Source organism: Phaethon aethereus, assembly GCF_964289735.1.
Source record: "Phaethon aethereus genome assembly, chromosome: 12".
NCBI lineage: Eukaryota > Metazoa > Chordata > Aves > Phaethontiformes > Phaethontidae > Phaethon > Phaethon aethereus.
In genome coordinates, this window is record NC_138588.1 from 3,215,113 (window position 1) to 3,357,211 (window position 142,099).

The 142,099-nt window shown below is 51.4% G+C and overlaps 1 protein-coding gene across 1 annotated transcript; it reads left to right on the top strand.

Annotated features, from left to right (window-relative positions):
• Positions 1-402: 402 nt before the first annotated feature.
• Positions 403-108,337, top strand: IGDCC3 (immunoglobulin superfamily DCC subclass member 3; the record flags this gene model as incomplete). Its single annotated transcript, XM_082005024.1, has 14 exons — positions 403-754; positions 11,611-11,916; positions 61,879-62,023; positions 64,742-64,872; positions 70,386-70,523; positions 77,436-77,594; positions 85,491-85,656; positions 99,769-100,016; positions 100,393-100,557; positions 105,554-105,742; positions 106,044-106,148; positions 107,264-107,402; positions 107,862-108,069; positions 108,179-108,337. The coding sequence occupies exons 1-14, from the start codon at positions 688-690 to the stop codon at positions 108,335-108,337; spliced, it is 2,325 nt and encodes a 774-aa protein (XP_081861150.1). The 5' UTR covers positions 403-687.
• Positions 108,338-142,099: the final 33,762 nt, after the last annotated feature.

A 142,099-nucleotide genomic window follows, 5' to 3' on the forward strand; every position in this document is an offset into this window, starting at 1 on the left:
ACCCGGCAGTCCAGGCTGGACCCCTGCGGGGCTTTCCTGCCCCGGGGGGCCGCAGCGCCCCGCGGGGCCGGGCCTGAGGGAGGCCATGGCAGGGCAGCAGTGAGGGGAGACCTGTGAGGGGGCTGCGGTCGGGAGAGCCCCTCGAGATGGCCCCAGCGACGGGAGCCCCATGAGGTAGCGCTGGTGAAGGGACCCCTGTGAAGTGGAACCGGTGAGGGGAGACCCGTGAGGGGGCTCTGGTGACAGGGCTCCGGTGAGGGGAGACCCGGCGAGGGTCAGCCCGCGGATGCCGGGCGCGGCGGGCGCTGAGTGGCCCCGCACGGGAACCATCCGCCCCGCTGCCGCCCCCCGACCCCGCAGCCCGGCCGGCCCCCGGCGCGGCGCTGCCGGCGCCCCGGCGGATGCGCAAGATGGCGCAAGGCGCTGCCCGCCCGCCCCCGCCCGCCGCCGGCCCCGCTCCCTCAGCGCCGCCCCCCCGCCCGCCCGGCGCGGCGGCGTGCTCGCGCGGAGGGGAGCAGCGCTGAAATCCGCTTTTTGCCTTTTTTCTTTTTTTCCTTCCCTTTCCCCCCCTTCTCCCCCCGCAGCTGGGGGGTGGTTCTCCCTTCGCCTCCCTCCTTCCCTCCCTCCGGCGCGGGCTGCTCCCTCCCCGTGGGGCGCAGGGAGGCGAGCCCGCCCGCCCGGGATGCCATGGCTCCGCCGGGCTCCGCGCTGCCCGCCTGCCTGCTGGGGCTGCTGCTGCTCGGCTGCCGCGGAGGTAAGAGCCGGGCTGGGCTTGGGGAGCGCGCGGGGGGACGGACCTGCTGCCGCCGCTCTCGCCTCTCGGTCGGTCGGTCCGTCGGTCGGCCGGCCGGCCCCACCCGCGATCCCTCCCGCACTTCGCATCACCCCCGTGGTGGCCGGGGCCATGCGAGTCCCGGTCGCCCTTGCTCGTCCCCAGCCAGTCCCAGCCCCGGGCTCAGCCCGTCCCCGTGGCATCGGGCCCCGGTGGAGGCTGAACGGGACCGAACAGCTCCGGGGGCTGGGAGGGACCGAGCGTGGCTCCGGCACGCGTGTGTTCGCCCGTGCAGCGTGGAGGTGCGCGGCCACGGCTGTTGGTGTCAGCCGCCGTGTTCGCATCCCTCTGCGGGAGCGGGGGCTCGTCCCTCCGGGAAGGCACCTTGTGGTCGCGGCTGTAGACTTCTCCGTCAGCCCATCCAACGCCTTGGTCTGGAGACAGCCCTAAGTGTTCCCCCAAAGCTGTGTTTTCAGTGGGAATGCCCACTGTGCGCAGGGCTCCGGGGAGGGGACCCTGGTGTCTGTGAGCCCCTTGCCACATGGCCAGCGTTGGGGAGGGATGGGGTGGCTGCCGTGGTGGGGTTGGGCGTCCGCGCCCGAAGAGCGGACCTGAAATCATCACCAGCAATGTGAGCGGGAGACAGCGCCCGCGCCAACGAGTTGCATTTGTCAGCGAAGGCAGTAGCTATAGAAAAGAGATGTTGGGCTGCAAGTTGCAGGGACGACGGCGAGCTACTTTAAACCCGCAAGTATCGTGCTCTCCTGTGACGCCTGGCTTGGTTCACACAGCCGCAACCGGTAACACCATCCACCGGGCCGCGGTCGAACTACAAAAACATCAAAGGGATTTTTCCCTGGACCTACTGTGCACATGCCCTGCTGATAAACCGCAGTATTTTCCTTCTGGTGATGCTGCTTAAGCATGGGTCTAATCTGAGAAAGATGCTGTTCTGCAGCGAAATATCCACGTGCCTCCTGCCCCCTCTTCACTTAGCAGCCTTAAAGATAATGAAAAGTGGGAATTGTTTAAAAAATGTGCAAGCAGCCCAGCATGGGCAGAGGGAGAAAAGCGTGTGTTAGATTAATCAGAGATTAGCTGCTGGGGTGTTTAGGAAACCAGGCTGTGGGCTATTCCCATAATAAATCTCGCCACGTGGTTTGTAGCAGCCACGGCGAGGAGGAGAGGCCAGTGTAACTCTTGGAAAATGTATGTTATCCGTGGAGTGGATGTAACGAGGCAGGGCTCGTTACCTGTTGGGATTCCTGGGTATGCAGCAGTGCAATAAGGGTTGTTGGAAAAACTACTTCTTTCTTGGGGAAGGGAAAGAAGTGAATTTTTGAAAGCAAAACTTCAGTCAGTTGAGTTTTTGTCTAGTTTATCTCCTGCTGCTGTCTAAATTGCCCTGTGTGTTTGTTTGTGCTGCGACTTGGCAGGTTGGTGGCTCCTGACTTTGGGGTGTGTTTTGCTGGCCCTGCTTAAAAGTGCTTGGCTGCACTTTAAAAGTTTTTCTGTTCTGAGGGGTTTTTTTTCTTCCCTCGGTCGGTTGATACACTCTAGATGCAGTTAACAGCGAGGTAACGCGTTTCTGCGCTCTGCTGAATTTAATAAACCCTCCCGTGTCGGTGTCAGTCAGCACCGGAGCAGAAAGCCTCGCTGCGGGGACGGATGCTGTGTCGGGAGCGGTGCTGCGCTGCGCGGGACAGGATGCTCCGCTCCCACCCCTGCGGCTTTCAAACTCCCCAAAATGCTGGCCTGGCGACTGTGAACCAGGCGTTGGGAGCTGCTGGTCAGCGTGCTGGAGTGGGCTCAGCAGCGAGGCACTATTTTCTTTCTTTTTTTTTTTTTTAATTTCCTGGAGCTCTTTGTTCTGGGTGGTGGACAGCTTTTGTCTGTTATTGCTGAGCCCGGCATTCAAAGGCAGGCATAGGATACGAGAGGCTCCCCAGCTCTGCTCAGTAACAGCCTTGGAATTAAGCATCGTCATTTATATTTAAGTAGGCTTAACTTCTAAATTATTGAAGCTATAAGCTTTCACTAATTCCTACTCTGTGTGGCTTTGTTGGTTTTTTTAGACGCAGAAAAAAAAAAGATTGCTTTCTCCTAAATTGGTGTAATACCCCGTCATTTTTCTTGATATACACAGAGGGTATCTGGTATCATTTTTCCTCAGTAACACCCAGAGACACTATATGAAATTCAAGCCCACGTTGGGGCTTTGTCTCTCTCGGGGGTTTCAACAGGAGGATCTCGGGACGTGGTTTTCCCGCGTGGTGGATGCGGCAGGCGGCCCGTGAGATGGGGTGGTGGTCTCACAACCGCATGCCTGTGCACCACGCTTGGGACGGGTGCTGGGTGCGAAGCTCACGCAGGGGTGCGAGCGTGCTGCCGCCCGTGCCAGCGGCTGGCAAGCATCTGGCACGGCCACCACGCTGCCAGAACGAAACTTCTATGCTGGAAGTATTTAAAAGCCGGGTGATAGAGAGGGGAATAGGGCGGGCTGGTCCCCTCCTGATCTGCCCTGCCACCCCCGGCACAGGGAGTTAGAAATCCTAAACCAGTCTAATTGCTCCTCTTCTTCTTACCTGTCAGGCTCTGGCCCTTGCCCAGCCCAGGCTCCCGCACTCGCTTAGGGGCTGGGAGAGGGTCCCCGGGAGAGGAGCTGGGCAGAGGGCCCAGATCCAAGGGTACAGCCCGGTTCCCCACTCCTTCCTGCTCCGTCCCAGCCTTGGCCCACCGTACCCTGGTGCAATCAGCCCGGCGTGGGCCGGCGAGGAGCCGCTCAGCAGCAGTCCTGGCTGGCAGAGAGCTGCAAACCCGCTCGCGTTTTATGGGTGCAAACGAGAAAGCCTCTCTCCCTCTTTTCTCGCTGTCGGTACTTTCCCGCTTTCCTTGTTTCTGGAGAGTCCCGCGTCACAGCGCGTGCGGTGCCAAGCGGCGACGGCACGCGACACCAGCCGCTTGCTTCGAACGCCCTTGGGACGCTGCTGCCCCTGCACCCCGCCGTCCCGCAGCCTCGAAACATCTTTCTCGGCGGCGCTGGGATGGCCGGAGCCGGCGCGTTCGCCTCGCCGCAGCATGAGGGTCCAGCGCTGGCTCCGGCGGGAGCAGGATGGGGCCCCGACGCAGGCAGCGGCGCGGGGAGCAGCGTGCTGGCTCCGAAGCAGCGAGCGTTCGAGCAGACCGTGCGCTTCGCTTTGCAGCCTGCAAGAGATCTGGGACAGAAGATGCTTTTCTCTGTGCCCCCTTCTCCCCCCGCTTTATTTCATGCTTTGTGCTCTTGGGCTTCTGACCCTGGATATTGTCCTTTTATTTGATCTACCAAAACAATGCAGGAGCCCCTCTCTGCAGATTAAGATTTAAATCAACTGAATAATGTTGGGCAGGAACAGGAATAGTCCGTTCAAAATTACTTTGAAATCACAAACTTATTTGAACTTTACTGGAGCTTTTAGTTTTACAGAGTTTAGAAACTAATAAATTATGTAGCAGGGCTCATGAAAATCTACCGGAGTCCGTTTATCCAAAAGAATATGCAACATTTTGGTTTTGCAAGAAAATAAAAATAATTGTTTACACATGTTCAGGAGTCATTGGCAAGCGTATAAAACTGATGGTTAAGGAGGTGAACATGTCAATAATTGCACTTTAAGAGAAGAGAGGCAAATAGGCGAGCGCACTGAGAGAAGCACACCACATACTGACCTGGCCTTGCTGTTATATCACGTCATTCTTGTATCGCACCCTCCACTCGATAGGAGCCCAGTCGCTAAAAAACCCAGACCCGCTCCTGCGTTGGTAATTTAAAACCGGAGTTTCAGAGCAGAGTCAAGGATTTGCTGCCTTTTTGGTTGTGGTTTTTTTTTCTGTTCTTGCGCATGTGATCGTGTGGATGAAGCTACTGGCAAGTCGGGAGGATGCGGGTTGTGGCGGGTGATTCCGCGGAGCTGCGAAGATGCTTTTGCAAAAGGATCTTTGCTGCTGAAACCTGAGAGTATGTGAAAAAGGAGAAAAAAGCTAGTGTTTGGTTAAAAGAGGTCTGGTTTTGGAGCGAGCCGGGATCGGTGCGGCGCTCGGCAGGAGCGAGGCGATGCTCTCCTCCATCCTCAGTGTCAGGGTGGGAGGTGACAAGGCAGAGGGGCTGGCAGGAGCAGGGAGTGCTGTGTTTGCTTCGAATCCCCTGGATGCAGTCAAGAGTTTCAGAGGTTTTCATGTGCACAGAAACTTCCCTTCCTCCAGAAGGACCTCGCCTTTCCTTTCCTTGCACACCGCCCAGTCCTGCCTGCCGAGACTCAAACTGGGCGACGGGGCCGTGCTGGGTTTTGGCACCGTGATGCCAGGGTGCTGTGGCTCTCTTGGCCCCCTCATGCCTTCGTGCCTCCCCCAGCCGCCGCGTCCCTGGTCCACGAGCACCGTTGCGTACCGCGTGGCCGGTCGGTGCCCTGCGAGGGACAGGCCGTGGGGACAGCCGCCTCCCTGCTGCTTTCCTGCCGGTTCCTTCCTCCTTCCGAGGCTGAAACCGGGAACCTCGGCTATTCCCCCCGTTCTGCGCTAGAGCAGCCTTGGGGGCTGAAGCCTGTGGGGACCCCGGCTCTGGGCACAGCGTTTCCCGTCCTGGCCGCTGCCTTTGCCGTGCTCTCGCGTGCGGGTGTTTCCTGCTCCGCATTTGTATCGCTGATGCCCTCAGGACCGTGATCTGGTCAGGGCTGCGAAACGCGTGGGGAATGCAAATAACAACACGTCCTACGCGCGGCTTGCTGCCGTGCTCTCTGGATGGAGCTACTGTGGGCAGTTAACTCGGAAAAGGTCTTTGCCCTTCCCAGCTATACCAGCAGGTTTCACCCTGCTCTATTCAGAGATGGGGGAGCCCACGAGGACTCGTAGCTCGTCCTGGAAAGGGTCTTTGTGCTGTGAACGCTTCCAGCTTCCACGCTGCGTTTAACAACCGACCTCCTGGGATTTGCCCAGTCTGGTCTCGAACATCTGAAAATTATTTGGGGCCGCTTCTCTGGCTCTTCGGACTGTGTTTACCTTTCTCAGCTAAAATCCGTGTCCCCGCCGAGGGCAGCGGCGCTGGGCACGTCTCTGCGCTGCGCATCAGGTGGCCGAAAGGTCGTGTTATCCTCGACAGAGACCTCCTGCAGCCGCTTAACGAGTGGATGTGGTTTATGCGCCCTGATGGAAAAATCACTTTATATAACCTCCCGTCAGAAAGGAAAAGGAATAAAAAATTCTGAGCTAGTAAACTTTACTGCCAGCAAGACGTTGGGCCTGTTACAGCCTATTCTCCTCTTCTTTAAATGTAAATTTTTCTGGATGCCCTAAAGAGCCAATTTGCACTTTACTGCAGTGTAGTGCTTTTCTCCTTAGCGTCTGGGTCAGCCTCAAGGAGATTTAAGGGGCACCAGCTGGATTTTCAGGCTGACAATTTCATCAGCCTGAAACCTGTGTTATAATCTGGTGGAGAACATCTTCCAGGTCCAGGTATCTCTTCCTTCCGTGTACTTCCATTTGCAGAAGGAATTTTTTTTTTTTTAAAAAAAGCACCACTGAAAAAACAGGAGCCATTTTTTGTGAGGCTGTCCCAGCCTGCACCCAGGTTTTTGATCCTAATCCTCACCTGCATCCCACTATAAAAACCTCTGGTCCTGGGCTCGTGGGACTCCAAGGGCATATTCTTTTGGCTTTATTGAAGCAGGACCGGAGGGGCTACCCTGGGCGGTGGTGAGGCTCGCCGGTGGGTCGCTGTTGATTTATGCTGTGTGATGCTGGGAGCAAACACGGTAAATCAGGAGAGGGCAAATTTCTGCTCCTGAGAGGCAGTTTGCAGGTGGAAGTCGTGCCGCTGGCGTGATGAGAGAGGAGCTGGGGCTGCTCCCAGCGGTGCCGCACCGGGAAGGGCAGCGTGGACCTGGCTCTCCCGCGGCATCTCGCCTGGCCAGGAGCTGAGACCGGCCCCTTGGCGGGTCACTTCATCCCTCTGTGTTCAACGTCCCTGTCTCGAACGGGAGTAATAATTCGGGCTTCAGCTGTCAGGACCGTGTGCTCGTGGGGCAGGGATGGCCCTGCTGGCCGTGGGCCTGGGCAGGGTCCAGGAGGATGAGCCGTGATGTGACCGAGGTCCTTTGCGATGGATGCCACCGCTGGTGAAAGCGGTGAGATTAGCTGCTGTATTTTTCAGAAGCGCGGGAGGGAAAACCGAAATCGTGTTTCCCAAACGGAAAAGGACAATGCTAGGGTATGAGCAAGTTCTTTTGAAGCTTTGAACATGAATCACAGTGTCAAGTAAAAAATAATTAAACTTATTTTTTTAAAACGTACTTCAAAGTGTCTTTTAAGCTTCCCATTAATTCAAAGTTCTTTCTCTCAGCACTAAATAAATCTCTTGGTTCAAAAGCACAAGTGCTAATTGGTTTCTCTGAGTATGCCTGTCTGCTTGATCAATAGGGGAAGTAGTTTTTGTTAAATATTTGCACATATAGTCACATACCATATTGCTCAGGGAGATGGTAAACGTTGCTCACTTGTAGAATGAGGATTCCAATAATTTTCTTGTGGCCTTTATGTCAGAGCTAATAACGCTTCCTCCCTCCATCCCTTTGCAGGGAGTAAAGCAATTTTCCCTGGTGCGCTGCCCGGCGCAGGCTGCCGGCGTCGAGACGAGCGGTCTGTTCGGCTGCCAGCGTAACACCCCTGCCTCTAACTGCAAACTCACGCTGCCGTGAGCCGAGTTTTACAGTTTCTGCGTCGAGCAGAGAGCGGCTGCGAGGCAGCGCGTTTCGGGAGGTACCTGGGACGTTGTGTGGGATGAGCTGGGTTTGGACACACAGCCAGCCGTTGGCGAGGGATGGGGTTTTCAGACTCCCCAGGTGAACGTGCACGGCCTCGGCGATTTCCTCCCGGTCTCTCTCAATTAATTGCACTTGTACTGTTTCCGTGTGCCTTCGGAGTCTCGTTTACTTCCAGCTTTGCAGCGTCGCTTCCGTGCCTCACAGCTAACCGCAGTCCGTTATTTATACTAATGGAGTTGGGTCCCTCTCTTCCCCGTTACCTCCCTGCTTTGTACGTGCTCTCCCTCTGGCCCATCTGAGCTGGCCTCAAACGCCTTGTCCCGCCATGAGATTCCTCTGTGAGTGTCCCTGTCCCTTTGTCTCTGATCCTGAGCGTCCTGGGAAGGCAGGGCTCTGCGTTCAGAGTCTGCCTTTGAGAGCTGGAGCCCCACAGTGCCAGTCTTGGAAGGCCGAATCCCAACATCCCTGTTGGAAGCCCAATCCTTGAAAACCACTTTTAACACAAATAATCCCATGGTTACAGCCAAAAGGATGAAGGGGGCTCTGTAGAAGGGACGAAGAAGGTATAAGGCACCCCATTTCTACCACGCCTTGCACACAGCTCTCTCTGGAGCGGCTGTACATCGGCCGTGTCGATCTTGGGTTGGGCTGTTTGTGGGCCAGTTTCTCATACCTGTTCCTGATGATGTGCAGCACTGGGCAGTGCAGCATCCCAGGGCCTGTTCTTTTTTGAGGAAACCCTGAGGAACATGATGCCTTGTAGGCGTACAGCATTGAGAGAGGTGTCCTTCTCACCAAGCCCACGCCGTGCCCCCAAATTAGGCCACGAGGCTGAGGGCTGTAAAGAACGGAGCGGGCTTCAAGATGACCTTTGGCTGCAAGAAGGGACCATGGCCACTTCCTCAGTGCTTTCTGCATGCCAGGGACCTGCTGGGCTCAGCTTTCCCTGCACCAGCAGTGCTGCGGTGGTGCAGACACACGCAGGTCAGCTTGCCAGCGCGGTTCTTGCCGACTGTCCCACCGATGACTTCCCTCTTTGCGAGAGTTGTACATTTACTCCCGGGAAGACAGAGCCTGTGGTTTTTACAGAGCGGGGTACCAAAGCCCCTAGGACCAAAGCTCAATTTTTTAAAGGCAGTTTAGGATCTATCTACTTAACAATGGAGATGATAGGCAATTTTAGGGTGTCTAATGTGGCCGTGGTGCCAGGGAGAGGTGTAAGGACTTTTGAAGAGCAGCAGATGCCCCTCTGTGTCTTTCAGCATCTAAGTATCTTGGGAGAAGAGAGGCTTTTGTCTGAGTTTCCATGGAAGGCCCATGTCCAGGTGAAACGTAGAACTTGGCTTCTCCCAGATCCCCAGATGCGGTGGGCTTTCTTCTCCCCGTGCATCCAGTTAGTTGGTCACCTGTCCCTCAAGCCCCAGGAAGGAGGCAGTGGGACTTCTTCAAGCTCAAAAAAGCATCCCGTGAGAAAAGCATCCATCGAGGAGGAATCTGGGTGCTTCTAGACGCTGCGAGGTATCTGCAGGTTACAAACCAGTTCTGCACCGTCCATTGCACAGTGTCGCACCTTGAGGCACAGTCCTGCCCTTGACTACAGCCCGAGGAGACCCCAGGACCAGCCAGTGTCCGTCCCCACCCCAGCGTGTCTCTGAGGGCACCAGTCCTAATTATGAGTGTCATCACTTCTGCTGCTTGAGCAGCCTGGAGTTAGGATGCAGACCGAATGTTTATGGAGGTAAACATGATTATCTCCAATCACAGGCCTTAATGATGGTTATTATAATGACAGCTATTGTGGGAAGGGCATGTAATTATGTTGATTCTTCCTTTTATTGTACATATAATAATAAGCTGTTTTATCTAAGAGTACGGGGGAACTGGGGGAAGACGGGACATTTATTTCATTAGGGATTTTTCTGATTGCTTGTTAGGCTAAATCCTGAAATCTTGTTCCACCTTTCTGGACTCAGAAGTGCCCCTCGGTTCAGTGTTGGGACACGAGATCCTTATCCTACCTAACTCCCAGGAGCGCCCACACAGGGAACGGGGCCCCAGCGTGGTAGGTGCTGTTGAGGCTTCGGCCACTTTGCAGAAAAATGTGGAGCATTCATCAAATTCCTTAATTTTCACCAAAAAAAGGAGTAATTGATGGGTTTGGGCTGGCTGTAGTCTAACTTGCTGAGAGGACCCCAGGGCTATCTCATAAAAAAAAAAAGTCACAGTGAGCGATAGATCACTGAGCTGGCTGGAGCTAGCCTGGCATTTTAAGACTTAATGGGTTAATAAAGTGTGTGTTTTAGGTGTCTGTCACTAAGTAGAGTTTGTCCATTCCCTGCACACACTCATACCTTGACAGCAGTACCTTTGACCTGCCGTGCACTACCTCTGCCTTCTTTGTCTGCTCCGTCCATCTGCCTCGGCTCAGGTTGCACTCAATGTTTATCCCCCGTAATCCAATTTAAGTTGCCGTAGAAAGCAATGGGGATTTACAAGAAAGAAAGAAAAAAATCTCACTGGGTTTGCAGAGCAGAAAAGGCAGACTTTTTTCTTCTTCTTTAGGATAACTGCCTCTTCTCATCTCTTTTATTTTTACCGTTCATTAACGATCTGCCCTCCGCTGTTTATGAGCCTAGTGTGGTGGGATCCCGTCCTTGGAGATGTCTGTTTTTAGGGACAGGCATCACAAAGACTCTGCTGTGGCTGGTGTTTGGCAAGAGAGATTTCCCGCGTGCGTCCCAATTGTGCGAGCAGCTGCCAAGTTGGTCCCCCTGAGCCCCCGAAAGAGGGGAGAAGCTGTATCACAGGTTTGAGCAGCTGGAGACCTCCACCCATTGAGGGGCTGTTAGAAAGGCTTTCCCTGTATTCAGATGAAATTGTGGTTTTCTTACTCTGCTGGAATTTTTTCTCCATTGCTCTTCTTTAAAAAAAAAAAAAAATTATATTCGCCTCTATCCCTGCATTTACACCCTCCAGATATTTATATGACTCCTGTTTCTTGGTTGCTTTTTGTGTTTCATGTCAGCGTGTATTTTGGGCTAATCTCTAAACAATAACTCTATTTTTGTCATCTTCTGTAGCATCTAATCACGACCGTATGGCGAATTATACCCTAAAAAGGTGTGCTGGTCCAAGTGAAGCATAAGGTGCCAAAGACATAGTGTTTAAACGTTCTGTTGGCAAGAGAAGTAAATTAGTATGTATCTGTATGATGGGAAGCGAGGGTTTGCCTATTGTTGGTACAGATTCTGCAATAACTTATCTCTCGTGGATGTCGTTTAGTGTAATTGCTTTGCAAGAAACCTTTTGTGTCGCTGAGCCAGAACATTGCGCATTTGTATTTCGGTGCTTAACTTGCTCTTCGCTAAGGACCGAGTAGCACCATCCTTCGCCTGTTAGAGCGAGAGGGAGACCAAAGCGACGGAAGGGCACGGTGTTACGTGCAGGAGGCAAACAGCCTCCTGCTCTGCCAGGCGGCAGAAGTGTCGCAAAGACGCCGGTGGCAATATGGTCTGAGCCAGGAGCTGCTAGTCCCCGGCTGTGCCGCAAAAGGGTCTGGGGCATGGCACAGCCCCCTCCCCGCCTGCTTACATGGGGGAGAGGAGCAGATTTCTTGAATGGGTGTAAAATTCTGCTCCTCGGCTGGGAACGGCTGATGCCCCGTGCTTGAGCAAATTTTTATTGCCTGTTGCTGCGCCCCTGCAAAGGGAGGTGAAGAGGCAACCTGGGGGGGCACGAATTGGGGCGGGGGCTTGGCAAGCCACCGGAGAGGTGTGCCTGCCCATGCCCGTCGCTGGAGTCTCCAAAGACAGCCTCGAAGATCTGTGCCTGTGTTCGTGCCTTTGGAAACTGCATCCTGAGATTTTGGTAGCAAAGTCTTGGGAGGCACAGTCTGCCCAGAGGGTTTTGTATTTCTCTGAAGCACTTGCACCCTGTAGTCCTGTTGTAGCCCACTCTACCCCAAACGTTGTCTTCATCCCGTTCGCTGCCATAGCAGTTGGCTCTTGCGGACACACTGCTGACTCTGTCCTTCCCTCTTCATTTTAGGTATTGGCTATTCCTCCGAGCTGGCATTCGTTGTGGAGCCTAGCGATGACATAGCTGTGCAGGAGCAGCCCTTGATCCTCTACTGCCAGGTGGAGGGCATCCCGCCCATCACCATCACGTGGCGGAAGAACGGCGTGATGATCGTGGACAGCGAGAATTCCTTCATGTTGGCCAACGGGTCGCTCTACGTCTCCCGCTTCCAGAGGGTCCGAGGAGACGGGTCCTCGGATGAAGGCGAGTATGACTGCATGGCGCAGAACCACTACGGGCTGGTGGTGAGCCGGAAGGCAAAGATTCAGGCAGCGAGTAAGTATGGGCATCGTCCCACCTGCACCTCGTGGGGCACTGGCCTTGCTGGGAAGCAGGAGGGCAGCATGGTGGGTGCTGGGTGTTCAGGGAGGGAGGATTAAAGAGGGGAAAGAGAAAAAAAAGAACAGAGGTCTGGTGTGGGGATGTGGCTGGCGTCTGATCTGTGTAGTTGTCCAAATGTGAGAGAAGAGCCTTCTCAGGGGGAGAAAACTAAAAGCCACCTTCTAGCAGTAAATTCCCTGTCTCCGAGGGGTGGGTTACATTAAAGTCACGCGGTGAAGCGGTTTGTGCTTCATGCATCTCCTGCGGTGGGTTTGGAAGCCCCCCTTTGCTGTGCAGCGTGGCTGGGCTCTGCTTGGCAGGCAGCGCTTTCCAAACCATAGTCAAAGACCGTTTGAAGGTCATGGTTTCCTTCGTTTTGTTATTTAAGGCAGGCAGTGTGGAGGCAGCGAGGTCTTATTTACTACCCGGCATGGCAGTGCCTTTGGGGGCAAGGCTACCACCACCAGACAGATTGTCTGGCGGGGGGGCCCAGAGGAGGAGAGAGACGAAAATGTCAACAAGGGAATGAAGTTTAAAGGTGGGGGAGGAAGAATTAGAGGCTGTGGCTCCAGCCCGGCACAGTGCCCGGCTCAGCCCTTCGCATCGCCGCGGCCAGAGCAGCCGGTCCTGTTGGTTCTCCGGCCGTGCAGGCTGCTGGGCTACCCCTTGCTGGCTCTGGCCGCTGGTTTGCGTTTGTCCTGGGACCGATGGCAGTCAGTCATTAAGGTGTCGTGCTGGTTTCCGTCCCAGTCGTGTTGGTGGCCGACTTTGCCCACAGACCGTCCGTGGGCTCTGGGGGTGCAGCCGCTGCTCCTTTTTGCATTCAACCAGAAGTTGCTGCTGGGTGTAATTTATATACGGGTGTGAGGACGGGTGTCCAGTGCAGCCCCAAGACCTGGCCGAATGCTGGTTTGATAAATAAGTTTTACTGAAGGGCTCTCCATCTTCTCTGGGAGATGGCTACCGCTCTCCTTTCTGTGCGAGCCGCTCACTACCACTTCTGTTGCATTTGTAAATCGCACCGTGATTTTTTTGGTGCAAAGCAGGAAAAGTCGACGGCGAAGTCTGGGGCTGAGGTCCCCCCGGCCGCGCTCCCCAAACTCGGGGGCCTTTCGGAGCGCTGCCGCCCGCTCCCTGCAGCGCCGGGGCCGGCTGGCAGCCCACCAAGGGAACACTCCAGCCCTTGTGCATAACAATTCCCGAGTGCGTGAAGTGGCCATCTGCAAACCTAGCTTTTCAGTAGCGTAAGAAGTGACATTGTCCAGGAGCCAAGGGCTTTGGGTCCGTGCCAGGTTAGCAGCTGGATCTCAGACTTGTCAGTCTTGTGGTGCCAAACCTTGGAGCACTTTTGGTGAACGGCTCTGGCATTTATGAGCTGGGAGCTGGCTGAGGCACGAGTGCGATGTCAAACTCCTCGGACCTGTAAACAGGAGACGTGAGAGCCAGAGGAATTACCTTTGGGATAGTGGATTGTCAATAAAGACTGTTATCTCAGCTCCTGCATCAATATGTATGTGATGTGCTGTGTGTCCCTGAATAGCATTTCCTTTTGTAGCCACAGTTTCGTGTGAACCAAAATGAAAAAGGGATCGTGTTGAAAATGCTCTGGACTCTATTCGGGCTTCAGGTTTGGTTTCTTGCCAGCCCTAAGAAGAGGTCTGGGCGAAGACAGCACGAAACGGGGGGCATCTGGCCTCGATGCCGCAGGTGCCTGTGGATAACGGGAATAAAACGAGGTGTTGTGGGCAAATGTAGCCTACTGCTCAGGGCAAGCTCCCCCGCTGTGCCTGAACGGCCGGAGCACGCACTTGCACTTAGGACTCAGCTTAAGCGTAGATGAAATCTCCTACGAATGAATCACAGTTGTACCTTCGAGTCCCCGTATCTCAGGGTGGTTACACAGAAGTAATAGCGATTTTCCTTGCCCCAAGTCCCGATAAGCAAGTCAAACAAAGGAGGAGGGTAATTATCCCTATTTTAGAGATGACGGGACCATTGCGTCGAAGAAATGGGTGCTGGCTGCCTGGAAGGGAAAAAAAACCCAAGCGCTAAGCAGACCTTTGCGAAGCAGAGTAAATACTGCCAGTGGGTAAAACCTCATCCCAGTGCTGATTTCTTCTTCCCTCTGAGCCTGACATCTGAACACAAAAGGAAGGGAGAAATAAAAACCTTTCACAAACAAAAATCTTGAAAGTTGATCAAGGCCGTGCTACTGAGGAATAAAAGGGATCTGACAGACCGGAGCCCCTCGAGAGCTCTGCTGCACTTTCTGCTGTCTTCAAAGGCAGGCTGTTAGTCTCATATCACGGTTACAGACCCTGGCTTTGTATTATTGCTTGGAATATAATCTTCTCGGCTTGGAGGAATGTACATATTTGCATTTAGGAAATGTGGGCTGGATATCATATTTTTATGTTTCAAATTTACTTCAGCGCTTGGCATTGAGTAAAATTTAACTGGAAGAATATGCTGCACTCAGCCGCTGTGCGTGCGGCCCCGGTGGGCTCTCAAGGTGCGTGCAGTTTCCCCAGTGGAGCAGGCACTTCTTAAAACCTTCTTCCTAAAAATTAACTCATTATTTAACTAAAATTCAGGGGAATTTCTGTATGTCTTCATTATTAACCAAAGATACTCAGCGGAGGGAAGCGGACCTTGGCTGGTTTGTGGATTGGCAGGTCAGGTACTAAACGCATTGGAAATATTTTTGTAGCGTAGCCTTCTTTTGAACAAGTACAAGTGTGCAAGAAGCCTACGCGTGACTGGGTTGAGCAGAGGCCCTCGGCATTTCCACCCTCTGCCTAACGTGCCGGGCGGAATTTTTTCGCTTGCTGTTTCTGCGGCTGTTCAAACCCTGGTGTGTTAGTTTAAAAGGTTGTGGAATGCAACATGTTTTTATAATCTGATCAGGTTATTGGATACAGATCTTTTCTTTCTCCTAATGACAGTTTCATAATTTCGCATGACTCTGAGCTGTCTTAATTAAAATCAGTTCTGTAGGCAGGGTGTTCTCTGGAGACGCTGCTTGGCTGTGTCTTCACCGGTCTTCTCCGAGGAGCTGCGTTTCCCTTGTGCGTGCCAGAAGCTGATGGCATGCCTTCGCTGTCTGTGGATGGAGGTACCCTCTGAGCAGCAGTAACGGCTAGAGCCCGCTCCCGGCCAAGGCGAGCTCCCCGGAACACAGCCGCCTTGCTCCTCATCACCACCCGTTGCTTAACTTGGCCTTAACTCGGCTCTGATCGTGTTGTCTCGTGGCATTTCCAGCCCTTGTTGCCGATGCTGTAATGTGGTAGAGCTGGCTCCACATCATCATAAATCACAGCCTGGCCGGTGGAGTAAGACCCATTGATTATATCACTCAATAACAAGCAGTTACCACTAATTGGAAATCACCATCAAACTGGGTATCGGATCAGGCTCTGCACGCATCCAGCTTGAGAGTAGCAATTTTCCCTGTTTGATCCGGTGCTATAAAAAACAGGAAAGAGGGGAAATAAGTCAATTGTGCAACTTAGAGCCAAAGAGGTTTCTTGAAGCTTGGCGAAATGGCCCTGCCCAACATTTGAAGTACTGTGGGATCTCGGAATAGCTCTGGAGAGATCTGGGCTTGTAAAGATGCTTTTCTCATCCTGTCTGGCCGCGGGGAGACTGTTTTGTAGCGCAGCGTAGCACCGTGCATCCCTGCGCCCGTCTCTGCTCCCGTACCCTCTTCCCTTCTGCATCCTGCCCCGAATCCCGCTGCTCCATCCCGTCCTCCTGTGCCTGGCCGTCCACGGCACGCAGGAGGGCAGGGCTCATAGCCCCGGCGAGGCAGACGTTCCGTCTCTGCATTGATCCCCGCAGACAGCGGCGGCAGCTCCTCTCGCCCCGCCTGGGGCCACGCGCGCTCTCCCCGCAAACACGCTGGCCGCTGCGACCTCCAGGCCAAGGGGCTCAAGGTCATCTGTAGAATACGAAAAGGGCGGAGGTCTGGTGCGTATGCGCGCTTGCAAGTCGTTTTCCCTGCCAGGCTGTGTGGCTGGGGGAGGAGGTTGGGAATTGCGGGGTGTTCTAAAGCAGGAAAGATCTTCCCATCGTTTCGGCTCCTCTGCACAGAATATATTCAGGGTTTAACCTGCAGCCCCCTTTCCAGGCTCTGGGGTGGTGGGAAGAGCTGCTGAGCCCAAATAATGGCAGCATTTACAAGAGTGTAGAGACAAGAAGGAAGTCTAAAAGGATTAGGGAGAGACAAAGGGGGCTGATTATTTTATGGGTCACAATACAAGGCATTAGAGTGAGATCACAAAGGGATGTAATTACAAAAGAAGGCCATACTGGGGGGATCAAACCAGGATTAGAGTGGGAAATGTTTTTACACAGTTCTGTTCCACTCATTATGAAGCTAGCGTTTTAAATTAAGGTTTAAATAAGGTGGCACCAGAGTTGTCACCGAGGTATTTCCTGGGCAATGCCACTGTTTGGATGCAGGTTGCGAGTCTCGGCTCAAAACATCAAGGCGGACCTTAAACGCGTGTGTTTGCCGTTGGTTTTTCTCCTGCGCGTACGCTACCCGCATCGTCAGCAGAGCCCTACCTGTAGCTTGCGCTTAGACCTGTTTCTCCGGGTGGAAGCGGGGTGCTTTCGGGTGACAGGCTGCGGTGGTGTGAAACGCCTGCTGGAGGTAAAGGTGTGCTTTTAAAGCGAGCACCCCGCTGTCGGTTTGCGGCTCTGCGCAGTTGGTCGCGTTACTCTCGGGAACTTTTGGCTAATGGTAGCGTGCGTTGTACTGCACTTTAACCCCTGATGTTGCATGCCAAGTTTCCTCTGTCCACAAACGAGATTTATTTATTTATTTTTTTTCCAGCTGTGGCTCTGCTTGCATTTTAATGCCGTTTCTTCCCAAATGCTGAGTATAAGGGCTCCGTCCTGAGGCCAGTGATGTTTCTTTATTGTCTGTACTTCGAATGCTTACAGCTCTTGGTAAGCCCACAGCAAGTTCTGGGCTTGTAGCAATGGGTCTCAAAAGGGAAAAATACCCATGAGGAATTACTAAAAAAAAAAGGAAAGAAAAAGAAATTAAGTAAAGCGAAAAGACTGTGAGAGGTTTCCAGGGGATGGATGTGGGGGGGTGAGTGGGTTATTTCCCTCCATCAGCTCTTTTGCCTGCCTCTAGGACATGCTGGCTCACGTGATGCTGCCGCTCGCGTCCGTACTGTGCGTTCTGCAAAACAAATGTACAAATACAGGAGTCACCGGGGGGCAGGGAGATCGGAGGGGTTTGACTGGGAATTTTAGTAGATTTGCAGGATTAAAAGAGTTTGTCACTTACCACCCACTGCATTTCAGTGTCTGCATGTAACAGCCAGGATTCATCCTGAGACTAGAGCACATTATACGACCATATTTCTTTTGGCTGCTCGTTTCTTAGCAGTGTGATAGTTATTTAAATATCATCTTGCACTTCTCCGCCAGGCTGCTAACGCGGATGCGCCAACCTCAGCTCCGGCAATGTTATCTCTCATACAGGGGGTTTGCACTGCAGGCAGTAATGTCACTTAGTCATTTATAGAAAGCTCAGGGGAAATATATCAGAAGAATTTCATTAATGGTAGCACTGTTGAGTTATTTGTCTCAATTAACTCTTGGAGCACAGCTGAGGAAGTTCTGACATCTCTGCAGCCCCTGCCTGCGGCACGAGGGGTTTTTAGCACAGGGTGATGCTGTGCCGGTACCCGTGCGGGCAGCTCTGCGGCGGCAGCGCCGTGCCCAGCCTCACGTGCCTTCACGCTGCTTGTCCAGAGGGGCTTTGCTCCAGCCTCTCCTTGAAGCGTGGGGCCACCCTCCTCCGCCATTTTATTCTGCTGCCTTAGCCTTCTGCTGGCAGCCATCACGCCGGGACCTCTTCGCTGCTGTCGCCTAAAGCAGCTCTTTACCTACTTAGGCTTGTCTCAGCTTAAGGATTTGCAATGCCACTAGTTACACGGTTGTTTTTCCAGCGGGCTGGTGATGGCGTGACGGTTACACACGGCTTTCACTCTCATCCTGCCCTACAAGGGTCCCAGCTGGCCGAGCCAGTCTCCGTGGTGTGGCCAGTGACACTGGTCTGTGCCTCAGTTTCCCTTCTCTGAACCCAGGGTGAGTTTGCCTCAGTGCCATCGTTTGCACCCCCTGCGAGCATCCTGGGGGGGCAAGTTGCTATTTTGTGTTTGCTGGGGACCCGCATTACTTGGGGACGGTGTTTCACCTGCACCGACGCTTCCCGGCAAGCGCGCCGAGAGGCGGAGGGTGCGCCGCGCCGGGGAGGGGCTGGTGCCCAGGTGAGAGGTGGGCTGTTTTTCCGCCGCCGTTCATTGGCAAGGCTGTGAGTAGGACTCGATTTTCGGGGGCATATGACCAGAGCAGTCGATGTTGTTGATGGAGCGGGTAACCAGCGGGTTGAAGGAAAGCATTGCTGCCTTTGCCTCGAAGCTCTGGTCGGGGCTGTAACCCACAGTCACTGGAAGCAGCAAAAGGTGTAATTAAGTAAAAGGGCACAGAAGCTGTGGAGAAAGATACCTGATTTGGTCAGAGCCGTGCCTTTTGTGCTGATCCTGCGTGCAGCAGCCTGCCCGCTATGAGCCTGGGATTTGGGGACCCTGCTTTGAAGGTTGGGGGCCTCTGGGTGCAGCAGTGGTACGAGCCAGGGCAGACCTCACGAATCCCCTCTTGCTGGCGAGACCCTGCACGGGGCCAAAGCTGCTTTCCCAGGGCCGGCGGGATGAGGCCCGGGAGGGCCGTCGGCCAGAGCTCCCCGGCACCGAGGGGATGCCGGATCCCGGCTCCTTGCACCACCTCTTCCGCTCCAGTTTTGGCTCTACCCACCATGGCAGCCCTGTTGCTGGGAAGGGAGTCCGCTCCCACTCCTCCTAGGCACAGCATATGGTTTTCAGAGAGGTTCTTGCTTTAAACCCAATTTTACAGTTGGGTTGACTGAGGCAAAAGGAGGTCAAACGATTCGCCTGAGGTCATTCAGTAAGTGGCTCAGATTAAATCTCAACCCAGGACGCTGCCCGTTCCCAGCGCTGGCTGTGCCGGCCGGACCAGATGGCCTTCTGAATGCGGCGTCAAGATCCTCGGCTTTCTCTCTACCTCATTGTTCTCCATTGTGGGCTTCTGAATGCAGGACCTTGAAAGTGAGAGTCATTTGGATTTGCCGAGTCCAAGTTATTCTGTTTAATGACGTGGATTTGCAGGAGAGGGTTTAAACGCGCTGCTTTGCTGCGGAGGTTTGGGTTTTACAGAGGTTCTCCTCTTTGCTTTCGTTTTGTGATGTTAAAACTCTCTCTGCCCCCACCAGCTAAAATTGGTCCCCCACCCTTTCAGCTGCCCCGCTGCTCACCGGCTGAGCAGGGCTGCCCCGGCTTTGTACCTGCGCAGGTTTGTCTGTCGGGCTCTCGGGTTCCTGTCCCCAGGGGTTCCCTGGGTGATGTTGCTGCAGCTTCTGCCCCGCTCTGCTCCGTCTGTGCCGCTTGTGCCTTCCCCGTTAGCTTGGTCCTGGGATCACTCCAGGGGGTCGGTGGACAATGTCGTGTGTTTGGCTCTGGGAGCCCACAGGCTCTCCTGTTAGCTCTGGAAACACAGATGGAGATGCTGACGTCTCCCTCCTGTCTGGTGCGGTGCCCCGTACATCGCTGCTGACGGCGGCGGGGGCCACGGACGCAGTTAAAGCAGCGCTTTGGGTGTCACGAGACGAGCCCCGTCCCCGCTCTTTAAACCAAGGAGCTGCCTGGAAAAGCATGGCTCCGTAAGCTCTTTTGGAAAGCAGTTTGACAGATTCTTGGGACTTGCAGAGCAGAGACCATCTGCCCCGGGAGCAGCGGTGCTGGGGAGCCGTTCCTGCCTGGGGCAGGCTGCGGTCCTCGGGGCGCCCGCACATCCCTCTGCCTCCAGCCTCCCACGGGAGGGCCCGCGCTCCGGACCGCCGCCACTCACATGCCTCAGTAAGTTGGCACCTCTTGAGCATGCCTTGATTAATGGTGTTTTTTTGTCAGTCCTAAGAGGCCCCCATTATGTCCCTTTGATGCTGCATTTCACACTTACCACTGTCACTGAGCTCAATGACTAATTTTCACAGGTCATGGGAGAGGGACAATGGATCAGGCCACATTTGGAAGAAACAAATGAAATTTTGCTGCAACTGAGAGCACTAATTAAGAGTGAGGATCAATTTGGGTGTACAAAAGAGATAGTTTTAGGCTGCTGGTGTGTAAATGAGTGGCAGTGTTGCAGCAGCAGAAAAGGCTCAGCGTGTGCATACTTCAGCTGCAGCATTGTACTCTGCTGCATTTGATCGATACTTCTGTGCTTAATCATTGAGGAAAAACCAAGTGTTTTCTTGCCTGCTGTGCCCAGGAAGGGCAGTGACCGCAAACCTGTCGGATGAAGTCGTGGTTGATCCCTGTGAGATGCTTTTTGGTCAGGAGCAGGGGCTTGTGTTTCTTCAGTTACGTTGCTCATCTTGGAGCGTGGCGCTGCAAATTGGCTGGTGGCTCTTGAGCCCAGCGCGTTGCGTTCCCTGCCCATCTCTCTGGGCAGGGTGATGCCCATCCTCATCTCAGCCCGTAGCTCGCCCTACCAGCGATTGCACTGCTTTGCTGAGGCTGCAGAGGAATGCAGATTTGGAGGAGGTGTCAAAGAGGGATGGTGGACAGTGAACTCTCATCGAGGAGGATATCGTGGATGCAGCAGGAGGGACAAGGAAAAGCCAAGGGTGTGTAATCTGGCTTCACGGCTTCACTGAGCACTGAAGAAACGTGATTCAGGTTTGCCCGAGTCTTCACATACAACAAAAAGTCAGAGCTAATGTGTATTTCGGATGAGCTGGTTGCAAATGTCCAGGTCCCCAGGCTATGCCAGTTAAAATCAGTTTGCAAATCGTTTTGGTAGTAGAAATGCATCATGTCTATTTTTGGTTTGCTTTGCTTTGGGCAGAAAGGTAGGAGCATCACTGGAGCATCCTTTTGCTGAGAGGGTTCTCCAGGGCCTGTGGGGTTCCCATGAAGCAAAGGCTAAATAGATTTGAACCCAAACGAATTTACGGTACTGCGCTAACCTCCCCAATGATCAGGCGGAGGCGGCAGTCCCCTGCTTCCCCTTGTTCCTTGGTGTGGTTTCCCCATTATGAGTTTTTTTCCCTGCACCTCAGCACCTTCCCCAGAGGGCAGTGGGATGTTCAGCCTTGGCCCAGGGGTTTGCTCCCATCCGGAGCATCCTGCGGTGACATTGCCCTGAATGGCCAAGCAGTGTGGCCGTGGACCTTTGGTCCCCAGCGTGGCAGCTCCTGCTGAGGTGAGGGTACTTCCCGAGGCATTTGTTTGCTCGGAGCAGCATCCCCATCCAGCTCGCCATGGTTTCCCACAGCAATGTGTAAAGGGGTGGGAGGGAAAGTCCTGACTGCGTCTTTCATTGGTGATCCGAATGCTCAGGGGGAGAGGAGAGGCAGGGCCCCGAGGGGGTCAGCTTGAACTCTCAAAAAAAAAAGGAGAGGAGAGAGAAGAAAAAGTCTGTGCATGTTGGACTGGCCATTTGAAGGATGACAACATAAATAATCTTTTTTGGTTTTACGGTAGCCAAAGAGAAAACAGCTTCTCTTGGGAGAACCATGGGTGCTCTAGACCTTCACGAGGGCTCAGGCTCTGCAGGCGCCCAGCGCCTCTGAAGGACAGGGGCTGGTCAATGTCCTAACTACAGAGCGTGGGCACTAGTCTTAAGGACACGGACTTGACTGTTTTGGCCGAAGCAGTGTGGTGGTTGATGCCTTGAGAAGCCTGGCTCCGCTACTGCTCTCCCGTGTGACCTCGGGCAACTCTTGTGATGCCCTTGTGTCTCTGGGAGTCGGGGATGGAGGCATGGGTGCTCCCCAGCTCCTTCCAGCCCCTTTGGGTTTGGGGACCCATCGCTGGCAGCCTGTCTGTCCCGAGCTGGTGCGGGGGGCCTTGACCCTGCTTGAAGCTGTCAGAGCCCGTTATCGGCACCGGCAGCTCGTTCCCACCGCAGCGGGTCTGGGGAGGCCGGTTCCCTCTGGGTGCGCTGCTCGGCGCCGATTGCTCTGCGGCTAATCGGGGTTGAGGAGTTGGGGCGACACGTGGACCTCGTGTCGCTGCCGGCTGTCAATTTTCATGAGGCTCGTGGGTCTGGCTTTTCTGAGACCTTTGAGATTGTACCCGACCATCCGGGAACCAGCCAGAAGGTCCAGAAGTTCTTTTAGGGGAAGACAGAGATCCCTGCATCATATATTTGTATGCAAAAGCCTCTTAGAGAAGGAGTTTTAAAAGCCAGCGTGGGCATACGGACGCAGGAGGTGTTTGTGTTCCTGTGCTGGGGAACACGTACAAGGCTTTCCGTTTTGCAGCGTAGTTCGCGTACGTTTGAAGCACCTCTGCAATTCATGCTGCCGCGTCCCGCGGGGGGAAATGGGATTTGTTCTTCTACAGCTCCTGGCCCAAGGGGAGCCTGCTTAATTTTTCTTGTGCTAACTAGGGTTCCCCCGAGAATGGGAGATTACCTGATCTTCCAAAAGCATTTCCAACGTGCGGAGAAGTCTGGATGACTCACAACTTTTAATTAGCTCTCCTGACTGAGGCAAGGATCCCTTCCTCCCTCCCTCCCTTACAGAGAGGTGGTGATTAGAATTACAATGAAGATAATCCAAACTGTATGTGTAGGGTTTTCTATAAGCGGAGAACAAAGCAGGACATCCATCTGGTGAGTGTGAGCCCATAATACCTTTCTGCTCATTTTTCCAGTGCAACAGGAGCTGCTTGGGACGGAAGCAGGCTCATTATTTTGGAAAGGCTTGCTGACACGCAGAGCAGGGCTGGCGTGTAATCTCCGAGGCACTGAAACCGCTGCTTGGGAAGGAGCACTGCTTTTATTTTTAAGTCTACCTTTGTATTTCTCCTTGTTAAAATCTGCAGCGATGAGGGATACCAACCTCTTCTGAGCCCGCTATTAATTAGCGTATGAATGAGAGATGCCCTTAGTTTTAGGGCTAATCAAAGCTGTAAGGGGGTTTTAAAAGGCACTACCTGGCAGCCAAGCTAAGCCTGTCCTGGGACAAACATCCCAGCAGCAGTGAGGAGATGCATTAGCTGGAGGCTAACTCCTTGTTCAGTGATGCTCTTACCCCTCACTTAAAATTTCCTTCTCTGCACTGGACAGAGCTCCTGCCTCAAAACTGTGGCATCCCCTTATGTCCTGCCTGTGCAGCGGGAGGCTCGCCTTGTGCCGTGGGGTCTGCCCTCCCGTGCCGTGCCCTGCCGCAGGCGGAGTTTGCAGCAGAGAAACGCGGGGCTGGGCCCTCAGCCACGGTGCGGCTGTGCTTTACGGTCAGTTGGGTTTTGCCAGGCTGCTCCAGCACGGCGAGAGGATGGGCGCACTGTGGCGGGGCCGCCTCGGGGAGAAAGGAACAACAAAAAGCCGTTGTGGAGGAGCAGCCGCGCTGCCGCTCGCCGCCATGGCGGCAGCGCAATGCGTGCTTCGACTCCTGCCATGGCAACAAGTTCATCCTTAGGCCAGAACAACGGCAAGGTGGCCAGGAGCCGGTCCAGCCTGCGGCATCCCCGGAAGGGCCCGGCGAGGCAGGAGGGATGGGGTTAGGTTTCGTGCCTGCAGGGTGCTCTGCCAGCTGCAAAATTCAGGCTGATGTTTTCCCACCACAAAAGGACAGGCGAGCTGTGGGGCGATCCTTCTGGGATGCTGAGCTGGGCAGCACCGGTGTGCAGAGTCGTGGTAGCTCTTGCCCGCCAATGCAGGGAGGTCGGGAAGGAAGATGGAGAGCCCAGATCCAAGGAAATGTTGGTCAGGCACGAGGAATCTGTTCCTCTTATTAGTGCTTCAAGCACTAAAAAAATCTCCCCTGTGTATCAGGTCTAGGTGCAGCCTTTGCTTTGAAGGAAATGTCTTTTCGAGCCGGAATCCCGGCTGCCGAACTTGCCGCCGGCACCTCCCGGCGGCCCCACGCAAGCCGAGCGTGCCGGTAGGATGCAGCTGGAGCAGCTCAAAGGGAAAATAAGATCAGCTGTTGAATGGCAGAGATTTGAGATGTCGTGCCAAGGCTTCCCATTTTGATTTTTCAACATGCTGTGAAATTCATAGGTGGAATATTTCTAGGGAGCTGCTTGGCTTCTGGTAGGAAAAGGGGAGGAAAAAGTGAAAAATAAATACTGTACTGTAATGTACATTAATGTAATAATGTGATGTACAGCTTCCAGCATGCAAAACCTGAGTCGAACAGTCTTTCCCCTCCCAAAATTATAACGCTTGTTCTGAATTCTTGATATTAAAAAATAACAAATTATTAGTTCCTATAGCTCATCTATTGACTTCTAGCTGTTATGATACGCTTAAGTCATGTTTCTAGCATTTGTGATTCGTAAAGGCAAAAAAAGCTTGAAAACATCTCACTTTTAACATAACGAGAGCTAAGGTTGACAGAGCTGTGAAACGCTGAAAGTTGGGGCTTGACGGCGTTGTCAGACATCACAAGGTCCTTGATGACACGATGAGAGCTGGGAAAGCTGAATAAACTGATGAGCTGCTTCCATTTTGGCCTCTTGTCATGTAAATAGGCTCCAGTCTGCATGTCAGATCCCTTGGGTAAGGGAGTGTAACAACATTAAAAACGAGGCAGCAAAAACCCCGAGGTGTGTGTGTTAGCAACCTTTAAACAGGCAAAAAATATACTTGGAGGAGTTTGGATGGGGTGAGAGGGCTCCTCGTTACTGCTCTGCTTCTAATGCAGAAAGGTAACTGCCGTGGCTTTAAAGAAAGTACTTTAATGCTACATAAATATAATTGCTTCGATGAAATGCCTTTAGCCTCCTGAGGGAAGCTGCAGTCTGGTAAGCCTTTAGATATGAATGGACGACTCTGTAATTGCTATTGTTTCTGAGCCACATTAGGAAGGCCTAATGCTGATCACTTCTGGCATGTTATGGAAGCAGCGTAACGGCAGTGCCACGCAGTGTGCAGGGCACAGGGTGGTATTATGCATTTTGCGGGATGAAAAACGGACGAACGCTTCAGGACTGGAAGTTTTTTTCCTAATTAGATTGTGGGCTTGTGAATTTTATTTGAATTTTTTTTTTTTTTTTTTTTTTTGCCCCCCTTTTCCTGCTGGTATGCAGAGTGAAGGTATCTAATTCTTTGCAATTTAGGCTTTGGATAATGAGCTTGAAGGCAACATCTCAGAGGAGCGCGGAATTGATGGGTTAGTACATCAGCTCTGGTTAATGCAGTCTCCTGACTCTGACAGGGTCCAAACCAGCTGGTTCAGAGAAAAGGGCAAGACATGGGTCTTGAGAATAAGTTTTGAGGTTTTTTTTTTTAATACTGATTAGTAAAACACAGGATGTTCTGATACATGGGATGTGATTCCATCTCTGGATTGGGAGCAGCTATGTTTAAAAATCAGAGATCATTCTGAAGAGGCGTCTTGGGTTGTCTCCTGGTTTTGCAGACTAAGCACCCTGTTTTCCAGCTTTTCTTCATGGCATGGGAGCCGGAAAGGCTAGCAAACTGCTCTGGCACAGTACGCGACTACGTGGGAGCTGCAAGACCTTACCCCATCCTAGCAATCCTGGCTTTGGTGGCATTTTTTCGGTGAGCAAGTGAAACCTGGGTCCTGAGAGGCCCCGGCGCAGCCGAGAGAACTGGCCCATCCTCTGGGATATCAGTGTAATTCCCGTGCTATCAGCTGGACCCACGCTTATTCCTCGTTTTCCACTGGGCAGTGTGTGTCTCATTGCATGTGGCCTTCCTTGCCAGCTTTGCCATCGTTTGCTTTGCTTTTCCGTTGACGTGTCTTATTTCCATGGCTGTCTTCCCAGGGGAACGTTGCTCAGGCTAAGTGAGACGTACTCCCTGTTTCCAGAGACTGGCCGAGCAAAAGCCGCAGTGTTGCCCATTTTAGCTCTTGCCTCCATGTGCTGACCTGGACCTTGCCCGTGCCGCGCGTGTTTCCTTCTTCCATTGGCACCTCATGGTGTCATTGGTGCTCAGAGCTGCAAATCTCTCTTTTTTTTGCCCAGCTTTCTTAGCACTGACTTATTTTTAGGAGTGGTATTGATTTGTAGTTGTTCTGTTGCTTGATCCTGCAAGAATATCTATCTGGTAGTAGCCAAAAAGGAGATTAATTTCTGCCCACGGGTTTGTGGGTGTCTCCTCTAAAATGCTGCTCTCCTCTCGCTGTCCCGTGCGCAGCTCCAGCTTGTTTTGCAAAGTTGGTCCCAAAATATTTGGGTGCTGCTACCCGAAAGGCCTGGAGGGAGACCTGGGAAAGAGCTCTTCTGGGGAGACACAAAAAAGACGGGGTTTGGTCCTTTTGTCGTTGCCCTCTCCTTGCGCAGGGACTGATGCGGACGTCGTCCTCATCTCTGCCGCACCGCTAGCATTCTGTTATGAAATGAAAAGTAATAACTTACTCATGCTTTCCCTTGAATGTTTAGCCTCCAGTGGTAAATCTTGGTCTTAACTTGGAATTTATTTTCATTCTGGAGATTTTTACTGCCTTCAGAAACTTCACTTAGAAGAGTGGGGTTTTATGGCTCTAAATGGTTTGTTTTTAAAGACTTTCCCCCCCACACCCCGTGGGCTTTTTTTTTTAAGAAAAATGAGAGGAGTCGTGTAATCCCTGACATAGAATAGATTGTCCCAGATTAATAACACATTATTTTTCACAGCGAACACAATCCTGGCCCGCTGTAATTTACTCTCCATCCTGGCATGCTGTTAATTAGGATGAACACTTATTTGAAAACTCCACATATGGCCAGTGCCAGCTTTCATAATAAGTCGCCCCAAAGACGTGAGGAACTGAGGGGTAGTGAGTCAATGAAAATCCCGACATAAATTGACTTTTTGTGTCCTGGTAGTGCTTGGCTGAAAGCCAATGACAATAAGAGCCCGGCGTGCCAGAATTCACAGGCAAATAACACTTTTCCACTACAGCATCCTTAGCAGACACCCTCCCAGCAGCCGTCCTTCCATCCTGCCACTCATTCCCTTGTGTCCACGGAGGCTGTCAAGGAGGGGGGAGACGTCTCAGTGTTGTGATGGGGTGCAATGAAAACATGAGTGACAGAGTGACATTTTGACAGCTTGACTTCAGGTTCCTTCTGCAAATGTAAATACGTTCATTTGAATCCGATTTATACAACCAGGAGTTTTTAAGGTGAAATAAATGGAGGATTGCTTAAAGGTGACTTTTGGGGATTTTATTTTTTTAATCCGGGATATTTGTGGACTTTTTTTATGGGTTCAGCTGCAAATTTCCATCGTATTGTGGAGGTCGAAGTGATCTCCCTCCTAGTTTGCTCCAGTCTCATGTGTTTTTCTGTCAAATTGCTTTGTTTTCTCCCAGTTTAATGCTAATCCCTGTCTGAGTTGAGAGACTGCCAGCAATGTAGTTCATTAAATGTACCTATTGAGCAGCTGATAAAATTGAACCACAGTCCCATCCTCCTCAGATCAAGGACTCTTAAACAGCCAATAGTCCATTTTATCTTTTTCCTAAGGGGTCTAATGTGTTTCTCTTTCTCTCTTGGAGACTTGCTGTATTTTCGCTGGAGAAAAGTCGACGAGTGTCTTGTCAGGTGGGAACAAGAACACCTGAATCACGCCTTGAAGTGTGATTTATATAGACAGTCTCGGCACCTTGGGGATTCCTTATTCCTCGTTAGTGCTCCTTGTAGTAACTCCTCCCGGGGATTTGGGTGAGCGGCGCCGGAAGATGCCAATTCCGGTTCGCGTTCCTGTCGCAGGAGCGATACAGCTGTGGTTTGGTAAAAGGTGGCGTGAGATGACCCCCCTACATGAGGGTATGGGGACCCACCTTGGCCGCGGAGCTCTTGTCCTTCTGGGGTCTGACCGCAGCGCTGCTCTGGTGCCTTCCTGCCAGAGTCCCTTTCATCCTGGCTTTCTCAAGGAGATAGTTTTGTCTCTTCCTATCTTCCTTGGAGAAGCTGGGTAGCTTTTGGTGGCTGCAATATTTCGGGTAAAGCAACTTGACCAAAGCAACTATGGGGACAAGATGGACCATGGCCAGATAAGGCGAAAGCGCAGCTCCCCTGAGACTGGACTCTTATCCCGATGTCTGGCACGCCAGAGTGGGATGTGGTGCCTGCTGACCCACACAAATCTGGGTCCGAGTGGGCAAGCAAACTGGGCTTGGCACTAGTTCCCAAAAGGACCATTTACTAAGGAGCATTTAAATGATATTAGGACAAATTTCTTCACTGAAAGGCTTACCAAGCATTGAAACGGGCTGCCCAGGGAAGTGGTGGAGTTACCATCGCTGGAGGTGTTTGGGACGTGTAGACACGGCGCGTAGGGACATGGTTTAGTGGTGGACTTGGCAGTGCTGGATTAATGGTTGGACTCGATGATCTTAAAGGACTTTTCCAACCTTAAATGGTTCTATGATTTCCCTGGGTGCAAACTGCTTCCCTCCGGTTGCCTCCTCGCTGAGAATCGGTGTCTCTCCTACAGGGAGAAGGACCAGGGGAGCTCATGGTTGTGTTAAATCCAACTTGTCCTCATGGGATTGAAAAGAGGCTGGAGCTTTCCACTAGTTGTAATTCTTGTTTGGATCCTATAGGTTGTGTCAGGGTCACCTTGTAGTTGCTGGTCCTCAGTGAGTGGCTTAAATCCTGGCTATTTAAACATTTTTGAAAATAGATCTGATTTTGGAGGAGGTTGTTTTTTTCCTCTTTTTTTTTTTTTTTCCTCCTGAAACCTTTCAGTGCTCCTTGATTTGGAAGTTTTGAAGCCCGTGGCAGGGAAGTCTCCAGCAATAACAAAGCAAGCACTCTGTAATGCAGCCAGTTTAGCTCGTTCACCAGCCAGCCTCTCCCCAGCTAGTGGCAGTTGAGGCACATCTAATAGCGTATGGGGTTTTTGACTGTACAATGGGTCTGTGAGTGGAGTGGATGAGTTATGTTGGCTAGGAGGTAGAAAATCTTAAGGCTTAACCACAGATACAGAGATCACACGGACCTTGTAGCTGTAGCTGTTTGACTTGGGCACCTGGCTGCCTTGAGATGTGGAGGTGAAAGATGAGCTTCTAGCAAAGCCCTAGTGTCACGTCTGGAGTTTTCTCCCTGTCCCCCGCAGCAATACACCGACGTCCCTCCAGGGACTTCGGCAGCGTGCGCCGCTGCGGGGGAACGGAGGATGTCACCTGGGATTTCTCAGAAGAAGTAGCAGATTGCGTACTCCGTACACCGAGACCTGTGAACACCCATGATGGAACACCCATGGAAGGCAGCTAATTAAGCATCTGCTTCCTCCTCAGTTTTAAGTGAAAGGGTGGCAAGGTAAAGTGGCAGTCAGACCTCATTTATCTTCATGAGAAGGGTCAGGAGTTTAATGGAGCTTTGCTTAGTGCGGGTGTTTCAGTCTACCCCGTGTTTGTTTGGAAGACATCTCTACATTTTGGGTCTGCAGGGCTCTTTAGCTGGGGTGTTGTGGCTACCTGGAATTTAATGCTGTTGTCCTCTGAAGTCTTTCCTAGGGAGAGAAGTTTTAGAAGAAATCCAGGAGACCTTCTAGTGTGTCTGCTGAGACTTGGTAAATGATTTGGATAACGATACAGTGAATTTTGTAGACAACTTTTCCCTGGCTAGCGTGGTGCATGGGACTGTGTTGCACACATCTCTCAGACGTGTGCCGCGCTAAGCGACGGTCACTTTGAAGCTCTTTCCTGTAGCAGTTTAGACATTTAACCAATGTACTTAGCAGATACCAGCCAAAAATGGGATTATTTTTACATTCCAGACTCTCACCTTGTACTTACCACTCCTGAGGTTTGTTTGACGTGACACTGGCATATTTAGAGTGCAGCCTTACTGTATATAGATGGAGTAATCAGCCAGTCACTCAGGGCTGCATCAACTAGGCAGAAGTAAAGCTCTTTTCACTAGTTCACGTGCAGCACCACGCTGTGCGCATAACCTCATTTCTCAAGCCTGTTTCCTAGGGATTGAGCCCAGACCCGAGCAACACCTACTCCTTAACGGGACAGACCTCCAGCTGGCGTGTGTCAGCACAGCTCCAGGGAGAACAGCCCCCTCGCTACAAAGGACCACGCCAAGATTAGCGAGGGAATTCTTGCAGGGCCGGCGAAGCAGGTAAACGCTATCGCTGTCAATTTTCAGAGGGGACACGAAGGAATAGGAGGGGTAGGACGATGCTGAGACAGTCCGGAGCTCTGAGCTGAGTCCAGCTCAGCTGCTGAGCTGATGTGGAGTGTGAAAGCCTTCAGTCTCTTGTCGGGTCCGCGTGCCCTGCCCAGAGAGGAATCCAGACCGGCTCTGCTGGAGTCATTCGTGCTCGTTCAAAGCCAACATCAAAAGGTCCCATTCTAATTTGATGCTTTTTAACACACAAATGGCGGTAAGATCATTAATTATTGCACTTAGCCAACTACAGCGATTAAACGCTCTGTGTTTGTGAGTGTCAAAAGCTGGTGAAACCTTTCTGGTGCTGTAAGGGAAAAAGCAGGGATTTTGCCAGCTGCTGAGACTGGATAGTGCTTGCCGCTCTGCAAGTGGGCAAGAGCTGCCTGCCCTCCAAAGAGGCACATCTGTGCCGGTGTATAAGCTCCATTTGGCCCGAAATATTTTCATATCTTACTCGACGGCCTGTGCGTGCTCTCTGCTCCTGCCTTGCTGCCCAAGTAGGTAGGCAGGATCTCCTTTTTGGAAGAGGGGAGCAGTGGTGTGAGTATTTTGTGCTGTAGAAGTACCACTCCAAGTGTGGAGCACCTTGTCTCATTGAGACAAACATCTCTGAGGTCTCCTGCAGATAAACCTCTCTTGGCTTCTTGATTTCTGAGGTGTTCATCAGCTCTAATGGTGTTACTTTTTCTCTGCCAAGCGCAATGCAGTGGGGCTGGAGTAAGGACCATTCCTTGGGGAGGTCCCACTCCACCTTGGGAGATGTTGGCTTGAGGCAGAGATGCCTTGGCCTGAGCTCTTCCCAAGCTGAGGATTTCTGCAGGCAGCCTGTAGCTATTTTTGCAGAACGTGGCCGGCGGGCAGCTAGAGAGCCAGGCGGTTATTTTCTGTCCAGCCAGGTTTTGTCACCTACTGCTACCCATGGGGAGAGAATGTTTCCCCTTCCTCCAGAGTGCGAGACCTCATTGTTCCCAGCACCTGAGGCATGCAAAATCCCCCTTGCCATCCTGGAGGAAGGGTCCAACGGTAACCATGGCTGATTAGTGAGCCCTGAGCAAAATACAGGCCAAAAAGCTCACGCGCGTTGCTGTTGCTGCGCAGGGGCAGAAAGTGGACCCTCCAGAGAGGGTGCAGCTCCTGCCCGGGACCCCTAAGCGGCTGCAACAACCTTGCTCCTGTGGGCTGCGACCACCCCGTGGGGCTGCAGTTTGTCCCCAGAAAGAGCCCGTCTTCGGCAGGGCTCTGCGAGAGGTGGCGTTCGGAGGCTTGAACTGGACCTGGGATAATCATGCTCTCCGCCTTGGTTTGCTTTTGGCACGGCAGGGGGGACACGTCCCTTGCTGGACTAATGAGACTAGGCATATGTGACATTTTTATGACTCCTTCCCAAGCTATTTCCTCCAAGTTCTTAGTGTTAAATTGGATTCCTTCCCTCAACCCCCCGGTGTTGTTGGAAAAGCCATCTGCAGACAGAGGAGTGATGCAGAGATAACGCTCCTGGGGGTGGGTCTGTCTGACTTTATGGCTCTTACATCTTTCCTTTAGGGTTTCTCTGACTTTTTGCCAGGCTCAGACGCATCTCTCCGGGCGTCTCCTGTGGCCCTGTATTAAGGGCTGCCTAGCCTGGCACGTCACGGACCCCTCTCACCTCACAGCCCTCCCAAGGCTTTGTTGCGAGAGGTGTTTTGGAGCAGATGTCCCAAATGAGCATTTCCCAAGTTCTCACCCCACAAGAGATATTCTCAAGAGAAACATGCTTCAGTTTTATAATGTAGATGAGCCTCTTTTTTTTTTTTTTTTTTTTTTCTCCCCCCCCCCCCGCTAGTTTCCAGCCCCAAAAGTAGGCGGTGAATCCTGAGGCTTTAGGGAAGCAACCGCGCAAAAGCCTGTTACAATCCAATCGCATTGTGCAAGGTGGGGATTTGCAATTTTAAGCGGAGGGAGAGGGAATCGTCATGATAATTACATATAATACCTAAAGTACCTGTAAATACAGATGTATATTTATATAAAGCCTCTCCCAGCCCACGAGTTCCCTGTCTGGATGGGGTTGCCAGACCACCCTGTCCTGCACAAACAAATGAGTTAGAAAGTCCGAAATTCCATCCCTGCCTTTCGGGGCTTGTCTGGGGAATTCCTGAGTAATGGAGGTTGAATTGGGTCACAAGGGCAGCAGGGAATAAATCTTCAAAGGTTAGCTCTGGCATGAAGTCTCCTTTTTTAGGCATGTCAGGGATTCTTTTGTTTTGCTTTGTTTTCCAAAGCCCCCCCCGGCCGGGGAACAATACCTCGCTGGGGCCAAGCCTGGCCGGGCACAGCCCCGCAGCATTGTCCGGGGGGCCGAGGAGGGGGCCGGGGGGAGAAATGACATCTTAAAGAATGGCGCTTCTTCTTATGGACACTTAGTAGATCAGCGTGCATTCAATTAACCCTATAAACCGTGCAAGGTCCAGGGAAAGAGCCTTTCAGGCATTATGGATTGATTATTAAGTATTAAGGGGAGTGGAGGGAGAGCTGTTGGTGAGTCCTGTTTAAATAAAGCCCGTTAGGCAGGAGCAGTGTGGTGGGGTGGAAAAAGGGGATGGGTTTTTTTTCCGGAAAATTCAATTCAAGCGCAGTCTCATGTTTCTTTAAATAAAGTTAGGAAATCATTGCACAGCTCAGGCTGGGTGTCTTGCTTAGAAGTCGGTCCAACTGTCTTTGGGTCTGCTGGCTCGGGCGCAAGGGGTCCTGTAGGCTGTCTTGGGTGGAAAAAACATTTTACACAAGTATTTTCTTCCCCCTCAAATTTCTGCTCAACCCTGAATTGTGTCCTAAGGCCTCAGCTGTAACAGCCTGTGGGACATCTCTGACCTTCCTGAGTGCATGATTGATGGTCCCCTGGGTATGAAGACATCTAAATGCTTCTGTGAAGGACCAAAACACCTTAATTTTTCCAGCTGTGTGTCTGACATCTTGCAGGGACACTACAAGACACTGCCATGGTTTGAAAAGACAATATTTATGCCTACGAATATTTGGAGGAGTCAAATTTTGAAACTTTTGTGTGCTGGCAACTCCACCCCCACCATCCGCCCCATACCCCCAGTGCCAGTCAGGGCTAAGTAGCCCCTGTAGGATGAGAGCAATGGTGTGAGCAGAGATGGAAATGGCCAAATTTCTTTTGTTGCATATGGCTAATATTCACCTGGAGAAATCCAACCCCTTTGTAGATATTAAACTAGACGCAGTAATAAGTTCAGTATGTATTTCAATTTACTTTGCTGCAAATAGATTTAATTTACCAACTGCAGAGTTTTAGATGGAACTGCCTGTATTCCTGCCATTTTATGCTACGTTCTGAATATATTATACTTAAAGTTGTAAATGAATAGGCCTGTTTCTGATTTGTTGCACATACGACATGGTTGCGCAAGTAAATTAACAGTGAAGTCTTAGTGTTGCAGAGTTTAGTTATATTTGCAGATGAATTAGCACCTAATTCCTCTATCCCTTCCTTATTGTGAAGTACACTGGAAATGTTTTTTCCCTAAAGACATTGGTATTTTGTATTGTTTTGGGAGGAGATCCGTGAGATCTGCTGCATTTCCAGCATATCTTGCAGCTGCTGTCTGAATTCACAGCGCAACCGCTCTACATACAGCTATGTCTGCCGATTATTGAGTCATAAGCGGCATTTCTGGTGATGCTATTGCTTTCTGGACATGGTATCACCAAGAGTCCTATAGTGCTAGAAAAGCAACGTGTCCCTGGGACCCTGCAGCCCGGGTTGGTTCCCCGCAGGCTGCTGCGGTCACGGAGAACTGGTGGACTTCACATGGGCTGCAAGTTCGGGCTCAAGACAACGTGTTGGAGATGGCTAAAGCAGAGAATTGGCCTTGGCCTTGGAGAAGAAGAAAAAGAAGTAGCTGGGAGTTGTGCAAGTGGTTTGAGCTGTCAGTCCTTCAGCTGGGAGAGTCCCACAGCTCGCAGTAGAATGTCGGTAATGGTGCAAAGTGACATTTTCTTTCTTGGTCAAGCATTGGCACAGGCTGCCCAGGGAGGTGGTGGAGTCGCCATCTCTGGAAGTGTTTAAAAAACAGGACATGGTTTAGGGGACATGGTGGCACTGGATTAATGGTTGGACTTGATGATCTTGAAGGTCCTTTCCGACCTAGTGATTCTGTGATTCTGTGATTCTTCCTGTGATGACTGTTGTTGGAAAGCATCCCTAATCAGGACAGCACCAAGCTGTGGCCTGAAGACCCTTTAGAACCAGCCTGAGCCCGTTACTTTGCTGTTCTTGGGTGAGATGTTTCCCAAATTGGGCCCAGATCAGACAGTGCCGGCCATGTTAGTTCACTCTTGTGAGCTAACTCCTAATTGCTGGAGGCACTGTTGTATTATCTAGCCAGGAACACGGACCTCTGGAGCCGCTCTGCTGGTGGTTGGGAAAGTAAAATGCAGTCTGATTTTGAACAAAACGCAGTAAAACAGCAGTGCAATTAAAGCAGCTGTGGTGTTGCCTTCTGGTGAAGTTTGGTGGTGCCTAGCTTGGTGTCAAAGGCCTCCTCCCTTTCTCCCTCTGCTCTGTATAGGTTTCCGAAGGAAACCGCACTTTGGTAGCTACTTCATCTTGGGAAGTGCTCCAGAGCTTGGTGATAACAGCTTTGTGCTCTGTGCTCCTGAAGAAATGCAAAACTGTTGGGCTTCCTGGAGGAAAGGAGCTAATGACAGTGGGGCTTGTAGTCCTGCCCCAAATTCTTCCCCAAAATGCTCCATTCCCTCAGAGAATAGGTACCTCTGGGGCTGGAAACTCATTGAGAAGATGTGACTCTAGAGAGTGGCATCTGCGTGGGTTCCTGCCAGCACGCCGGGGCCACGGTGTGCCAGGGTCCCCCCCATAGCACTGCCCCCCCACGTTTGCAGAGGACCTCCATAGTGTCAAGACTTCATTAACGCAACCTGTTACTGAAGAAATAAAACCAGCAGCTCTTTTCTCTGCTGTCCTTCGTAGGCTCCAATCCAACCTCCTTGGACGGACATGCACAGCTTGACTTTCTAGAGGGCTGCAGTACCCATCTCCTTGGGATTTCCAGGAGAATCAGCTTTTCTAGGATCTGGGCCTCAAAGTCAACACTTGGTGGCATTACTCTTGGCTGTAAATTGCGTAGGTGCTTTACTGCTCCGCTGGCTTGAGGACTTTGCACAACACCTTTGAAAGCTGCCTCCATCCTTGGCGTGTTAGTAGCATCTGTTGACCTTTTTTGAGCAGCAGGGATGAGATAATGGTGTCTTGCTTTATTAGCTCTTCTAAAAATTATTCTGACAAAAGTAATGGTTTGCTTTCTCCCTGCATTGCGCTGATTAGCCTTTTACATAGCACTGTGCCCTTCCCTTAATTTAAAAGTAAATCAGCTGCAGTGCAGATTGCATCCTAGGAATAAATAGTTCTTCTCTGAGCAAACATAGGAAGAGTCAGCAAATACGAGGCATCTCTTTTCCTATTGTCACAAAACGGTGGTATTCCCCGAGACTGACTTGTGCTTACTCACGGGTGTGCTTTAACAGGAGCACATTTGGGATATGAAGTGGGAAAGGTTCTCAACAGCTTTTAATTGGAGCTGTTGCTTTTGAAGGGGCTGCACTAATTTCCAGTGGCTTCAAAGCCGGCGGGGAGGGAGGAGGGCTGGTGAACTCTCGGCTCCATCCACGGGCGGTGGCAGGTTTGCTGTTGCCTCAAAGGGACGTGGTGCGACGCCGCTGCACGGTGGGAAATACGAGAATTAAATCTGAACGACACCGATCCACGCACTGGGGCTGCGTGTACGAACTGGAATTCGAATTTGTGTCTGTCACTGCCTGAAAGAGAAATCTGGGCCATGATGAGAGTTTGTAAGGGGAAACCGAGCTTATTCCCCCCAGAGCCGCTTTCCTAAGCCATGCCTGGTTGCCAGTAGCTTCCTGTCTGTTGTTAGTTTTTCTTTTGGAATACAATTTAGTTTCTGCAGGCCAGTGGCTTTTAATGATTTCCTTTGAGTCCATGCATCCTCTGGAGCAGCCCTCTTCTCCCTTGACATTTGATGTGGGAACATGTACATCAGTATTGTTACTTAAACAATACCCTTCAGGCACCGATGCTGTGCCCTCAGATAAATCACAGATTAAAATGAAGCAGGATTGCTTGGTAAAAAGTCTAGAGTGTTCTGGCATGCAGGGAACAAACTACACAGAGTCCAGGTAATGGGAAATTCTGTGTGTTATCTGAAGACCCGTGTAATTAATGAACAAGAAACCTGTTTACTGTGAAAATAAATGGCAGAGTTACTATAATGCCTTCTGCTTTGAACACTGAATGAGTATCTCTGGAGGAATAAGAGCCCCAGCAGCTCAAAGTAACATCTCAACCAGAAAGGCGGTTTGGAGACGGCGCTGAGAATCAGAGCTGTTTTGCTTTTATGAAGAATATGAAACCAGCCTTCCTTCTAATAAACACCTCATTTATTTTCTCTTGGCTCCTAAGCGATCTAGTTTGCAAATCGTGGTGCGGACGGAACAATTAGCGGATTCGATTCAGTGCACATGCCATTGCTGAGCAGGAAACAAGCACGCCGGGCATGAATAGCATCAATCTTATTTTCAGGCATGTGCAAGTATCTGGCACTTCAGAGAGCTTTGCGAACAGGCTGTACTTCTGTTTTTCCCCTCTCTTTCCATCCCGATCATCCTGCTGCTGTATTCATGCGTATTACGCCGGGCTCCTGGCCTCTCCGTTACAGCTGCTGGAGCGCCGATGGCTTGGTAGGCTTTTGAGGTGCTCGGTGGTTCATCCCGGCTCCTTCCCACGCGTGGAAAAACGCGCCCGTGCAGGAGTCGGCACCGCAGCAGGCGCTGGGAAGGGCAGAGCTGCCCCTTTAACCGTGCAGAGCAAGTGGCTGGTTTTAGTTAGAGCTCTTTTAGCAAGTTGTCTCAGCACATCAGGGCCCCGCTTTCATCATGCCTGGCTTTTTTTCCTTTTTTTTTTTCTCTCTTTGAGTCCTAGAAGTCAGAGGCCACAGGGGGGGTGACAGAAAGCAGTGACCTCTGCATAAGCGGGGGACCAGATGGCCACTCCTCTTCCTCTGAGCCTTTCTCCCCCGGCCCCAGGGCGCAGATCTGTGACCTTCGCTTTAACTGAATGCCCAGACTGTGTGACTGGGGCTTTGACATGCTCTTTAATAGGCATACATTATCCCTCCATTGCTAAAAGCCCAGAAAACTGGGTTCATTTAGATGGAATTTAAGTAAAACTGTTTGGATTGGTCTTGCTATCCCCTGGCTGCCTCCTGCTAAATTGTTGATCTTGGTGCTAATGAAGGGAAATGCACTCATGGACGGGCTGGGAAGCATTTTGTTTTCAAAGCTTTGCAAAACGCAGTGTTTTCCAACAGACGAGGTGTGCACTCGCAGCGTGGCCCGCTCGTGTGCCCACCCGCAGTGCAAGCGATGCTCTGGTACTTGGACCGCGTCGAGCCCTTGCCCTCTGCCGCTGGACTGGGCTCAGTTTTGCTCTAAGGTCTGTCTCTCCCAGTTAAAAAAAAAAGCTTCTGATGTTAAACAGTGGCAGAACTTGGGCTTGTAGCTTCTCACAGAGTTTGTAGGCACAAGGGGGAGATGTAATCACTAAAACTTCAATAATTCTCAGTTCCAGCGATAGGCATTGGTCTGATTTCCAAGTGTGAGCCAAGCTGGAGCACTGCAGTGTGGTAGCACCCCGTGGTACCAAGCACAGGATCAGCGAGAATGGGCAAAAATACCCCTGAGGAGGAGGATTACCACTAGACCAACTGAGAACGGAGAAAATATTTTGTCCTCTGTGAGTTAGGAGTCGTCGCGTTTTTCTCCCGTACCCTGGTAACTGAGAAGTTCATCTGATATTTCTGTCTGGTCCCGTAGCTGTTATTAGAGGAGGCCAGGCTCTCGTTAAAGCAATTTGCGTAATGGTAGCTGTGCTCTTCAGGAATGTCCTCGGGAGAGACTGGAAAAACCCTCTTTTCCAGCAGAATGGAAATGCAGAGGAGCGTTTTTCTGCTAATGACCGGCAAACATCTCTGCCGATCAGCCGCGGATGGCCTCCAACCTCTGCCAGGCAAGCGGATGCTGAGGAGGGGCTTTATTAATGCCTACCATTTCCGAAGGGCTAAGCACATGAAAGTTATTCAAGGAATTTCCTTTCCAGGGCAGACCTAGGGAGGTAGGTATAAGCAAAGGCCGGTTCAGCCCTGCTGAAAGTGATGGATGCGGATCTCTTTGAAGTTCCTGGGAGCCGCGCTTCCTTGCTGCGTGGCTGAATTGAATCCAGAGATCTTCAACTGTGAATCCGTAGCCACAAACATGGTTTTGTGACATCTGCCGTGGTTCGCCAGCTACTGAAGGTGGGAAGGGGAGAGCAAAAAAACCTGCCAGGAATGCTGGTGCAGAAGACACCGGAGGTTTTGACGGCTTGCAGCTCGTGTTCCTGTTTTCAATTAAATTAGAAAGTATTTGTGGATGAAGTGACCCATTAGTTGGGTAATAACACTACCTTATCACGCCTGCTTATCAGTATTAGTTATGCACTATAAAACCCATACCAAAGCCCTTGGGGGAATCAATTAAACTGAAGCGGGCAGCTTTGTGTACGTGTGCGACGGAGCTGCTGTGAGCTGCGTGGCACATTTGTACACCAAACTGTTGCCGGTTTCGGGGCAGACGGTATTTCTGGGCTTGCACACTAGCCCTGCCTGTAAGCTGTCAGCGTCACACATCTTTGTTGCCTCTGCCAATTCCTCACTGAAGAGAAGAAACAGGCCATAAATTTGCTGATTATGTGCATTTAGGCAGACTAGCTCCCTTAATGGCCTTTACAATGGTTGCAGCCGCCAGTGATGGAGTTTTGCATCCCCAGCTTCTAATAGTCGACGATTGCTTTTTCATGCTGTACATCCCGTTAAATAAATCTGAGCCTATGGTAACTGGTTGCTGATATTAAGCTGCAGAGGGAGACATTCAAAATATTTTCCCTGTCCGCTTGAAAAGCTTGGGAGAGCTTTGTCCAGGTTTTGTGGGGTTTTTTTGAAGAGGAGATAGGAGACACTTTGAGAAATAGTCTGGTCTGTCTTCGCTAACATCTGAGCTGAGAAGCAGGTCAGAGGAACCCGATTTAATGACATATCAAATGGAGAGCTAGCTCTCATCCGATCCCTCTTTGAAACACTTCCAAGGAGCGACCGGTGCCCCATCTGCATCAGTAATTAGACCTTGTAAAGTGTTTAGGCTCTGGTGGCCCGGGGAGCCGTGGTGCCCGATCGCCTGGAAAGGGCTTGATTTCCCGGTAGAAACTCCCAGCGCAGTGACTGAGCCTGCCAGCATCTCAGCTGGCGAAGGGGAGCCGGGGAGAGCAGCCTTCTCCCGCGTCTTGCGCAGCGCAAGGGAAACCGCGGTGGTTTGAAACGCCTGTTAGAGCTGTCGCAGCCTGGGGCTGCGAAATGGCCGGTTTCCTCTTGGCCAGGCGTCAAGGAGCGGTCGGAGGGGAGAGCCGAAGCTCGGGGCCCCCCTCCGGCCCCCCTGCCAGCCCCCTCCCCCGAGGGCAGCGCCTCCATAGCCGGCTGGGACGCGGCTCCGAGCATCCTCTCTCTGCTTTGAACCTGCGGAGCCGTCACACCTCAAGGTCAGGCGAGGGGCCCCGTTGGCGGGCAGGGGGAGGTGGAGGGAGCAGGATGTCATTTTGTCATTAGCCAGGCTTCAAAGGCAGGCAGGCATCGGGGCGGGGGCGAGAGGAGCTGCGGGGTCACGGGGGGCTGCCAGCCCCTGGCCCAGCCTCCCCACGGCCGGCTCACCTGGTGCACAGCTGCTGGGGGAGGAAGGACCCGGGGAGAGCGGAGGGACGGAGGAGGCAGCGTGGGGAACGCCACGCTGCCCGTGCCGTTGTACCCCGCAGCCCGCCCAGTTTGGCGTGCAGGTTGTGCGCCGGGGACACGGTCTTGGGTGGTGCCGGGATATCGGTGCGAAGCGCTGCCGGTGGGTTGGGGCAGCTGTTAAAAGCGCGGTCCCCGTGGAGCAGTGCAGCCTAAAGTGATTTAATGGGGTCTTGCACGTCTCGTGGAGACTCTGGAGCGTGATTTCGGCTTGCTGGGGGTGCTCGTGTTGGAAGCTGGTAACAGGGCTCGGCGCCCTCGTGTTCATACGTCCTCCTCTGGATGGCCTTAAGCTTTCCCGAATCGGATCCAACCCCAAAAAATCAGGAGAGTGGGTTAAAAATGACAAGATTACCAAAGGAGAAGAAAATCTACCCCGTTTGCGGGTTCTGTGTATTTGTGCTCTGGGCCTTGAGGATGCTTTGGGGTCCCCTGCCAAGGCTTTTCCCTGCAGCCACCGGCAATGGGTTTGTTTATTCCAAGCCGAGATCTTCCTGCAGCTCCCCGCGAGCGGGGTCGGAGCGGAACACCAGCCGCTGCAAGGCTGGCGATCAAAGCACACGTGTTGGCAATACCGGGAGGCTTCTGGGATCGGATGCTCTTTGACCTGCCCCTACGAAAGGCGAGGGCCCCGATGCATGGCGCACGCCGGGAGGTGACGGCGGGGCCGGGCGACGGGCCGAGAGGGGCAGCAGCTCCGGGAGCAGCCGGGCAGCGCGTGGAGCGGCGTTCGGCGTAAGCGCGCTGAAGCCAGCAGAAGCATGGCACAGCTCTGCTTCGCAGGCTCCTTCCATCCTGCCGCCCGACCAGGCTTGTGTGCTGGTAATTAGGATGTTTGCTGTCACTTCTGCGGGTGCGACAATGCATATTCATCAATTATGTAAATTAAGACATTAAGCTATTTGCATAAACATTCTGGATCCGAGAGGACGATGGAGATGAATTGCTGCGAGAGCAGCTCTGTAAACGCTTCCCTGATATGCAAGTCGCACTAGGGTCCCGCGCGCTCTCCGTGGGTGCTCCGGTGATGCAGAGCAGGGACTCGTTTGGGTTAATTAGCGCAAGAAGTCCAGGCGTCGTTACCCCTGGAGCAGGATTACAGCTGCGTTTGCAGAGACGGCTCTCAGGCGGCCCTTCCTCCTGGGGGAGGATGGGTTGGAGGGGTGGGCAGGAGTTATCCGCGGAAAAACCAAAGCTGCCTGTGCACTAAATGTGCCGGAGGTCTCCAGTGAACAGCAACGCACAAATTTTGCTTGGGCTTGCTCTGAGCACTGAGCTTCCCCGCAAGCCCCCGGCACAGCCACCGCCTCCAACACATCTGGTACTACCAAAAGGAAAATACAGAAGACCTGTAACCCTTGCCTGCAGTAGCTTAACAATACCTCTGAGTATTGCTTCAAATACATATAATAAGTCTGAACTAATAAAGTAACAAGTTTATGAGCTTTTTAAAGATTTTATTAGTTAAATGGAGGGCCTAATAACATGATTCGATTTCTTAATATAAGCAATGTATTTGCTGGGGCCTCTTAAAATATTCCTAACTTTAAGTGCGGAAAATGCAGTGTATGATTTATATTTCTGGCTGCTGGAAGCTCTGGCTTTCATTATCTGTATATGCCATAAATCCAATTATGTAGTATCACTGAGATAAGGCATGTAATGTTTCACATCTAATTGTTCTAACATGCAAATTTTTTCCGAAGCTGGCGTACGTTAGGGTGAAAGGAAGGCAGGGACTGTGTTTCACGGATGTATGTTATGCAGGTGGAATCAGGCACTCTGGAAGCAGCTGGATGCATCGCCCTGTTTCTGGCTGGGTGTGATGTGCTGCAAGGTCTCTGAGAAGAGAATAGCAAGGTGATGCTACACGGGATGTGAATAAAGTGCCAGTTAAACGCAACCAAGCAGCAGCGCTTGCCTGGATGGGGAGACCTGTGTATGGCTGCAGAATATTTCACTGATCCAAACATCACGATTCGTTTCATGCCCTGCGAGGGCCCTGCCACGGGGCTCGATAACCCCAGTGTTTCGGTGTGAATGGGACAGCTTGAGTCTACAGCCTCCTTCCCCTCCCTGCAAGCGGCGGTGAAACCAGTGTGCATGCTGAATGTACCTCGGCGGACAGACCTGTTGATTCACTGTATTGGACCCAAATTTCACACTCATTTTCTAGGCGGTTTTCATATGTAGGTATGAAAGAGACCACAGACGTAAGGAAGTCCTGGTACTTCTTGTTGAACAGCGGCTTATGCACTTTGGACCTTCTTTCTGGCCTTAGGTATTATCATGACTGTCTTTGAATGTCTTCGGACGTGTGTGAAGCTGGCTTGTCCCTTCCCATGATGGGGTCCCACCTGGCCTGCACACTGGGGTTTCACAGTCAGGGCAGGCGAGAAGGCAGGCAGGGCTGGAAGACACTCAGATCTCCCATGTTGCATCTTCAGAATGCAACCAAGGAGCACGTCCTGACATGGGAAGAGGATCTCATAAATGGCTGTCACCTGGGAGACCCCAGTCTTCATCCTTGGGGCCAGCACAGACACTCACATTAACACTTGCCCACAAGAAGTGGAAGGGCTGGTAGCAGCATGCCTTAAATCAGGGGTTTCATGCAGCCTGCTGATCTTTGGCTTGTACTTGAGGGGTGCTTGGTTTCTCTGGAAGGGAGTGGAGAGGGGATGCATGTAGGTTGGTGGCTTTTGATGGCCTTGCTTGTTGACCACAGCACAAGGGCACATAGAGATGTGTCAAAAACCTATCTTTTCTGGTAAGATCTCCATTGCCCATGGTGGAGCTGGCTGGGAGAATTTTAAAAAATCAATTTAAGCAAAATGTTGGGGTTTTTTTGGCCTGATCCACTTGCGTGCATGAACTTGTCCTACACGTTGGATGGGAAATGCAGGCAGATCTTACTTCCTCCCTGTCAGCTTCTCAGCCCTTGCTTTTTCTTCTGGCCACACACACCGTCCCTGCTGGGTTTCGGTGCTGCTGTGGCATCGGTGCCACTGTCCAACCGGTGGTTGCGGTCCCGGTATTTGGCTCTTTTGAGGAAGTTTCCCACTAGCTATCTTACAGCTACTGGGTATTGTGCGCTGGATGTGAATAGGTCCCATTCAACCTTGTTTTATTCATCATCAGCAAAGCATGAAATTACAGTGGAAATGCTAATAGATTTCCTAACAACTTAGTATCTACTTGGGTGAAACAGCTATTTGTTGACTAATTAGTAAGTTAATTGTTTTATACTTTATCGAGGTCACGTTGCTATTTTAATGTATAGAGAGCTGGTGTGTGCTCTTCTAAACAAGGCTCTGCTTTAATGAGCATTTATTATCATCGGTTGGGCTAAAGGAGTATAGGGAAAGGGTAATATTACCTCCAAAAGGAGCTTTTCCCCACTTGTTTGCTATGTGCCAAGTCAAGATCTGAGCAAACTTGTGGTCCAGGCCAAGTTCAAAATGCATGAGTGTTATGTGCGTACCCTGCAAATGGCTTGCACCTTTCGGCAGGTGAGGTGTGACCTGTTGGACCAGTAATCGGGTATTTGCTTCTGGAGCTCTTAGCAGAGTTCAGGCACGCACGGAAAGCTCTAGCCTGAAGCAGCGCTGGGTGAAATGCCGGTTAGAGTCTTTGTGCCGACCTCTGCAAACCCTTCAGAGAGGGGGAGGAAAGGGCTGGTGTTGCTCAGAGCCATACCTGGAGCTTGCTGCGAAGCCTGGGGCTGCCAAGAAACGGTGAGGGCCTTTGGAAACCTGACCATCTCCCGTGATGTGGACACCTACCCCATGCTCCATTTTCCTGCCCGCTCTCCAGTTTGGAGCCAGGGGCATGAGCTGTCCCCAGGAGCCGGGACAGATCCCACTGGGGCACTCGGCTTTCCCTGTGACCGTTAACGGGGCAGGCTTCTCAGCTCCCAGAGCTGCTTGCAAACTTTGGGCACACTAATTAAAACCATTCCTGACATAAAAAAGGCCTTTTGCAGCAAGAAAGGAAAGACCTCTCCTTCCTGGAGTTTATGATTGAATGTATGAGTAACTTGGCCTTGGGTTTCTGGGGCATGAAGTCTTTTCACTGGCTTGATTTATGTGATTTTTTTTGAAAAGAAAAGTTTCCTGCCCTCCTCCTCAGTAGCTTTCTTCCCCCTTATGACCCTCTGCTTGTGGCCAGGAGAGGTTTCCTGGATTTAGAAACAGTCTTAAATGATACCCGTGTGTGGACGGAGGCAGTAGCAGACCATCAGGGAAGGCTCCTCCAGGGTGGTTAAGCCATATTGCTTTGGATATTTTTTCGCTTTTCCGTATTCTTCCTCTTCATCCTCCTAATTAGGGCTTTGTGGTAATTATCTGCCTTGGCCAACCCTGTCCTTTCTCAGTGCAGCCCCAGAGCTGTGACGTGAGTCAGTGGGTTTGTGCCTCTTCTTGCTCGTCCTGCTGGGCTTGTCTCCCACGTGGGGAGGGATCATTTGATAAAGTATTACTCTGCATTGGGCAGCATCACAGGGAAGACCACAAGAAAGATTACTGCTTGCAGATAGCTTGTTTTGTGCTGATTCTTCCTCCTTCCAACTGGAAATATAGTGTGGGAATTACTGATCCCTCTTGAGTTTATTTGTTGCACCAATGACCATATGCTTTTTGGAAAACTTGCTGTCATCTTCTGCTTCCAGGTATCTACAGCCTGCTCTGTAGTCTCAACAGTTTTGCCCATCCACCTGTACCAGTTTGGCAACCCTGGAAATGCAGAGGTATGGGTTGAAAATTGCTGTCACGCAGTCTGTCTGGTAACCAGAGCAGTTTGTGCTGGCAGCAGCACCAGCGTGGCAGTGCAGCCGCAGGCTGTGCCGACACCTGCGGTTGTAGAGGGATGTGCAGGTAGACTTGTCCATCCCATGGCCGATTTTGCCTGAATTTTGTCTCTTCCCCATTTTCAAACTGAAAATGGCAGGATGGCTGCCAGGAAATACAAGCTGGTACCAGACCACTGCGAAAAAAAAAATTAAATCAAACAAAATAGGTGCCAAACCAGCCAACAAACCCCATCTTAGTTGCCTTTATTATTTTTTTTTCCTGGAGTGACCAGATAGCTTTTAAATCTTGGCAGTGGGACTTTTGCTGTGCTGTGTCCAGTAAAGCCTTCTGCATGCATTGACTGGCCGGAGCAATCCCTGGGCACCTGGCGAAGGGCAGTATTTTTGCAGCTGGCATCTAAGTGTGACTCCGACGTTTCACGCCGCCACCTGAGCTGGGACAGGCTGTGAATACAGATCGCACCGCTCCTTCCCTTGCTCGTCCCGGGCTTCTCGTTGGGAAAAGGGCCCTTGCTCAGGGGCGGTCAGGGAAGTGGGTTGTCAAAGTTTTATTAGCGAAGCAGAAAGATGTTTCCAGCCTTACTGTTCCTTGGGAAATAAGAGAAGAAAAGACAGATAATGTTTTGCCTCTTTATTAGATTGGGAGATCGTCTATAAAGCAGAAGTGTCTTGGCAACTGAGTCCCCATGTCTCTCATTAATGCCAAGTCAGCAGCATCCAGCCGGTTGGATGGAGGGTTTGCACTATGGGGGGCTTTGAAGGGGCCCCGTTCTAGCAGGATAGGCACCGGAGAGCCCCAAAGGAGCCAGATTTCAGGCAAACAGACCAGAGCCGCCAGCCCGGGCGGTCCGGCACTCAGCCCCTTGCAGTTCCCTGCAGCAATGCAGCCAAGTGCTAATACTCAACTGTGGCAATCTGCAGGCTGGAAAAACTCAGCCTCAGGGGAAACTACCGGCCTGGTGGGTAGATGAGAGCTTGTGCGTGCTCAAGGGTTGTCAATAAGACACCGAGGGACAGCACTGAACCATAAAACATCCTTAAAAGTAGCAAGTCCAAGTAAAGCTACGCGGCTTAAAATGTGTTATCATGTCGGACACCAGGGCTGTTAGTCCCCTCCTGTGCTTCCGTCAGGCAGCATGGCAACCAGCAGGGAAGTTTTATCAGATATTAAAACCTGCTTTTGAAATTTCTCCTAAAGCAGAATGCTAAATCAACCTCTTCACGTTGTTGGTTTTGGTTTGGGGTTTTTTTTTTTCCTTCTCGTGCTGCTTCTTGCCTGGCGGCTTTACCTTTACTTCCATTTCTCTCTCTCATTTTCCATCAGTTCTATCTGTAACCATTTTGTGTTTTATTGAGCATGAATGAATGGTGATGCCTTTTAGCTGAGTGATATTTTCGTCTGAAGATGCTGGTTTAATATAAGCCTCTTCTCAGCTGTTATCCCAATGGTGTTTTGTGTTTACCAAGAGATTATTTCAACTAGCATGAATTTGGAGGCAAATTAATTGTGTCTAGAGGTTTTCTCCCATTCTCCCACCCCAGCAAAAAATCTACTGCTTTTCTGGTGGGATGTTATGGAACTGGAATGCAATTCGGAGGCGGTGTGAGCTGGGTGAGAGCTACAGCATCGCTCCTGGGGCTGAGTGTAACCTACGCTTACCATATGCTGTCACCCTCCCCTTTAGGTAAAACGGGGGTGTTTCTGCCTCCCCACAAAGGATAGCAGCTCCGCAGAGCGGAGACCGTAATCACTCAAGCTGCTGCCGTGTGGGTCTCTGTGCATTTGGGAATAAAATCTTCCGTCTGTGGGAATAGGATGTGAATCCAAAGTCATTAGAGAGGGTCTGGGTTTACCCTTGGTGGTGTAAGCAGGAGCTCAGCTGTCGGCGACAGTGATGGATCCCCAAATACCCGCTTGTTGCGAGGCAGCGCTGCCACCCCGAGAGGTTGCCTGGGCTGTGCAACGGCAGCTGTACCTAGGGATGCCAAAATGTGCCCCGGTTGTTGAAGGTTTGTTTTTTGTTTGGCTCGAGGTTTGTCGCAGCGATTCCCTGGAGGTGTCTGCTGGTTGAGTTCACCCTGGGGAGGTACATGGCTAATTTTTGGCACTGGTGATAAGCAGGTCACTGCTTACCGCCGTGGCAAAGGCATGGAAAAAGCCAGCGAGGGCACCGTTCGCCTCTGTCGTGCTGGGGTGTGAGGCTGTGCGTGGGACGCCGGCTGCGGGCAGGCAGTGCTGCTCGCCGCGTGATACGTGCCGTAGCGAAACCAGAGCGGCGAGAGCCGTCTGGCACGCTGTGCGCCTGCCGTGTCCCTTTGATCCTCCCAGGCGCTTCCTCGCCCGCCTCCGAGTTAACGCTGCTGTCTCGGGCCCCTGGCCTGGGCTGCTGCGGAGCTGGGTTCCCAGCAGCTCTCCGAAGCCAGCGATGGAGGGGAGCAACCAAATCCCGGCCTGAAGGCTGACTTTTCTGTTTGTGCCCCAGTGGAGAGGGCAGATGTTTTTGCATGCTCCAGCCAGAGCCGTCTCCCTTCAGAGAGCTCTGACCGGCACCTTACTCCACAGAAGTGGCATTAGATACGGGTCAGCATACCCAGATGTCCCCAGGGTAGCACCCCAGCAGCTTCTGGAGGCACAGAGCCATCTGCAAGGAGGCTCTGGTCTCTGGACTGGCCCCAAAGCCCACTGCCGTGTTAGGAGCAGGGCAGGAGGTGGGATCGCGTGTCCCCCACGGGCTGGGGATGGACTTTCCAGTACGTATTTCTGCGCCTGGGGAGTGTTGTGTATCCATAACGCCCCGTGGCTTGTTCTCTTCGCTCTCCTCGTGCAGCAGCTGGCAAGGGAAGGGGTTGGAGCTGGGCCTTGTGTCCTCACTAAGGTGCTCAGCCGACCCTTTGCTCCACCAGGACAGCAGGCTCTGGCACCCTTATTCTGTGCCATAGTGCTCGGGGAAGTCGGATATTCATGGCAGTAAATGTTCCTTGGGGGTGATGAGTCCTCTGGGGTCCACTCTGCCACAAAATGAGTGGGGTTGCTCCTGGGGAGAGGTACTGCTGTCAAACCTGGCCCCGAGCGCTCATCTCAACATCTTCCTCCCCTTCCCTGCCCATACCCCGTGCACAGTAACTTCCTAGCCGTCTGCTCCGTCAGGGCGTCGCAGGGCCATCGGTTGATGAGGCTGGTTTTGAGCGCGGTGTACCGGCCGGGCCCTGTTAACCTGGGCCGCCCCCGCGGCTGCAGTTTGCATCCGGCCGGCGTTGCACATCTCGCGGCCGAGCCGCGGGCGCTTGGTGAAAAGGGCTGCGCTTCCCCGGCCCCTCGCCAGCAATTCGTCGTGCAACTGAGCAAGGGCGGCTCGCGCCCGCCTCGGCCCCGCTCGGTACGACGGCTGGGCCGTAACCGCGGGCTGGCGCGGGGTCCGTGGCGCGCCGCAGCCGGCTCCCGCCGCTCTCCGTGCCGCCGTTCACCAGCCAGATTTCTCATGAGCGGGCCGCGCATCTGCATTAATTTAGGTGGCTTAACGTGGGGAGCTCGTCAGCTTGATTTCCCCCGTGGCTCTGGGAGTCAGCTGGGGCGCCGGGGCCTCCCATTAGCGGGCCAGCCCAGTGCCAGATGGCGGGTGATGGCTTGCGGAGGCTCCGGAGCTGACGTGCCCCATTGTGCGAGAACACAAAAGCAAGCCAGGCTGGGTTTTTTGTTGTTTTTTTTTCTTCCCTCCTTTCCCCCTCTTCTGCTTTCATTCTCCTTCAGTGCTGTCACCCTCACAGCTAATTCCTGGAGCTCTCTTTATTTATTTGTTTCATTTCACGATGGGGAAGGCTGTGAAGTTGCTGGTGATGTTTTCCATGCTGATGCTCCTACCTTGTCCTGCACAAGTACCTTACAGACTTTGCTATTTCCCGTCTTTTATTCCCCGCCGAACGTGTGCGCGGGGTGCGCGGTCCTGTGTGCGTGCACACCCACGGGAAATCTCTTCTTGGGCAATTTGGTTGCATAAACAAGTTATCAGGGGACCATAGTGGGTCTCCTGGGGAGCCATTATGTGCCACAAGGTTTTGTTAAGATAGGTTTAATTGCCATCCTGGATATTTTGGGTGCCCCAGAAGTTTTTCAGGTCCCTAACAGCCAGTGCTACAATTACACATTTATTACTAAGTTTTCATCTCTTTTGTTAATACCAGAGAGGTGCCTGTTTTGGGGCGCAAGTTTTTTTTTCTGATGAAGATGCACATTTCAGGAGAGAGGGGACTGATTCCCCAGGCTTGGTGCAGGAGGGGCTGAACAGCCCTGCGGAGGCCCCTTGAAGATCAGGCTCACGGAGCTTTGCCTCTGATTTCCCCAGTGTGCCGCAAACACCGGGCAAAGCTCAAGTTCAGAGCTCAAAGTCAGTAAAAAAGCCGCCCTGCAGCCCCGCCGTTCAGGCGCAGCGTTTGACCTCTGCCTGCTCTCTAAAGCCCACGTCGCTTTGCAATGCCACCGTTCCTTGACGTTTAGCACCGCTCCAGGCCAGGCAGGTTTCCACACTCGTGTGTGCATCCCAAACCCTGAACAAACCTTAATTAAAATGAAATTTCATGATGGCAGGGAGCTTAGGTGGCTAAATGTCCTTAACCCTGGCATCTGGATGTGGAATGTAGCTGGGAAGTGAGTGGGGACAAGCAAGTGCGTGAGCAGGCATGGGGACGGAGGAGTCCGAGGCGAGATTGCCCTCTCCCGCGGGCGCACCCAGCCAGCAAAGCCTCTGCAGAAGGGACATGGCCTCATCCATCCTCTGCATCATAGCTGGGCAGCTGCGGGTTTGTGTGGCTCTCCCATCACTTTGAAGGCAAATACTGATACTTGCATTTGGATTGCCTGGCTGCTTGGGTGTCCAGCCTTTCTTCTAGCTCTCCTTCCTTTGGCAGAAGCTGTGGCCACTGAGCCCTTCTCCGGGCTGGCCATTGAGTGCTGAGTTTCTTAGCAAGGTCTCCTCTTGTTTTTTGTCCACGACACTGAATCTTGCTGCCCGGGTTTGTTTGGAAGCATGGGTGCGGAGCGATGGAGGGTGTAAGGGGCTTGGCGCATCTGCAGGGGGTTTGTCTGAGGGTTGGCGCGAGCCTGCAGGAGAACCCATGTCCCCTAGGCAGGGGAGCACTGCAGCCTGCCCGCGCCGACCAGCTGCGTTCGTGCTTCTTCGTGCATCCTGAAACGCACGTCGGTAAAATATTTGCAAATTCCACAGTAGGAAATAACACAGGCTCTTCCCATCTCTTCTCGTCCCAGCAAATCGATAAAGCCCCTCCTTGTAGCCCTGCGAGCTCATAGTTATCCAGTCTGGGAGCAGCCCTCGGGAATTACGCTCCTCAAAGGCATCTCGAGCCTCACCGCCCCCGCCTCGTGTTACCCAGGGCTTCTCCTCGTATCCTGTTCCCATAAACAGCACCAAAGGTCTTTGAGAAGAGAGGAGAGATACCACCCGGTGAGATTACCGGGGTTTGTCTATGATAAAAAGGTAAAAAAAAATTAATGTATCATCTGAAGTATATATCCGCATATGCGAAATACTGTATTTGGTTGCGACACGGTATGGGAGATGGGATGATAGCAGATCACCGATACATCGCTGTCCCATAGGCACGGTGAGGTTATTGTTCTACCGTATAGAAACCTGCTGTTGTAAACCATCTTATACGCAGAAAACGTACCCGACGAGCGCAGCCCTACGAGGTGTGACCGTACACACAATAAGCTGCAGAGCCGTGTGACGGCTGGGCGGTAAATCAGTGCGTCTCCTCTTCCCGGCAGTTTTCTTCCTTGATGCGACACGCGGGGACGTTTTGGCACCGGCGCTTTCACAGGCGGTGTTGTCCCACCAGCCACCGCTGCTCGGCACGTGCCGGTAAGGACGCGCTGAGCCGGGAGCGGCGCGGCAGCGCGGTGGGAGCGTCGTCTCCTTGATCCACCGTTCGTCTCTTGCCACTTTTTTACAGTGAGTCCTCGAAGGTAATGAGTTTAATGTGATAAACTGGGCCTGGGGTGAGGTGTCGCTGTGAGTTTGGGAGATAAGCCTCCCGGCTTCTTATCAACAAGAAGCCAGTCCTCCCCGGAGAGCTGTGTTTTCTGGAATGCATCTGTGCTTCTCGGGTTTGGTGATGGTCTGGTGATAGCAAGGACGATAAAGACGGTGAGATTTGTGGTTTGTAACTCTGCCATCGCTTTCTTCCTCTGTGTGACCGTCCTCCCCATCCTTCTTAACCGTTCTCCTGTGTCCTTACTGGTGTTTGTCCGCATGCTTCGGGATGGTGATGTCTCCCCGTTGTATGTAGAGTGCTGCGGGGTACGCGGGGAGGAGGGAGGACTCGCTGCGGGCGCAGAGGTGCTTTCGGATGGACTGGCTGCTTGACGTGGACCTGGCATGAAACATAAGCTCTCACCTTCTCTTGGGAATGGGTGTCTGGAGGGACCCCGGCTCACCGGGTCCAGCCCGTGTTACCACCCGTGCACGTACATGTACGCACGCTACTGTGTACACGCTGACAGGCTGTGCTGGGGTGCAACCCTCAGTACAACCATCCCAGAAGAGGCGCAGGAAAAAGGAAAAGACTTAACGCTCGCTGGCTCGCACACAGAAATACAATCCCCGTCTCCTCTGAGCTGCCAGAGAGAAATCGGTGAAAACATCAAACCGCACGTCCTGTACGGCGGGGCTGATATGCCGGAGCTATGAACTTTCTCTTTGAGGTGGTAATAGTTTGGCCAGCAGCCAGGAGCGGCGGCCACGAACGGAAAGGGGGACTTCCAGAGATAAGCTATTTTCAGCCAACGGGGCTTCTCGCCGCGAAATAAATAGAAAGAGGACGAGCAATACGTCTGCGGTCATGTGTCCTGCTTTTGTGGATTTGGCCTATTTTCTGAAGAATGGCTGTAATTCAGCTTGAATTTCCCCTGGATCGCTGCCAGCAAAATAGGAAGCTGTTGCTATTGCCAAGGAGCGAACAGGAATTTATATATGTAGCTCAGCCACAGCGATGAGATGACAGCTGACGGCTTAGCCGCTGCTAGGAGGAAAAGCAGACCTTGGAGGAAGCTGAATTTTCTCAGTATCACAGCAGTTCAGTCCTTTTTACATCTTTGATATCATCGCCTTCAGTCTGGATCAGATAACATCACAACACAGTGGCCGTGCTCATTGCCGAGGGGTGGGAGCAGAGGCATTTTGGAAAATCACCCACATTTGAAATTCAGCGTTAAAATGAACAGAGAGGAGCATTAGAGCAGCGCTTCTAGTTTTTTTCTGTATTGAATAACTTCTTGAGTCAACGTGTGCGCCATTTCCACCCCTATTTCATTCCTTAATAAAGAAGGGGGCAGTTTTTCATGCTCGGCACAGAGTACGGACGTGGTGAAAGACATACTGTTCTGAAGGATTTAAAGTTAATTTCCGTCGGACAGAGAGACCGTTGTTCGGGTTACTCCCTCCCGACGGCAGGGCAGCCACCTTCCTCCCGCGCTGTAGCTGCCTTGGGTCTACGGGGAGCCTTTACCTCGTGCCTCTGCGCAGCGCTTCCCCCCGGCCGGACCCCGTGCTGCTGGGGGGTTTGCAAGTCTCTAATGTTTGAGAGCCTGAGGGTTACAGCTGAGGCTCAAAGCAGCCGCCCAGCCCGTGCTGTCGGACGGGGCACCGCGGGGTCTGACTGCCGGGTCCGTAACGAAAGCCTGAGTCTCCCTCCACACTGTGCTTGGGGTTTTGCCGAGTGCCCGGCGTTGTGTATGCTGCAACACCTCGGACCACAAGATTTGATGACAAGATGCAGGGCATCGTCTCGGAGGCAGTCCCGCCCGCAGGGGCACCTCCTCCAGGCACTCCTCCGGCTGCTGCCCGGGGAGTGTCTCGCTCTGTACTCGGTGCACCAGGGCACTCAAGCGGAATAGGGTGTAACTCGATTTTCTACGGACTTGGGGGTCCCAGTCGTGCAGGAGCGGTGTGACGGCCGCGGCTCGGCAGCACCGAGCGCTTGCTGAGCTCCCTTGCCCAGGCAAAACTCCCACCGCGGCGGGGCTGACCCCGCTGCAGCAGAAGGGAAAATGAAGAGTGAATTACTGGCACTGGTGCTGTTCGCTGGCGGCCCGATAAAAATGGCACCTTGCCCAAGCCTTCTATAAATCACAGGTTCCATTTGGAAAGGAGTTTTCTCTGGTAATTAATGAGCCAGTATAAAGACATTAAATGGAGAATGTGTGGTGATAGAAAGGCTTGTCATTCACTGAGCCATCTTCCCCCATGTGAATAACCACGAGGGAACAAAGGCCAAACTCCTTATAGACTGAAGTGCACTATCTCCGATAGCTGGGAATGAAGTAATTCTCTGAAAATAACAAAGGCGCAGTGAAAGACATTAGTAAACTAATTACAAGAGAGCTGGTAAAAACAGATGCTGAAAATTTAAAGCTATTATTGGAATGATTGCTAGCAGAAAAACGGGGGCTGACAACAAAAAATTAAAAAATGCGTCTCATTTAAAATTCATTAGCCTGTAAATCAGGACAGCTCCCTGTCTGAAAGCAGGGCCGACGGCATTTCCGTGGGCAGTTGTGATGAAAAGCTGCCTTTCCTTCACCTTTTTGGATTCCACTGTCGCCTCCGGAGATGCCGAAATGAAGCGTGCACTCTGTAGCAAGCACAAAAAACCAGGGATGGCTGGTGGCTTTGCAGACCGGGAGGGCTGAGCAGGGATGTTTCTACCTAGAGGTATTGCAAGGGCTGCGGCGGGACAGGATAACGCCTTGTGCTCGGGTTCCTCGCTGCCTCTCCGAGCTGATAAAAAGTAGGATTGCTCGTCCGCGTTCGATATCGGAAGCAGTTGGCTGCGAGCAAAGTGGTCCGGGGCCAAAAACGGCTATGCGGGAGCTTCCTCTTGTACCATCCCTGTCAATATTTAGGAGAGGGATGGAAAACATTGTTATTGTGCAACAAATCAAAACGGTAACTATGCAATTTGTCTTAATTGTGTGTGTCGGAGTAGGAAAAGCACGAGGAGCGCCGGATGGGAATCTGGCAGGAGAGACCTGCCTGCTGGCAGCGTGCTGCACGCTTTGCTCTGCCCTCGCTGAGCCAGCCTCTCCTGGAGGCTTGCGGGACAGCTTGCCCTTCATTTTCTCCTTATTTCAGGGGGCTGCAGGGGCATAATTCGTAGGTACTTTGCAAAGAGCAAACGCGTGCTTCAGAGGAAAGCCCGGGAGACGGCGGGGTCCCGACGAAGCCGCTGCCCGGAGCAGGGTGAACTGTGGATGCAACAGGGAGGGAGCGTCTTCTTGCGATGCCGGAGGGGAGCCCTGCTTTGGGGTGGGGGAGCCTCCTGTGACGCCAGGCTTTCCCCCCACTCGAGAAGTCACCCTGCCGAAACGCAGGAGCCCTTCGTGGTGACTGGTGCCACTGGGCAGGTGTGACAGCGGCCAGTGTAGCTCGGCCGGCGTCGCCCCTGGTACCGGAGCGCCGTAACGATGACAGATAACCTCCTCCTGCACTGCGGAGCTGCTGGCCCCATATGCAGTCCGTCCGAGCAAATTAAGAGTTGTTTATGACATTTAATACTCCCCCTTCCCTCCAGCAGCAGGGCGGCAGGACCACAGGTTTGCCTTCACAAATGGTCGCCTCAGGATACACTGAACACTGTCATAAGCCAGAGAGCAATTTCGTCTTGAAAAATTACTGCAATAGCACTCCCTGATAAAGGTCTCTCCCAGCGATGCCTCCCTCTTCGCCAGAAACTTCTTCTCGCCCTGAAACCAATTTGAGAGCGCCAAAGGGGCTGTTTATTAGTCGGTTCCCTTGCAAAACAAGAGGGTGCTGGAAGATGAATAACCGCCTCGGGCTGTCTGCTGTGCTGCTCTGCCTAGCAGGTAACGTGACGGGATGCTGCGGTGTGCTCTGAAGGTGGAGGGAAGTGAGAAATTCGGTCCATGGGGTTGCCAGGATGCGTCTTTTGAAGTGATTTATAGGGAGCAGCGTTGTCTCACGGGTAGAGTGTGCCATTGGTACTCAAGGGATGATGTTGGATTTGGGCTGTCGCTTTGTGTCCCCTGTGCATGTCTCTGTAAAATGCCCGATAGATTTATAGGAAAGATTTGAGGATGCTCAGGCAGCCCTGGTTGCTCGTTGGGCTTCAGAGAGGGTGCTTGGGCTGATACACCAGGACTCGCTGCTTCTTATTTCCAGCCTGGGATGGTTTCTGGCTGCAGCTGCGTTGCAGGAGGTCTTAGGTCTGAGCAGGCAGCGTTCGGGCAGTGCCGCTGCACGGCGAAAGGCCAGCTGCTTTCGGGGGGTTCCTCTGGCACAGGCAGCTCCCCTGGCACTCTTCGTCCTCCCACGTCGAGACGGTGAGGGCGGTGGGCTATCAGGTGTTGGAGATGCTCCCAGGCGTGCTGGACCGGTGCGGTGGGAGTGCGGTTTCTCTCCAGAGGGATAGCACTTTGTGAGCTTTATAGAAATTGCGAGATACTTCATTAGAAAACAGCCCTTGCGGTGTATGGCCGCTGTTTATTCCCATGCATGGGGCAAAGACTGCGTTTATCCAGACAAATCTTTCCCACTCATGGGAGAGTACCTCTGCATCAACAACTGATGGTGGTGTAGTTATTTTTCCAATAAGTGAGCTATAATCAATACCATAAATCTACTAAATGTTCTTTAGGACTGGGAAGCTGGCTTGGAGGCACGCGTGATTGTGCCGGAGAGGCTGGGGCGTGCTGGCGGTGGGGAGCGCGTTCACGGGAGCCTCAGGAAGAGGAGTGGAGCTGCAGCACGAGTACTGGAAGGGTTTCCAGGTGCCACACTGAAGTCCCTGCAGGGACCTTTGCAGGGACAACGCATCCTCCTCCTCCCAGCCCTGGTCATTCTCTCATGCGGGGCGGGCAGAGCAACCGGGGACCCTGAGCGCGTTCCCTCCAACCCCCAGTCTGCGTGCAGCAGAGGCGTGTTCCTTACTTTCGCAGGATATTTATCATCCCTATGCAGAACTAGCCTCTGTAGGGCTCTGCTTTTTTCCACTCGCTTCTCAAAGCACCAAAACAAACGGTAAGTCATGGGTCGGTAGAGTCCGTTGGTGCTGCTCCTTGTGGTGCAGCGCAGAGGTGACCTGAGCTGGATTTGGCTCGCAGTCGTTATGCAAAAAATTGAGAAGCCGTAGTCCCAGATCAGGCAGCAGTTTGCTTCCTGGTGGACTTGAGTCATGAAGCGGTAGATTGGTTTTTCTCTGCTCTTGTAAAATACCTGTTGCGTGTTCCCTCCCGTGGGCAGCTGCTGTGTCCCACTGCGAGGCATTAGCTCGGTTGTCTCCCTTTCATCCCCATCCCAGGGGCTTAGGGCTGGAGAAAAAAACCCAGGCCAGGTGGAGACTTTGTTCCTCAACCAGAGAAGTCCGTCTGATGGGGTGTCTTCTTAATCGTGTTTGAATTATTTCACTCAGCTTTGGTTCAGTGTGATAACAAGGAAGACATGAGGATGGAAAACGCAGAGAGGGCAAAGAGCCTAGACCATCCTCCACCTCACTCTGAAAAGTCATGTCAGCTCCAGGGGCAGAAAACAACAGCCAAAGCAAAGAGGAATAAGCATTTGTTTGCAGATGTTGCAAATAAAAAGCGTGCAGGACTGACGTTTCCCTCTACGTCTGCCCAGCACAGGGCGAGACGGGGCTTCCTCCCTCTCGCCTCTCACCATGTGTTCTGGTTCCTCTTAAACGAGCTACACTCCTCCAAAATGTCTGCTGTGCTTCAAACCCTCCTTGGTCTTGCAGCCCATTTTCTTTTGAGATCTGAGGCCGAGCACCGCCGACAGAGATTTGGGATTTTCACCCCCGTGATTAGTGGGCAGGGGCAGAGGGGGTTTTCCTCCGTGCTGGGAGAGGCACGGCTGGTCTTTAACATTTCCCTCCTTTTCCAAAGCTGGGAGAAAGGCGATTTTTCTTCCCTTTGGATGTGAGTGAAGGCCCCTGCTCCTGCTACTCCTGGAGAATTAAATAGATAAATGGGCGGGCTGTGGTTCACGCTTCACTATGCACAAAGCAACTTGCATTCAAAATTGGGCTCATGGCAGTTCAGCAACAACCTCGCACAATAGCATCATTAGACACGCAGGGCCGGCTCGCAGGCGCAGAGGCTGCTCTGCAGCTGGAGTAGCCACCAGGCTGTTACGACGTGGGCTGTTTTTATTTTTATAAAAATGCATCTTTTAAAAAAAAAAAAGTTGAGAAAGAAGATGCGGTGTCTTTTCGGGAAAGCATCCCTGTTTGAAAGCAGGGGGAAGAGAGGAGAGGTGAGGATGGGACTTGGGGTGTCCGTATGCCCCTCGTCTTTTGTGCCAGCTCTTTCTTGCAGGGAAATCCTCCATTTCCAGAGCCTGCAGGAGAGCAAATACAAGACCTGCGTTTGCTAAACTTTCACCTGATGTCCTCCTTGAAAATGTTCCCTGGCAGGTTGCTAACTTAATGGTGAAGGTCTCCTAAGCCAGGAGGGAATGGAAGAGGACGTAATCCCTCTCCTTGCTTTGGGGCAGGGAAGGCGTTTGGGAAGGAGTTGTGGTGCCAAGGATGATGGGTGCTCAATACATCTCACAGATGCCAAGTTCTACTGGAGCTGTTAGCCTGATTAGAGAGTGGTTTAGGTCTGGGTTTAATTGGCACAGTGGTCGTTGTGTTTTAAAAACGACTCTGACTTCTGGTGACCCGAGAGGAAATTCAATTTTATTAGTAAGTTGGAAAATACAGTAAGAAAATCAGCAACTGTCACCAGCATCAGGATCGGGCCACTCTTGAAAGGGGTCAGTTCTGCCCATGGCTTGTTCTCTCACACTGGGCAAACCATTTGCCTCCCAGACTACACCTTCATCAGTTGTAATGGAGCGAACGTATCTTGCCCTCCTTGGCAGGGGCAAGGTTTGGGCACCCAGATACTGGAGGCACATCCCCGTTAAACTCTTGTTCCTTGGATTGTGTCAACTTTGAGGTATATTAACCACGTGCGTGCATTGGAGGAGGTCTGAGTTTAACAGATTGGTGGCAAAAGTCTGGAAAAAGGGTCTTCCCTTGTGCGCTATCATTTGTGGACTGCCTGGCATCAGGGGCGGTGAGGATGCTCAGCTCCTCCGCAGCATCCCCATGTGTCAGAGCCAACCTGGGTATCTGTTTCCCCATAAGTAATTTAAAAGCAAAAAGCAATGTGATTGCAGAACTAGCTGGGCTTGGCTCCTAACACCAGGCTTGGCACTGAACCTTTCAAGTCTTCTTCCTCCCCTTGTGCCTGCAATTGATGATAACGTTTGCATTTTAATGATTCTAACAGGCCTGGGATTTGCTTTGACATAACAAGTTAATGTTTTATTTTTCTATATCAAATCTAGGTCAATCTCCAGCTTAGCCCTAATGCCGTACTGAGCAAAAAAGGATTGGCCACTAATGGTTTCAATTTAGTTTTTCACGGAGTAAAGAAAATTTCATTCGATACCTATTTTCATTTTTATTCTGTTGGCCTTTCCACAGGGCCTGCTAGGATGGAGAGCGTGTTTGTGCTTTGATTAGGGGAGATCCAGCAAATTTGTTTGCCAGAACAAATCCTCTGTGAATATGGATGAGGCTAAGAGCTGCTGCTCACTCGCACTGTGTCTGTGGGACATGTCTTCAGGGACTGCGTCCTGGTGAGGGTTAGGTGGTGGGCAATCCCAAGCATGGGGTTCTCTTTAGGGAAGAACCTCACCTGTGATCCAACCTTATCCTAATTGAGGTCCTCCACGACACAATATGGGGAAGAAGAGATGAAGAGTAGCTCCTCTCCCTCATGAGTCAGTGTGGCTGTAGACAACTCAGCCTGAATCTAGCCTTGGCCAACGTCTTTGGGAGAAGGTCCACCCATGCCTGCAGCGTGGGAGGGCTGCCAGGACCGTTCCCAATCTGCTGTGAGCCCATTTTGTTTTGTCTGTCCTTGCCCTGTGCCAGTGTGTGTGTACCATGGCCAAAATCCAGGTGCGGTGATAGCAGAAGCTCTGAGACACCATGGCTTGGAGCATAAGTATGGAGCAATGAGCGTGTGGGTGACTGAGGTTGATTTTATGGCTTGATGACTACCCTACACCCCGCGTATGTGTGGACGGTACCGTGCTACACATGGAGATGATGGAGGGAATTTTGATGGAAACAGGGTGACACTCACCGTGTCCGATGGCAGTCCCTCCGTTGGCACATGTAGGCTGCATTGCTGGATGACAGAGACCACGGGCAGATGGATTAGAAGGTGCCTCCCCTCTTAGGAGCTCATGGGTGAATACTGTGATTGCATGTATTTATTTTCAAAATTATGGTGGCCATTAGCATAGAAATGAGATGCAGCTCCCTGGCTGCTGGCCAACCTCACCCGGGCTGATGTGCAGCTCTTCTCCGTGGCAGCTGATAACGGAGGTCCTGGTGTTTGCTTTGGAAAGACAAGTGACGAATAGGAGCAAGCACTCTGCTGTATGAGTTTGTTACAGTCGGTTGGGATGTATATAAAAATCTCATGTGGGCTGGCAGAGATTTAGTCCCCCTGAGCTATGCCTGGTAAAGCAGTTGTGCTCCTATCCCTCTCCTCTCCTTACACCCAGTGATTTATTTCCAGGCTGAAAACAGCATCCCAGGTAATCACTCGCGTTCGAGTTTTGTTGCTGTTTTACAGGAGATGCTACAAAAGCTTTTGTCTCCGCAACTGTAAATAAACTCGTAAACCTGTGTTAAAAATAGCATTTTGTAGCTTGGTGCATGAATTTTTAATGCATCTTCTACAAACCAGCTGGTCTTGGCAAGGGTCACAGTGTTTCCTAGGCATTTAACATAAAACTGTGCTTCAAAGCCACATTATAGGGTCGTTGAAGAGTAATATTTTACTTAACATCCTCATAACTGAATTATTTATAACTTCCCATGTTTTATTCATGATAAATATTAATACTAGTGTCTTTAAGAGTAGAGGTTATTGCTGCAGTTTTACCTATAAGAGGTGATATTATTGAAATAAAGGAACGGCAATGAATTCTTTAGCCAGCAGAGCGAAGTCTGTGCCGGGGCTGCCTCATTCACACCTCCCTCTTCTTATCAACCCTGTCAGCCACCGAAAAACCTCAGCACTGAGAGTCTGTACATTTGAAAGGAATTTTCCTGCAGGCATCTGAATTTGCTTTTTTCTTTCCTTTTCTTTCCCTTATTAACAAGCTTTGTGTTATTCTCATTAATTCGTGGATTCATTTCTTGGTGAGAGTCCATAAGCTTTGGTTGCAAGATGTTCGCCCTGGTCTAGACCTCCAAACGGTGGCCTTGAAATATTCTGCAGGCTCCGTCGAGCTCTCCTGACGCGGGCACCGCTGCTGCCCCCATTTTTTGAAGCATCCCTTGCCACCCTGGAAGGGGAATCACCTGGTGCAGGCTCATTCCCACGTGGCTCAGTGCTCTGTGCCATGAGCAGTCTCATTTCAGGGCTAAATCTGTGGGAATTGGGTAAATTGCCATGCCACCACTGGGCTCCATGCCTCACGAGAGAGGATATTTGCATTAGCTTTCATCTTGGGAAAGGCAAATAGAATTTTGCGTGATCTTTTGCCTTGTGCTGGCGTGTTCCCATCCGGCTGGAGCATCGCACAGCCCCTTCCCGGTCCTGCACCCATCGGCGCACCCCGGTGCGGGGCTGGCTGCCCATCCCACCCTCACGGCTGCAAAACCTTCCCAACCCTACAGCCGTGCGGGGCCGGGGCTTTGCTCCGTCTCACTCCATCAGCTTAACAAATCTGCAGTCAGCGGGTTGAGAGCGGCGGTTGCGGGAGCAGTGCGGGTTAATGCAACACATATTTAATGTATGATTGCTAATGGCCATCTCCCATCTGCCTGAGCCCAACTGGAGTTTGCAGATGAATGATTAAGCTGCCCTGACACATACGCAGCTTGTTCCTTAGCAGAGGTACATTCATTACGCTTGACACATGTAAAAGGGGACGAGGCTTTCTCGCTGGGGAGAGGGGTGTTACTGGGCTGGGGTGGCAGAGCAGGGGATCTCTCGGAGTTTATTTTGTATGATAAAGTGAGAGATCTTCCCGCGGATGCAGCACTATAAATGAATCATGAGCTAAATAACCACTGGGATGTTTATTAGCCTCGAATATGTTTATTGCAGAGTCAACAGGCAGCACCTTCCAATTAATTAATAGTAATAATTACTGTATTATTTATGTAGCTCTAACAGCATGCCAGAGTCTTTCCACACACTGGTTACAGCTGTGGCTGTGCTGAAACGGGCTGGTCTGTATTCATCCTGCATGGGCACGCTGACGTTCGTCGTTCGCTGTCGGGTGGTCCCAACCCCAAAAGCCTCAGTTGCCTGGGCTGCTGACCTCTCAGCAGCTGCTCTTTCTGTCAGCTGAAGCCTGTTGCTCCACAGCGCGGGGATGTGACCATTCCTTCTGCGGTGCTGGAAGGCAGAGTATGCAACGAGCTGGAGCACGTGCCCTAACAAAGGTGGAGATCAAGGGCTGTGAGCTTTACTTGGGTATCTGGGAGCTCTTTCAGTGAAGGTATTTAAACAAAATGAGTTTAGTAGTCAAGCCATGCACGTCAGAAGGATATTTACAGCAGATAAGACATTGGCAGCAACAGAAAGGATAGACATCTCAAAGCCAGCTGAAGCTGTTGAGATCTACCTCCAATAAGTGCCAGTGCAGTGTCTATGCATCTCGCTGCCCCCATAGACCTTGCTGGGGAGCATATGGGTCATGGAGCACCATCTTCTGCCCTGGTTGAGTCAATCAGTTCAGTGTGCAGAGGCAGACGTAGAGCAAGAACTTGCCACTAGTCTTGTTTCTCCATACAGGAGGTTTAGGCTGCAAACCAGCCTTCTGTTCTTGCATTGCAACCCCATTTGCTGTCTCTGGGAAATCAGGGTGTTTGTAGGTCATGTGAAGTTGTTGGCGGTGGATCTTTTTTCATATATGAATTTTTTGTCTCTCTTTGTGTCTTCCAGCGATGTCCGACTTCCACATCCACCCTCAGAACGCAGTGGTGGAGGAAGGTGGTGTGGCCAGATTCCAGTGCCAGATCCATGGCTTGCCTGAGCCAGTCATCCTCTGGCAAAAGAACCGCATGCCAGTCAACACAGACAACGAAAGGTAGGACCTGTCCAAGCCACATACTGCTGCCCTTTCTCCAGGTGGACAAAGGTGGCTAGGCTTGCTCTTGCTCTCACAGCTTTGCTGGGACACAACTGATCAGGGCTGAGGGTCTTCGCCAGCGTCTCTGCCATGGAAGACTCTTTCAGTCAGTGTTGTGGGTTGTCTGGGCTCCTTCTAGCCAAACACTGTGTGGAAACACTGCATCTCTAAAGAGCGCTAGATAAACCCCATTAGCTCATTTTGGAGGGGGCAAGGGCTTGCATTGACCTTCCATGATCAGCCCTCCTCTAGGTTGACTTTCCAGCATGAAGAGCCCACCCAGCAGTCCTAGAAGAGCTGGGCTAGCTTTGGCTACCATCATCCCTGCACGGCTCCATTTTGTGAACTCTTTCCAAGCCAGAGCCGTGACTTAGGGTCTTGCATGTTGGTCCTGAACTCGTGCAAGCGCTGAATTACACCGAGGCTGCTAGATTTTTCTTCCCAAGTGGTCTCCCTTGTGTGTGGTGGCAGGAAAGCTCTGCAGTGAGCATCCTGCAGTGCCCTGGGCTGTTGTTTCCCATGCAATCCTCCTAAAGAGAAACCCCAGCTGCCCCCCTTCTCCAGCCTAGACCTGGGACGGCACGTCCTCGCTTCCTGTGTTTGACAGGCTGCTCCCTTCACGTCGGAAACATCCCTCATCACGATTTGATCCTCCGAGCGGCGGTGGGGCCCGGCAGAGGACAGGTGGCAGGAAACGCGTGCTCCGTGCCGGCAGCCTCCGGCGGTCCCAGCTGTGGCTCGGGAGCCGCACAGCCGATGGTGGGAGACAATCGCTTGCAGCACACCTCGATCGCGAATTGACGTCCGTGCGTTGGGAATAGGCGAAACCAGGAAGCTGTAAATATTTCCCTGAAAGCTCCTATTCTTAAAAATGTCAGTTCTGCAGCAGAACATGGTTGGTGCTTTGGAGGCAGGAGAAAACACAAGGGCTGGAACAATGCCTGACCTTTTCAGCGTTGCGGTGAACTTACAGTAGAAGGACCCAAGAGGCCCAACACTGCCATGGAAAACTGCAACTGTCAGGTTTTGTTTTTCTTTGTGTTTTTCATCTGAGCTTTTTTTAGCCCAGCACAGGGTTGATTTGTTAAATGTGATCTCCTCTGAAGGCTCCTTACTCACACAAGTGCTAAACTGTGGATGTGGTAGAGCAGGGCAGCTGGTCCGAGATAGTATCAGCAGAAGCAAGGGGTGCAGAACTGGGCCAGATACCTTGTGTGCATCCCAATGAGATGTTGCAGGACAGGTGAAGTTTCCTTGAACTCTCATGCATTTCTGTCCCTTTCCAGCTGAGCCCAGGGTCATGGGTGTGGAGATGGTCAGAGATGTGGCAGGGATTTGAGTGTGACCAAGACTTCTTTTCTCCAAGACCAAGGAGCTCCAAGGCTGAGGAGCTCCAAGACTGAGGAGCCAAGACTTTTCTCCAACCCAAAGAGCTCCAAGCTGCTTCTCCTCCCAGGCAAGGAGCTTGCCCAACCCTGGAGGACATAGGCTAGGAGCAGTTTCCCAATGTTCAGTGTCCTGGTTTTGAACAGATTTGGCTTTTTGTAGCAGTAAAGTTTCTGGGGAAGGTTTTTATTGTCAGCTCAGTAGATTAATCTCTGACACCAACGGGCCTGGGTGATGAGGGTTGCTTCACTAACTGAATTGGATTTCTGCATTAATCACGCTTGGTGCATTTCTGTGTATAACGTGTATATAAATTTGTATGCTGAGTCTTGCACTTGGAGGCTTTGAAGGCAGAATAATAGCTTTGGAATTGAATCTTCTAATGCTGTGGGCAGATTGTTAACAAAAATGAAGGCTTCTTGTGGTATAATTCATCCAAAACAATGGGCATTTTAAAGTCCCAGCGAGATTGCAATCAACTTCGGGATGTGTAAAACTGATTGCTGTCATGCTGCCACCGACACTGAGCCGTGCGCTTGGAACCCAGTGCAGGGAGCAGGTTATAGGCACTTAACCATATGCTGATGTGGAAAAAGATATTCTTCATCTTCCAGGCGGAAATGGATTATTAACTCATCACAGTGTAATGACTTACTACCAGCCAATTTAAACACACACTTGCCGAGCAACCTGTAATCTATGTATACATATATGTGTGTATGCATGCATGATTTAAATGTACCTATGTTTTAAATACGTAAAATATGTATTGATATTTATGTATGCTCGTTCAATACCTATTTTAAACACGCCTTTCCACGCATTTGAGGTTCTAATATTACGTGGATATGACTCCTGGAGCTGGGGGCACACACTTCCCCTGATGCTTGTCCATGGTTGCTGTGCTTCAGCTGATGCGCGATAACCCCCACATCAGCTGTGTTCACCTGCAAATGCACTGCCAGAGCTTTTCCACAGGTTAAATAGGAAGCATCTACTTAGTAGCCTTCCAGCAAAAGTCATCCTTTCTCATGGATGCGTCAGAAGATAAAGAAAGGGAACATGCCTCCCCTGTAAAAGAAGACCAGAGGCTCAAGTATCCAAAAAAATAAAGGACTGATGCCGTGAAGAGCACGGGCTCAGCCCATGGGGCTGCGTCACCCGGGTGGTATGGGTGCCTCCGCACCGGGATGCGGGGAGCCAGCCTGCCCCGCCTGCCTGGGTGTGCAGCCTGCTTTCGCGTCACGTCCTGCTTTGCAAGTTTTTGTTTCTGCTTTTCTCTTCCCGCAGGTACACGCTGCTTCCTAAGGGGGTCCTCCAGATTACGGGACTGAGAGCAGAAGACAGTGGGATTTTTCACTGCGTTGCCACCAATATTGCTAATGTGAAGTTCAGCCGGGAGGCCAGACTCACCGTGTCAGGTTAGTACCTGGAAATGCCGTCCTGACTGTCTTTCTGTCTTCTTCCCACTGCTGTTCTCCACCAGGACAGTTTAAGAGAGCTTCAGGCGCACAGCACTGGGGAGCGTTCCTCTGTCCAGCCATAACACCCTCCTTGCTCTGGATTGTTATTAGTTCCTGCCAGATCAGTCCATTTGATAGCAGATAAATCTGTCTCTTCGCCTGTGTGTTAGTGCCAGTTTCTGGGTAGAGGGAGGACTGTGAGAAAATGAGTTACAGCAGCTTTACATTAAATAAATTCTTTTGGAAATGTGGAAGATTCATCATTTCCTTATGAGACCTGCCCACTCTGGAAGTAATTGCAGCACACAGGGTGATCAATTATTTATCTAATGGGGGAATTATGTCCTGTAGGCTGTTAGCATTACGTTGCGACCGAAGTGGGCTAACCTTTCTTTGCAAGATGAGAAGGAGAAGCTCTGAGCACCTCGACCTGAATTTTGACTTGGTTCTCCATCCACATTTGAAGTCACTGGCTGAAACAGGTTTTCACCTCTGAAAGTTCCAGCTAAAGAAATGACCGTGTCTTATCTTTTCTCTCCAAAAAAAGGGCCAAAATCACATACTCGCTGTTTGGTTTCATGCTGCTGGAGGTAGGACGTTTTGAAGCTGTAAGGGCAAACCAAAGCATCCCACACCCACGCTTTGCATGTGCACAAGTATGGCCTGTCTGTGAAAGCACACGAAATGGCATGTGATGACCTTGGGCACAGTGAAGGAAGGATCAGGGTGCAAATACGCTACCTCGTTTCCGTAGCTGTGCTGCCCTCCTGACCTGCCCATTGACCGTCTTCTGTTAGCTGTCCAGGTGGCACCCAGGCTGATCCCTTGGAGCCCCTTCGAACAGTAACTCATCAGCCAATTTCTAAACCTAATGTTAGATTGTCACCGTCTAGTTAGGCTTTCTTCGTTTGCCAGTCTTTAACTGAAAACACTTTTAGATTCAGAAGTCTCTTTTGATGTTTCAGTAGCTGCTGCTAGTATGAAGTGGGAAGTATTAAGTCAAATCGTGCAAGCCAGCCCGATCAAGCAGCCAACGGTGAACGACACCTTTGTGCCCTCTTCTTAGAAATGTCTTTGATATGCTCATCCTCCTTGTATGAAAACAGGACAGCCTGCTTCTCCTGGACTTCTGGGCATTTGTGGGTTACCTTCAGAGAAGATAAGAGTGCCAAAGAAGTAGTCACCTGCAAATTGTGGCTATGTCCTCCTGGCAGGGTGGCCTCTGAAATACAGGACTCCGTGCAGGTCAGAACCCCCTGGAGATGCTGGCTACCCACTGTGGTCCCCTGTGACAGCAGTGGTGATGCATCTGTGGCTCTCTGGTGGGGGCCATCCCAGATTCCCTGTGGAAATGGAGATTGCAACTTTGGAGATAAGAGGCAAGGGAAACTGCACAGGGCTGGTTGGGTGTGTGTTTCTCTTTGAGCTTTTTTAATATGCAGCAAAGCGTCTTTGGATCATGATCTTTGGATCACCGTCGCTCCGTGAGCAGTGATCCTCCTGTCCATCAGACACACATACTTGCTGGTACCCAGTGGCCGGAGGCTTGCCAGCGTACACTCGTATCTCACAGCCTGCCTTCACCCTCCGAAACGGCTGCCTGGCCAGTGGTTCTGGAGACTTAACGCCTGTACAGAGCGTCAGATTAGCCTCTGCTGACTGTAAAAAGGCAGCACGTGTGAGATGGGGTGAAGCAGAGGAAAGAGCGATGCTGTGTACATCAACTCTGATGGGGAAAGAAAGCAGGTTAACTGGTTCTGAAAGACCTGGGAGCTTTGGATGCCTGTTAGTTATCTGTTTTCTTGATCTATGTGAATGGTAGCCACGTGGAGGGAAAAAAAGAACAGTAAATTATCAACGTGGTGAAGTTCTTTGTGTCAGTTTACTGGTCTGAGTTACTATTTCTCGCAGGGCAGAAAGTGCTAGCTGTTCTCATCTGACCATCTCTCATTTCAGACAGATATTTTCCAGGTTTACTGTCTGTGAAACATTTGTGGGTTTTCTCTTCCTTAAAGCGGTCGGATGATGAATATGGACATGGTGTGAAAGTGTTTGTTGAAGGGCTTGGACTGCGCTTCAGTGACTGCATGTCAACAGAGCCGCCGTAACGGGACATTTGCATGCTCCCAGCCCACGGAAAACCCCTTGCAGTGGGTTATACCTCAGTGAAAAAGGTTTGTGCTCTGGAGTCTTTGCTAAGAGCACACAAATATCTTAGGCCAGGACGGCAGGTATGTGCTAGCATGTTACCCCTAGGCTTTGGCACAGCGGCAGAGGCTACGGTGTGCCGCAGAGGTAGCACGGGGAGGTTGCTTCACTGGTGTGGGTGTTGTGTCAGTAACGAGCTAACGTGCGTGCTGTTGTGCACGTGTCGTTGGGCATGATGGAGTAAAAGCAGTAATCTTGGAAGACTTTCCATCACCTCCCTCGTGTAACGGGGTAAAGGGACCGGTGCTCTCTGCTCTTTGTCGCAGCAGAAGGGCTCCCTCTCCTCTGAACGGGGCAGCAGCTTCAGCCACTGCTTCACCCACAGAGAAGCACCGTGTCTGCCTCGCCGGGGTTTCCAAGCCAGGCCTGGCTGGGGAGGGCAGAGGGAGAGGATGGAGATGGGCTCTGGGAGCCGCTACCCTGCGAGGCACTGCCACAGCCCGGCTGGAGAGGAGGAGGAGGGTGGCTGCCTGCAGGGGATGAAGGAGCCTGCCCGCAGCACTTTCCTTCCTCTCTGCAGCAGCGGTGCGGGGCTGCCAGCAGCAGGCGGCATGGATATGTCTTCCAGCCCTCCTGATTGATTATTTTCAAGTGCCTGCTTAGCGGAGGTGCTCCCGAGGGGCTGCCTGCCTCGCTGCACTGGCACCTTTTCAGCGCGAGCTGCGGCTCTCTCTGCTGCTGTCCTTTTGATCAAGATCTAACAGCCTGCGCCGGTGACGCGCCTGTCACTCCTTGCGGTGCCGGGGACCTCCCCGTCATCGCGCTGACGGAGTCCCTGGGGACCACATGCATCATTAGGGCCTTTTTCCCTTTTGGAACAAATCCCCCCCGCGTCGCCCTCAACCCTCTTGTGCTCCAGCAGCACTCGCCTACCACGAGTCCCTCATTTTGTCACTCGTTCCTTCCTGACCCTGCGTCAAAGAGCTTTTCTGGCTGGAGAAGGAGACCTCCTCCCCAATGGTTGGGCACGGTCAACCCCTTTGCACGGTGCTGGCATCTGTCCGCCGTGTCCCTGCTGGGTCACCGTCCCTGCTGGCGCTGGCACTGCCGTGGGCCTTGGGCTCGGCATCGAGGAGGCAGCAAAGCCGTAAGGGACCAGTATGTGGCCTTTGCAGGAGAAGGTGAGCAGCGGTGGAAATGCCACTTCCAGAGCTGGGCAGGGTTTGGCCGAACTCAGGGAGCTGAGCACACACCCAGAAACCTGAATGCATATTTATGACTCGCAATGCAAATCAGAGAGTGTGATTTTCTTTTTTAATTTTTATTGTCAAAATAGAGTGTTTTATAAATTCTGCTTTGGTTTCAGCTTCCGTTTACTGATATTCTTGGGTGACCTTGGACAAATCATCTCATTTCTCTGTGTTTTGAAATATTGAAATCACTATATAATACGATGATAATATCGTATTATTCTAAGCATGAACGTTTAGCATTGTGATTTAGAACAATAAATCTACATGGGTTTTAAAGGCACGCCGAGGTACTGAGCGGGAAGGTATTGTTTTTCAGATCTCTTGGGGTTAACCAGCCGGTCATATGAATTTATTGTGCATTCTGGTTCTCATCAAAAAATCTGCATTTTATGGCTTGCAGTGAAATGCATTTAGTGAGAAAGTCAGCTCTTAAGTCACACTGACACGGTGATTTTTCTTGGATTTTGCCCATTTAGACACAACCTCTGAGTTGCTTTATCGCTCCTCGTTTAGCCCCTGCAGGAACGATTAACAAACAAGCGGCTCTGATCTGTGCTTGCCCTTGGACCGCTGCAAAATCCCCCTGCTAACGCCCTGACTTCAGCCCCTGAGCTGTCAAAGGCTGTGAAACGGTAAAAAGTGCAGGAGGAAAAGACATTTTTCCTTGGAAGAAAGCCCTTGCAGATAGTTTTTGGTGGGTCACTTCTCTTTAACAGGCTTTTTGGCCATTGGAAAGTCCGTGTACGGGCGTCAGCGTGGGATGGTCCCTACAGCAAAGCCCGACCCGGGGCAGAGCTCAGCTCCCCAGCCCTCCCAGTGCCCCTCTACTGTGCTGGGGCAGACGACCAGCCCAAGTATTTCTCTCTGCAGGTGTACAGAGCATTTTTGCCAGCAGCAGTTGTCAGATTGTTTAAATTCCTTAAATGCTGCTTGACCTCAGCATTTCTAGAGTATGACCCAGCTCTCATTGGAAAAAAGGAGAGATTATCAGTATTCCTGTTTACTGATGGAGAACTGAGACTATCTCCTTTTTTTGCTCTTCTCCTGCACCCAACGAACGGGAGAGAAGGCTGAAGGGACCTTTGGCCCAGGGATAAGGCTCTTTCTGGGGAGGTGCGGGTTCAGCTGCAGTATACCTGACACAGGATGACGGTTTTGTCCCACGGTCTCCTCTTGTCTGGTGAAATGTGGTTTCTTTTGCTTGTCCTGCGCCTGTCTGGTTTCCAGAGTCCCTGTGCCAGGGCTTTATTTTTTTATGGGTTTGTGCATCATCTTGTACGATGGGTTTCGTTCTCGGTTGCTGCCACTTGGTGCTACTGTAGCATGAATAAACGATGAGTGATTGCATCAAGAGCAATGGTTGTATCGTGATTATATCGGAGCAATGGGATGCATCCTGTCCCTGCGCCCAGATGCATCGGAGTGGGCCAGGACAGGGGTGCTGTACAAGGCAGGGAAATGACCACCCGCTGGGCTGCAGTCATCAGAGGAGTTTCCTTGAGTTTCCCCTCAAAAAGATCCTCAGCAGGAGTCGGGGGCTGGCACCTCCATCGTGCTCGGTGTCCCACTACAGGGCTTTTGGAGCCGATGACACCAGCAGCAGGAGAGGCTGCTCGCAGAGAGGCAGATTTAGGCATTGTGGATGACTTTATGGCTTGAGATGCTGGAAGATAAAGCAACTCCTTCATTTATTTGCATTCCTGTCTGCACGAACTGTCCTGCAGCTTGTGTCCTCCCTGTATACCATGTTTTTCCCGCACGGCTGCTCCCTGCAGTTCACAGCGTGGTTCCCTTTTTGTGCTGCCCGTGTCTGGGTGTTAACAGGGCTGCTTGTGGCTGGCTCGGTTGGCTGAGGGGTTTTCCCCAGGAATATCAGTGCATACTTAAAACACGTTCAGACGATGTAACTGTCACACAAATATTGTGCTCTTTTTGTTTCATGTACATCCCAAGTGTATTGAAGATTACACCAGCCGCATCATGTGTAGTTAGGGGATGCATGAGGTCCTCAGTGTTTCCATTGACCAAGAGTGAATCAGCTGCCTTTTAACGATGATGCTGTCCTTGCAGGCTCCCACTCCACCGTTTACAAGGACCCCATGATTCTCGTCGGTCCAGAGAACCTCACGCTGACGGTGCACCAGACGGCTGTGCTGGAGTGCGTCGCAACAGGCAACCCCCGACCCATCGTCTCCTGGAGCCGCCTAGGTAAGCCCCAGGGATGGCCAGGATCTCCTTCTCCTCCTCTCCATTGCTGTTGTGTGGGAAATAGGTAGGTGCCACTGACTATTTTATGCAACAAGAGATTCACCCTTTCGCTTCCCACTGAAGTTAATTGTAGGCTTGAGGCGCTTTTTATCCTCAAGTCTACACTTTGATTTTTCTCTCTGCCAAGATCCTGTTTTCACCTGCTAGAGAAGTGGGTTGGTTAAACCTGTAGATTTTTCATGAAAGGTGATAATTTTATCTTTTCTCGAGTGACAGCATCTTCTTCAGGTGCATCACAAACATCACCACTGTTGGCCTAGAGAAGCAAAATCATACACAAACACATCTTTCATGTAAAACAGACTTGAAAGAAACTTGCTGCCTGTTCAGGGAGTTTTAAAAAAATTTTGAGGGGAAGAGAGTGTTTCAAGTAGCATTTCTGAAGCTCTGAAAATACAAATGCTTGCTGCTGGGGTCCGTGATGTAATTCTTAATCAGCATGGAAACCAGAGCCAGCGTCCTGTGGCGTCGTACAAGCAAAGAAGGGCGAAGTGCCATGTTTCTCCCAGTCTGGAAGCAAGGGTTATTTTAGGCCCTAACTTTATGATAGTAGCTTGGAAACTATTTTGCTCAGAGCGACACTTCCATTGCCCTACAGAAATCTGTGCTGAGCAAAGAGCTGATGGCTTTTGTTTCATCCTCTGGAGCTTGTAACTCCGCCTGTGCACACTGTGGGGTTGGGTTCAGTTAGTATTTCCCAAGCCCTTGTGGTCTGCAAGGTCATGTCATTCTGGGATGCTAATCTCCCCAAGTCCCCCCAGGTGGCTGTGAAGCACAAACAGGGATAATCCTGTCTCGTGCTGCTGTGCTGGGTGTGGGACTTCATCCCCGTGGCTCTCCGAGGGTCAGGATCCAGCTCATGGCAAGGGCCACTTTCCACTCCGGAGCCGTCTGCCGGGGGACAAGGACACGTATCCAGCATCAATCGCACAATTTTTCCATGTTTGTCCTCCTGCTTGCATCCTCTGGTGGCTTGTAAAATCAGTTTGTGTCTGCCACTAACTGTTTTTTTTTCTCCTCGAGAGCCATAACCATCAGATTGATGCTGTTTTAAAAATTCCCCAGATACGCTGTATCACTGTTTTGGTTCTCTTGGACACAAGGCAGCTCTGTGTTAGCGTTCAACTATAATAAACTACTTTATAATTGCCTTAATTATAAGTGCTTATTACCTTCTTCAAAACACTTGTCTCTGTAGAGCAGTGCAATAATGAAGATATAATAGCTTTGTGCAGTGTTTTTCTGGATGGTCTGAGCTCAGCATTGCCTTCCACCAAAAATAAACACCCTCTCCACACTGCTCTGCAGCACAGCAGCAGAATTAGAGCTACCGAACGGGAAAGAGATCCCGTTATTTCCCCTCCCCTTCAGCAGGAATGTCTCCTGCCCAAAGCATCACTAGATGTTGTTTAGCACTACGCCGATCTCGACAGCGATGTGGCGTACAGGCTCTCGGGTGGGTTGGTGGGTTTGTCATCTCTCTGTGGCCGTTTCAGAACCACTTCCATGTCTCCATGCCTCTGCGATCAGGAGGAGGGAGAGGGGTTTACTCTGGACGAGGAGGTCCTGCGAGCGTCTGTCGTCTGTGCATGTGGCTTCTGAACTTCCTGAAGTTCCTCCTACAGAGCTGGTTTAGCTTAAATAACTAGTTAATTTACTCAACTTAGAAAAAAAAGAAAACACTTTTAATCCATTTCCAGAAAGAAAAAAAATCCATGGCCACAAATTCTTAGAGAGATGCAGCTGATTTAGCAATAGGCCTGACTTAATTTAAACAAAAAAAGTCAGTTATATGTGAACATCTTTCTTGCTTGATCAAAATAAAGAAGAGTCGTGTTATTGCCATTATGCCAGGTCTTTGCACAAGGTGTGCTGCCATTTCGGAGCGTCTCTCTGAAACCCTTTGCTCACAGTTTTGATGTTGCGGCATTTCTTCTATCAGAAAGGAGCAAAAGAACAATTTTGCTTTTACAGCTTTCTGGTGCAGGGGAAAGCAAGCCATGAACAACATTTGCACTTTTTGCTTTGGCTTTGCTAAAACCCGTCTGGTTTTCAGTGGGAAAAGCAGTTATATTTTGCTTGAAGGAAATCATTCAAATTCTGGGCCAGTTTTTGAGTGTGGCACAGTCAATTTTGAATTTAATTTCCTTGGGAATATGTTGTAGCCCCTGACCACAAACAGAATTCCTGTGTCTTGCCGTGCATGAAATGTCAACATTCATTAGAGAGCAGGCTCTGAGAGAAATGTAAAATCATTAAGGGTTTGTTCAGGGAAGATAGGGCTTTTCCTTTCAGAGCTACGCACTTCAGGCTTGGACCTGTATACGTGCACAAATTAATATCCTGGGCACTTACTGCAAAGCCTTTTGAATGAATGACGATTTTAATGTATCCTTACCCTTTAACTGACAGGCCACTGAGCTGGCCTCCATAAAAGGTACCAAGGCAGAATAATAAACTATTTAGAGAGATAGAGAAAAGTGAGGCGAGAGAGAAAAGACAGTGATTATCTGATAGTGTTATACAGAAGTCGTCAGAAAGGGTCGCACAATGGGAAGGAAATTACTAAAGAGGGAGCCATTCAAGAAGTAAACTATACAACAATTGTAGGAGCCAATTAATTGGTAACTTATTGGACACAGAAGCTTGCAATAGATGGCTGACTGGTTGACAGGAGCACCGTTCCCGTAAGTGTTTAGAAATAATAGAGTAAATTTCACCACTTCACATACTGAATAGTCAACTGTTGCAATGTACTCTAAATATGCTAATCCACGGTGCCCGGTGTCCGCCGGAGCAGGAGACCCATGCGTCTACAAAGCGGAAGGCTACTATGGCACAATACAAAGAATTCACAAAAGACCTAAATGATCAACATTAGAAAGTTGTTACTTTCTTTCTACTTGCTACTTATAAAAGAAAGGCGTTCGTGTTGTTGCATATTCATATCGCCTGGCACGTTTTAACAGGTCTCCGTAATTGGTGCCGGTGTGCCAATCACTCGGGTAGCAGGCGGAGAATGGGCTCCAGAAAGCATCATGTACACCTTGGGAAAATAAATAGTGCGGCTCCCAAACCGCAGGCGTCTTTCATCCCGACTTCACCCCGGTGGGGAACCTGGAAGCCTCTGCTTGTGCATAGCAGGGGCATCTGTCGGGAGCATCTCCCGTTTGGAGAACAGTCTCCTTTATTAATCGCTCGCCTGGCTGCTCTTCACAGCCAGCTGAACCTCTGCCCTCATCAGTCGGGGATCAGCTGAGAGAATCTGTCAGACATTCCCACCCAGACTGGCTTGTTTTTAGCTCTCAAATTTTCTGCTTTTGACTTCATAAAAAGAAGTAGAAGGTCATGCTAAATGAACAGCACTTTCAAGCCCGTGTAGGTCCTGGGAGCTTTGGGAACTGAGCAACAGTGTTAGCTTTGGCAGTCTTTTGGATCTCCTCCATGGACGGGTGACTTGCTGATGGAAAGCGATGCCAGGGAGGTGGGTTTTCAGGGTTCGGATCCCTTGATCCAAGCCCACTCTTCAGGTCTCTGCATAAGTAAACAGGGTTAAAATAGATATCAGCCTTTGCAAAGCAGGTGTGAGATATCAGTCCCTCTGCACAGCACTTCTGCAAAGTGCTGAGCTTTCGGGATGCAAGGCATCTCTTCTGTAAATACCCTGTATTATTTATACCCATTGTCAGTGTTAATAAGTTGACTTGATATCAGCCGAAGAGCTTCTAACCGATCACAGGATGGCTCAGGTTGAATGAGGCACAGTAGAGTAAGAGGGAGGATGGAGCAGGCTGGGAAAGCAGAGATATTTCTCTAGAAGCCCTTTTTAGCGCTCTTTGGAAGGCAGGAATTGAGCAAAGGCCATATGGGATGGTCTGGCACGGTGATCTTTGCTGGCTGTTAGAGGTGGCCGCACTCTGCATCAAACGGCAGATCCCCTGAGGCTTCTGCTCGTGGAGAGCTTTGTTCCTCGGGGAAGTGAAAGGTGCTTGGTTGACAGGAGATGTTTCTTCAGACCAGCACACCTCTAATTAATAGTTGGAGCTAGAGAGGCAACTGGGGACATATCAATGCTGGTATTTGGACTGTGTGGAGTACCTGCTGCAGGCTCAGTCTTTGCATGCTTAAATTATGTAGCATGTTATAAATAATACAGTAAAACTACTGACATTCAAGTCACATTTCTGTGGTATTTCTTAAGGCAACTATGTGATGAAGCATCCAGGTATGGCCATTTTGCATCTTTCACTGGTCCCAGCCCTCCCTCCAGAGAGAGATTTGATTTTTACACCTATTGTAAATACGGACTTCCAAAAGGTCTAATTTAAAAGATGAAATCAAGTTCAATTTGAATTTAATTCAGACCTCTTTAGACTTCAGTTCAAATGGTGTTGGAAAGGAATGGTTCCTTCTTATTGCTCATTAAATGTGGGACAGGTCGTGTTTTACTGTCCTTTTTATGACTGAGCCATTTACTGCTGCAGTGGCTTGGCCAGCTATGTGATCATTTAATCATTTAATGACATTGTTTTTCTCTCTCTGAAAGACCTGAGCATTTTTCTTTGCAATGCAAATAGTGGAGTGGTCTGGCATTGCCTGTCTAATGAAGCACAGAAACCTTTAAGTTTAAAAATTTCCTGAAAAACAATATATAAAGGGCATGGCAGGAGAGATGTTTGTGAAGTGCTTTTTAGATTTCAGTCCATGTTTTGCTGGTGTTTCCTAGCAGGGTGCTGCTGTTAATCTGAAATGGGATCCCTCGCTTCTGCGGTCCAGGCTTGCGAGCTGATGAACGTGCGCTGCTCTCACTAGCACTGCCAGAGACCCTTGCTCTCCGACCCACCATGTGCCTTTCCATGGGGATCCAAGCACTTGCTGGCAGCAGATTGCGAAGTGGCATTTCTAGGTTGATGGTTAATTTGTCCCTCTCCTTGAGCGCTGCTTTGCCTTCATGTTTTCCCAATCTCTTCCAGAACCTGTTGGTTATGAATGGCCCAAACCCTCCTAATACTTTTTATGATGCAAAGCATGATATGACATCTAAAGCACACAAATGCAAGATAGCTTTGAACTAGACCTGTGTGCCTGTTAGCGTTGAAGCATGAAACCTGCCCAAGGTCAGGCATGAGCCAAGTCTTAGTCAGGGGCCATGCTGTTGTACAGCAGAGGTTATGTAGGAAATCCTTGGGGATAATGGGATGTCTCGGGGTGACTGCAGCAGCCCCATGGCAACTTGTGTTTCCCTCTGGGTTTTCCATGAAGGTTTTCTGTTGCCGGCTTACACCAGATGCAGCCACTGAAGTGGTTGGGTGCCATGAGCTTTTGTAACCAGCATAAGTCTGAGATCCTTCAGTGCTAAAGGGCCCTGGAAACTGTTCTGCCCATTGGGTGATGATAAATTTTGAAGCAGGTTGGAGGGCTGTTGCCTAGCATCACTTGGGAGGTGCCTAAGAGGAATGGAAACCAGCTAGAGCATCTCAGGTCTTTCCCCATGACCCATGGCTTCCTACAGAGCAGTTCTGGGTTTATTTGGCTTCTTCCATTCCCTTAGCAAGATTACAGCACAGACCAACAGAACTTCCAGGAGGCATTTTTCAGATGAATTTTTCCTTTTACTAGCCACAACTTCGAACCACATGACACAGGCTCTTCTGCTGTTGCAGAGCACACATGTATGGAGGGTTCATGAGATGGTCAGGTGGGGAGATCACCAAGGCTGGTTCCTGCTTCTTCCATTTCTGTAGGTTCTTTAAACTCCTCCATGAGCAAAGGCAGGAGAGGAACTGGATTTCTGTTTCCCACCTGATGAAAGTGTGCTCCCTTTAACTGCTCCTCCAGTAAAACTACTCCCCTGCCTTGCCCTTCTGCTCAGACACCCTGACATGTGCTAGGACTGAATTAGAGCTTCCTTTATCAGACAGTGTCTGAAAACACAAACCAATGAAACAATAAAAAGCAATAGCCTGATACTAATGAAACACATTGTAATTAGAACTGGCTGGGAATTTCCCAGTGAAAACAGGCGTTGTTGGAAAAAGGTGAATTTCCTGATACTGAGCTATTTCATGTTAGGTGCTTCAGTTTTAAAGACCTTGTGCTGGAGCCCAGGCATGGTTTTTTGGAAACATCGCTGCTCAGACCCAGTACTCAGGATGGAGGCAGCCCTTTCCAGTTGCGCCTCCAAGCCAGAGAAGCTGAGCAGGTCTAACCACCAGCTCAGATGTTGGCTCCTTGACCCTGAGCTATTGTGTGTTCAAGAGCTAAGGAATCAAAAATCCAGTGTTTGTATAGCTTCCGAAGCCACAAAAAATCCATCAAGGGTTAGCAGGCAAAAAGGCCTAACTTCTGGCTCAGGAAATCCCCAAGTCATAAATTGTGGGTGGCTGGGAGAGTGCATCAGGGAAGTACTGCTGTAGGTTGGCTAGTCTTCTCCTTCCCAGAGCGTCTCTGTTTGGAGCAGGCTGTTGAGCTGGTTGGATCCCTGGTCAGTTTAATGTAAGAAGCTGATATGATTTAACTTGGGTTAACCGTTCTGTTGAAAAGCGTTCTGGGAACTTCGTCTTGATCTGAACATGACGCCGAATGCTTTCACATTTCCTGTGACGGTACCTTGGTTTTTCAAGCAGCACGAAGTGTTGTTTTGGGCAAATGCCTGAGGATCCTCGTTTTCTCCAGAAGGCAGTTCTGCTAAGAGCATCAGCTAAAACCCTATGACTTTACTTGGCAAATCCCAGTAAGAGAGCATGGCACCACTCTGTAAGTACTTAGATTGGACCTTGCCATGGACTGTGCCCTGGAGAACTTCACTCAAAAGTCCAGCATGTGACTCCTACCCTTTTCCCCTTCTTTCAGATGGCCGCCCGATTGGTGTGGAGGGGATCCAGGTACTGGGGACGGGGAATCTCATGATCTCGGACCTCACCGTGCAGCATTCTGGCATCTATGTGTGCGCCGCAAACAAACCCGGCACTCGGGTGCGAAGGACCGCGCAGGGCAGGCTCGTTGTACAAGGTGAGCAAACCTGGGGCTGGGGAGCAGTGATGCTCACTTCGCTGTGCCCTCTGCGCAGGCTTTACGTGTCTCCTGGGCACTGTGACGGGTTGGGTTGGACAGGTGCTGCCTTTGTTTCTCTGATGGTATCAGACAAAGAACTTTTTTTCCAGACACATGGTTTTCCAGGTGGATGTACCTCTCTGTCCCCCACACGGATGAGTGGCAACCAGGTATCGTTCAACTGAGGCCTCAGCATGGGTTGTAATGGTTTCACACCCCATCACAGGCATTTATTTGGCTTAACAGACACCGTTTGTTAGTTATTATCATACTTGTACATCTCAGCAGAAAGCCTGGGCTGAATTAATCAGCCAAATTCATCTCTCACCCCTGCATGGACTTTGGTGATGCGGGCACACGTGCACTGTTCTCATATTGGACCCTTCTGCGTGACAGATACCGCTCCTGCAGTGATACCCAGGAGTGGATATCACTCACAAAGTATCGCTCCCCGACTGAGATGGCACCTGTAAGTCTAAAACCATTTCCAAAAAGTCAGCGAGACTGTTTTCTTTAGCAGTCGACACTGTATCTGAGCCCCTTGCCGTGACACGAGTGAAGCACCCTTTGAGGGAGATGCCCAGGACATGCAGGTTGCTCCCCCTCCCCACAGCAACTGTCCTGAAATGCCACTTGGAAAGGGTGATTCAGCCCAGGGTAGAGATCAGCACTCAAGAAACCAGACAAATCCCCTCCACATGCTCTGTGTGACCAGTCTCCATGGTGAGGGGAGCCAGGCAAGTATTTCAGAAGGCAAACCCAGCTGGCAGCATGCTCTGAATGGCAGTAATCCGCCCTGATTACAGGCACTCACCTCCTCTTCAAGCTAGTCCACTTAAAGCATCTCGCGCTCTCATCAGTTCACTCATTAACTATTGACTGATGATATCCTGAATCTAAAATTAAACACCTCCTGCCAGAGCGAGCTAATTGAACCTTTCATGCTGGTGATGGGGAAAGTGCCCTGCTCCAGCCCTGGCGCTCACCTGACAGGTCCCTGGAGTCGCTGGCGGCGATCCGGCACCACGCCGCTCGTGCAGCAGCCGTGGTCCCTGGGTGCTGGCATCCCTTCTCCCCTTTGCCTTGGGAGCAGCAAGGAGCAATGTAGAAAGGGTGCTTATACAGGGCTGCTCCTGCCTCCTGAGTCCCAGGTGCTGACCGGACACGAGAGGAGGTGAAAACTCGCTGATTCTTGTACCGTTGGGTTTCTGGGTGAGCAATGGAAGGAGGGGGCTCCCAGCTGGCTGCGGGTGGGCACACCTATGAGTCCCCTTATGAAGAAACTCCAACTCAGGCATTAAGGACAACCTCGCTGTACTGATACAACTCTTTAGAGCTGCTGCAGGGCAGCTCTGCATGTGGTACCTGTAGCAGAGGTCATCTAAGCCCAAATGCCAAGCTGATGTCCAGGAGGCAGGCAGTCAGAGACAAAAGAAATTACTTGGTATATCTATGAAATTGTAAAAATACCGCTATTGAATACTGTCGGCTGCTCCTGTTAGCAATTGGATGAGAGGGAGGAAGGCAGCACAACTTCTCATTGGTACAGATTGGCAGTTTTCGGTCCCTTTGGAGATAACATCAGCTCCTGAGCAGCTGGTCTAGTGCTGGAGTTCATCTGGGGTAGAATTACCATGGTTTTTCACCCGGGGAACCAAGATGAGAATTTGTCCCTAAATGGTAATCACCACCACTGAAGCCACTAAAGCCCAGCCTCACTGTGGAAGGGGGATGCTCCTGCCTTGAGTGTTAGCAGAGAAGCTGGCGGCGGTATGGAGAAGCGTGGCCAGTGTGGCCTTGGTGCAGCCCTTAGACATGAGCTGCAGTGTCCAGGACCCCAACCTGTGTTGCCCATCCATAAAGTGCTTCATGCTTTTCGGGGGGCTGTTGTTCCCTTGGGAGGCTAATGGCACACCAGCCGGTGTGGCCAAGGCCACATGACCACATGGCCAGGCAGTTGGGCTCATCCCAGGTTTGCTCTTGCTCCCTCTGGAAGCAGCTTTTCCTTCCTCTGAATCTCATTTTGCCTGAATTTTCCAGCTGAGAGGTACAAATGATTGCTGTTCAGGTTTGTCTGGGAAGAAAACACCGATAATGACTGACATGGGAGACTGTGGGTTTTATCTTTGTCAAGACGTCAGCGATGCAAATTACATCCGTAAAGGGAATAAAGGCAAAGAGCGGGCTATCAAAAGCCTGGCTGGAGAGGAAGTTAGCACAGGGCTAGGACAATACAGCGTCCTCAAAGCACGCCAGGCCAGGTACTTGCTGCCTTTATGCAGGGGCCCTTGAAGTGCCTGGAGGCACAAATTAACTTGCCCCGCGTCTTTTGAAGGAGGCTTGTTTTATAGGTGGGAATCTGGGGGAGAAAGGGCGATGTTTCCTGTTGTAAGGCAAGGACTTAGCGGGAGGCTGGGACTGAGACCGCGTCCTCCCTCCCGCTGCCAGCGTCGGTCCTCGTCCCCATCACGGCAGCCGCGTGGGCAGAGGTATCCCGGCGCTGGGCTCTGCTCTCGCTCTGGCAGTAGTGTCCTTTCCAGTTGCAGGCTCTCCTTCAGATCATCTAACGCCATCTTATTATCTTCCTGGGAATTCCTCCTCCCTTCAGAGGAGAAGGCATCAATCCCCCGCTCCCTCCCTCCCTGCCCTCCCCTGGCCGTTTAGGCTCCTTTGATCTCTTTTGTAAGGTTCTCACACAAGAAAGTTTCCATTTTCTCTTCAGATCCCAGCACAGCCATTTGAATATTGCTTTGTGCCAGGCTGCGAATGAAAGTCTCACGGGGGGAGTTCTTGAAGGGCCGAACGCGTCGCCGGCTGAAACGGAGGGTGTGCGTGCGTGTGGTGCAAGGGAAGAGCAGGCTTCGGTGGCAAGGAAAAAAAAATATATATCAAAGCGCTTTCTCTCTACCTCCTGTGCAATCTTTTGTGCTTTATTATGTGTTTGGTGTCATAACAAACTGATGGGCTGTGAATGGCCAGATGGTCACCAGTGTTCTCCACTCCACGCTTCATTTCCTCCCGAAAGCTATGCAGAAAAATGAAATCCCATCTCATAAATGAGTGCCCATCTTAAGGACATGTTGTTGAAGGCTCTGCTGACAATGACTGCCTTGTTCGCCTTGCTTTCCGCCGGCAGAACCGGACAGCGCTCCTTGGTCCAGCAGATCCGGCCACCGCTGCGTTTCCTGATGTTTCTTCCCTCGTTCTTGCTCGCTGACATTGCAAGCCTTGGCTGCAGGCTTGAATTCATCAGCAGATGTATTGTGGTTGCTGTGGGTTAGGCTCGGCTCTCTGGCACTTGATTTGTCCTCAAGTTTAGCCCTAAATTCATGCTGCAAAAGCAGCTTCAGTACCTGCTGCATGGGTCAATGTGTCCCATGGAGCAGCCCCCCTTCCCGCCCATGTTTTCCTTCTCAAGAAGAGCCACCTCGCAGGGACAGGTGGGCACTCAGATCTTGTCCCTCAGGATGCTGGAGTGAGCTGGGGTGCCTGAGCCCTCCGGAGCATCCTCCCAGGAGCATGCGGGTAGGTGACACATCCCACTGCTGCGGAGCTCCAGCCTGCACCTTGCTGGGGCAAGAAGTTCGCGATACCCACTGAGGGCTGAGGGACAGCCTCCATGACAGCTGCCTTGAAACAGGTCTCTGCCTGGGGGGACACCAGGGGACACGGTCATGGGTTCCATCTTTGGCCCTAGTAATCTCACCAGCACTATAACTTAACTATTTCAGTTACTTGCATGAGCATCTGGGCATCCTCTGTAGTCAACAGAGAGAAGCCAAGTGGGCAGCAGTTCTGTGTCGTAAATCTCCTGTTGTCTGATGCTGTGCTTGACTGACTTCTCCATTGACCTACCTTCTCCTTTATACCCTTATTGAGGGTTCTGGTAGTCTAATTTATGAGGTTTTGTTGTTTCCACAGTTTTTTTTCCTTCTCCTCACCCCAGCCTCCCTCTCTCACCCTGCCACTCTGGCTGCTTGAGAATTAATGATGGCTTCATACTGAGGCGCAAGGGGCACGGATCATCTGGCACCGGAGCATCGACTCTCCATGCTCCCCGAACCTTAGGACAGCCCTCCTCAGCGAGCTGTCGGGTGCTGCAATAAGCACCACGCCGCAAACTCACGGCACGGGCAGCGAAGCTCCCTGTTATCTTGGGAGACACACTGGTGGCTGGTCACTGCGGAGATGAGATGTCCCTGAAGAGATGGGGCCAGCCCGGGTCTCCCATTACAACCCACTGCTACAGCGCATCTTCATGCTACCACAGTTTGTTGAGCACAGTAAAAGCCATTGAAGCACTTTGTTAATGATTCTGAGGCTGGCATTAAGCGTTATTGGTTTTTGATACCAATGTCACTCCTTTAAATATTCATTAAACCCGCATGATCCCCTGCCTGCCATTAAGTCCTGAATAATCAATGCTCCAGTTTCTTCATAGTTCACAAGCCGGGGCTGGATCCTGCCCACTCCTCCTTGCCAGGTTTGAATCCTCCACTCTTAACAGTGATCTTCATTAAGTTCTTCATTAAGATCTTCATGGAGGGCTGAGAGATGCTTCCTCTCACTGCCTGCGACGGCCGTGGGGCTTGCAGGGTGGACGGAGGAGCGGTGTTCTGACAACACTGGCACTGTTCTGAGCGCTGGCAAGATGCTTTATTAATTATGAACGACGAGGCGGGTGGAGAGCTGGCAGCAGGCAGGGCTTGGCTGAAGGCAGGGCTCTGCTTCTGCTCCTTTTCTGCTAACCCCGGGCCAGGGGTGGCAAACACTCAGTTCCTGTTGAAATAATTTGAAAGGGCAGGGAGAGGACCCGGGAAGAGGAGAGCGGATGTTCTTCTGTCCAGGAAAGGAGCCATTTTCGCCGGATCGCACGCCAGCAGCCATCTCGGGCACCCTGCCTGGGGATGCCGGTGTGAACGCCGCGGCGGGTGCACCCTGGTCCAGGTGGCAGAGGGGGATCTCCTTGCAGCAACGTCTGTCCCCATATCAAGACCCTGGTGGCACCTGGACCACGTCCTTTCTCTGACGCTGTCAGAAGCCGGTGATGGGGACAAGGAGCCTTTTAACTCCACGGGTTCTGCTGCAGCCTGGGCCCTTTTGCTGCTACAGCTTCACACTGCTGCACCTTCTGCGCCCAAGGGAGGAGGGGGGGACCTGCGCAGGACAGAGTGACGCCTGGAGAAAGCCGGGAGGAGCAGGAGCAGTGGAAGCGCATCCCCTGTCTTGCGGTGAGAGGTGCCCCCGAGCAGGGACAGCTCGGCACAGCGGAGGTCGGAGCCATTCGGAAGAGCGGCCGCCTGCTCCCCGGAGGGTTTAAGCGAGTTAAACAGGAGCTGGGGTTTTGATCCGGTTGTGTTTAGTGAGACAGCGAAGAGGAGGGACGGCGGAGGGACCCGAGGAACCCGAGGGGCCGCGGTCCTGAATAGCATCGCTGGCGCCCAGCCAGCGGCCGCAGCTGCGCGTTCGTTACCCCCGCGTCACACGCGACGCCGCTCCAATTACTCCCTCTTGACACGGGCTAATAAGGGAGGGTAAGGAGAGCTGGCGATTCCAGAAGGCTTACGCCGGATGCCTCTTACCGTATTTAAATGTCGTTTCTGCTGGAACAAGCGGCGGGTTTGAGATTTGGCAAAGCCGGGGAGAGGCAGAGAGCCAAGCGGCAGGGTCTTTAGTGAAGCTGCAGCGAGGAGCTGGAAGATGGCCGTGCCCTTCCTTGGCACCGTGGTTTTGCACCTGCGAGGACTGCGGGTGCAACTCGTGAGCCCAGCTGAAAGCGGGGAGGTGCACAGCCACTCGCAAAATAATTGCTCCTGCAAAACCGCGCCAGCACAACGCGGGGGGCGGGAGGTTAAGGAAGTCTTGAAAATCAGGTCTCTCATGCTCTCACTCTGCGCCACAAAGGGACCATTCACTGCAGGGGAGAGGGGGTTTTTCCCCCTCTTTATCCATGCTTCCAACTTTTATTGAGCCCATCCTGAAATTTATTTTAATTCATAAGTCTAGAGGGGGAAAAAATGTAGGAGAGGAAAAGAAGGACGAGGGAAAAAGAAGGACGAGGGATTGATTGGCACCTGGGGAAGTTTAGCGGCAGGTTCTGGAAATACGCGTGCATTAGGTCGCTGGGATCAGGTTCATTAGCAGACCCGAGCACCGGCAGAAGTGGCCTGACAAGAAACTCCGCCGGCGGATACCCCCTGCCGCTAACATCCGTCGGACCTGCCGTGCTCCGCTTCCCTTTGATTATTAAAAACGAAAGCGGGGGCTCCTTCGAGGCAGACGGGCTCTTCAGCGAGTTTCTGTGTCTTTCTGCTTGCGGGACTTATGCCGTGCGTGGCTGTGCTCCGGCACACGCGCCTCTCGCTGCGGTTCGGCCGTGTTGCAGCAGCAGTGATGCTCTTCACGCAGCTGGGGAAGAGCCTCATCACCCCACGCTGTTGCAGCAAACCCTGAGGGTATTTTTGGGCCACGAACCACAAGGCTCTGCTCTTGCTCCCGCCTGCAGCCTGGCCACCTCTCAACACGTTTTACTGGACCAGTTTGCTCCCTCCTCCCATCCCCACATCTCTGCTGGTGGCAGCACCCACCAGCCCCATGCTTGGAAAATGCCAGCAAGCGGCACTGAGCGTGTCTCCCTGGATAATCTTGCTTTTGTCGGAAAAATTTAACACCAGCCATCCGTTCTGTGATGCTGGTCAGGAGCTCATTATGGGCCCGTGCCTCTCACCTGTTGGTCTTCATTGCGGCTGCTGCTGGTTCCGCCTGATTTTAGGTTTCAGCAGCCACGTGGGGTGTATTTATCACTTCGCCCTTTGAAGCGTAACTGCTTGAATAAACTCACCAATTTGGCCCTGCTTTTGTAGGCTGATACACCGTTTTATTCTGATAAATGAATTTAAATCTATTTTGAGCTGCTGAAAAGGGGGAAATCACTTTCCGTTTAAAAATGTTATTGTTAAAGGTGAAAACATTTGGTTACAAGGTCAGCAGCAGTTACAGGGATGGAGCCTTCTGCCAGGCTTGGCAGGACCCCAAAGGTCCCAGGCTGCAGATCTGGGGTAAAAAAGGCTTCCCAGTCTATTGCTACCAAGAGAGTCTGTAACAAATCTGATATTTACTGGGGGAAGAACAGCCTACCAGACTGTTGTATGCACATCCCTACATTTCTTCCCGTTTGCAAGCAGTTTGCTAATGCCGTGCAGGTCCCTTGGGTGAAGCCACGAGACATTGCTTTAGCTCTGCCAGCGGTGAAACAGCAGCTCTTCCCAACCGCAGCTACCATAATTGCAAATACCATAGCTGCAGCCTTCCTTCCTCGCCGCTCTTTGTACTGTCAGCGTGTGCTGATTTTTGAAAGCTTCCAGAGCAGAGGGCTCGTTTCTGGCAGGGTGATGGCCCCGCGCGGTGCCACGCGCCACGGGGGGTTACGCACGCTTCCCATTTTATGTGTGTGCGAACGAGGCTGCTGACCCTCCAGCCTGCTCCCCTGGCCGGCGGGATGCGTTTTTAAATAACCTTCCTCAGATACGGATTATTTTGCAGCATTGCATCTCTCCGGTGGGAGACGGGGGAGAGGTGAGTGGGCTGAACTTTGCAGGACTCACCTCGGCTCTCCATGCGGCACCGAGGTGACCTTCAGGTGCCTTCTGTGAAGCCCCGGCTGCCAAGATGGGCAACCAAATGGCAGCGTTGCGTTGATTACAGACACACCATCCGCCCCGTGGTTACCCGCTGCCTGTGCTGTGGGTTGGCCAAGTGTCCCACGTTCCCGGGCTACGAGGTCGCTCTTTGTAGCAGTATAAAGTGGGACTTTATGATGACTTTTCTCAGCCTGCTTCTCCTTCCTCCCTGCAGCCCCCGCAGAGTTTGTGCAGCATCCCCAGTCCATTTCCAGGCCGGTGGGGACGACTGCCATCTTCACATGCGTGGCCCAAGGGGAACCCCCCCCGCAGATCACTTGGCTGAGGAACGGGCAGATCCTGGAGACCAGCGACCACATTAAGCTGAAGAATAACAACAGGTAAGCGCTGGTTCCCCGGCGGCCGGCGCTGCGGCGCGGGGCGGAGGGCAGCGTGAGGCGCGCAGCTGCGTCGTGCCGTTCCCCGGCGGCCGTCTGCGCGCGTGGAGGACCGACACCGCCTGCCTGATGGCCCAGAAGCCGGACGTCCCCGCGGGTGTCGTTCTCGGGCAAAGAGCAAGTTAGCTCGCACAGCCCTCGGCTGCTGCGCGGGCGGCGGATTTGAGGCCGACGTGTGCAGTCGTTCGTTTTCCACCGATGGGTGAAGGCTGGCAGAGAGCAGTGGGGTCTGCAGCACGTCTTGGCGCGCGGTGCAGGCCCTGCATTCGCCGTGGCCCCGTTGGGCTGGGCGGTGGCCAATGTGTTCGAGGCCAAGACTGGCATCAGTGCTTCAGAGAGACTGCAGCCCCGCTGCCTGAGCGCCTTGGAAAGGGAGAGCCTTCGAGCCGGCTTGGCTTCGAGAGGGGAGGTGGGTTGCTGTCACGCAATGCTCCCCGACCATGCTTTTGGGAGAGACTGAACTAAAAGCCATTGTTTTGAACTGTCTGGGCTCCTGCTGGAGTGGGAGAGATACTGGCTTGCTTTCTGCCTCAGCGAAGAACTGGTGTGAAGGTGATAGTGTTCAGAAGCAGGTCTGGGGATTTAGCTTGGACTTTGACATACTAAGACACCTCTCCAGTCCTACGAGCTGCACTTTGTAGGCTTAAATTTTCGTGCTTCATGCTTTATTGTACCAGGAAATCAGCGTTAGGCTTTGACTGATGATGCAGGAACCCAGCAACAGTTCGTCTTCGGTTCTGATCACCATCTGGGTATTTCTGGAAGGACCAAATGGTGTCCCTGGAGTTGGCAGGGACCATACTCACTCCACAGTGGAGGAGCCACACTTTAAACCTTGAACATTGACCTGCCTGAGTGTGCAAAGGCAAATACACTTTTCCCTGAAAATATGTGAAATAATATTTGCATGTAAGCTGACTTTGACTAAACTTCAGCCTTTTATCTCACCAGGGAAGAGTGTTTTCTCTGAGTACTAAATAACTGCATTTTGATGCGAGGGGATGGGGATGTTTGTACTGAGAAAATTATATGGTGGGAGGCACTTAGTGTGAAAATTACAAGTTGACAACATAGTTTCTATGGAAATAGCATGGAACAATATACTGAAAAATAATAGTACCTGTGTTGTAAACCTAAATTATTGGTACGGATTTGTACTCTGTGGTGTCACAGAGTTCGGTGTATATGGTGTCATATAGCTGCTGTCTGTATGAACAAATGCAGCTACCCAACCTCGCTGGAGGGTCCAGACCTTCAGGGTAGGCTGTTGGGAAGTGCTGTGTGGGCACCGGGCTTGTTCCTCAAGAGAGAACAGCGATTTTATTTTTCAAAGTTTCTCTATAATATGGCTCTTTGTTGTGAGGTTTGAGGCTTTTTAAAATCGTTGCTATATGAAGGAGGGAAGGATGTGAGTTGGAGGAAGGACAAGGTGTGATTTGTAATCAAGTCCTCTCTATCAGCAAAGGTTTTCTCTGAGCTGGAAGTTTTTAGAGAGCTTCAGGGAACTTGGTGTGTGCACACACAGATGGCACCCAATCCAGGCTCGCGGTCTTCTGGTTCATTGCGTGGCTTCCTAAGGCATGTCTGTCCTCACGGTATGAACAGAGCAGGACTGGGAGAAAGGAAATGGGTGCCTCCCCTTTTATTGACCAGGAAGGGAGTCACAAGTGACTGAAGACTTTACATGGTCATTAAATCCATGACAAAACTCACACTGTCCAACTCTGCATCTCACCCAATGTCTTGCCTCTGAAATCATTCCTTTTCACTGTTTGAGGAAGGTAAAAGTAGGGTCTTTGGTCATGGCCATGTCTCCTGGCCAAGTCCCTGTGCCTGGAGCTGTGCTACACGTGCATGGGAACTGCGACTTGGCAAACATCGCTGTAATTGTTTTCTTATGGCAATCATTTAATGCAATTTAGCATCAGTCTTTTCCACTGCGAGCTACGTGATCAGATTACATTGCATCTGGCACAGGCTGGGCTTGCTCAGCCAGTGACTGGGGCTCAGCTGACACGTGGCATCTTCTCCAGCTATAGTAACGTGATTGTGAAGCTGAGCCCTAAGGCCATCATACTTGATGATGTTGAACTTTTGGCTTCTTTTGCACTAGTCGTGGTCTACTCTGACCACCAGCTTGAGGCAAGCGGCCAAGCCTGGTGGTTTCCAAAGCTGTCAGTCTGAAAAATGCCCTCGCTGGTACAGAAAGGCTGGGTGCTCCATGAGTTGGAGGAAACAGATCAATGCTTGGGTTTTTTCCTGAGCTTTTTCAAGTTGTTCTTTGGTTCATTCTCATGGGCATGACTAAGTGCTGTAACCCACTTAGTTCCAGGCAGAATCAGTTTGTGATTATGCCTTGGATTTATCAGTCTATTGCACTTGGAAAATATTTGTCCATGTAAAGATGGATCTCAAATCTACTAGTAATGAAGCTACTAAACTGCACTATGAGCTTTTTAATTAGATTACATGGTTTCCTAGAAAATTCATTTGGATTAAAACTCTGCTTAATATGGCAATAAAGGTCTGAATGCCCCCAAAGGGATTTTTAGAAAAAAAGAGTAAATCATCCCAAATCATATCATGCGCTAATTGATTGCAAAATACATCATTACGAGCAACTTCATCCTTGTAAACAAACACAGCTAGAAGTGAGGGCCAGACCTGCAGAACACGGAGTGTTCGAGATGCCGCTCTGCTCCTGCGAGCTTGGAAAGTACAGCCCCTGCTTGAGGCATCGCTCCTGCGGGCAGTAGCGCAAACCCAGATGGAAGATCTGCCCATCAAACTGTCACTTCAGCTTCACAACGTTGCAAAAGGCCCTTTGGCATCCACGTCACCCCACGCTGTCTCTCATATGCAGCAACCGCAAACCCAAGGAGAGCGAACCCTCAAAGTCAGGGGACTTCAAAAGCCCATCGTCGCTGAGGTGGGACAAGCAGCTTCAGGACTGTATTCGCTGCACATCGGATGTGGCCGCTGGTGCGAAATCGGGTGGTCGTGTGCCAAGCAACTTCCAGGCTTTCCACACAATAAAATGAGCCTCACAGTCTGAGTCCGATAAATACCTCTTCCCTCGTGGTCCCTCAGATGTGAATTCTCATCACCTGATGTGTTGACGGTTTCTGGGCACATTAGCATTAAAGATCAGCCTTCTGCTGTGCCCTCTCCAGAGGTGGTTGTTATGTTTTGAAAATGCCAGCTGTGTGGGAACAAAATACCCAATCGATGATTAGCAAAAATCAAAAGGAGTTCTGGGATAGCGGATAATTGTTGATGAAAAATGCATGAAGGCTCAGGCGCAGGGAATTGTGGGGTTTTCCATTAAAAGCTGTGAATTTTTAAACCACTGAGGGCACTGACGAAGGGGCTGCCTTACCACGCGATTCCCCAGCTGGGGATGGGGCCGTCAGCATGCTGCTGCACTGGACCGTGCTTTCGGATGGAGAGGTTGGTGGAGCCTTTTTGACTTTGGTGGAGCCGTCCCCGTAGGGTCTGTCCCTCTGTGTTGATCAGAGATGCCATTTTGCCTGTATTGTTCCTGGGGTGATTCGGATCAATCACGATCCAAATGCCCCAGCCTCAGAGGTGTAATGGGCATTTCCAGCAAAATTCCCACCCAGCATCACCAGCCCGGCCTGAAAGTAGGCACATCACTGCAGGAGGAAGGGGTGGTTACTGGCCAAGTTAACTGGGCTTGTGTAAAATCATGCTCTCTTGGTTATGACTTCAAAATTTTCAAGGAAGCATGAAATAGTACCCGAATTACTGCTCTGAAAGGTTTATTGCTTTTCTTCCTCTGACCCAGTCGGGTTCAGGGGGGTAATTTTCAGCCTAGAAGTATATCACGCTACGGGGTTTATATTGCCGTAATAGCAAGGAACAAAGGCCAACATCTTCAGAGAAGGCAGGCTCTAAATATTGATTTTGCAAGAAGATTTTATTTACAAAATGGTAATTAAGGGACTTCATTTGTTCCACCGGAAAAAGGCTTCGTTAGAACTTGGGCTCAGGTGGTGTTTGCTCTCCTCGGTGACCTTCGCTTATGAACTGTCTCCTTTTTCAATTCTTCCTCACTGGTTTCCACTTGTTTTAGTGCTCTGGGAGTGACTCGCTTCAAGGGCTGCGAATGCTCAAGGTTCATCAGAGAAAATATTCCTTCGTAAATAAACTTCAGACTTCAGGACAACTTTGCTTTTCTTGCGCTTGTCGTGTTGTTTAATCCCAGCGCAAGCGCTTGGGACAGGACAACCCTTTTGGTACCAAACCCAGGGAGACTACAGCCGGTCATTCACGAGGTGGCTTTTTTCTATAAAACCCACGTTAGCTGGGTGCAGAGAGATGCAAATGGGTTTGTACATCCCTTCATGATGCACACACCCCACAATCTCTTGAATTTGTAGGGATTTGGACACCTTAAGGGAGGACAGGCAAGCCTGCAGGTTATTTATGCAATGAGTTTGAAGACCGTTGATGACTATGGGAAGGGTACCATATAGCAAATCATATTTCAGTTCCCAGAAGCATGACAAATAAGTACGTGGAGGACTGGGATGTGAACCAGCTGCTCCTGATTTAAGAATAAGTTATAGGTTTGACTTTGTTTGGAAGACACGTGGAAATGGCCTTTGCAGGGAGAGGGTCACCGCATGAGTGCCCGAAGCCCCGCTAAGCAGTGGGGCACCAGCGTGATTCAGCCGTCCCTGGACCGAGCAGGGATCCCGTGCTGGGATCGCGCAGCCGTATCCCACAAAAGGAATCTGCAGCAGCCCGGGAGCAGCTGACGGCGACGGGCATCGGTCTCTCCTTCCCACATGGCCGTGATTATTTTGCTACCAAGTTGCCCACGTAATTTTTCCCTGCGTGCTGCTCCACTGAGCTGCCCTTGAAGTGCGTCACCGATTCAGGGTTTTAAGTGTTTCTTCAAACTGTTGCGTACAGCAAAATACATCGGCAGAGAACAGTCCTTGTACAGGAGTCTTCAAGGCAGCACTGAGCCTGTGGTGGGGCAGCCCAAACTCAGCCTCCCTGGGTTAGGCTGGGTCTTTTTCCTCTCCAACACCCATGCCCCTTGCTGGGAAAAAGGTTTGGGGGACTTTCCGTTTAGCAGGAGATAGTTCTCCCAGCTGTCTGCATCATCAGTCCTACCAGTGTAGGTACCTGCCCTCCCTTCCAGTAGCTTTTCCTGCAGCGTTTTATGCTTCCCTGTGGTCCTGCAGATGTAAAGACATTTCTGCTCCCTCCCTGGGACAGGATTCAGTTAAGTCTGTGATCGCACTCTCTGGATCATGAAAACAGATGGAGTGGCAGCCAAGGCATTCGCCAGATAGCCAGCAAGCCTTGTCATACAGAGAATTGGCTCTGGCTGTTGCCTCTGGCCTGTGCCAGGGTGCAATTCCCAGATCTGCAGGGGTGGAAGGACACAACTCCACCACCGTCAGTGAAGTTGGACCCTCTTGCCTTGGATGTGAGGGAACAGACCTCTGAAAAATCCTTTAACTCTATGTGGGAAATTGGAGCCAGTCACTCGCGGAAGGTCTTCTGCATGGAGCTCAGTGCCGTGCCGGGAGGTGCTGCTTTGCCGGTGCTTAGCAGGGCTGAGTTGAAGCACCAGCTGGAGGTTTTCTTCCCGCCCGGGAAGGCTCAGACTGCCTCTGAGATGGACCGGGGGTGAACCAAGGGACGCAGATCCTCCAAAGTTGGGGTGTCCGCTTGGATTGTGGAGCTGAGCCACAACAGCCACGAGCTGCTGCTCGTCCCCAGCACAGTGCCCGAACAGCAGCAAGTTCCCAGAAGGGCTCAGCACATGTGTCACGTCAAGACAGCGCAAACCCAGGGGTCATGAAGCCAGCAAAGAAGGGTCAGGATGAAGTGGTGCCACTGCTGTGTCTCCGGTAGGAAACATGATGCCATTTACAACATCCCATTTGCAGAAAACACACCGTACAGCCAAATCCCCGTCCTGCCACACTCTATCCTCTCCCAGGGGCGAGAAGGAGCAGCATCTCTAACCAGCATTGCAGGCTAAGAGTCTGCTGGCCCTTTCATCTGGCACCAGTGAGGAGGGTGGGCTTGTTCCCCACAGCACCACGCGCCCCGCCGGGACCAGCAGCATCCCTCCAGAAACTGCGCTCGGGTGAGCTTGTAAGCACAGAATCCTTCTCCTGCATAACACAACCCGATTTCACCTCAGAAGCCCTGCGTGATATTTAATTTCTGGAGGTGTAAGAACATGTTTGTAGAGGGCTGGGGATGATCTGCGGTGTCGCTCTGGGACGGTGAGTGTCACTCTTCAAGCGCTGCACCTTATTGTCAGCCTGTACGAGGCAACCTTCAGAATACAGGGAATTTCTGCAGAGCTGCCAACAACCAGCACTGGAGGGGAAAAAAGCTCCTTCCCAGCGACGGCACCAGCCGGCAGCCCAGGAGTGGTTCTTTTGGCACAGCATGGCACGACGTGACCCGTAACAAATGGAGGCAGAGCAGGGCACAGGGACGGGGCGTCTGAATGCGGTGCCGGTGGCTTTCTGTAGCTGCCGGCGCTTAAAATGCTCTCCGCGCTAGCCACAGCCTGCTCTCTGCATTAATTTCACCACACTCCCTCTTTTGTGCGCCTGTGTGCGCGCGCATGCTGATATCCTTCCAGATGGGCCCCTCTTCTCCTTTGTGCTGTTGAATCGATGAAGAGGCTTCCTTCAGTTCTCAGACTTTTTCAGAGGAGCCTTTGGAAAGCTGATCTCCGGTCACCGGCCCGGACCCCTGACCCAAGCGAGATCAGTCATCCTGATTGCCTATGTGCTGGGAAGACAGCTTGGGAATACCGCGGCTTTCCAGCAGCGGAGGCCTCTCGTTTCAGCTCAGCCGGGTGTGAATCTGCAGCGGCTCCTCTCCCCACTTCCATCAATGCCTGTCAGGGCATTGTGCAGAGGTGTGACGGAGCCCTCGGCTCGCTGAGCGGCTTTGGTGACCAGCAGAAAGCCTTCTGGCATCTCGCCTCGTCTGACGTGCTCGCGGCGCTGCCAGTCTGGCACTCGCGGGAAAGTTTTCCAACAGCAGATGTCCCGAAGTGACAGATTTTTTTCCTGTTGACAGGAAGAAATAAAAGGACACTGCATATTTCAGATGGTTTGATGCGCAGAGACGCTCTGCGCCTCCTCACGCGGCAACTACATGTTTTCCTTTTGTTTGAACTTCCTTAAAAAAAATAGAAAAAGACAAAAAAGCAGCAAAACTTGGGAAAGCGGAGCCTGCTGCTGGACCGAACGCCGACCCTGCTGCGCCACATCCCCGCATCCCTGGGGGTGATGCGATGGGTGAAGGCAGGAAGAATTTGTCAGTAGTTAAGATGAAAAAGGACACGCAGCAGAGGTATCAGCTGGGAAGATGCTGGGATTCATGTAACTCACTGCCAGCTCTTGCTCTCCTCATGGCAGCTACCAGCGTCCTTCAGAGCTCACGCCAGGGCTTGCAGGCAGCTCAGCAGCCTCCTTTAGAGGTCTGCCCGTGGGTCTTAGAGGGACCGACAGAGAGAAAACCCCTGTTCTCATGAGGCTGGTGTTGGGATGCAGGGAATTCTGCTCGCCGCCTTCTCCTCTTACCCAGGTTTATAGGCACAGCCAAAAATCCAGTTGTTTTATTGACCCCAGTGCCTGCGCATCGTTCCGGGTAACGTGGGCCCTAGGTGATGGGTGGCCGAGGCTCCTACAGCACGGAACATCCAAACACAGCCTTGTGAATCTCAATGGAAATGAACTTTCCAAAGCCTGAAGCACGCTTCCAGCGACCTGCCGTCTCCGTTTTGTGGGAATTTGTTTTATTTGCTTCTTCTGACTTGAGTGTGCGTGACAGCACAGCGTCCCAGCCACCCTGGGACCTCTGCAGAGAGGCAGCTGGGATGTCCAAGGCTCTGCCCAGCGCCAGGTCCCAGTGGCCAAGTGCTGTCCTTCTCCAGGGCCGCTGGCATCCAGCACATCATCTGTGTTGCACAAGACGAGCTTTGCTCGCCCCCCAGTCCTGCCAGCAGAGAGATGTCTTTGGCACCAGCGTCACGCCGTTGCCATCAGGCTCCTTGCGCTGCTTTCCAGCCAGGCTTCCCCCTTCCCTCCACCGCGCCTTTTCCTCTCTCCGTGCAAAGCAAATAAGTACGCTTGGAGGCAGCGCAGCCTAAATCCTCCTCCTTGTTCCTGGGCTGCTTCGTGCTTGGGAAGCTTAACGCTGGTCTCAGCTTGCGTGCCAGCCCAGCCTGGCTGCTCCTGGGTGCCCAGATGCACAGCGGCCGCGCGGAAATAATCCCCACATTGACGGGGCTGCTGCTCCCTCCACACATCTGCTTTGTACGGAGCTGCAAGTGCAGCTTTCGGACGGCGTAATCCTGCCTTCTGCCATCTGTCCTCGCAGGAATCAAGCCTTGTTGACACAGTTGAGCCACACATTGGGGTCCTTCATCTCTGTGCCCCCCCCCGCCCACCTCTGCCTTTCTCCTTCCATTTAATCAGATACGTTGAGCCTGTGGCTATGAGGGGAGCTTAGGGCTGATTCTCTAAAATCACCGTATCAGCTGAAACCATCACATTTGATATTCCATTTACAATGTTTCCAAGGAAACAAAGGCACAGGACATAAATAGATGACTGTTAAACGTTTGCTCACTCACCATGGCCCCGATAATTTGGAGTGCAGAAATATGAATGTTAAATCAACAGCGATAATAAATTTTAATATAGGAAGACCAATATTTTGCTGCAATTAGAAGAAGCATTCATTCTGACATACAGGCAGGCAGTGGCAGGTTATTTATCATTTCCACTTTACATGTAAAATTTTTCATTTACATAAAGGGCAGCTTTGATTATGACTCCCAAAAAAGCCGTGCAAGTGCCCCTCGCGTCAGCAGGGCTGCTTGGGATTTACTCATGTGCGGTCAAGTCCCAAGTCCACCTGGAATTCACCGTAGGAGAAGAACATACTTTATTTCTCCCTAGAAGCAAGCAGGGGATGTGGATTTGGTTAGGTTCGGACCATTTCTTACAGAAAAACAGCAACCAAAAAGCTCATGTGAGCTGTGGCGTAAGCCAACGAGGTGATGCTGAAGCTTGGAGGCATCGTGGTCGCCCAGGCATTCATGCCAAGCCAGAAGCAAACCACAGTTCAGATGAACCGGGCACGACGGGAAATACAGATGCACGGATAGGGATTAATCCAGAGCGGTGCACGTATGGGTGATGCTCTAAAACAGAAGGGGAGGCAGTGGTGGGCGGTGTTTTATTCACACAAATTGAATCGTGTTGTTCCAGGCTTGGTTTCTCAGGAAGGGAGCGAGCCCTGGAGAGAGCAGACCTTTCATCGATGAGTCCCTGTTTGTGAAAAAATGTTATTAAGAAAAGCTGCTTTGCACGCTAAGTGGCAAGACGGAGCTAATGTGTTGCACAGTTACTTCTGCATCAATATTTGCTGGCGTTGTTTTAAAGATGCTGGTCGGTACAACCCTTGGGCTGGCCCTCAACTTGCTCTGGTTGTACACAACCATTGCCAGAGGGTCATGCCACGCAGCTCAGAAAGAGCCTTCAGTTCAGATGCCCACGTGTACAAGGACTCTGGTTGTCCCCGTGCCCACCAAGGCACTGTACACCGCTCCCAGAGGTGGTGCAGACAGACACTGTGGGTACATCGCTGGCTTTCCCCCCCCTCATTTAGGGATGTTTTCCATCAGGGTAGCCAGCGCCTGTCTTTATCTTGGAGGTTGAAAACAGCACCTAAGCCTGGTGTGGAGGTCCCCGAGAGCAGGCTGGGTGGACTGTCCTGGTTGCTGCCATGGGAGAGCAAGCTTTGATGTGCCAACATCAGAAAGACGCTCAGAGGTTTCGCAGACAAAACCTGCAACTTGCTCATAAGCTTTGGCTTTTGGCTCGTGATGATCATGTTTCTGAAAATGTGGAAGCAGGAGCTGAGGCTGTAACCCTGCCAGATAAGTCAGCTAGTGACTGGTTGAGGGATCAGGAGCACAAGTAGTATTCTCCTCTATCCTTCCAGTTGCAGGGAATGATGAGGGAAGAAACAGGAAGAGCCAGCAGATCGATACCTGGCTCTGAGCCTGGTGTCACCAGCAGAATTTTGGGGTTTTTGATCATGAGTCGACTTACAGGACCTGCTGGCGACAGGCGGGGTACACCTGCCTCCAAGCAGGGAAAGGATCTTTGCACAGGAGTTAGCAGGGTTCATGGAAAGAGCTTTAAACTAGGTTTGAAGGGGAAAGGGATAAAACCAGTCTTGCTAGAGATAAGCCTGGAGGCAGCACGCTGGTGTTTGTGCTAGCAAGGTCCTTCGGTCTGCCGTCTCAGTGGAGGTAGGGGATGGAGACCCATGCGGCCGCAGCGACGCAAGGGTTATCGGTGTGTTAGAAACCAGGGAAGCACCTGAGAACAGTCACACAGGAATTAGGGCTTCTGCCCCCAAAAAGGTGGCGAGATCAATAGCCCAACTGAAGTGCATCTACACCAGTGCATGCAGCCTGGGCAAAAAATAGGAGGAGCTGGAGGCCATTGTGCAGCAGGAAAACTATTATATAGTTGCCATCACGGAAACATGGTGGGATGACTTGCACAACTGGAGTGCTGCAACGGATGGCTCTAAACTCTTCAGGAGGGAGAGGCAAGGAAGGAGATGTGGTGGGGTGGCCCTGTAAGTTAGGGAGTGTTTTGATTGTCTAGAGCTTAATAATGGTGACGATGGCGTTGAGTGTTTATGGGTAAGAATCAGGGGGAAGGCCAACGAGGCAGATATCATAGTGGGAGTCTGTTACAGACCACCCAACCAGGATGAAGAGGCAGATGAAATATTCTATAAGCAGCTGGGAGAAGTCTCACAATCGCTAGCCTTTGTTCTTGTGGGGGACTTCAACTTACCAGATTTCTGCTGGAAATACAGTACAGCAGAGAGGAAACAGTCTAGAAGGTTCCTGGAGTGTGTGGAAGAGAACCTCCTGACGCAGCTGGTGAGTGAGCCAACTAGGGAAGGTGCCTCACTGGACCTGTTGTTCATGAACAGAGAAGGACTTGTGGGTGATGTGATGGTTGGAGGCGGACTTGGATGTTGCAATCACAAAGATAGAGTTTTTGATTCTTGCAGAAGTAAGGAGGGGGCTCAGCAGAACTGCTACCTTGGACTTATGGAGGGCAGACTTTGGCCTGTTTAGGAGCCTGCTTGACAGAGTCCCCTGGGAGGCAGTCCTGAAGGGCAAAGGTGTCCAGGAAGGCTGGATGTTCTTCAGGGAGGAAATACTAAATGCGGAGGATGAGGCTGTCCCCACGTGCCAAAAGATGAGCCGGTGGGGAAGAAGACCGGCCTGGCTGAAGAGAGAGCTTTGGCTGGAAATCAGGAAAAAGAGGAGAGTTTATGACCTTTGGAAGCAGGGGCAGGCAACTCCAGAGGACTACAGGGATGTCGTGAGGTTATGCAGGGACAAAATTAGAAAATCCAAAGCCCAACTAGAACTTAATCTGGCTACTGCTGTAAAGGACAATAGAAAATGTTTCTATAAATACATTAGCAACAAAAGGAGGGATAAGGAGAATCTCCATCCTTTATTGGGTGTGGGGGGAAAGAGTCACAAAGGATGAGGTCAAGCATTGGAACAGGCTGCCCAGGGAGGTGGTGGAGTCACCATCACTGGAAGTGTACAAAAAAAGTGTGGACGTGGCACTTCAGGATATGGTTTAGTGAGCATGGTGGTGTTGGGTTGATGGTTGGACTTGATGATCTTAAAGGTCTTTTCCAACCTTAATGATTCGGTGATTCTGTGATTCTGATGAGGAGAAGGCTGAGGTACTCAATGCTGCCTTTGCCTCAGTCTTTAATAGTAAGACCGGTTGTTCTCTGGGTACAATCTTCCAGCCCCCTGAGCTGGAAGACAGGGACAGGGAGCAGAATGAAGCCCCCATAAACCAAGGGGAAATGGTTAGCGACCTGCTACACCACTGAGACACAAACAAGTCTATGGGGCTGGATGGGACCCACCCAAGGGTACTGAGAGAGCTGGCAGAAGTGCTCACCAAGCCACTTTCCATCATTTATCAACAGTACTGACTAACTGGGGAGGTCCCAGGTGACTGGAAGTTAGCCAATGTGACGCCCATCTACAAGAAGGGCCAGAAGGAGGATCTGAGGAACTACAGGCCTGTCAGTCTGACCTTGGTGCCAGGGAATGTTATGGAGCAGATCATCTTGAGTGCCATCACGCAGCATGTACCGGACAACCAGGTGATCAGGCCCAGTCAGCTTGGGTTTATGAAAGGCAGGTCCTGCTTGACCAACCTGATCTCCTTCTATGCAAAGGTGACCTACTTAGTGGATGAGGGAAAGGCTGTGGATGTTGTCTACCTGGACTTTAGTAAAGCCTTTGACACCATGGTCCACAGCATTCCCCTGGAGAAACAGGCTGCTCATGGCTTGGATGGGCGTACTCTTCACTGGGTAAAAAACTGTCTGGATGGCCAGGCCCAAAGAGTTGTGGTGAGTGGAGTTAAATCCAGTTGGTGGATTTAACAAATGGTGTTCCCCAGGGCTCAGTATTGGGGTCAGTTCTGTTTAATATCTTTATCATTGATCTGGATGAGGGAATTGAGTGCTCCCTCAGTAAGTTTGCAGATGACACCAAGTTGGGTGGGAGTGTTGATCTGCTGGAGGGTAGGAGGGCTCTGCAGAGGGATCTGGCCAGGCTGGATCGATGGGCAGAGGTCAACTGTATGAGGTTCAACAAGGCCAAGTGCTGGGTCCTGCACTTGGGACACAAAAACCCCACCAACGCTACAGGCTTGGAGAAGAGTGGCTGGAGAGCAGCCTGGCGGAAAGGGACCTGGGGATGCTAGTTGACAGCCGGCTGAACATGAGCCGGCAGTGTGCCCAGGTGGCCAAGAAGGCCAACAGCATCCTGGCCTGTATCAGAAATAGTGTGGCCAGCAGGAGTAGGGAAGTGATCGTGCCCCTGTACTCGGCACTGGTGAGGCCGCACCTCGAATCCTGTGTTCAGTGTTGGGCCCCTCACTACAAGAAGGACGTTGAGGTGCTGGAGCGTGTCCAGAGAAGGGCAACGAAGCTGGTGAGGGGTCTGGAGCACAAGTCTTATGGGGAGCGGCTGAGGGAACTGGGGGTGTTCAGTCTGGAGAAGAGGAGGCTGAGGGGAGACCTTATCGCTCTCTACAGCTGCCTGAAAGCGGGTTGTGATGAGGTGGGGGTTGGTCTCTTCTCCCAAGTAACAAGCGATAAGACGAGAGGAAATGGCCTCAAGTTGTGCCAGTGGAGGTTTAGATTGGAGATTGGGAAAACTTTCTTCACTCGAAGGGTTGTCAAGCACTGGAACAGGCTGCCCAGGGAAGTGGTGGAGTCACCATTCCTGGAGGTATTTAAAAGATGTGTAGACGTGGTGGTTATGGACATGGTTCAGTGGTGGACTTGGCAGTGCTGCATTAATGGTTGGACTTGATCTTAAAGGTCTTTTCCAACCTAAACACTTCTGTGATTCTATGATTCTAATCCCAGTGCTACCCTAAGGCTGCTCTAATGTGCTATAATGCAATTAGAGCATCAGCAGAGGGCTTGATTGGACTCAGCTTAGCAACCATGTGCAGTGCCTGGATGAGTCTCACTGGTGTGTACTGGAGCTAAGCCACTTAAAGCTGGTTTGGGCATATGGATGCATTTGCCACAGAGCTACCTCTGTAGTGTGGCTGGGATCTTCCTGAATTCAGGGCTTCAGATCTTGCTGTTTCCCATCCCGCCCTATGTCCCCATCTGGCTGTACTTGAACCACAGTCTCTGCAAGTCAAGACAGAGATAATCTGCCCAGTTATTGGCTCCAGGGACTGATGCATCCACCTCTTGGGCTTTTTGCTTCCCCAAAAACACCAGCCCACAGCTTCCTGGAAGCTTTATGTGGAGATAGAGGCTTGTGGGATGCCCTGCCATCAGAGCCAGCATGGAGGCCGTGGCATGGCTGGAGGGGAGGGACATGCGCCACAGAGCGCTCAGTGAGATGCTTATCCCTCTCGTGTCCCCACACAGCACTCTCTCCATCTACGGGATCAACCAGGCGGATGAAGCCATCTACCAGTGCATCGCCGAGAACAGCGCTGGCTCCACGCAAGCCAGTGCTCGCCTCACGGTCCTGTGGGCAGATGGGCTGCCCGGCCCTCCGCAGAGCGTGAAGGCTGAGACCGTCTCTGCAACCACCATCCAGGTGTCTTGGAAAGAGCCTCTGCAGAACACCAAGGAGATCATCGGTTACGTGCTGCACATTCGGAAAGCTGAAGGTACGGTGCTCTACCCACTGCCCAGAGCACCCTCAGCCTTCCCATAATTTAGCAGCGTGGGCCACGAGGTAAACCAGGTCTGCACTGCAGTAGACAGTGCTGCCACCCATGTTCTCCATCATCTCCACGTTTCTGAAAGACAGAGATGAGGCAGTAATGCTGATGTACCTGACCAAAGGCGGGAGGTGGTGAAGCTGCGTGGTCAGATCTTGCTGCCCACTTAGGTCTCTGGCAAAGCGCGCAGAAATGCCAGCAGAAAATGATGTGGGCAGATACAAACCCACCTTAGGGACCAAAACTACCACTTGCAACACCTGTTTGGTCCCTTTAGCTCTTGCAAAGCCTAACGCTGCTCTGTTCTCTCTTTGCTCTTCAGATCCCGTAGAGATGGAGTATCAGGAGGCCGTTAGCAAGAGCACCTTCCAGCAGCTAGTGACTGATTTAGAGCCCTCGACCAGCTATAGCTTTTATATAAAGGCTTACACCTCCCGGGGTGCCAGCAAAGCCTCAGAAGTCACAGTGGTGAGCACGCTGGGAGAAGGTAAGGAACGCTTTGCGCTTGGGACATCAGATGCTGAACCCCGCTGTGTGTAGCAGCAGCACCGGTCACCCCGATACCCCTTCCGGGGCGCTTTGGCACAGAGCCTGCGTCGTTGATGCTCCTTGTTTCTGCTCCTCCTCATACTCTGGGATATTGTGTAAAACTCGCTTGTGTCGTTACACGGGGGTCGCTGGTTGCCTTCAATGCGGCGTTGCCTCTCACGGCTGATGTTGTAGCAGGGGGTGAGCGCAAGCCTGGCTGGTCTTGTGCATTGCAGCTGCTCTGGGCTTCTCCTAAACTGCTTGCTAAATGCAGATTTCCTGTTCAAGCAGCGTCTCAGCATCCTCCAGCAGCTCTGGTACTCACAGCTCTTACTTGGTAGGTACCACGTTTTTCTGAATTTTAATTTTTTCTGCTCTGTCCTGGAGAAACCACACTAGAGCTGAGCTGTCCTGACCTACGAGTCCCATCCTTGGAGCAGCCTTCTATTTTAATGGGAAGTTAGGGTGATCTCCAAGGCTTTTTCCCTGACTTGGCCTCCCAGATGTGGCCACCAGTTAGCTTCCCAGTAAGAAAGTGGGTGCTGTAATGGAGGACCCTTGCACACAGACACCAGACAGAAACCACAGCGTGATCTGTCAGGTGGCATTTTAGGAACATTTTCCTAGAGACTCACGTACCTCTCCAGCACCTCTGAATCCTGGCTTGTCTCACATGCTGAGACTAATTTCTTAGGAGCATTGCATCGCTCTCGTGAACACTCAGTAATTATGAGTTTGCAGCAGAGAGGGCCTTGGGTGTGAGGATGTTATTTAGGATCAAATGAAGGACTGCATTGACTTCTAGGTGGGCGATCCAGTTCTCATTGTTTTCAGCCCTTGCAGATGTTTACTACAGCTTTTAAGCAACAAGACCAATAAGTCCTCGCCCCGCGGGGTTGTTACCCTGCAAGTTTATTTTCCTTGGTACTTTGCAGGCAATTGGTCACCCTTGGAGTTTGTTTTTCCTCCCAATTTAGAGAGACAAGGATGGACTAAAGCAAAACTTGAAACTCCTTGACCCAACGCTCCGAGTTCAGCTACTGGAGCTGGAAGCCAGCCATGCTTCGTAGAGCCTGGTGTTTCTGCAGAAGTCTGGGTCAAGCGAGTGTGGACTTTTTGTCATTGTTACCTTCAATCACGACAGGAATAGTTAGGTATCTGGTAATGGGATCATAAATTTCCTGGCACTCTGAAGTTTCAAGGCATCGTTGTCCTGCTCTACTATCCTTTAAAAAAAGGTGTAACGAGGCTTCAGCAGTTAGCTGCATGTTCAGGGTGGACAAGCTGGCCCAGTTAAGATCACTCAACCCCAGCACGCGTTTGCCTTGCAGGAAGATAAAGAGAGATTTAAAAGCCCCAGTTCTGGCTTGATTTGTTTGCTTTGCTTCACTTGAGTGCCTGTTGCCTTCTGCTCACAGAGGTGAGAGTGGGTCAGGGAGCCAGGATCCAGCGGCGTTTGTCACCAAATTAAGGTTTCACTGGAGATTTGCCTCTTCTCACAGCCAAGCCATTTCACCCCGTGCCTTCCCGAGGTGCACCAGAGAGCCGCATCGCCCCTGAGCTCGGGGAGTCCCTGGACCTATGCAAACAGCCTTGGGAAGGGACGGCATTTCCCCGACATGCCGTGTCGCAGCTTTGCCATCCCGGCTCAGCGCCACGTGCGTGAGATGCGTGCGGAGCTGCGTGTGAAACCCCGTGGTGGCCGGGCCCCCCGTGTCACCGCACTGCCACGTCCTGCCTGGCATGGAAAGGACGCGGCAGGTGAATCTGCCAGGCGGGGACGGCTCGGCGGAGCCAGGGCAGCGTGTGTCGGAATAGCCAGAAGACCTGCTGCCAGCTGGAGACTGGTGTTGTACTGGTATTGTCTGGAGCAGGGATATGGTGAAGGTACGGAGGAGCAGGCTTGCTTTCAGTGCGGGGAGGTCAGTTTTCCAGGGCTAGGAATATGCTGAGAGTGCGCTTGGCTGAAGCCTCCAATGCTTTCTGGAAGTGCCGTGCCCCTTCCCTCGTGCCAGCGTTAATTCTGGACGGAAAGTAGAAGGGAAGACGCTGTAGAGAAACTACCCAATTGAACCTTGTCCTCCGTAAACCTCTCTCGCTAGGAAGGTCCTCCTGTCTCCTCCCTGTTGTTCTCCTTTACGCCATTTCACAAATGCCATGGTGTTTTAAATCTCAAACTCTCTCCGCTTCCTTAAGCAGCACACACTCCTTGTTCTTGTCTTTTAATGCTTTTTAGGGTTTTCTCCAGGACTTTTTGACATTTCTCTAGGATGAAGACTGTTCCTTTAGTCATCTTCGGCTAAAGACGCCTTCAAGAAGAAAGTTGAAATGACCTGGGGAAAATTCCAAACAGCACGGAAGAGGAAAACAAGTATCCCAGCCCTTAGCATGAGGGAGATGCCTCACTTACAGTAGATCCATATTATGTCTTATATATACTTCTGTGAAGCACCTATACACTGTTGTGTGTACATATATTTATACACACACAGAGATATACTCCATCTGTATACACTTATTTGTGTAATAACATTATAAACAGCACATGCATTCTGCGAGTGCACACATATAATCAATATTATACATATATATATACTCAAAGTTTGAATAAATACTATATATTCCATACTTTGAAGGAGAGATATTCTTGTGGTTTTTATTAAATGTAAGGCTCTGCAACCATAAAATAAAGCCAACTCTTCGCAAATCAGGATGGCCCACATCAGTGTTTCTTTGTCCATGGGATAATGCGATTTCCCTTTCTGTGGCGTTTTCACCCATGATTTGGAAAACGATGCTTTATGCAAGGGTGCAACTTCTCAGAGGGGGGATCCAGACAATTCCTAATTTTGCCCTAAAGGGAATTGGGAGAATTAGAAAAAAAGAGTATTTAACTGGCTTGCAAAAATACGCAGCCCTGGGAAGAACGGTACATTCTGGTATAAATAGAATTTACTCTGTGTTTTGCACCCAGAAATTGCTAAGTACAGCCTTCCCGTCGATGAAATGCACATCAGAATGAATCCTAGCAAGGAGAAGTCCTTCAACCCATTTTTTTCCCACTGGCAGCACTCAGGCAGGATGGGGTCTCCTTAACCTGACCCAGCACAGCTGCTCTCTGAGTCTCCCCTCCCGAATCCACATGGAGATGCTCACCAGTCAGCAGGGACTTGCTCCTCTCCCCATGCTTATTTGGAGGGCACCAGGCAAAGCCCCTGCAACCTGAAGGAGGGCATCACTTTGGGAAGAGGCAGGGCTGCCCAGGCCCTGCTGCTCAGCCTGAGAGAGGTCTTTTCTTCCCCTAAATCTCCTTGTGGGAAAGTTTGGGCTCCCAGAGCCTGGGAAAAGGCAAACCGTTGTGCCGTGCGGTATTGCCTTTGCTGTTAAGTGGAGGAAGTGCCCTTTTTAGCTCTCGTCACTCTCGGATTGACACGGCCACATTTCATCCGCTTTTCACCATCGCTCACTAAATGGCTGTGCCGAACTCTGCCAAAGGATGCCGTCGGGGCCGGGTTTGCGCTGCTCATCCTTTAGAGCCCCTTTGGGGAAAAACAAGACAAAAAGCAGCATCAGTCCAATGGAAGCCCAGCAGTCCTTCTATTTGGGAACTTCTGAGCTTGTAATCATGTGGGATTGGAAAAATAGCTCTGCCTCAAAGCCTGGAGGCTGCTGGAGAAGCAGGGCTGTTGTTCTGCTGGGTAATTTTGCTGCAGGGTTTAGCAGAGTTCACTGCCTGGTCCAGCAGTGCCCAAAAACCTTTCTCCCTCCCAGTGCTGGGGCAGAGCCCTGGGCCGGGCAGAGCCTGCAGCTCCTGGTGCTCTGCACCTTCTGAATGGTGCCAAGGGCTGGGGAACTGGTGGGAGCATCTGGCCTGGAGGTGTTTTGTGGAAATGAGGTGAAAAAAAAGTCATCAGTGAAATGTCCTGCTGCGAGACATCTCTCTGTTGGTGTGATCAGCGTACGAGAAAGGGCGGGAGAGGGGAAGGAAGAGGCTTGGGGGAAACGTGTTCCCGTGTGCCCCAGCGCTGCACAGGGCTCAGGGGCAGGGTTTGCGCAGAAGCAGCTTTGGAAAACCCAGACATACGCTTCAGAAGAAAATTGGCTTTGGTTTGCAAATCTTTTCCTCTCAGCCCAGGCTGATGGGGCAGGATGGGGCTGGGCAGCTTTTGGGGGACCTGGGGAGGGAATGGCCGTGCCCTCCCCGCTGCAGCACACTGCAGGGAATGAGGGCAGGGTTTGGGGGCACTGACTGGAGCAAAAAGCACCTTGGTGGACTTTGAATCAGGCCTCGGTGACACTGGGCAGCAGCAGGGACATCTTCCCAGCTAAACCCCCCATGCGCCCCTAAGGCCAGGTAAGTGCCTGCCCACCAAAACAGCCACAGCTGTGCAGGGATCTCAGGTATTTAGGGCTGTTAACGAAGACGCCCGTTTCTCTTCTAAGTCCCCAGCACAGAATCACAAACCTCCCTCCTAAAGCCGACCGGGAGAGCAAGCTCCCGCACACCCTGCAAGCCAGTGCAGGTACCTAGCACGCTTTTAAGATGGATGTCTCCAGCTCCATCCCTTCTGGTTCCTTCCTCCCTGGGGGATTAATCACTCTGCAAGGTCCCCGCTACCCTCAGGGTGAGGGCAGAAAAGTGGAATTTGGGAATGCGTTGCCAAAGTCATTGCATTCCTGCCCTGACCCGAGGGGGCTGAGCATCAGATTGCAACTGGAGTGTAAAAGTAGCCTCTTTGCTTGCTGAACTGAGCAGAGGATACCCTGGGAAACTCCTACTGCTCCCCGAAGAAGTTCAAAGCTGTTAAACCAGGATGTGGTCTGATCTGATTTTTCTCGATCTCATCTAGCATGTTCTTTGGTGCAGTGACCACAGGGAAAGGCTGCTGGGGAATTTCTCATCATGCAGACTGAAAAAGCACATGCAACCCACTGTCTCTCTCTCTCTGTTTCAGTCCCAGCCATGCCATCCCTCTTTATTAAAGTCATTAACAGCACCGCCGTCCAGGCTACGTGGGAGCCCTCCATCAAACTGGGTCTGCACGAAGGCTTCAAGCTCTATTACCGCAAGGTCCACCTCTCCCAGTACACAGGTCCGGTGCTGCTGCCCAGCAACGTAACGGCGTACAACATTACCCACCTGGGTGAGTATGTCCCCCATCCGTGTCCCCTCCTGGCCCTGGGAGAGCCTGTTGTGATGGGAGAGCTCCGATGTGTTGCACAGCCACCAAATGGGAGATGCTGCCGCTCTCCCCGGCTCTTTGGGGGGCTTTCCCAGTAGCAGGTACTTGTTTGCAGCATCATCTTCTGTGTATTTGGTGAGATGTGCGTTTCCTAAATAAGCATCACTCGGGGAGATAACGCATTAGCATTTATCTAGCATCTACGTAAACGAGCTTTTTAGATTAAGGCTGAGACGCCCTGCTTGTGTCTCCTTCAAAACAGACGCGTCGGTGGTGTATGAGGTCAAGCTCCTTGCCTATAACCAGCACGGGGATGGCAATTCAACTGTCCGCTTCGTGTCCTTGAGGGAAACCGTGGAGAGGACAGGTGAGTCGGGACGTCGGTCTCGGTGGTAGTTTGCGGAAGCTGCTTTGCAGGAAGGTGGCGAGGCCAGACACATCCCCCAGGCACCCGCGGCTCTACCCCACCATCTCATTTTCAGCCACTCATTTATTTTCAGCATCACAAATAATGATAAAGCAAAACTCTGTGGGGCCGGGACCATCTGGTGCTGGTCGGGGCGGCTTCTCTGCCACGTGGCTTTGCACCATCCTCGCTGGCTTCCATTAGCCTTAGCGAGCTGACACCCCTTCACAGCACAGTTCAGCCTGGAGACTTTTTCACCAAGGGGGAGAGGAAAAAAGTGTTCCTGTAATGGCCGATTTTGCCCTCTAAGCTCGAACCAGAGGTGAGGCCGTGAACATGAGCAAACCCCATCCATAAGCTGCCATCCTCGAGTGAGATGCAGTGCACCGAGCACCTCCGCCCTCCTGGAGCTCTCCTGGATGTTTTAACCTTCGCTGGTGCTGGGAAGGGAGGACACGTGGCTTTGGAAAGAAGGCCTGCGGAGCGCGAGCACTGCATTATGTGGCAGAAAAGGAGAAATCTCCAGAGGGAATCTCTAACTGATCACACCTTTCATATTCATCTATGTGTAAAAAACATCCTGCTGCTCTTGGAAGCCTCTTAAGCCTTCCAGTGGGAATATCTTCAAGAGACAGTTATTACTCCTCTGTCTGTGTTGGAGTAAATACTAATCTCATCGGCACCTGCCTGCTCGGTGCTTCCCATCAGGCGTGAGCCTGCTCTGGCGCAGTGGCCGCCTCTCGCCTCCCGCCTCGGACGCAGGGGTTTGCAAAAATTAACACCAGAATCTTTTGTGTTCATTAATTGTGTGTAACAACAGCAGCCCGGGTAACGGGGCTGGCTCTCTACGGACCTTCTGGTCCCATGCTTGCTGTGACTGCCTTCCCGGGGTGCCAGGAGCAGGGGAGCTGCTTTGGCAGGCGGCGACACCCCCGGCCCCCCACCCTGCACTCCTCTTCCCTGTACACGGCTCCCAGCACCGCCCAGGCTCCAACTTCTGCTCTGGGCTCCCCAAATGCTGGAGGATCGATAGGAAAACAGCACCGCTGACCCCCCCTCCCCATTTCTTCTGGCAGTGCTGAATCCCTCTTGCGACTGCATGAAGGACGAGCAGAACAATAAAACCTCCACGACCGGCATCATCATTGGGATCCACATCGGCGTCACGTGCATCATATTCTGCATCCTCTTCCTCATGTTTGGCTACAGAGGAAGGTAGGGCTTGCTCACGCCGCCGCTCACGAGGGGCGATGGTCCCTGATGCCGTGTGGGTACCCCCACGGGGGGCGCGCGCCTCCGATGCGATGACGGGCCGCTTCCCGTGCGCATCTCGGGACGGGCATCCCGCGGCGTGTGACTGCGCAGCCCGGCTGCGGGGAATGCCAGGTGCTGTTTGCAGCCCGGCTCCTGCCTCCCTCCTAGGCACGCGGACCCAGCGGGCTTCTCCGGATACGGCCATGAGAGACCCCATCAACTCCGGTCCCCATCGCGGGACCTGGTACTTCCTGGGTCCATCTCTTTTGGCGAGCCCCAACCTTCCCTCTAAACCAAAAGGCCTCTCACAGCGAGGGGAGGAGATGTGACGCTATAGGAGGGCTTTAAGGAGTGAAGGAACGTAGCACAGCGATAAGGCAGACTCAGGCTTTGTTCACCCTCAGGCTCTTTATTTTTCAGGCTACTGATGTGCAAAAATGTGCAGGAGCAGCTGTCAACCCCGCAGATCCCCAGGAGCCAGCGGAGCGCCACGGGCCTCGTCCTCAACGGGGCTGCTCGCAGGGACAGGGACGACCGGGACTTGAACGGAAAGCAGCTGGATATGAACGAGCTGGAGAGGTTATTCCCCGCATCCCCATCCCAGGAGCAGCAGGATAAGGGAATAACGGTAAGTCCAGCGGGACGGGAGCACGCCTGGGAAATGCAGACGTGGCTGCGTGTCTAAGAGCATCGGTGACCTGCCACCATCGTTGCGTTGTCCCCTTCTCTCTCTCCAGTCGACTGGCAGCCCGCCGGCCACCCACGACGACACCCAGATATCCACACTCCCTCTGGATGAGTTCAGCATCATTGAGGAGCAGCCAGACCCCCTCCCGGAAAGCCCCCGTGGCGGCAGCCCCTCGGCTCCCAACCACGGTCCCGCCAATGAAGGATAGAACTGCCAAGGCTCGAACCCTCTTGTAGGAGTTACCAGAAACCAAACCCGCGGCTGGTGATGTCTTTACGACGAGTCGTCAATCTCAGGTCAATTGAAGATTTCTACGGTCTGATTGTTATTTTTTTGGTTTGCTTTATTTTTATATATATATATAAATATATATATATGTATACAGCCTTTTGGAAACTCTGTGAAGTTTATCTTTCTGACCTCTCTTGGGCCTCTCGGTGCGTTTTTTCTGATGACGGCTTTATCGAGACTGGTCGCGATGGATTTTCCCCGCAGCTGCTAAGTAAAAGACTCCTTGGCAGAGTTTGGCAAACTCTCCCGACTCTGACAGACTGGGGATACGGTGGAGCCTCCTCTCGGCATCCCAGACTTTTTCCTGATCAGCAGCTTTAGGAGTACTTTTTGGATCTATTTTTTATTTCCGGAAGACTGGATTCAGAGAAATCCTTCTAACTTGACTCCAAAAATTGAGGCCTGGGAAGGCCGTCTCTCCATGGATTTCATGATTTTGTACACTTTCTCTATTTCTCAGGATACTTTTTTTGCTGATTGACTCGAAATAATATGGGGAAAAAAAAGAAAAAAAAAAAAAAAGAGTGTGTGTGTCAAAGGATGCCTGCCCTGAGGGCTACTGAAAGACTTGGACAGACAACCCGAGTGAACTCAGAACCTACCTCAACCGGAATGAATGTCTTCTGGAAAGCAGAAATACCTGCGTCTTCCTTCGTGTTCAAAATACAAGTAGCGTAGCACTTGGTCAGTACGAGCTTGGTCCTACCTCAGCAGTCACGCTCTGTACCTGCCGCCTCGGTGGTTTTGTTGTCGCCGTTCCCATGTAAAGCACTTCCAAACCTTGAAAGCAATGTTCTACCTCAAGCGTGACAGAAACTCGTGCGTGCGCGTGTGTGTGTGTGTCCCCTCCTCTCCCCCCGTTCCTGCCTCTCCCGCCAGCCCCGTGCGAAGCAAGACGCTTCACTAGTGTTACGAGCTTTACTGTTAGGCACGTGGCGGGGCTCCGGTGTGATTTTTGTGTGGCGGAGATTCGTTATCATGGGTTTTTTTACTTTAAAGACTGTTGGGGCCATCACAGGCATGCGGCTCGATGCCCCGTGGCTTGCTGGCACCGTTGCTCTCGCAGGGCCGAATTCAGCGCCGGTGGTGGCTGCCTCGGACCATCCTGGGCGTATTCAGGATGCGGCTCCCCAAGGAGGATTCCCCGCAGGATGATTTATGGCGTGTGCCAGCACGAGCAGCGTAACGCACCCCTGGGAGGTGGAAACCTGGCCGTCACCGTCTTGTCCCTTCAAAGCCCGCCCTGCCATGAGGAGCACCTCTGAGGAAACCCTCACACAGCACTTCCCAAACCCCTGGAGGTGCTGCTGAGCTGCTCCCAGCTCCTCCAGTGTGTTTCCAGCGAGCAGGGGTGATCCCCGGGCGGGCAGGCGCGGCCGAAGGATGAGCTGAGCAGAAGAGGGCTCGGCTCCCTGGGAGGGACGAGGCGCGGAGCGCTCCCGGGCGGCGACGCGGAGCGGGGCCCCGTGCCGGAGGATGCTGAGGGCTGCCGGCAGCCGCCCCTTCCCCATGTCCGGGAAGGAGCTCCCGACACCAAAGAGAGGGTTTGTGCGTGACCCCCCCACTCCAGGGACCACCGCCGATGTGCCACCATGGTTTTTGGGTTGTCCTGGCATGGTGCAGCCTTGTGAGTGGGTGTGCGACCGGTGGCATCCATGGGGTGAGAGGGGGGCACGCACGGGGGACAGGGACGTTGGCCAGCCGGTGCCGGAGGGCAACAGCCCTTTCCCCGCCACGGGGGTTGGTTAAAACCGGGCGAATGTGAAGGTTTGAACTCTTTGTATAGGTAGTGGTAAATCAAACGTTGCAGCATTTGCAAGGAAAAGCGAAAGGAATCAGGAAAGGAAATGAGTTTTAAAGAAAATAATAATTGTATTTTTTAAATGGTACCCGTGGGAGAGTCCCTTGTGCCAGAAACATCCCCCATCACCTTCCCGCTTGGCAACGGGATGCTACCGGTAATTGTGTAAATAATACGATCTACCGGACGATGAGGCAAGCGTCGCCTCCCCGGTGTGGGCCCGGGTGCTGGGCCGGGCCAGCTGTGAGCAGGACCCCGTCCTTCCCCTTCCCGTCATCCAGCCTGGCCCAAGCAGGTGTAACGCCATTGACCTTGAGCGCAAGGGGCACCTGAGGCTCAGTGCTCATAGCCCTCTCCCCTGAAAATTCCTCCTCCTGTAGACATCTTGCAGGACAGAAAAGATTTGAAGGGTTTGACTTACGCATTAAACCCCCAGACGGCCTCTCCCCACCCCACCAAAGAGGCTAAACGGGCCGTCGGACCGATTCCTGCTCACACCCGCCCTGGGGGGATGCTCCCTCCCGCGCGATGCTGGACCTGGAGGCAGCCTGGGAAGGGGCCGCGGGCGACGGTGCTGGCGGCACCGTGTGAGACCGGTAGCACGGCCCAGCCCGTCGTGGGAGCTGGAGGATGCCGGGGCTTGGAAAGGGCAGGAGGGAGGAGGAGATGTCAAACGGCTCGAGTTATAACCTCAGATCAAAGAAATCCCAATCTCCTCCTGCTCTCCCGCTCCTGCTCCAGCCCAGCTTTTCTTTTTATTGTTTTTTTTTGGTGTGTGTAACGCCGACGTTCACATTGAATAAGTACTGTTGCCAAAGTGAACACAGAATTTAGACTAGCTTTCAGCTCAGACTTCCTGGAGCTGTGAACATGCTATTAATTTAATATCATATTATTGTGATATTGTAATAGTAACAAGTATTTGTCACTACTTCCTTCCTTTTATTAAAGGGAAATGCTGTGCCATTTGATTAGTTGAAATACAAAAATATGTCAAGAATAGAGCTTTTTCTTTTTTTTTTAATAATTATGCTGAAATGTAATGGCATAAAGCAACGCAGATTATGTGTTGGTTTGAGACGGTTGAAGATGGATGTGAATCTTTAAAGACTTTTTTTTAGATGTTTAGCTTTTCCTCTTTTTGGGGTTTCTTTTCCGCTCTTGTCAGTCCGTACCGTTGGGATCTACTGTAGATGGTTGCAGCAGGTCAGCCCCCGAAGGGATGAGGCTGGAGGCTGGAGATCCAGCAGGAGGACATGGTCTTCCCTGAATTATCCAAGCCTCCCAAGTCCACAAAGCTGGGCAAAAACCCTCCTTGAAACGGCACGTTCTGGCTTCGTGCTGTGGAGTACATCTAGCTGCCAGTTAGCTGGAGAAGCAACATGTCACAGCCCTTCTCACCCTTCATCGGTGCCTGAGCCGGGCTGGAGGCAAAGCTTTGCCAACTGAAAACTTGGGAAAACATCACCTGGAGTGTGTCTGGCCTTTATTCTGTAAAACAAGAAGGAAAAAAGAAAAAAAAATAAGCTTGTGTTTGGCTTCAGCGTGGGGTGCAGCTTCAAGTCTGTCCTTGGTTCATCCAAACCACTGGCTGGTGGTTGAGGGAAACCGCTGGATTTTTCTTCTGTGCTTGGGGCGGTTGTACTTGGGTAGACATGTTGTACTTGGGTGGACTTGGAATTGGGTACACACGTTGTACCTGGGTAGACATGTTGTACCTGGGTAGACACGTTGTACTTGGATGGACATGTCGTACCTGAGTAGACGCGTTGTACTTGGATGGACATGTCATACCTGGGAAGACATGTCATACCTGGGAAGACATGTTGTACTTGCGTAGACACGTTGTACTTGGGCGGACATGTCATACCTGGGTAGACACGTTGTACCTGGGTAGACGCGTTGTACTTGGGTGGACATGTACCTGTGTAGACACGTTGTACTTGGGCAGACATGTCATACCTGGGTAGACACGTTGTACCTGGGTAGACACGTTGTACTTGGGTGGAGTTGTACCTGGGTAGACACGTTGTACTTGGGTGGACATGTACCTGTGTAGACACGTTGTACTTGGGCAGACGAGTAGGACTGCAGGTCCCCATGTGCTGCCGGTGGTTTGGATGCGGTTTTGCAGGTGTCAAACACGCTCCTCCCAGGTCTTCCATGAGCACGTACCTGTTTTCATGGAATCAGAGGCTTCTTCAAAGGAATCGCCTTCAGGCTTGGGCCAGGCTGTTGGTTGAACAGGAGCGTTTCTGTTCTGGGAGCATGTCCCCGTGCCGCTGGCAGCCGCTGTGGCAGCGTCCCAGGAGGGATGAGCCCTCCGGAGCGCTGGGGCAAAGCTCTGCTGCATTCACAATACAAACCCACCGGCCACCAAACCCACCACCACCCGGGGCCAGGGACGGGACGGGGTGTGCAGGCATGGGGCTGTGCCATAGCAAAGGGGTCCGGGCACCATTTTATGTACCCGGACCAGAAGGTCGAACCAGCCGGACTGTCCAAGGGGACGTTACCGGTGCCTTGCACCCATCCTCGCCCACCTGCTAGAGATCAGCTAAAGGCAGGCGTTCCCTTTGCCCCAATAATTCATTTATACACCTCAAATATTTAAGAAACAGCTTGCCAGATTTCTTTTTTTTTTTTTTTTTTCCACCCTTTACTTGACGGGAGGAGTCAGAGAGTTTTATCCAGAGATAAAACCGCTGGATAATGGGCAAGTGTTGGATCCGGCGCAACCTGCTGGCAACTGCCCATGTTTGGGGTAGGAATCTCATCCTCTAGCATTTTTCCAAGCAAATAATTCCACTAATTCAACTCGCTACCTTTTCTGGGCAGATCCAAAAAAAAAAAAAAACCCCTTGCTTTTCTGGCTGTGGTGAGATGTATCCAAAAGCTGATTTTTTTTTTTTTTTTTTTTTTTTTTTGGTAACCCGTAATGAGCACAACCTATTCTTGGAGCTCTCAAGTTTACCAGAGATGGCTGCTACCTCAGGGATAGTATCCACATTGTCTTTAGTTGAACAGGGAATAGTTTTATGCTGTGACAGGGTATTTTCACGCTGTTGGATTCAGGTATTTATTTGTCTACCATATCTTTCTTCTTCCTTGTTTTGTAAAGATGCTGAAATATTTAAGTGCTGGACCGGTTTGGGAATTTTAAAGCTTCCACCCAAAATTACACCAAGGGATTGTGCATTTTAAGTTGGCAATAAGAGAGGAGAGAAGCTATGAAGCGTTGGTGCTTCTGGATGGTGAAGGGATGAGTTCGGGTTATTCTCCGGGATAACCATCCCACGGCATTTTGCGGGGGAATCGGTGCAGCGTCTGAGCCCGCTCTGCGCTGACTGACAGCACTTAAGTCTGGGAAGATCGGTTAAAAAAAAGGAAATTAAAAGCTTATGAAAATAAACGGCAGCAGCGCGGGGGGAGCTACTTACTTACTTCATCTGTGCAAACAGTATTTGGAAATCTATCCCTCCCCATGCTGCGCCCGTGAAGGCAGAGTAAAGATCCTATCTAGCAACTTGATGCCTGCTCATTTATTTCCTCACCCGTCAAATTAAAAAAAAGGGAAAGGAAAGGGAAGGTGCTTGGGCTGGAGCCATGGGCAGGGAGATGGTTCAGCATGAAGCACCGGCATCCCCAGCGAAAGCGCTGCTGGTGCGGGGCCACGGCACCGAAACCCACCGTAACGCTGGGAGTGGGTGAAACGGCTCCGGGTTTCCTCCGAGAGCAGAGTCGGAGCTTCAGCATCGTGTAAGAAGGGACGGGGCCGGTGCAAAGACCAGCGGGTCGGGGACAAGCCTGATTTCATGGGGCTTTGGATCAGGGTCTTACTCACAAAGCAAAGAGGGATTTTACTTTGATCCTATTTCCATCATTTAAACTTGCAATACCTTTACGTTTGTGATAAAATAATAATAAAGACGATGCTAAACCTTTGTCCCAGTCCTCTTCGGGAACCAATCGTTAAGAGTAATACTAAAAACCCAAATTGCAAAGCACTTTTCTACTGTTTATTTTCCACCTTTCTTACTTTGAACTGTCTCGATATTTGAAATCCCACTGATCCTATGATTGTTAGCTCTGCGTTAAAAAAAAAAAAAAAAAAACCCACAGTTTTTTTTGTAGTTTGCTCTGTTTAGATTTTAGCCTGTGGCTACTTGTACAAGAAAAATAAAGATAGAATAAATGAGCTCGAGTGGTTCAGCCCGAGGGGTGCTTTCTTGGTGCTGCAGCACGTGCGCGGCTGCAGCGCGGGGACCGCGCGGGCGGCTCGGGGCACTGCTGCTGCACGCGGAGAGCTGGTGGACTTGGCTCCTCTCAAAGAGCAGCTTCCAAAATGCAGTTTGTAAGGGCTGAGGAGGGGGTGGTTTTTTGCTGCTTTGCTCATAAACCTCGGGCCAAGCCATCAGCGCAGGCGGGCTGGAGTGTCAGGGGCTGCGGGTGGCTCTTGGCAGCTGGGGAGGGGGGTGAGACGAGGACCTCCAGGGTCACGGTGTGACACCTCCTGCTTGCAGGTGCAAATTAATTTCCAATTAATCCTGGCTCTTGCTCAGCTATTGCTGCCATCTGCTTTTCCCGCTGCCTGGAGCGTTAACAGGGCATCGCTTTACCCCATGGCTTTTTGCAGGAACCCCGGATCAACGCCGTGCTCCCGCCTTTCCCAGCCCAGCTCCAAACTGGTCTGCGGTGGCCGAGGCGGGATGGGCACCCCCGGGCGCGGGCAGCGCCGAGCCGCGGGCACACCGGCACCCGGCACAGCGCACACCTCGGTTTTGCTGGTTGCACCCGGCACTGGCACCTCCCCAAGGTGCCAGTGAGCCGGGTACGAAGCCCAAAGCCTAATGACGCAGCGGCGTCCCTGGGGCTGGCGGAGAAGGCGCGTGCCTGCCCCAAAACGGGGGCTGTGAGCCGCGGGCGTTGATGCCGGCTCGGCGCTGGGGCCGTCGTCAGTTCACCAGCAAAGCTGAGATACTGCAATGCCTCTGGCCTTCCCCAGGTCCTTTTAGGCTTTTTTTTCTGGCTTCATTTGCACCATCCACAGCCAGAAGGTCCCTCCCAGGAGAAAGGCGGCTGCTGCCACCAGCTATTTCAGGAGCGACATGAGCTGCAAATGAGCCCTCCTTTCACCAGGCAATGAGTTTGCCAGGCCTCTGCCACGCCACCGGCGTCGCCAAGCCACGAGGCGAGTGCCGGGTGGGCTTGTGGCAATGGGCTTTAACGCGAGCCACCAGGTACCCCGCGATAAAACCCAAACACCCAACGCCCGAGGAAACCGCGCATCCCAAGGGATGCTGGAAGCTGATGTAGTCCATGCTTTGAGCACCTTAAGGGTACGGCCTAAGCACCTGGAGGGGTTTGATGCTGGGTGTGGGATGCAGAAGCAATTAGCTGCTGCCAAAAGTCATTAACTAACTAACTGCCTTGTGAGCGAGGCCCCGTGCGTGCGGCTCCTCCGGAGGAGCCGGCACCTCCCCGGTGTTACTGGCGAAGCCGAGCCCGTCCCCACCAGCCCCAGGACGGGTCGCTCTGGGAAAACACCATTTATTGACGAGTTGGCCGGAGGAACAGCCCCGTCCTCTCCTCCTGCTGCTGCTCTCGATGCCAAAGGACGGTCAAAGCCGCGGGCTGCGGGGATCGAATGAGTGAGACCGAGCCCAGCAGCGCTTTCTAAAGAGGCTTTCAATAAGCAGGTGAGTGAAGAGTCAAACAACTCCCTGAAGCTCTCAAAACTGCTGAATCGCAGCACAGATTGTCTAAATATATACTTCATAATAAATACAAGCATAAAAACTGATTTTATTTCCCAGTGGCAACGCAAGAGGTGAAAAAAAGCTCAGAGCTAGCTCACTCGGGGGATTTTCGTGTAAGTTCAGTGGAATACGGTGCATCAAATAGCAGCTGCAGAGTCAAGGTATTGTATAGAGCTCATGGCTTTCATTAAAAAAGGACTTCCCTTGCTTTCGCGGCAATAAAAAAAAGGCTTGACAATATTAATCTAAGGTCTTAGAAATTAAGGAAATAAAAAACCCCAAGCAATACGTTCAAATCGCTTGGATTTTTGGCTGTTGGAAATAGTAGTAGTCTCCAAAAACCCCGACCTGAGTGTTCAAAACTCATCTTTAATAGAAGAAATCTCCTTTTGACCATTCAAATTTCTGCTGGAAAATTTGCCGAAAAAATTGCTGAAAAAATTCAAGTTTCTGCTGGAAACATCTCATATCAACTCTTCAGCTCCAGGAATACTCCAATAAATTGCGTCGGGTGTTTTCGGCTCCGAACGCCGGGTTCCTGCCTCGGGTATTGCTGGAGAAGATGTTACCGTTAATGTCCTAGTTATAACCCTGCCAACACGGGGAGAATTTATAATATCCCATAAAGCCCTAACTATCCGAAAGGTCATTTTAGTGCTAATACCGCTCGGGCATCACCGTTTCATTTGCTGACACTTTTACGAAGCCACGCTTAACTCCAGCACAGCTGCTGTAAAACCTTTATAGCGACGGTCTCTGCCTCAAAAAATAATCCTTAAAAATCAAGAGCTGGAACATCTTCGTCAGCGGGTGCAGGCGGCCCCGAGAGGCTGCGCCCACGCTCGGTGCGGGGTCACCCGAACACCAGGGCTGGGCATCCCGACCCGCTGCAGACCTGGTCCGGGGGGGTTTAATCCCCAAATCTGGGTCTCCAGACCCGTTATTCACAGCACCATCAGAGCCCACCAACGCTCACTGCCTCGGCTAAATTAAAAGTCTCCTAATGCCATACGAAAGTCGCTCCCTATCAAACGCTCGTCTTGCCCAGAAAGCCATTTCCTTAGTGCTAAAATAGCTAAATTAGTCTTGCTCGGCGTCGTGAAGGAGCTTGTCTTGTTTATTGAGCGATAAATATAAAGGTACAGTAACTAAATTCATCAGTCCCTAAACACAGCCGCTGGGAACGGCCGTTTCCACCATCCAATCTACGACTGCATGAATATTTCAGAGTCCTCTTTCCCTTGGGTGCTCGCCTTATCTCTGGAGCCTGGATATTATTTTCTGCTTTTCAGCTTTTTGGATGTATTGGAGGAAATGTCATTATTTGGACCAGGGTGGATTACAGTTGACTTTCCTAAGCCAATTTATATTGGCAAGCTGCTGTTTTTAAAAACCCCTATAAATCACTCCTATGAATTTTAATAATATAATGTGGTTTCAAACATGCTCCCTTAATAAGTGACACGCTATTACAGCCGGCAACAGCTCCTCGGGTCGCGAACTCCGTTTTACCATCGCGGGGGGACGAGCGATGCCTCGGCCCGAATTATGGAAATAGCCGCTCCCGCCCCAAATAGCTCGTTGCAAGGATCGCGGTTTAACGGCGTGCAAAGAGCTGCATTTGATGTTACCTGCCTGCCCAAAGCGTAAAAGGCAGAATTAAATCTTAATTGCGTGAAAACCCTCATCTAGGAGCTTATCCGGAGCGTTTGAAGTGCTGGAGGAAAGGAACGGGGGTGCTGGGATTCGGGCCCCGGTCGCCTCCCCTGCGTTGAGCACTTGCAAACTCATCACAGCTGCCCTTTGACGACGGGTTTGAAAGCACCGTGCTGCCGGGGCTGCAGCGCGGTGGCTGCCCGCCGAGGGCCCCCCCAGCCCACCTCCGCCTGCCCGACACCATCCTCCCCCAGGGACCACGGGAGCTCCCCTGGCCCCACATCACCCCCTGAGCCCCAAATGCTCCTCGAGACACCCCCCCGCCCCTCTGTGGGGTGTCGGGCACCGGTGACGACGTGGTCACCACCACCACCACGTTTGAAGCCGTTTGATTAATTTCTTTACCTGAAACTTTGTTTGGAAGATCAGGAATTTCCTCCCTCCCTGCCAAGACCCCGTTCCCAAGGCAAAGGCGGGATCCAGCGCTGGGGGTGAGACCTTAAAAGATGCTGGTGCAGAAATCGCTGGGATTAGGACTATTTTCTGATATTTCCCTTAACAAAGACGTGAGACGCGTATCTGGAGCGCAACCCCAGGCTGGGATTCACGACTCCAAGTGGCCCAGAAACTCCCCCACGGCGGGAGACGAGGCCGGACCTCCTAATCACCTCTCAACCCGTTTTGATGAGCTCTGTCCTCATCTTGTGCAAATTATATTAATTTTCTTCCTGTCCCTGCTGCAATGACTCCACGGCGTCTGCCGGCTATAAAGGGGTGCCCGCGCGGTGGGGAGTGGTCTCCTGGTCAGAAGAAAAAGGACGGAGAGGGATGGGGAGTAAAAGCCAGGGCAGAAAGGAGACCTTGGGAGACCTTCTTCAAGGAACCAGGTCATGGAGCATCTCCTGCGGCTCCTCTGGAGGAGCTGATGACGGGGTTTGATGTCCCAGCGGTGGCACCGGTGACGTCCCCACTGGAGGGGTGACTTCGCTTGCCCACGTTGCCACGTTTTAGTTGCACAGGACCAACGTATAAGAGTATAACACACACATCTGCAAGAAAGAGGATCGTTGAGGGATGGACTAATTGGAGGCACGGGAAAAAAAATAATGAGCCAGAATCTGCTTTTTGGCGTCTGAGGGCTCCTCAGCTTGGGATGCAGCAGGCCAGGGGCAAAGGCGTGCAGGGACCTCGCTGCTGCTTGCTCGGCTGCAGCCGGCATTGCTGAGCCGCGAAGCAATCGCTGGTTTAATGTTCTGGGGAGAAAAAAAAAATATCCAGTTTATGCGGGGAGCGTACACGCTTTTCAAAGGCTTTCGCTGTGATGATTTACCCTGAAATGTTGTCACGTTCATCGTTAATCTATTTTTTCCCTTTTCTGTAACTTAACCTGCGACAAGCCGACATTGTAAGTGCTTAATTTTCCAAGAATAAATTACAGTTTCATAAATGGTATTTTGCTTCACTGCTCAATTTGCAAGTGAAATGATGCCAATTGCTTTGTTCACAGGATTTTATCCAGCATGAACAATACCATTCTCGAGATTTTTTTTTTTTTTAACCCTCAAGTTATTTTCGTATCCTGTATAACAGGAATACATGGAAAAGTACATGACAGCCCATCTGTTTTTGCATTACTGACTGACCACGAGGAGATACAAGGGCACACGTGCCTGTAAAACCCCACGTACGTCGATCTAGATATGTGACATGCAGAGCGATCCACTTCCCAAAGAGAAAATAATCCTTTAGATTAGAAATATTCACAGTTGCTGCATGCTGCTTTAGGGAGTGCCTTGAGTGACTTTTTACGTGCGTGATTTATCATTTGGGTTTGGGAAACCAGCCCCTCGAGCCTCCCCAAGGGACCCTCGAGTTGCCCCATGGACCCCCACCAACCGCCCCATTGAAAATATTGCGGTTTTCACAGCAGTTTAATCTTTTTTGTTGTTGTTACCGTTACAAAATGATGAGGAAAAGGCAAAAAGCATCTTCCCAGCTCTTTACATTTTTAAAATGCAGAGGGGTCCTCCCTGCCGGGGATGCCAGGACACCCTGGCCATGGGCCACGCAGGCTGGGACACACCACCATTAAACCTGGTAAATCCTTTCATCAAAAGAAGGAAAAGAGGAAAAAAAGTCCCTGCATGTGAAATATTGAATATTGCAGGATTTGGTTAACAGCCTCTAGCTTGCCCCAGGACTTTTTTAACCTGCATGTTTTGGGAAGACCTTGAAAGAAATTACCTCTTTGGGGAACATTTTGCATGTTATTCGCTGTCCTCTTTTGGTATAAGACAAGAAGTGAATGGAAATGCTTATATTTGGAATGGAAACCTTGTATTTGAGGTGCTTGTGCTCACCCATACGTCAGGATGACTTTATGAACAGCTTGGAGCTTCATCTCCATCCTTGAACCTGAGCCACCCCACCGGAGCCGGCTGGCGCCCGGTTGTCCTGCGGCTGATAAAGATTTAACCTGCGTGACCCAGAGCACTGCGGGTTACGTGGGCAGCAGAGGCAATATTTACATTTCCAGCAGAGAAACTGAGGCATGGAGAAAATATTTGTCTCCCCTTATGGCTTCAGGTATGCAAATGCATTCACACACCTTCTCCGCTTCCCACCCCGGTTCCCTCACCCCCCTGGATGAGACCCCGGGAAAGGTTTTTGGTTTTCCCTCTGAAAATGGATGTTTCAAGACAGTCCCAGACCCTTGGGGCCTTTGGGTTTCTTCCAGAGCTGAACAAGGGCAAATTTCCAACCTGGAAACCAAATTTCCAAACCTCCAAATTTCCTGCCCACGACGAAGCAGAAGTGTCACCTTTTGGCCAACCCCAAGAGGCAATGCTGAAATGCCAGAGAAATGAAACCTTCGCAGCCAGACAAAGCGCAAATTGAAAGAAAGGAAAAAGCAGATTTCCGCAATCCCGGCGCAAATCCCTCCCGCCCGCCTTCACGCATCTCAGTGGGCAGAGCCTGATTATATCAGACATCAGAGAGTCCACACCAAAGCCTTAGAACCCCAGACCTGGGGGATGCCCAGCATCCCTGCTGAGGGCATCACTAGATTTTTCACTGATGTGCAACGAGGAAAACGAGAATAAAATTTAAATTTAAAATGAGTGAGGGGGCTGCCCGCTGCAGCTGCCAGGAGGATGGGTCCCTCCCGACGCTGTTTCGCCACGCACGGGGCCGCTGGCCATGAGCTACGGGCTATACGGGCTATATGGGCCGGTCTGCTAATGGCTTTAAGGGGCTGCTAATTGATCCACTGTAATTACGGATCTGGATACGGTGGTAAAACACCGGCAGAGCATCAACTGCTGCGGGAGGAGAAATCCAGATCCGGGGTTAACTGATCTGCAGGCAGCCGGCACTGAAAGCCCCGCGCAGCCCGTCTCCCGTCGCTGAGGATTTTCCCCAGAAAATAGCCGAGGTTTTCCGCGGAAACGTGCCGATTTCAGGAACATTTGATGGGAGGGAGGGTGGCTGCTTTGCTCTTTTTATCTATTTCTTTGCATTTTGCCTTCAAACCCCGGCCGAGCCATGGCACATCCCTGACTTTGCCCACTAATAAAAAGGTGCCCAACGGAGAGCGCTGGGTGTCCTCGCAATTAATTAGACTTAATGACAACCTCAGCGCCTGCAGCCAAGTGTTGCAGGGTGCTGTACGAGCCGCCATGAAATGCTGCGTCGCGCGTGCAACAGGGACCCACTCCGGTCCTTCTTCCCAGCGCAACTCATTTAATTATCCTAATTAAAAGACGGGCTGGTAGGTGCTTCTCACGGCGAGGGGCTGCGTGGGGGAGCGGGTTCAGCCCCGAGCTCCTGCCCGCGGCCAAGGGGTCCCAGCAAGAGCCGGAGAGGGGACGGAGAGGGGAAGGAGCGGGGGAAGGAGAGGGGGTTCGGTGCTGGGACAGCGCTCGAAGGGACAAGGTGTAGGAAGACGACACTGTATCTCAATGGCCTCCTAACCCTCGTTAACGCCGCTGCCACGGCGCAGATGTGCTGCGTTAATTAAAACGAATGGTACGTGACGGAGCGGGGAGGAGAGGTGCAATAATTCCAGTATTTCTCCGTGCTTGCACCTCGCTGGCCTTCATCCTTCAGGAGGGGGCAGGGGACCGGGGTGCCAGCGCCCGGCCGGCCGGGACCGGGGGGCTCCGAGCAGCTGGAGGTCCCCCGACCCGCTGCCCCCGTCGGGGACCCGGCACCGAAAGCGAGGAGGGTGCTCGGGGCTCCGTGGGGGCTGATCCCCACCGGCCCCCACGCCGCTGCTGCGGGAAAGCCTCTGCGGCCACGAGGGTCCGAGTGCCGCATCCACGCGGCACACGCCGAGGGCAAGGAGGTCCCTGGGGCCGGGAAAAGCATCCAGCGAAGCGAGGAACGCTTCCCTCCCACAAGGAGTAGCCGCAGGCGACGGACAGGTACCGACCGATGGCTAATCGAGGGGTTTGCTGCAGTGCCGCATCTGCAGAGGCTGCTCTCCCCCCTCCCACCCCTCTCCCTGCCTCTGCCCAACAGCATTCCCAAAAGACTAAACACCTTTCGGTTTCCATGGCAGCCTGATTTTCAATGAGCATCCTTCAAGTCCTAACTGGAAAGAAAGTGTTTCATTAATGCGTACAGGACACACTGGCATCTCCCCGGGGCAGCAGTATCCTTCCCCCCAAAACTAGCACTTTCTGCCCATGTTTTTTTTTTTATTTTAGTGGATTGACGGGAGCCAGCGGCCTCCCCTCAGCCGGAGCCACGGGAAGGGGCTGGCCAGGTGCTGTCGCTCGCTCCCGGGGACGGAGTTTGCTTGTGGCCAGGAGAGGGAATTGGGCTGCTTTTTCTTGGAGGAGGTTACACAAATAAAGCCCCGTTGAGCATCAGGAGGAGGCACACGGAGGCTTCCCTGCGGAGCGGCTGCCACCCCTCCAGCCCGTCGGGCCGGGGACGGTGACACCTCCCCGGCCGTCCCCTCCCGAGCTGTCCCGGATACAAATCACCTGGTTTTATTTTGCCCATCACCGTCCGGGCTCTGCTTCTCCTCTCCCATCTACCACAAGCCCAGCGGCTGGCACACTGGCGGTTTGCCCGTTTCTCGGGGGTTTCGCCCGGTTAGCGGCGGGGTTGCCAGCGTGGTACTTCAGTCCCGCAGGATTTCATCAGCAAGTGCCCCTCGACGAGCCGAAGGATGCTCCCCAGCAGCCCAGGGGTGTCCAGGGCAGCGCAAAGCGTTGTGTGTTTGCTATGTCATGTCCAAATAAAGAAAGCATTAAGCAGAAGCAGGGAAATTTTTTCGCAGAGGATGCCCGGGGGAGGATGCGGAGGACACGCCGGTGCAGAGCCCGGCAGCGCGTCACTAGCCTGGGACCCTTCCAAGATTTTTTAAAAGGCTGCAGGTCACGGCGCAGCCTTGGCCCTGGCTTTTCCCAGCCCCGGGGCTAATTGCCGTCCAGCCGTGACGTACCCTTTCGCTGACCCTGCCGGGGTCCCAGCCGCCCTCCGGGGTTCGGCAAGGACAGATCTATGGCTGGAACTCGGGGGGCTCCTAAAAGCAGGTCACGCCGAAACAATAAAGCTTTGTCGGAGGCAAAGGGGGAACGAAGCCGCGGTCAGCCCCGAACGCTGCCGCGGGATTTACCGCCCGCAGAGGGGCCGGCGGTTGCGGATGATGCACCGAGCATCGCGCCGGGGCGGCCCGGGGAACGGGGAACCAGGAAGGTCTCCCCACAGCCGGGACACGCGGTTTGGTTTTCTGTTTGCACGTGCAGCAGCACCTGTAGCTGCAGCAGAGGCTCCTCTCTGGAAACCAGGATTTGGGAGGTCTTGGGTGGGGAAGGAATGGGTCCAACGCTTGGCTGAGGTTTCTCACCCCGACTTGTTCCCCCTCCCGCTGGGATGCCTAAATCTGGAGCTACCAGAGGTGAGCTGAGCCCCAGGGCAGGGTTTGGCCCCAGGGAGGTTTACCCATCAAGGGTAAATGCAGGTAAAGATGCTGCATAGGACGCAGTTGAGGTAAAAGGTATTATTTTTCAGATCACCTAATGCAAGTTAATTTTAGTGCATAATGACTGTCCGCCTTAGCAGCTGCTTCTCCACTTTTCTGCTTTTGAGAGGACACACTCTTCCTCATTAAGACTCAAAAGCTCCAAGCACCAAAAAAAACCCCCAACACATTTTCACTCGCCCAGTGTCGGTAACGCCATCATCTGCACTGCATGCGGCTTTTTAATGGAGAAAAGCATATTTTCCTAATCCTTCTGCAAATACAGTACAGTTTCCATCGCCGAAGTTCAGCCCAGCCTTGCTCCGCAGGCGCAGACACGTTTCTACGGCACAGGGTAGCCCACGGGCGCTTGCAGCAAAGCCTCTGGCTCTCGCACGAGGCAGCTCTCTGCCAGGATAGAAACACCATTAGAGCTCTCAAGCGCAGAAACACGTTGGAAGCCGGTAACATAATTAAATGAATATTCATAAATTATTTTGCTACATAAACAATATTAATATCACACCTTCCACCTTCAAAAGCTCCATCGCAGGCATGGATTCATTAAGACCCCAGACTTCCAGAAAAGACCGCTTGCAGATTTTCAGTTACATTTAAACTCAGCGACTTTATTAAACACTAGCAATATATTTATTTTAATAGAGTACAAAACCTGGATTTGGCCACCCTAAAACACCACTCAGAGCACCGAATCGCTGAATAACCCGATCAAACAAAGCTAATGTGTGCAATATATCTTGGGTGAGTAATATACAGCCACATTTCCTGCTCCATTTACCCAGTTTTAACTACACCTGACCTACTCTTATCCTAATAGAAAACGGCTGCTCTTCTCATTGCCCTGTCCTCCACACACGTTTTTCTGATAATGGCCAAACCTAAATCACTTCCCTTTCTCCCAAGCGCTGGGCACCAGCTGTCTTGCGACATTTAACTACAACAAGTCCTTTTGCAGGACCTCCAGGTTAGTTCCTGGAGCTCTGGACCTCCGTCCCTGTGTCCTGTCTCCATCCTGCACGCGGGCACGGGAGCGAAGGCATCAGGCTGAGCACCGGGTCCTACGCGTGGGTCACAACAACCCCACCAACGCTACAGGCTTGGGCAGGAGTGGCTGGAGAGCTGCCCGGCGGAAAAGGACGTGGGGGTGCTGGCTGACAGCCGGCTGAACATGAGCCGGCAGTGTGCCCAGGTGGCCAAGGAGACCAACAGCGTCCTGGCCTGTATCAGGAATAGTGTGGCCAGCAGGAGTAGGGAAGTGATCGTGCCCCTGTACTCGGCACTGGTGAGGCCGCACCTCGAATCCTGTGTTCAGTGTTGGGCCCCTCACTACAAGAAGGATGTTGAGGTGCTGGAGCGTGTCCAGAGAAGGGCAACGGAGCTGGGGAGGGGTCTGGAGCACAAGTCTGATGGGGAGCGGCTGAGGGAACTGGGGGTGTTCAGTCTGGAGAAGAGGAGGCTGAGGGGAGCCCTCATCGCTCTCTACAGCTACCTGAAAGGGGGTTGTGGTGAGGTGGGAGTTGGTCTCTTTTCCCAAGTAACCAGGAATAGGACGAGAGGAAATGGCCTCAAGTTGCTCCAGGGGAGGTTTAGATTGGATATTAGGAAAACTTTCTTCACTCAAAGGGTTGTCAAGCACTGGAACAGGCTGCCCAGGGAGGTGGTGGAGTCACTGTCTCTAGAGGCATTTAAAAGATGTGTAGATGTGGTGGTTATAGACATGGTTCAGTGGTGGACTTGGCAGTGCTGCGTTAATGGTTGGACTTGATGATCTTAAAGGTCTTTTCCAACCTAAACGATTCTATGATTCTATGATCCCAACCCCATGGGATTTCCCCGCTCACCCAGGAGGTACGTGAAGGAAAACCTGAGAAATGCCCCAGTTCTTGCTGCTGGCTTTGCAAGCCAACGTCTCGCTGCATCAGCGAGGATGATGCTTGTGAGCACGCACGATGCACCAGCTCACGCAGGGGTGAAAGGTCCCCCCAAACCTGTGAGCATCACCATGCAGAGCAGGTTCGGTTTTGGCAATGAAAAAAATCGGGGGAAAAGTCTGCTTCCCACAGTGTTTTTCCCCCCGTGGAGCTTAGCTCGTAGTGATCCATCGAGGTGGATTGAAAGCTTCCTGAGCAGCATGCTTAAACGGCCAATTTGACCAGAAAATGCGCTTGATTCGCAAGCGCTGGCTGCGTTTCTCCAGCAGTGAGAAAGCGCAGCTATATTTCATTATTGTTACTAATTGCTATAAAGTATTATGGGGAGGCGATGGCACAGGCAGAGAGAAATATATACCATTTGCAGTATATTGACCCTGGAGAAAATTTCCCAAGCTTGCTTAGGGGTGCAGAAATCGGTGCTCGGTGCAAATAAATGAGCAAAAGCATTTTCTGAAGGAATTAGCGCATGGCACAAGCAAATTGCAGCAATTGTCTCTCTCCTTTCTAAGTGCTGAATTGCCTCTATAATTCCCCATCATTTAGCTGCATAAATCTCGCACAAATAAACTGGCAATTTGCATATGCACAGAAAAGAAATTATAGAAACACGAGGAAAGAAGTTATATTTTTCCTTCTCAAGCTGGAAATAAATATGCATTGCTTACTGCCTAAGCTGTGTTTGGCCCAGCTCTGAAATAAAAATTTAGGAAACCCTTTAATTTTCAATAATAAATACATATCAGAGGATGAAAAATATAATTTGTGGCATATGGAAGCCCACAGTTTCTGGGTTGTTGCCTCATGAAGCGCGGTGGCCGCGGCGGCAGCGCCATGCATGTCCCATGCATGTGGAGGATGCGGCGTTACGGGCGATGCCGATGTCCTTGTGACCGTGGCCAAGGGGTGCAGCTTGCCAGCGGGGTAGCGCAGCCCCACGGCTGATGGGAAGAGCGATGCTGCGGGCTTAAGTGCAGATGCCTCCAGTGTGGTTTGCTCCAGCCCTTACCGAAATAAATGGAGAAGCTTTTGGGGAAGCAAACGTCTCTTGAAGGCAACAGCCCTTCAATCATCTTGATTTTCTGTCCATGAAATGCCTATTCCTTGCAATTTCTACAGAGGACTCCAAAGTGTTCGCTACTACAAAAAGCCCAGAAATAATTAAATTATATCTCTAAATTATTGAGCCGTAACGCACCGGCTGGCCCTATAGCCCATGGGTGGAAGAAGGCACCAGCAGGCAGCAGGAGCGGCTCTGGTCGTCTGTTCATCACGGCAGTGGAGGCTTCCCAGAGGGGCAAAATAGCTGTTTCCGATTAAGTCCCCGTGTGACTGATCCCATTCTGGAATAAGAAGGTGTTATTCCAAAACACCGTAATCCTCTTCCAAATTACTTAATCACATTTGGATTAATGATCTTTTCTTCCAAAACATTCATATAGGGAAAAAATCGGGGGTGGAAAAAAAAAACCCCAAATCAATCAGAAGCAGCCCTTTGGAATAACGTGCAGAAGAGCTCTCAGTGGGGACATGCGATACCGTGTGGGTTTACAAAGGCTTAATAAATCGCTATTGACAGAAATTCCTGCAGGCTGGGAGAGCGGCACAACCGAGAGGCACATGGCATCTCCTCCTTCCTCGCTTTGTCTCCAAAGCTGTGGACTTCCAAAGCTATCCTGCTATGGATATTTTTTAGTGCTGGTGCTTCAAGCACCCACCCGTGTCCCTGGTGGTCCCTAATGTGGCACCTCTCCGTGCCATGTGGCTGCAGTGTTGCTGCAAACCCGCTGCTCGGGGATGCATTAGTCAGGCCAAGTTGGAAAGCTAAAAGAAGTTGACGTTTTAGCCTTGGAGGTGAAATGAATTAAGCTTCTTTAAAGCAACAGACCTTTGGAGAGTGGGAGAGAGAGGGAAAATTCAGTTTAAACCAGTAGAACTTTACCTGGTATACGAACACTAAAGCTGCTTGCAGAATAAACGCCCCTGGTTTGGAAACCCATCCGCTTTGGAAGGGCACTGCTGGAGCGACCTTCATGAGCACCTTCATTGCCCTGCTCAGACTGTGGTGGTAACAGGTTTGGCTGGAGCTGCAGGGACTGCGCTGCAGACAAAAGGGCCATCTAAGCTCCATGGTACTGCTGGAAAACTGGAGAAAGAGTTTATTTCATCAAGGGGTCCTCCTGTGTCATCTGCTGCACCAGGTCCTCTTGGTTTCGCCACCACGGGCCAAAGTAGGGTTTCATTTAACCTTCCCCCTCCCCAAAATCCAACTGCCAACCGTGGCGGTGCCACCCAGGAAGGCCCAGACTGCATCCCCAGGAGAAGGTGCCACCAATGCCCACTGGCTCCCATCCCGCAGCCCGTCTCTCGCTCTCCTTTGCATCTCCCGCACTGCTGGGGCAGGAAGAGCCACGTGCGAGGGAAGAGGAACAAACAGCGACCCGGGATGAAATCATGAGCTCTCGCATCTTTCATCCATTAACTAATCATTCCTCCTGCGCGACACATGCGCCAATTCATCACACATGATCAATACCTTCCTTGAGGCCCCAGGATGATGAACGTCTCTGCTGATATTCAAAAGACCTTGAAAGAACAGAGGCAGCTTCCCCAGGCACAGGTCAAAGAGCCAAGACAAGCGCTATGTAAGACGATACATGGTCCCAAGGTCTCTCCATAAGGCACAGAGAAATATTTTTGGCTAGAAAGCTTCTCCAGCAACACGAGGGAAGATTTTAGATCATGCAGAGGCTAGAAGCTGATGCTGGACCAAGAGGATCTGGATTTTGTATGCCAGGCTGGAGCAAAAGGCTGTGACACCCGCCTGTGAAAGGGCAACATGGTGCTCTTGCTCTGGGCTTAGGGTCATCTCACAGCATCCCTTTGGGTGCAGTTAGAGATGGAGTCAGAGACTGTGATCTCCATTCTCGTATGTTTGTGTAGACCATGAGCCCCATGTGCTCCTGCGTGGTTCCTCTCTTGCATGCAGTCCCTTGCTCAACCCCACGCCCGGCCTAAGGTCATATAATGAGTCTGCGGCAGGGTGAGGACCAACTCTCAGTCTCTCCAAATCACCATGCTAACGTTCATCTGGCCAAGCCAGCAGCATGAGGAATCCCTCTCTTCAGCCACGGTCCTCTCCTTTGCCCATTTCCAGCAATGCCAGCAGGAAAATAAAACCCAGTCCCCCTCCACGTACAATGCAAACAAGGCTCAGCACTGCAGGCTGCCCGTGGAATACAATGAATAGGCTTTACTTTTCTCAGAAGAGAGGAAAAAAGATAACTAAAGCAGCATCCCCACCTTCAGACTCCGGAGAAAGTGAAAACCAACCCTTTAAGACAGCTGTTTGTCCTCAAAGCTCCACGTTTTGCCCCAGAAATGATAATTAAAAGGAACGCTGAGAACCAGGAAAGCTCCTGCAGTAGTTGTTTGCGTGATTTAGGTTAAAAATAATTGCTCTCCAGACTTATCTGTCTGACATAAGTAATTAGATAACAGAGTACTTATAAGCTGTCATTTGCTATGAGCATATTTTAACATGGCCTTTATAATTTGACCTTTATATCTGCAGCGGCTTCATCCACTCCCTGCTCCTGTGATGGATTTATTCTTGAAGATGGGACGCGTGCTTGCCAGTCCTCGGGCAAGGATGCCGCGCAGGAGACGTTACAGACCCGGACCTGCTGCAGCTCCATCAAAATTAATCTACAGGGTTAAATGTGTTGTTTGGTCCAAGGGAAATTACTGACAGGCACTAGAAAAGGTTGTGCAGTGTAGGACTGGTGGGACATGGCAACACACCACTGGAAGGTAATGGGCCTCATTGTATAAGATATATGAATATCTCATATATTCATACTTTCTGCCCAAGAGTATTCACACTTTTCCCAAAAAAACTGGAGAAGCCTGAAGATCTCTTCTTGTACATCTCAAAGAGCAGGAGATGTGCGTCCCGACTCATGGGAGAAGCACCTACCTCCCAACGCCCGGAGGAGGCCAAAAGCAAGATACCAAGAAGGAAAAGGACCCAAGACCACCGTCGCTATTTTCAGACATGAAAACAGCTACGGGGAGACACGGGTGCACGTGCACAGCAAACCCTAGAGACACGCAGCAGGGACTGGAGTCCTTCATGGCTGAATGGCTCTGCACAAATTAAAAAAAAATCCAAACAAAAATCTAAGACAACATAGACTACTTTCTTTGCTTTTTTATGAATCCCAGACTTGGGTAGGATCCCTCTTCCCGTCACCATCCCTTGAGAAGAAATTTGACTTCACTGGAGCTTTCAGATTTCTAAAAATAAGATATTTCATTTTTACACCTCAGTCAATTTTTATCAGATCTTCCCTCCTTTTAAAAAAAAACATTTTCAAGCTCCCCTCATGACTGACGTGTTTGTTTTTCTTTCCTTCTCATAACTTCCTTAACGACATAAAGACCTTGAATTGGAAGGCTAAGCAGGGATTGCTAAAAAGATACGGTTTGTATTTATTGCAGTGGTGTCTGGGAGGCTACTGCTAAGATGATATTTTTTTGCATCTTAAAAATCTACGTGTTGACCAAGAGGCACGAACCTGGTATGGGAAACCAGCCAATGCACTGCCATTTTCAGATGTGGTACTCAAAAATAAATTCTCTATTTGTTGTGCCTCTAAGAAAAGGTACCAAGAGGTTAAAACAAGCCCACCATGATTAAAGAGCAAACCTCAGAAGAAACCTGGGCTAAAACCCACACCAGCCCATGCAAAGGACTCCAAGGCTTTCACATCTGAGGAGATGTAGTACTGCAAAATATCGTTATTAATAATAAACTCCTGACTTAAGCAGGGCACGAAACTGTGCTTCAAGGAACTGTGGATCTGAATACACTTTTCTGGTTCCCTAGAGCCTGACCTCCATCGTGTGCTATTAAGCTTCCTTTCTGCAAGGCTCCTCTTTAATCCCAGGCATAGGGAGACCTGGGTGTCTTTAAAGATGGAGGTGGTTTTTAATCTGAGTTAGGGATGTTTGTTGTTGATTTTATTTATTCATGGGAAATCAGCAGCGCTGCGTTACCTCATTTTTCTATGAGGAACAAAAGGCAACGTGTTATCAACTCAAGAGCAAGAAGACCACCAAGCACCCATCAGTGCAGCAATCCTTTTTCCTCGCGAACCAAGTCAAGCAAAGACAACGTTTGCACATGCGGTTTTCGACGGCTGGTGCCGCTGCACCCAGGTATGCGACAGGCACCAAGCAGTCCTGTCCCGGCCGTGCTCAGCATGTCCACATGGCCTCAGCTAAATGTGCTTTGCATCAGGCTCCTCTGATAGGAGTCAGAGCACCAGCTCGACTCCCACTAAGGTTGACCTCCCAGTTTGGCCACCGAGATGCTTTTCACGGGGTTTGCCGTGGCACCCCTGGGTCCCTCTCTTTCTCTCTACCCAACAAGGCAAGGGTAAGGATTTCACTGCTCCTGTTGGGGTGGACGGTGCCGGGGCACATGCTTGGGTCGGCTGCCCCGGGTGCATGGAGCTAGGAGGTAAAGAGAGGAGAGCAGGCATGGACCGAGCTACCCATGTCATGAGCTGTGGAGGCCTCAGCATTGGCCGGGTTGGTGTTTTTCACATTTCCTCAGCCATAAGAAGCAGCAAATATTCCCTCTTTGGGGAATTTTTTCAGTCCCTTTGCCAAAGCAGAGCTTTCCAGCGTGGTTTAAAGGGCTTGAAACATGAGGTCTTGCAGTGGCTTTACGTTTCTCCAAGGATGGAAATCTGTATTTTATGAAACCTGAGCGCTTTAGAAAGCTCTGTCCCTCTCTTCACACAGATGAAGTCAGACACCGGGGTCAGAGTTATTTTGGGAGAAGGACACATAGACCAGGAGGTCTTCTTCTTCTTTAGGGAACCAGGCTGAAAATCCTGGAAGCTGCCAGCCAGGTGCTCTTCCTGCTGAGATTCCCCCAATTATGAAGCAGAACAATTAAGCTGAACCTCACCTCCAGCTGGCAATGGTGGGAGCTCTCCTGCCCAGCTCCTCTAGCCCTCCACACCTTTGGAGTATGTGGAAAAGCCAACAGGGCAATTCATCCCTTGACATGGATAGGCCTTACCTTTGACTGAAAAGATGCTCTGTCACCCACTCAATCAGCCTTTCCACCAAGCGCTACCTTCCCATCACATCTCAAGCAAGCCCCCAGTATACTTACCAGGGTTGCCCGCTGGTAGCTCGAGGGAGATTTGATGAGCTGAGAAGGACCATCAGTCCCATATAAAAGCCGGGGCCGTGTTAGATCTTCAATTGCTTTCAGAAGTGGTGCAGATGGAAACAGCTGCTGCAAAACAGAGCTGTTTCCCATCAGGTAGACAAAGCTAAGGGTCTCTTCCGAGTTTGCCAGGAGTTTGTTTCATCTGCAAGTTTGTCTCTCTTCAGGGGAGGCAGAATAGCTCTTAATAGGATTTCAGGACCAGTTTATCTATCAAGGACAAAATCCCACAATGAGGCAATATCACAGAGAGATTATCTCGTGTTCTCTGAAAGAGAGATCACAAGATTATCCCAAAAGGAGGCTTGTTTATGTTGAGCTAATGACAGATAATTGGTAACCCCCTTTGCATAGCTGGGTGACCCAGCAAGCGCTCGGAAAGTAGAAAAGCAGCAGCATTTCTGAAGGGAAGGAATCCAAGGTCTGACGTCGACTTGATATGAAAGAAAAACTTCTGGAAAGGATCAGGGCAAGGCCATGAATTTATGAAGTAGTTGTTCGGCTGACTCTAATTTTTAAAGCATTATTATCCTTTTAGCAGGGCTGTCGGGTAGATGGAAGCCAGAGCTGGCGTGATGAAGAGCAGCTGAATAGTGATTTGCAGCAATTCCTGCCTTCCACACTTTTTTTTTTCAGAGTGGTGAGCCAAATTGCTTGTAAACAGCTTACTGCAGCCCAAAATGCTGTAAAAAGGGAAATTTCTGGGCTTGTGGTGTAAGGAATGAAGAGGGACAATGAAAAAGGAAGAGAAACACCAATGGCAAGTCCTGAGATCCACCAGCAAATCCTTAGAGATTCCTTCTAGACTGACCCAAACGGGGCAAACCGAGGAGCCGTTTCCGCAGATTTAAATGCACTCCGTGTGCCCTTGCAGCAAACCCTCGCCTTGCTCAGCACCGTATCATCCGCATTTCTGCTGCGTGGCATACGTGCAAAAAGCAGCTCAGTCGGATGCTGCATCTCTCTAACCTTCCAGGCGCTCGTATGCCACCTTCCAAGTAATGCAATCAAAACAATCCAGCTAAAAGCATTTCATCTGGCCTAGACTGACACGAATTGTTTCTAATAAAACTAAAGCTCTGTGGGACAACTAATGGGTGCTTATTAGTACAGGCAATGGACTATTCAATCAACCATATAGGGAAACTAATGGGGATTAATGGCCAAAATACAAGATGAGGACTTACCTCTTTAAATAAATAGCTGATGGGCTGGTGATTGGATTAATCTTAGGTTTCTATGGGGAAAGTTTATACCTAGCTAATAAAGAGAAAAACAAAACTTGTGGAAAATAGCATCAGCGGGTCTCTGGGGGTTTAAATGTTATTGCTTTTGCAGCCATGGCAGCAGGTAGGTTTCCACAGACACCCATCTTTCCAAAAAGCACTTTTCCAAAAAGTTTGGGAAAGGGTTGGCAGGTGGTGTAACCCAGATTACACAAAAAAAATTCACAGAGAAGCTGGAAAACCTCTCCCAGCCTTTTCAGGTCTCTGGCTCTTCTTTCCATCTCCGCTTGTGACAGTCCTGGGAGTCAGGACTTTGCATGGGCATGGAGAGCAGCAGGCTCCGGAGGTGCGCTCGGAGCGTGCTGCAGGAGCAGCCTGGGGAAGGCAAGCTTTAACCTGGCCTCATTTCAGAAGTCAAAGCCCGATGTGTGCAGTTTGCAAGCGGGGCAATACCCCCATCCAGGCAGCACAGTTAATTCGCTTGCTGTGCTGCGGTAGTTTGCATCACACCTCAGAGCTTGGACGATTCTCTTCAACTCAGACATCCCACATCTAACCTGGAAAGTAAGTCCCTGAGCACAACAGAGGCTGCAGAGCACACCAGGAACACGCTGCATGCCTCTCTCCTGCGTTATTCTTCTCTGAGCATCATCCTCGTCTTCTGCTGGGGAGAGGGTTCAGGTCTGGATGAACTTTTGCACTCACTCAGTATGGGCCTTTTTTTTTAACCACCTTGCAGACAATCCTACCTGTCCCTGCTTCAACTCCTCCCTTTAGCAGAGGTTTCCCAAGATTTTTCCAAAACCCAAGATTTTTCTACCTTTGTCCTCGAGCTGATGGAGGAATGGGGTGATTTGCAGAGCTGAAGGAAGGACATGTGCACCTCCAGAGCTTGCAAGTCACTCTCCCCTGCAGCAAACCATTCCTTGATCTCCACCCTCCCATTTCCTTTCCTTTGAAAGGCCTCCGGCCAGATCACAGATGGCAATTCCTATGTGACAGATCCTAATGTCATTATTGACGACAGACCAGATGTCCAGGGAGGCATATTGCTCCTTTTAATCCAAAATTCATCAAGAGCCTCACCTTTGTAGTTTAGGGTGAGTGTAAAGGTATCTTCATGGGAAGGGGTGAGGGGGGCACATATTTTTTTCCTCTCTTCCTCTTTTTCCCTTTTCCTTTGAGGAGGGAAGAGCTTTGCACAGCACGGCTGGGAGCGACTAAACCCGACACCAAAGGGGTCCTGTTCTGAATAGCAGCGTCATTAAAATGCTACAAAAGTCTCTCTTGAACTTTACGAGGACACGGGAAAGGATATGGTTTGTGTGGTAGGGTATGTATGAGCCTCGAGCTGTTTCAGCACGCCGCCCCTGCTCCTTGCTGCCTCTTAGGTACCTAATTCCTAGTTAAGAGAAAGAAATAATTCCTATTTTGGGTTACGGAGCAATCCTGACTCCTAATGTATCTGTTTGTCTCCCAGTACTCGACAATACCTGACTGTTCTCAGTTGGATGTAAATCAGATCTAATACTTGCAGACACTGATTATACCAGTGCAAAACTGCTCAGAGAGAGACTCAATCCACGCAATCACCCAGCATGTTTTTTCTTCTTTAAATCACACAAATGCAGTTGTTGTTGTGAAGGTGCAGACTACTGACCTGGCTCATTTTGTCTTTGCCTGTCAGTTAAATATGGCATATTTTTCCTGTAGACTAAGTGCCGTATAGCTCTCCTGCTATAGGGCATGGCAGTGTGATAAAAAGGAAACTACATGGGATCAGCCAGAAGTGGGAGATGCGGTGCAGAGCGCAGCTAGTTAGCACCAGGTAAAAACCACAGGCGACTTGTTTCCACTAATATTTTAAAGCGAGACTTCTCATGCTCATTATTCCTCTCGGAGAGAGGGAAAAAATCCCAACAGCCTTTGTGGCAGCGAAGACAAAGCTTTGCTCGGTGGGAGATGTCCTATACGGCATAATGTATGCTGGGAGCAATACTGTTGTTTTATGGGCCCGGTTAGTGTGAAGTGCAAAACAGGCTTGGGGCCGAAGCTGCATTATTCATGGATGAGCTTAAATATTTCAGTGTGAGACTGAGGTAGGGAACAACATAACAATAGCGTATTGTCCTCCGTCCCCTAAAATCAGTGTTTGTGTTTAAGAAGGCAGGCAGGGAATACGCTTTTCCTTTAAACGAAACGCCATGCACTGACACATCCCAGGGAAAAGCAGGATAACAGCGGGGCAAAGCCCACACCGTCCGAAGGAGAGGGAATCGCCCCTCGCCTGCCGGCTCCCAAGGAAATTTCAGTCCTGCCTTTAGAAGAGGAACAACTCGGCGCCTGGCATTTATTTTTGGAGACGATTTATCACTTCTGCTGTACTTGAAGAGGACAAATCAGCAGGTGGGCGTGCAGAGCAGGAGAGTTTCTTGCCGTTTTTCCCCTCTGAAGCCGCAGACCTATTTCCACGCCGCTCTCCCAGTAACTCTCCCGTGCACGACTTATTTGATCGGAGGCGACGGCCGGCTCGCAGTAGGGCAGCGGGAGGCTGCCGCAGGTTGCCGCAGCCGGGGCAGTGTGGGCAGAGCCAAGGGCAGGGGCAGGTGAGCAGGCAGCGCTGCCTGCCCCAGCTCTGCCCGCCGGGCGCGGCCGCCCGGAGCCGCCTGCTCGCTCGCTCCGTGCAGATGCGCTGCTGCCATCAGCCGGCAAAGGGAAACCGGCACAGGGCACGATCCCCTCCCGGCTGCGGGGAGAGCTACAGCAGGCCCGACACACGCCAAACCCTCCTGCTGCTGTTTGCGCTCCCAAGAGGCATCCTTCGGCGCAAAGAAACAGCACCGCAGCAAAGGGGATGCTCAGACGCAGGGGAAGGCTGGACCCCTCCATGCAAAACTTGCCTTTCAGTGCCGCTTCAGCCCCTCCCGCGCCACGAGCTGAGACCTGCAGAAGCATAAGGCTGGAGCGATGGTGTGGACGGGCCTCTCTGGGTCCCGGGTTGGGTGTTTTGGAGCTCAGCAGAAGTGGGATTGCCCAGGCAGCTCCCTACAAACTGTTCACACAGTGCTGAAGTTGCACCAGATACACACCCCATTCGATATGGAGATGAAACAGTCCTGAGGAGCAAGAAGGTTCGTCCATCATCATCAGTTCATGGATCTTTCTTTCAGACTGTATTTACATCGTTCACAGTCTAATTTCCAGTTCCTCTCCTCCTGCCGAGGCCCCCAGGACCCCGCTGTCCCCAGGAGCCGGTGGCACCGAGCTCCTTGCACACCTTGCACAGGCCGGTGCCACATGAAGTTGTGTCTATGCCACGGTTCCCTGACCTCCTGCTGGGCAGATCGCTGCCGATCTCGCAGCTCGTTGCCTGACCTCACCTCTAAAGCAAAGGGCTTCGTGGCCTTCCCGCAACACACATCTGTCGTATGATGGTTTGAATCACAAAAAAATGTATAAAAGAGGATGAGAGGTGTTTAAAAGTGAAGTGAAAGCAGATTGCAAAAATGCTGTGGGCAGAGGCTTGATGTTTCCCAAGTCATTTCTAAGTAGTGGTGTGCGACCGGCTCCATCTCCACACCCCACCCCGTGCCCGAGGGGGGCTCTGGCCACACTCGGGCAGGAGGTGCGGAGGGGAGGACTGGGGGCTGGAGCCCACTTGCTCAGCGTGCCACCCCACTGCCCACGCGGGCTGGCACCTCCAGCTGACAGCGCTCCCCTCTGACTGCACTGAGACCTTCAGCTCCAAACGGAGGGAGTCCAGGCTGCTTTTCTGGCCTTAGAAACCCATTTTTTAGGTGCGCAGTCCACTAGCAGACAGCCTGGGTCTTACTATTTATCCCTACAGCTCTGCTCTGGCATTCAGAGTCTTGTGCGGAGTGAGGTTTGGCCAAACTTTAGATAACCAGTTATTTCAGATAACGTGATTTTGGCCAGAGCTACATGAGATTCCAGACCTTTCTCACTTCTGTTTCCCTTCCTGCAAAACACCCACAAAGATAAATCTTGGCAGCTACCCCTTGTACGAGAAAAAACAGAACCAGCTCCCCAGATCTGACACAGCTGAAGTCCAACCAAATCCCCGTTTCTACTCTTTTTGGAGCCATCAGAAAGAAACCCAAGTGACTTCCCCAACAGTCAGAAACCCCAAGCTTTTCAGTTCTCATGTTTAATTTCTGTTTCTCTCCCATGTTCCTTCTCAGCTCAGATCGAGGTTCATAGCCAGAAATTCAGATTTCATAGCCAGAAAACCTTACGATAGTCCACTGTAAGCGCTTGCTGTGAGCTCAGTTTATTTGTGACCTGTTCCACATGCCATGCCTCCTACGTGGAGTCATTTGCATTCAGCCATTTCCGAAACAAAGCTGCACATCTTTTCCTTTGGAATCAGCCCTCCGAAGGTGGGGAGACGTAGCACCTCAAATATTTCTTAGATAACAGCCCTTTGTGTCAGGGTCACAGAAAAACAAGACTTTACGAAAAATATACCCTGGGGTTGCGCGCAACATCCTCTGGGGCGTTGGGCAGTGTCACACTTGGAGGACGGGCAGGGTGGCCGTGAGCCCCCTTTGCAACCCCCAGCCCCAGAGCTGCAAAGCTGCGTTTCCCGTATGGGCACCTGCAGCATCCAGGGTCCCCTGGGCATAGACAAGTCCTTGCCACGCTCTCTGCCTCAGCGGCAGCAGGAGCAGATGATGGAACAGCATTTACGGTGATCCCCACGTTGCCAAGAGGAGGCTGGAGGGGTAAGTCAGGCAAGCTTCAAAGCAGCTTTGGGCACTGGGCACTTCAAGCCGTTTTTATCGGACGAGGGAATGTGGCCCATAAAACCACTCTCACCTCGTGCCGTCGCGTGGCAATACTAAACCAAAGAGCAATTTATGGAGCTGCCCATCTTTTGCCAACGAAGCAGTCAGAACAGCACTTTGCCAGGAGAGGTTGCTGCCTCCAGGAGAGCTGTTGCATGATCCCACAGGTCTCTTCCTGCAGCACGGATACGACTACTTTGAAGACATCTCTTTTGTTTAGGTTACCTGGTAAGTAACAGGCACAGCTCACGTTGCCTTTTTGAGAAGCCGGGGATGCTCACGCTGGCTGTTAGGTACAGGATCATGTCACTTATCTCCTTGGAAATGCTGCAAAGCTCTCCTTTGGGAATGAGCGAAGAAGCAATAGGTCCCTCCCTCATTGCGGGGGCTTGGTGGGGGTGGCAGCGGCCGGGGGGCCCTGCAGACCCGCGCTCCCCCTCTGCTCGCCACGCAGGTGCAGCGCAGGCGGCGGCGGTGCTGCCGTCCCCAGCTCCTGCCAAAGCTGACCCGGAGGCTCGCTCCGGACCTGGCTTGGATTGGAGCCCATGACCTAGAGGTGAACTGCTCTATATCCCGTATCCAGTCTCCCACTGAGTTTATTTTCTAGTGTGGAAGATCAAAGACCGCTGTAAGGAGCAAATCTATCAAAGGCTCAGCACCCTAAGATAGATCCAGCTCGCTTTTATGTTTACTTTTAACAAGCATACTCCTTCCTATTGTTTAGCAATTGCTTTAAAATGGATAATTATCAGATTTCCCTATTAATGGGAAAAATCAGGCAATCATAAATCTTAAAATGTGCTACTATCTGCACACTGCATGTATCACATTAGGAAAAAAACAAGCTGTGGAGCAAAGCTATTACCGAGTGACCATGTCTCGGCTCAGAAGCTGGTTTTAATTTCAGCAGAAGATCCCCTCTGTTTCCCAGCAATGCCACCAGCCCTGCTCTTCCCACCGCTTCTCTGTACGCGCCGCAAAACTCCGGCGTTAGCCTCGCGCGTCACATGCTACAGCAGTTCAAATCAGGAGAACCTTTGCAGCCGAGACAACGAATGCCAGGTCGTTACTATATCCGCCTTGCCTTTCCATACACTGTATGCCCAGCTCTCTCCACGCGCTGTTTTTGGTCAAAACTGTACTCGTTTTAGTGGCGTTGCTCCTGAATGTCACCCAAATAACTGAAAAGGGCTCCTCTGACTGCCTGATCATAGACATAAGGCATCAGAAACCCCTGGAAAATTGCCATCTAGTAGGAATTAACTGACGGCACTTTGTATCCTCTGACGTGTTTGGAAGAAGCTTTTTCCCCTATACAGGGACCCACACAAAGCTGAACATGGACTCAAATGGCTGGTGGACACGCCACCTTTCAAGTCCTGGTTCCTCCCTTATTGCACAAAGAGCAAAAGAATAAAGGAACGCGGGGCAAAAGAGAAGGGAAGGTCTTGTGGTTAAAGCAGCAGACTGGCATTCAGGAAATTCGAGGTGAGGTTGTGGCCTCTTCCCCAAAAAAGGTTTGGAACCAGCCGTAGCCTTGAGGACTAATCTGAGTTTTGCTACAGGTTATGGGTAAATTGCTTAACCAACCTTATTTCCCACTCCCCATGCTAACTGGGACACTTGTGCCGGTTTTGCTGGGATGTTGCATGAATTATCTGGTACTTGGGAAGCTCTTAAATCCATGTAACTCACATATAACAATTCGATGCGGTCCTGCTTTTAGGTTAGAACTACAACAACTCAGAGCTGAGCACATTTTGTTTCGATTTTCTTACGACTATATGAATTCACTGAGACAAGTGACAGAGAAATATGATTCATCACATTCATATGACTATTTCCAAAACAGTTCTTACTTTTATCTGAGCAATTGGAAAATGTTATAGGCAAGACTCTTTTACCCAGCTGACTTAAGAAGGTTGTTTTATTCCACATTTCTGTTTTCAATAAATCTCTCAGGACAAAAACATCCCCTGCAGCATATATACGCAAAGGACAAAAAGGCGTTAAATCCAAAGTGGGGGGAAGACATAAATAGTTTACTTCTATTATCTTTACCATATGTTCTGTTCTAACTGGATACACATAAACAGCATGTAATCTTCAAGCTCAGCTTTAGACTCTTTGAAGTGACCTGACCATACTACTGATTTATTTCAAACTAACCTTTCTCTTTGAACCCTAGGTCAAGGTTAATTCTATAATAAAACATACCTTATACAGCTGGCTTTTCCAGTGGTGCTAGCAAGTAACGAACCCCTCAGTCATAAGCATTTGTTTCACTGAGTGTAGTATTGTATTTCTATTTTCCCTTCCCTATATTAATTTCCCTCACAGACCCTAGTTAAGGGGAAAAAAATCTCTTTTCCGGTCCATGAGATCAATTTTAAATACACTGGAATTAAATGAAGACATTTAAGCCACATTTCTCTGCTGAAAGGCATCCACCAACACCAGAAACTATTTTTACTGCAGTCTATGTTAAATAATCAGATCTTCAATTTCACAAGAAGCCGTACAGCTATGTTATTCAAACTCCTCCGCTGGCAATGACCCTGCCAGAACCTTTTACAGATCCATCTTTGCACTGAATCATAGCAAACCACCAAGGATAGCTTTTCTATCTAGGAAAATAAAATTGGAAAAGGGAAATACACTTGAAGGGCACTTCTCAAAAAGAAAAGAGAGCTCCTTGCAAGTGCCCCGAGCCGGTCTTGCCTGCCTGTAGGTATCGAAGGGTAGAAGCACTCCAAGCCGGGGTGCAGAAGTGCGTGAGCTAGCTTGGCGACGCGGGATGCAGTCGTTATGAGATGCTGAGGTGCACACCGTATTGTTCAAAGGCTGCTCATCGGGTTGTTTTTAAGAGGACTGGAAAGATGCTTTTGAATCTCAGCCTCCAGCCTACGGCACATACTCACAGCACTTAATTAAAAAGCGGCAACGCGCAAGCTGAAACAGCAGCTGTTACGTGTTTCTCCTGACTCCAAAGCCTTGCCAACACGGTGCCTGTTAGAGCTGTCGGGAGAGGGATTAGATGAGATCCTCTGAGCTCGGGGCTTCCGTGAGGCACAGGCTGGAAGACCTTCTCTGCTGTAGCTAACAGCAGGGGGAATTGCGCTTCCCCTCCAGATGAATGACGACTTTATCCTGGCTTATCCTCACATATCTCGCAGGCCCAAGTCTACAACAGGTTCAGCATCACCAGCAGAAAAAGGTGCACCTCCCTTAAAACCAGCACCAAAAGCTTCCTGCACTTCATCTCTGGCTTAGCGGCCGCTTTGTAAAAGAGGGTTTTAGTCCGGTGTTAGATGAGTTTGACCAGAGAGCATTCTTGGTCAGCATCAATACAACAAACTTGTTATCTCATCAATATCTGTCATTGCCTAACGCAGCTGGGCTTGCTGTAATGGAAGCACCATCCATTTGAAATCCCAAAGGTACGCATCAGCTTTGGATCAATGCTCTCAGCATCGCCATTAACTATTATGATGCCAGTGATGTTTTAGAACTATTTGGGGTTAATTTCTTCATGCCAGGACAAGTAAACAAAAGGCCTTCACTTGTTTGAGAGACGCTCTTACAATAACAGAGTGGTGGCACGGTGAGCCCAGCAGCTCCAGAACCGACGTGGTTCCAAGGAAACACTTTTGCCTCCAGCTCTCCCATCCCATTTCACCACGCTGTCTTTCTCTCCCAGCATCTCCTCAGGGACGGTTGCCTGTCTCCACTCGCAAGCCTGGACATCCCGCTCCCCGCAGCAGAGCCCCAGCTGGCAATGCCGTAAGTGTCCTGCCCACCACCCCGAAAACCACAGCCCCGGGCATGCTGTGAGATAAAAGGTACAGCATGCTGCCTGTCACATAGAAGTCCTGACCAGGAGACCAACACACCTTTTGCTACGGGAAGTGTCTTTGCCCAGGAATACCAGGAGGAGTACTCTTCCTCCCTACCACAATAAGTGGCATTTTAAATGAGGGCACTGGAATTACACCAATTCAAGAGCTCAGAATAGCAATGTAAAATTCCACCAAAAGGCATTGAAAGAGACATCTCTACCATTTTCTAGTAGTATTCTTTAACAGCGACAAAAATTATTACATCTAATGATTTATTAGTGAATGAAATCAGGCAATTAGACAGCAAACAACTGATTTTCAAAGGCATCGCACAGAACAATTTAATATAATGCAAGATAACAAACATGTCCCGAGCTGAATCACTGAATGATGTCGCTAACAGCCTGTCAG